This window comes from Herpailurus yagouaroundi, unplaced genomic scaffold (assembly GCF_014898765.1).
Source record: "Herpailurus yagouaroundi ecotype Mexico unplaced genomic scaffold, PumYag 139, whole genome shotgun sequence".
Lineage (NCBI taxonomy): Eukaryota > Metazoa > Chordata > Mammalia > Carnivora > Felidae > Herpailurus > Herpailurus yagouaroundi.
The window spans coordinates 20,236,676-20,380,854 of record NW_024412394.1 but is presented as its reverse complement, the minus strand read 5'-3'; the positions used below and the strand labels follow the sequence as shown (position 1 = coordinate 20,380,854).

The window sequence follows — 144,179 nt, the reverse complement described above, 5'->3', positions numbered from 1 at the left end:
TCATATTGGCTACCTACCATGGTATAACCAAGGCAATCCCATGTGCACCTCTAATACAACTACAAGAGAGAAAACAAGGAGAGAAACTCATTCCATTTCTCACTACAGGGAAAACTCAAGGTGGACCAAGACCATATTGAGAAAAAGCAAGAATCTTTTCACAAGTTTAGAGAAAGGGAATCACCTTTCATAACTACCACTTTCAGATGGTGATGCTAAATGAAAAAAAGAAAAAAATATATATATATACACATATACATATGTAAATGGAACAGGTTGAATTTATGAAAAGCCTTACATACAAAAGGATACTCAAAATAAGAAAATAAATGCCATGTTTTTAAGCAATTGTTTATAATGCAAAAGAATGGCATTATATATATGTATTATGTATAATTATACTGATTTTTAATGTATAACTATACTGATTTTTTAATAAGTGGTAGTATTTGAGTATTCTGTTCTACTATTAAGTACATGTCACTTATAAGGTATAAACCTTTCTCTGTCAATTAAATAAAGGAATAATAAGAGGAAACTCTAAGTTGTAAAGTCCTGGGAAAGAACAGACAGGACTGGCCAACTGAGTAATCACAAGTAAGAACCATGGCTGATCAGCACCGTAGGTCACACAATGACCAAATAAAAGAGGGACTAGCAACATGTCCTCAAATGGTGGCTTGGACAAATGTTCTCAAGAAGAGAGGTAATTTTGTACTCAACCTTTTGTTTTCTGGAGGTAAAACCCCTAAATTATTAGTAATGAGATATTAACTAGTCCAGCCTAATTTTTCAATAGTTACACTAACAGTGTGTATGTAATATGGGCTGAGGAAAATTTCTCAGCACGATTGTAGAAAAGGGAGCAGGACCTGCAAAGCTAAGCCTCAATGGACATATCTGGGCTTACAGAGTCCCTTAGATGAGCAGTGAAGTTATTTAAAAAAAAAAAAAAAGTATAAGTGCCTAGCCTGAAGCACTCCTGCTAAGGTTTGGAAAATACAATTAGCTCTATATGCCAACCCAGAATCAATTGATCGGCCAGAACTTGCAACCTCAGCTTCAGTGAGACAATAATCTTTTATTTCTTCCTAGCTTAGAAGATGGCTATAGCTATATCCTAAGGAAAATACAGCAATGTGTTTGATGAAATGACTGTTACCCAAGGAGGCATAAGAAGCAGTTTAAGCATGTTTACCAATAATGAGAATAAGAAAGATCATTAGAAAACAGATCTATATGCACTATACTGATAATTTTTAAATTAGATTAAATAGTAACTAATATCTTTACAATTTTTATTTAAAAAATTTAAACTTTTAAGTGTCTTTTAAGTGACTATAAGGATTAAATCTATTACAGTATGCTTTTAATTTTATTTATTTATTTATTTATTTTGAGAGACAGATACAGAGAAAGAGAGAGTGAGAGTGGGGAGGGGCATAGAGAGAGGAAGAGAGAGAATCCTAAGCAGGCTATACACTGTCAGTGCAAAGCCCCATGCAGGGTTTAAACTCACCAACTGTGAGATCATGACCTGAACTGAAATCAAGAGTTGGACTCTTAACTGACTGAGCCACCCAGGAGCCCCGGTATGCTGTTAATTACATGTTTGGGAAATCTGATTACAATGTAATCAAGATCTAAATAACTGAAAAATTTTGTCTTCAGCTTATGACAGTTTTCTAAGTATTTAAGCACTCAGCATAATATCATTTAATATATATATAATATTAAAATATTGAACATTAAGAAAATTACAAATATATAAAAGTCATATGGTCCTAGAATAAAAAGCCATATAGACCTGTGGGACAGAATGAAGAGCCCAGGCATCCACTCATGGATATATGGTCAACTAATTTTTGACAAGGGCACCAAGATCACACAAAAGGAAAAGAATAGTCTGTTCAGTAAATGGTGCTAAGGAATTAAATATCCACATCCTAAACATGTAAATGAACCCCTATTTTATACCACTCAGATGATTAAGTCAAAATGAATCAAAGATTTAAATATAAGACCCAAAACCATACAACTCCTAGAATAAAACATATGGTCAAACATCCTTGACATTGGTCATGGCAATGATTTCTCAGATAAGATACCAAACACACAGGCAACAAAAGTTAAAATTAGTTAGTGGAATCAGACCAAACTAAAGAACTTATGCACAACAAAGGAAACTGTCAACACACTGATTGGGAGAAAATATTTGAAAACCATATATCTGTTAGGGATTTAATAAAATTCATAAAGAACTCATGTAACTCAACAGAAAACAAAAGCAAATAACTCAATTTAAAAATGGGCAAATACACATTTTTACAAAGAAGACAGATAAATGACCAATAGGTATATGCAAGTTGCCCAACATCAATTATCATCTGAGGAAAACAAATCTAAACTACAATATGATACTACTTCATCCATGTTAGGTTGGCTATAATCAAAAAGACAAGTGGTAACAAATGTTTCTGAGAATGTGGAGAAAAGTGAAACTTTACACACCGATGGTGTGAATATAAATTGATGAAGCCATTATGTAAAAGTATTATGGTTCCTTTAGCCATATTACATTATTAAAAATTGAGCTATTATATAATCCAGTAATCTCACTCCTGGGTATATATCCTAAGGATTTAAAATCAGTATCTCAAACACTTATCTGCACACCCATGCTCATTACAGCATTATTCATAGCAGTCAATATATGGAAACAATCTATGTGTCCTATGACGGATGAATGAATAATGAAAATGTGGTATAGAAAAAGATCCTGTGATTTAATGGATAAACATGGATGAAACTTGAGGGAATTATGCTATAGGAAATAAAACAGAGAAAGACAAATACTGTTTGGTATAAAGATGGAGTCTAAAATATTTTTTAAATGATTTCACAGAAACACAGACCAAATTGGTGGTTGTAGGTACTATGGGGAGGGGGGAATGGGGTGGTGGAAGTCAAGGATACAAATAGTTTTAAAATATCTCTCATAAGATATTGCATAAGAGCCTACTGGACATTCAAGTTAATAAAAAGAACATTGACTGAGTACTTGTATGTGCTAGATACTGTTTCCAGTGCCTTGCCATGTCTTCTTTCTCAGGTTACACAAATCACAGCACTATGAGTTGATAGTGCTGTATTTTGTACATGAGCAAACTCCAGCACAAAGAAATTAACTTGCTCTGGGTTATATATCATGCAGTTCCAGGCAGGGCAATTCCACTTGTTTCCAATCTTAATCACCATGATGCAAGGCCTCATAGTCACAGTCATATCTAAGTTGAGTGTCAATTCCCTATAGACCTAACTGTATACGTCCTGCACTTTGGCCAGTCTTTATCAAGATAGGGCATTTACACATGTGAAAAATAAGCATCTTATACTAAGATCTCCCTTAGTGTCTCACACCTCTACTCTGCCGACAGCAAGAAAGCAAGGCTTCATTTAAAATTCAAGTCTTTGCGAGGAAATCTCCAAAGAAAATGTGTTTGCCCAATCCCATAATTCATATTTTGAATGACAGTAATAAAGTGTGAAATAAACACATGTTGAGTTCAAAATCATTTCAGCACGTTAAAAAATATTTTACCTTCCTTTGAAATACCAAGAAATAGAGAAACATAGGTAGTTCTGAATCGTTTAATGTTCTTTCCAGAATTCAACTCTTTCCATTTAATTTTACTTTTACAATTGCAAAACAAAGTGTAAAGGGATATACAATGAGCCAAGACTATAATTTTGGAAAGGACCAGTTTCGCCCTGCTGCTCAGCATCAGCCAAGAGCACAAGTTTCCATTTTATTGTTACAGTCCTGTTGGTGCTTAATGATCAGGTGCAGTTTTCTAAAAAACTAGAAAACATGTTTAAATATTGTTACCTAAATATCTGGACAGCTGTAGGCCAGAGCCATTTTGTTGTCCTTCTAAGTAGAAATGTCCTATTAGAGATCAATGCAAAAGCTGAATGGCTTTAAAATCTAAGCCAGTCTTTTGGACTAATGATTTCATAAACTAGTCACTTTAACAGGTATATGCAAATTGCACAGACTTGACCTGAAAGGTGTTCTTGGATGGACGAGGACAGTGGTGTCTATTTCTACTCTTATATTCTCAAATCACCTTCCAGTCCCGGAGAGAAAGACGTCATCCTTCTTTCCAGCATTGCTCACAAATTCTATTTATGTACCCTGATCTCATCCAGTATCCCTTTTGACCTTCTTTCCTCAATTTCTCCCTCTCTGCATTTTATTAACTTACATAAGGATATATAACCCACTGTCGGCAAATGTTTTCACACAAATCGAGTCCTCTTAACAATTCGGAAGGTAGAAAGAATGCTAGTCTCCTATATCCTAGATCAGGCTTGATTGTACATTTCCTGTCACTGAACTCTGCAGAGACCAGAAATCAGCAGAATGGAAATCTACATCTCTTCTTGGTCTTCCATCTCTAAACCTCATCAAGGTTCTTGTCTGACCAAATCACTGTTGTCTTCTTTTTTTATTGCTATCATAATCTATCAACTTTCTGTACCAGGACATATGGTCTGCACATGGCCTGGAGTCACCCACTCCTCTTCTGGTCTTATAGTGATCCAGGGGGATGTCAAAGTCTATGGTGAGGGCTTCCTCAGCAGCCTACCTTAATCTCCAGTGACCATCCTCAGTGCACTTGCATAGTCACACCCTGGACCTTATCACAACTCAAATCTGCTCTACTTCTAAAATCTTTGACTCATATTTGCCTGTCTCTACCAACCTTATAAGTCATTCAGCTGAGGGCCATAGCAGACTCTGCAGTCTCTCAACTACATCATTTATTACAGATCTATCAGCTTTGTTCTTGACTCACTCCCTTTTCCATTCAATCTTGGCCCAACACCCAGATCATTAAACTCCACATCCCTTCTCTATGCACTATTTTCTGGCCATCACACAAACCTTTTAAAATTTCATCCCCCGAGCAAGCTATGTCCTCGTTATTCATGTTTCTGCTGCAGAAAAGCACCTAATAGGGAGGATGTATGTCACACAAAATTCATGGTTTCTAGCCCAGCTGGATCTCAAAAGCCTCCCGGGAAGCCTTCTAAGCACCACTAAGTAGCACATACTCCATTCTCCTCAGTTGCTAGTCTCAACTTTTGCGTTTCCCAGAAAACCATTATTCAGCCACATCCTCCCTCAACCTCAGCACATCAACTTGCCTTATATTTAACCAAGAGCATTTAGCTGAAATAAAAATCATTTTCTCCCTTACAAAATTACCTATGTCTACGCTCCTCCTTTTTGCCTAGGTATCTGTCTTAGAAACATGTACACTGCTCCTGTGTGTGTCTCATTTACTCCCACACAACACTTGTAACACCAGAAGTGTGAGGTTTTATCACACACCAAGCAATTTTATGACACGAGCTGCATGCCTACAATTACACTCAATGCTGACACTATCTACCTGGAAATGGCCTCAGATCTCACAAGTTAAGTAAGGGCTCCGTCCTTTAATACTGTCCCTCCCCCAACTCCAGATGTCAATATCAAGTCTTGGTTATTACCTGTGCTTCTGGCTGACTCCCTGTACATTGAAGGTTTGAATGACTTCCTCATATTTGATTGATTTGGTAGAGTGGCTCAGAGAAAGATTGTACTTAACTAGATTTCCAGTTGATTATAAAAGGATATAAACAGCCAGATGGAAGAACTGCATAGGACAAGAAATGGGTAAAGTGTGTGGAGCTTCCATGCCCTCTCCAGACACCACTCTTCCGGCACCTGAGATGTTTGCCAACCCAGAAACTCTCCAGATCCCATACTTTGGGGTTTTTATGGAGGCTTCCTTACATAGGCCTAACTGATTGAGTCCTTGGCCATTGGTGACAGAGTCTACTTGCAGCTCCACCCCTGTCACACTGGAGGTAGGGGGAGGGGATGGGACTGAAAATTCCAACTCTCTGATCACAAGGTTGGGTCTCCAGAGAACTTGTCCCATTTTTTTAAATGATTTTTTTTAATGTTTATTTATTTTTGAGAGAGAGGGAGAAAGAGAGAGAGAGACAGAGCATGAGCAGGGAAGGACAGAGAGAGAGCGAGAGAGAGAGAGGAAGACACAGAATCCACAACAGGCTCTAGCCTCTGAGCTTTCAGCACAGAGCCTAACTTAGGGCTCAAACTCAGGAACTATGAGATCATGATCTGAGCCAAAGTCAGACTCAGCCCACTGAGCCACCTAGGTGCCCAGGCACCTAGTAAGTAAGTAAGGTCTAAAAATCACCTAATTAACATAACAAAAGACACCTTCATTATGTCTCACCACTTAGGAAATTCCAAGGGTTTTAGGACTTCTGTGTCAGAAATGGGGGCAAAGACTATCTATCTATCTATCTATATACTTTTTTATTATACATTACAAATTTACACTGAGGAAAAAGATGGTGTGCAGGCAACTTATGAGGAATGTGATCCCAGAGAGTGGGTATGAGGAACAGAGAATGAAATAGGATGAAATAGGAAATAAGGGAAAATTAATGCAAGGATTAGCTTTCGACTTGACCACATGGACAAAACAATGTTTCTTGGTCACCTGCAATCTTCTCAGAAGCCTTAAAAATTATAACAAGTGTCTATCAAGAAGATAAAAATCAAAATATTTCTTGTTCAGCTCTCATCCCGAGTTGGGCAAGAGTGGTCCCATAGGCAACAGCTCTCTAATATATATCTAAATTTTCTCAAGAGTGTCCCACTGAGTGGTCTGTAGTCTACTGAGCATCTCCTCTTAGAATTTCCACAGGTATCTGAGACTCAACATGCCAAAAACCAACTTGTCATTATGTACTCTCCACTAATAAATACACACAGACACACACAAACACACACCTGATCCTGCTATAGCCTCTCCATTATCATCTACCCACCGGCCTAAGCCATAAAATATGAAATCATCCCTGATTCCTCCTTCCTTTTTGATATCTTAATTTCATATTTTACAATTTCCCCTTGAGACTTATCTCCTGAATAGCTTTTAAATTAATTTCTTCCTGGGGTCCCCAGGTGGCTCAGTCGGTGGAGCACCTGACTCTTGGTTTCAGCTCAGGTAATATTCCCAGGGTTGTGGGATCAAACCCCACATGGGGCTCTGTGCTGAGTGTGGAGCCTGTTTAAGATTCTCTCTGTCTCTCTCTCTCCCCCTGTCCCTATTCATGCCCCCTCTTTCTAAAAAAATAAAATAAATGAATATCGTCCTTTGTATTCCTACTGCCATTATCTTATTTCAGGTTCTCGTTGGTTTTCACTCTGGTTACTCTAATTCCTGCATAACCAATTTCACTGGCTTCTGTCTGATTGCTCTTCAATTAGTTTCAATATGAGGCTTTCAAAGTCTAACGCTGAGACCCTGAGACAAAGACTCAGGTGCAGTCAGTTTATTCAGGATGTTATCCCAGAAGGCACAAATGAGGGAGTAGGAAAAGTGAGGGAGGAGAAATTTCATTAAAGAATGCATACTTCTGTTTTTTTCTTTTTCTAATTACCCCGAGACATTTATTTTAAACGTCATGCTCCTGTGTTCTCACAACACCCTATTCAACTCTGGATTGTTAATCTTAACTCTATAATCTAATTGGTAATTTATTCCTCATCTTCTTCTCTAAATTATCAATCCCTTGAAGACCATATCCTGATCCTTAACACCGTGTCTGATACACTGGTTGCTTAATTAACACTTCATGAGTAAATAAGTGAATGGATATTTTTATTTTATTTTTATAGATGAGGAAATTAAGACTCAAAAGTAATCAAAGAGTTTGTTCAATGTCTCAAAGCTTGTAAATTAGAGAGCCACTTCTCACACAGCTGTCCTTTGTTCTCTGTCCAGGGAAGTGGATTGTGCTCAAATTATTATTTCTATCACTGTTACTGCTATTACTGTTACTGCTGCTACTATGGCTATTCTATTTCACCTCCACACACTCTTTTCCTGCTATACATAAACAAGCTAAAGTCTCCTGTAATCTGAGTGAGTTGAAGGTGGTCAGAAAGAATTTCATCTGACCTTGATGTTCTTCTAGGCTACATATTAATCTTAATTTGCTTTTTATTTCCACCCATCCCTAATGTTAGGATTCTAATTTCCTGAAAGTTTCTTTTTTCATTTCCTATGCTTTGGCTCTCAAAATGGTCTTTGATGACAGCCTTGCTAAATAGCCCATTGGTTTTATGCCTGTGTGTTGCTGTCATTGGTGTATTTCCTTTGCATTTCATTTAACTCTGGTTAACTCTTACCTTTCCTTCCTAAAAGATTGTTTTCTGTCGCCATTAAGGTTCATTCTCTTCCCACTTTTCCAGCTACCACCCTCTTTCTCCTCTACCATCTAATGCTTCTCCTTTAACTCTGTGCCTTTTCCAAAACTCAGTGCTCAAGCTGCTTTCATCTCATTTCATACCACAAACTGGATTCTTTAATGGCGATTTCCCCATTTATATTTGCAAACCACACGTCATTTCAAAATTCAATGATATATTTACAATTATATAAAGACCATTTTACTGGACATCCTGTTATCAACTTAAACCCAACTTAATTCTCTCATTTCTTTCAGCTTTTATTTTACCACTAATTTTGATTCCTGTACCAGTCAACAGTCTTGGTTTCATTCTGTCTTTGACCTAAAGCCCTTGTTTGTGCCGTAAATAATTTGATTCTGATAATAATTTGATTTCCCCTGTGTAGGAAACCTTTTTAGAAACTTGTGACAGTCAACTCTTCCTAAATAAATTATTTGTCACTCCTCTGTTCCTAAGTTTATACAAGATAACATCCACATTTCTGGACCTGCCACTCTAGGGAGACACATGAAAGCTTGTGATGGCCGTGGCAATGCTGTTCAGTAAGGATTTGGGATCTGAAGACGGACCCCCTTATCTCACATCTCAGCTAGAGGTGCAAACTGGACAACGGTGCTCCAACTCCTCTGAGCCTCAGTGTTTTCACATGTCAACAGGGATAAGGTACTCCAATTCCTGCACGGACGGCCAGATTAAGTGAGATAAAGTGCATACCTGGCATATAGTAACTATAGCAACTGCTCAATAAATGGTGGTCATTCATTTCTCAGACACAGCTTCCCCTCCAGCAGTCAGGCCTACTCACCATCCTCCAAGTCTGCCTAGCACACCTAGGCCTCAGTTATTTTTTCCCACGTAATTACCTACACTTTACATGACTGTTCACCTCTTTAAATAATGAAATTCTATTCATTCTTCAAAATTATGATCTCAGTCTAGCTTTGCCTAGAGTACTCACCTTATTTATTTTCACTTGTTTGTTTTTACAGTGAATGAGTTCTCCCTATTCTGATATCATTTAAGAAGTAAACTTATTTTTGTGTTACTCAGTTGACTCATACCAGATTCTGCACTTTGTTGCTCATGGTTCCAGAATAGGCAGTTTGCCTCTCTCTAGCCAGAATCTCAGCTTCTTGAGGACAGGAGGAGGTGTATCTTCTCTTCACTACTTTCTGCACTTTGTACATATTAGTTGGTTAATTCACTGAAGTTCATGAACAGGCTATAAACATAGGATGGTTTACTTGTACTCAGGGCACATGTTCATATTTCTGATATGAGCTATGTCAATACATACTTGATATATGTACAGATTGCCAAATTTCTGTAATGTCTTAAGCTACTGAGAGACAAATAGCAGTTACTTTTCCTGTGACATAATGTTTCTAAAAAAAAAACAAAAAACACAAACGAAACAAAACCTTTTTCCATAAAATTAGACACGACCACAGATAGAACTGTAACCTTTGCCACCTATGTTCCGCAAGTATGTGACTCACCTCCTTATTTAAAGCCAGCCAACAGTAGTGTCCACACAAGTAAAACCCATGTGCACAACACACTCTCACACGTATAGTCAGAATGAGCTCACGAACAGCAATTAGTTTTGGGTCTTCTGTTTTGTCCCAAGGGTTGTCTGTTTGATACTCCCTGCATCTGATCACTAATCAGCCTACACTGAAAGAGCACCTTTTAAATGCAGGGGAAAATGTAACTGTTGACCATGTTATCCTTTTTCCGTCTCATGGTATTATACTCCAACATATGGCTTGAATATTTATTATAGGCTTCTTTCAGTGCCCTTCAGGTTGATCTTACCAGGTATAAAAATGGAAACATCATCTGAAGCAGTGAGGAATGTGCTGACAATTGGATGCACGTGAATGTCAAATATTATCAATAACTATCTTAGGTTATAGTGTATTTTGCCAGGTTACACTTCTTTAGAGATATTTCTATGGGAATTATTTTAAAGCTGTACAGGGGGCTCTACAAAGTCCCTAAATCTAGTAAATGACACAAAACTAAATTATTTTGCATGGAAATCAACTCCTTTCCATCCAACTTTTTTTCCCTTACATTTTCTAAAAAATGTTATAAAAATAACAATGGTTGATACTTATATAGAGTCTACTCTGCAGTAGGCATTGTTCTATGAGCCCTTCATGTATTAGCACAGTTAATAGTCATTATCATGTTCTTTGTGTCACAAATGAAAAAAGGTTAAATGACATGTCTAATATCATAATGCTATTTATGGTGCCTCAATTTTATTATTTCATATATTTAATAAATGTTTAGGAACAGTGACCATGTCTGAGTCATTATCTTCACATGTATTTTTCCTTTGCCCTGACTCCCCCAAATATTTTTTCTTGTCCATTTTTATTGATTATCTGTCAGAAGCTCTAAAAATTTTGGAATGTAACATATATATGCACATACATGTGTATATTTGGATGTATGTGTACACACACACACACACACACACACACACATACACACAGGCATTCCTAAAACAAAATACTCCTACAGCTGATTTTCAAATCAGACAATTTATGTATTTTATTTCCTGCCCCTCCTCACCTGCTACAAATGCTGCAGTCATTGTCATTCTCGCCACTAGGACATACACAGGTATTAGCTCATGGTGATTCTGTAATGTCCTTCCTTCTCTATTCATTTGAACTCTGTCCCATAGGTCCCAAATCTACTCAAATATTTTAACCCTGATATCCTCTCTCCTCTGAAATCCTGCACTTATTATTCTTATGTGATCACTGCAGGGTCCATAATATGCACTTCTAAATCCCGTGAGGCACTTAACACTGTCTAGGACTTAATAATGAATACCAATTGCTTATTTGATTGATGATTAAGAACAATTGCTTTTTTATTTCCTCATATTTCCATTTCATAAAAGTGCAGCTTAAAAATTATTATTACCATAAGGAATAGTTGGAAAGAAAAAATCATGCCCTTGGCCTGTGGTAAATAGAGTTAGCATATCCTTATTAAACACCAAATGAACTTATAATCATTTGTTAAAAGATATTCTGCCAAAATATATATTGAATGGGTAAAATATTTCACTAATGTTATATAATTTCCTCTACATATACTACAGACACTTACTAGGTTTTATAAACGCATTTTACTTTAAAAAAAAAAAAGAATGTTTTCCCAAATTGCTCCTTTACAGGGGATTTGCTTTCCTCTAGGTGAGTCATCTTTTCATAATGATTCATAATCTCCTTTTCCAGAGTCCCTTAAAATCACAATGTCTTTTAAAAGACTAATTTGATGGGGAAAAGCCTTTAGTACATCTCTCATCATTTGTAAATAGATTCAAAGTGGTTGTTGAGATATGTGAATTTGACTTCAACTTTAGAGATGAAACAATCAAGTGAAAAAACAAAACAAAACAAAATTTGTGTGCTAATCATCCTACCATGGACGTATTGGTGCCACACCACAGGGTCTTCATGTAAACAGGTTCCAAAAGTACCCTTAGAGGAAGGTACTCCAGGACTATTAGAAAGGGAAGAGTTGAAGTTCTTTACATGAGGTACGGAACAAAAGCCAAATACTCCCTTATGCAAAACAGTGTCCAGAACATTTGCTTCTTTGTTGGTACAGTGGCAGGACTATGTTGCTTGTTTCCATTCTTGGCTTGAGTGTTGTGGTATAAAGAGGTTGGCAAACTAAGGTCCACAGGCCAAATTCCTTCCTCTCTCACCTGATTTTGTAAATACAGCTTTATTTTTAACATAGACACATCCATTCATTCTCATAGTATCTTGGCCTCCTCTCAAGGTACAGTGGCAGAGTTGAGTGATTGCGACAGACACCATATGGCCTCCATCTAAAATTTTTACTATCTGTTTCTTACAAAAAAGGTTTGCAAAACTCTAGTCTACACTATATGATTTACAATTCTTATTCTCCCATTTACCTGATAAATACATGCCATCTCTGTCCTTATCAATGGCTTTGAAGAATCTGAAAAAAGGACACTGGAGCTGAAAATGTAATGAGTTAACAAGTAAGTCTTATCAAGCACACATACTTGCTGTTATAATTTCCACTATTATTATATTATCATTGGTGAAGGTTATTGAGCATTTATGGTGTGCCAAACACTTTACAGGTAGTATCTCATTTATTCCTCACAAATGACTTTGTGACATAGGTACTATGTAATCTCGGTTTTGGAAATGATGAAACTGAAGAGCGGTGAGCTAGGGTAACTTGCCCAAAAGAACAGGCAGAAAAAGGGATAGGGATAGGCAGGACAGGAGTTAGAAACATATCTATTCTCTACAATGCATATTCTCAACCACCATATTTACCACACAACCCCATGGACTAGGGAGGGAAATAAAGAAATATAGAAGAAGATTTAGCCTCTGCCCATCCTTCAACAAGCTTCTAAATGTGTTACAGACAAAACATATACATCATAAAAATCTATATAGAATTTTGGTAGGCACTATTCTCAGAAATTTAAACGTTAATTAATTTAGAGAGAGAGAGAGAGAGAGAGAGAGAGAGAGCAAGCACAAACAGGGGCAAGGCAGAGAGAGAGAGAGAGAGAGAGAGAGAGAGAGAGAGAATCCCAAGCAGACTCCACACTGTTAGTACAGAGCGCAGCGTGGGACTTGAACTCACAAACTGTGAGATCATGATATGAGCCAAATCCAGAGCCAGATCTTACCTGACTGAGCCACCCAGGTGCCCCTATTCTCAGAACTTTATACTTATTATTCCATTTTATCTTCAAAACAACTTTTTGGACTGAGCTCTATTATCTACCACTTTACAGATGAGGAGAAGAAAGGTTAGGTCACTTGTTCAGGGTCATACAGAAAATAACTGTAGGGTCTCTGTTGAATCAGCCTACATTATTCCACTCTATGGTAAACCAACAATACCCACATAAATGAAGCTTTCAAATGATTTTTAAGTTCCTTACTCTTAAATACGACCAGATATAAGGATATATTGAATATTTAAGGAAACATTCTAACATGGAAACAAGCAAACACAAAGAAACTAATCAAAGAGATCTAAGAAAACTTAAAAATACCCATAGATGCTACACTGGAAAATAAGAAAAAGATGTTTTATCTATGAAACACTAATAGAACACTATTTTTTAAAAGAAAGGATACTCAAAGCATAAGAAATAGGTTTTGGAAAATGAGACTATAAGGGCATAACACAATCAGAAGAAATAGGGAAAATAAAACAACAAAAACAAAAATAACAACATGGAAATAATAGAAAATGGTAATAATATAGAAAGATTTAAAAACTCAACATATATCACAAGAGCCAAAAGTTTTCAAATGAATAATTTAAGACAATTTTTTAGAACTAAAGGATGTAAGTTTCTAAAATGAACAGACTCCACTAGCAACCAGCACAATGAATGCAGAAAGACCCATATCAATAAACATCATCATTAAAACAGACAAAACCAGGCATAAACAGAACTCAAACACTTCCAGAGAGAGAAGAAAAGTAGTTCACATTTAAATACTTTACACCAGAACAACTTACGATTTCTCAGTGGCATCAGAAGCTTGAAGAAAATGGAGCGTGGTATTCTTTATTTTTGTACATGAATTATAAATTCTGAGGGCAGAGTTAAAGCTTTCCACTAGGATTTTCATCTTGTCAGTTTCTCTTTGTGCATCTAACAATTTTGCCTTGGCTATTTTCTCTGTTATATAACATTTTATCTTTATTTCTTCATGGTTTATTGTACTCCCCCCCCCCGAATATGTACTCTTTCTGTACCTTTTTAATCATTGTATATTGAATTCTTTTTTAATATTAGTAAGGTCTCTATTCTGCATTTTCATACATCTATCTCTTAGAGCTTTTGCTACTTCATGCGTTCCAACAGTCTGGTTATTTCATTTCATAAAAGGGTCTTATAAATATCAAAGATATTTAAATACATTTAACCATATTGATTTCTATCAGTATCAAAAATGTAAGTGTCCATGATGTTCCCAACATGCTCTTCCCAACTCTTACTTTGAAAATGACAAGAACTTTAAATTTCATTATAAAGTTTTTCCATTACTTTCTATTAAAAAATAAGCACACTTTGAAAATTTTTCAGAGCAGTTGAGAAAAAGATCCCATTAATATGTTAGAATAATGATTCTTAAATTAATGAGGATATATTGTATGTTTGGGAACTTGTTTAGAAGGTGTGGCAATTCTTGCTAAGGAACTATTGTAATAATTTAAAGGAGAGATGATAATTACTTGATCCAAGGCAGAGCAGGGATTGAGAAATGATAAATTGAATAAAAGACTCAAGGAAGTAGAGGTGGGAGGCTGTTAAAGATGTTGGGGCTTTCATGTAGGGTAACTGGAAGATGATAGTAACACTATCCCTGGAAGTGAAACAGAGAAGGTTTGTCTACATATTAATTTGAAGCATCTCAGGAATCAGAACTCCAGAGTTGCAAACAGAAACTCATAATGAGTCAGTCATAATAAAAATTTTCCCCTAGTTCTGCCTTGACCTAGTAGCTGGATTCTATAAATAGCCTTTTACCTAACTGACCCTGTTATCAAGTACCCACCACCTGTAAACCCGTTTCTCTCAGATTTTTCTCCAGTTCCGAAGACTGAGATGCTTTCTCTAATCCCCACAGCTCCGGTGAAAAGTGTCAGTTCCTGTTAATCCCCTAATTTTAATTCCTCATTTCTATGGATCTCTTCTCTCCTGTTTGAAATCTATTAAAGTTCTTGGATGTGGGTAACAGAAACCAATCCTGGCTAACTTATTCAGTAAAATAATCACATAGGTACCACAAAAACCCCATAGGAAAGCTAGAAAAGCAGATTTAAACAACTGTTGGAACCCAAGGAAGGATAGATGGTGAGAAACACAGCCCGAGACCATGAAAAGGGTTAAGATTCAGCTTCACCATGATACTGCAGGACTTTCAGGCCACCATGGCAGAGACTTGAAACCGCCATTCCAGACATTTGATACCACAAATGTTACTGGGAATAAAATCTAAACTGACTGGCATCATTTTCTCCAGTTTCAAACTCCTTGTCAGGCTGTTCTCTGGCTGTACCTAGGGCAAGTACAAGTACCTGCTCATATATTTGATGTCAGGTATAGAAACAGAGACTGTTGCCCCTCTTTGGCCTCTCTAGTGAGGGGAAGGCATTGCGTCTTATGAAAATACTCAACAAATATTCATTGAGTATGTACCGTGTGGGCCAATTCTAGGCACCGGGGTAGAGTGGTATACAAAACAAGATGTCCTTGCCCTCATGGATTTGTAGGATAAAAGAAAAGAAAGTTTCTGGCAGATCTTTGCCTAAGGCTTTCCCCCCCCCCCCCAATCTTTACAAACTAGTTTCACAAAGATCCAAACTCTAGACAAATGATTGACTGATTCTCTGAAATTTATGTTTCTTTTCCTTAAGAATTTAGGTCTGCAACAGGGTTGGAGATACTATCTAATAATAGATACATCCTAAAAGTTTGAAAAGGTAGCTAAACCTCCATTTTCCTTTACAGCTCTGCGCTTTCAACAAGCTTATCCCTCTCATCTTCCTACTTCATGTCTCCCCCACCCCCAGTCTCATTCTTCTGTGTAACTTGTATGACGATGAAAATATGTACGAGGCAGTGCTATGTCTCTTGAATCCGTGACAATTTTTTGGTTTAATGTTCACATGCATAGTCAAATCCTCAAATATATTTTTTAAATGTTATTTATTTTGAGAGGGGTAAGGGACAGAGAGAGGGAGAGAGAGGCAGACAGAGAGAGAGAGAGAGAGAGAAGATTGAGAATCCTAAGCAGGCTCTGTGCTGTCAACACAGAGTTCCTATTTGGAGCTTGATCTCACGAACCATGAAATCATGACCTCAGCTGGATGAAGAGTCAAAAGTAGGATACTTAATCGACTGAGCCACCCAGGTGACCCAAATCTTCCAATATTATAAAGCAACTAATCCTTATCTATGTGGGTTCAAATCTAGACCTTCCCACAAGAGAAAATTCCATATTGACTATCTCTCACCCAATTTCTCCATTGGGGGTGGGGGAGAGAAATGCACTTGCTTATTAATTAATGCAGAACACCCAGATATAAGGGATAAACATGTGAAGTGTTTTATGCGAGTTTCTAATCCCAGTCCCCTGAAGCCCAAATGGGGGAAGCTGAAGGTCTTAATTCTGAAGCCTATAATGAGCAATGAAATACCTCACAGAAACAATATGATGAATAGCATCAAGTATAAGTTACATCATAGCAACGATACTTCAGGTAACTAAGGCGTAGACAGCTTCACCAGGCTGTGCCCCTAACTAGTATATATGTCTTGTCTGCATGCGGGAAAGTATTCCAACTCTGAAACAACTCAAATTACAAATGAATTTTGGAAAGGCAGTGTTCTACCATGTTATCATTTTTTTGTTCCAAGAATGGTTTTATAGGGGTGCATGGGTGGCTCAGTCAGTTAAGCATCTGGCTCTTGATTTCGGCCCAGGTCATGATCTCATGGTAGTGTGATCAAGTCCCCAGTTGGGATCCATGCTCAGAGAGCTTGCCTGGGTCTCTGCCCCAACCCCCTCGCTTGTGTGTGTGTGCATGCACGTTCACATGCTTTCTCTCTCAAAATAAATAAATTTTTAAAAAAGATGTGTCTTATAAAAGTTCTCATCCTTACTAAGCTCATAATCATTCCTTTTAAAGATTCATGGGCTTTATGGAGGCACAAATTGAAAAAATATATATAATCAAAACACTTATAATGTTTTTATTAGTATTAACGTTTCTTGGTTCCTCACAGTAAAGAAGGACTGGACTACCAACACCTTCAAAAGGAGAAAACAAGCATTCTCCAGCTCTGGATGTCAACATGACAGCAGAGGCTTAAACTGTGACTCAACCATGTTGCTGAAGAAAATATCTGTCTCCTAGGAAACGTACATGAACTAGAATTCTAACACTCTTTAACTGCCAGAGATGTTTTTATACAACTCGCCAATTACCACCTTGTGGTAAAATTTCACTTTGAAAATCTGCACAAACTACTAAGAAAGAAGGTGAAACATAAAGCTAATTCATTGATTTACTCAACAAATAATTAGAGAGAGGCAACTCCAGGCTAGGAATTGTTATCTTAGCCGAGTGCACAGCACTAAAATAATTGACAGATCCCTTGCTTCTCTAGAGCTGACAATCTTAGTTATGGGAGAGCATTGATTAAAGGAAAAATTGCATAGAATATAATGTCATGTATTTAGGTCTGTGGCGGGGGTGGGAGGGGAATAAAGCAGATTTCAAGGATAAGGAGCCAGCAGTTGGGGGGAGGGGTGTCGCATTAAATATGGTGGACATAGAAGGGGGCTCAGAAAAGATGAAACTGGAGCGGAGACTCATGCAATGAAGGAGGAACCGAGGGAGTCAGCCAAACAGATATGTCAGGGGACAAGGAGCAGGGCCTGTGAAGCTTTATGGCAGCCACCTGTATGGTGGGTGTGACACAGGGAGATGTTCAACTCAAGCTGAGTGAGAGAGTAAACAGGAGGGAAGCAGAAACTTCAGCCGTGTAAGTAGAAGACCAGACCATTCAGGGATATGTAGGCCACATAAGGACTTGGGATTAAATTCTAAGGGATATGGGATATGAAATGGGGAAATTTCAACAGGGGAGTAAAGAGTCTTTTTTTTAACGTTTATTTTTGAGAGAAAGAGAGGGTGGGTACCCAAGTGGGGAGGGGCAGAGGGAAACGGGGGTGGAGGCTCGGAAGCAGGTTCTGCGCTGACAGCAAAGAGCCTGATGGCGAGCTCGAAATCAAAAACCGCGACATCATGACCTGTGCCGAAATCAGAAGCTCAACCGGATGAGCCCCAGGCGCTTCCAACATTATTTTAAAATAGACTCTTCAAATGAAGCTATGCGAGGATGTGAAAAACACCTTAAAAAGAATATGATTTATAATGTATGATATCATCTATATGTGGAATCTAAAACAGAGAATAGAGGGTGGTAACCAGAGCTGGCCAGGGGCACGAGTGGCGGTGCTAAGGCAATTAGGAAAATGTGGGTCAAAGGGTCCAAATGCCATTAGAAGAGATCTGATGTACAGCAGTGAAATTGTAGTCAACAATACTGTATTATATACTTCACTGTTGCTAGGAGACTAGATCTTAAATGTTCTCACCACACACAAAAAAGGAATAATTATATGACATGATGAAAATGTTAGCCAAGGCGATGGTGGTAATTGTAATATATACATCTATCAAAATCAACACGTGGTACACCTTAAATTTACAGAATGTTGTAAGTCAAGTATATGTCATTAAAAAAGATGCAAGAATATGCTCTTAGAACAATATTATAATCAGCACAATAAGTGTGTTATCCTTATTTCTGATTATTCAGTTAATTTTTTATCTCCTCTTTTATAAATTTTTGACAGGAGAGATCCTACAGATTTCATGATCGTCTATTGATCCCAACAATATTGTTCTTTTTTATTCAAACTGCCACTGATGTAATTATTTTCTTCCCCAAATTCTCACATCCAAACTCTACTTCTGATTGATTACATTTTAAGTAGGCATCGTGGAAAAAAATAATCAAAAAATTCTGTTGTGTGAAAAATTTATCTCTAAATTGAATATATTTTATAAATCTTAGTAACAAGGAACATTTCTTTTTTGCATTCTAAAAAATGAGAGGGGCATCATTTTGTGGTCTGAGACTGAAAGAATAAAGGATCAAGAGGTAAAGAGGAGGTTTTAAAACCTTCAGCCATCTTCTGATTACCATACGTGGGAGGGGAACCTCTATTTTTGTGTAGGATTCACTCATCAGCAGTCAGTTCATCAGGTGGTATCACTGAGACTCTTCCTAGCTTGGCAACCAGGTCAGACTCCTAGGCCTGACTCATTAGCACTAATGAGTCACTGGCAGTCTGCTGTCCGCAGTGGCTACAGCGATTGGTTTAGGGGTGAGCACAGGATCCCAGTCAAGCCTTTTGGAGCAGATCTCAAAGATTGTAGAAACCTGAGAGAAAGAATGCTCTCTCTTTCCAATGAACATCTAAGTGTGAATTTATATGGCTAGACTTGGTGCAATAACTCGGAGCTTCCTGGAGAAAAGAATGAACCAGAAGAATGGAACTAAAAAAACTCAAAGAGACAAACCAGATCTGGGTGTTATTACTTTAAATTTTGACTTGAATTTCACCTGAAGCCATTCTTTCTCTCAATTTCTCCCCTTATGTGAGCCACAAAATTAATTTTAAGGTAGATTTGGCTTGGTTTTCTGTCACTTGAAACTAAAAATGTGGTAATGAATATATATTGAGTTCAAACAATCTTGAAGTGTGTATGAATGCTAAATTCAATAACATATAACACTAGATATAACTTTATTATCCTAAACAGTAGGCAACATGTCTTCTCACCTAGCAAATGTAAAGCTGTAAGTTAACATAAAATAAAATTAGCAAGCTCTGTCCCAACCCACAGAGAAATAGGAACACAGAGACCCAGATTTTGGATAGAGTGCTGGGGCCTGAGCTGGACAGGAGGAAATGAGACTGATACAGTCTTCAGAGCACAGAACTAGGGGAACACCTGCATGCCAGAGCCAAGTAAACAATCCAACAGAAGCATCACATCACAGAGGCCAGTTATTAAGTCAGAGTACAACCAAGAGGCAAAAGACCACAAGGACACCCAAACATGAAAAAGGTTTGAAATGGTTATTAAAAAGGTCAGACTTGAAAGGGGTGCCTGATAACTTGGGGATTAGCTGCAGTATAGGTCACCTCTGGAGTCAGCAGAGGTAAAGATGGAATCATTGAAGGCACTGAATAGACACACATATGCTTGACAAAATAAAATATTCAGTTATGTATCCAGGCCAAGTAAAATATTCAGAATTCAGTAGACCTTCAAATCCCCAAGGCAACATTACTTTGAAAGGAGGAATATCTTCATGTAGAAAAACACTCCCTATTGATGAAATGGTAATTCCCTATGACCTGCAACTGAAGCACTGAAAGCAATCAAAGTACAAGATGAAAGTCGTATTTTGCCACTTCTCTCCTACCTGCCCACTCCCTCCTAACATAAAATGTGTTTGGCATTGACTGCTTCACAAAAAAAAAATAAGGACATGACTTAAATTTACTGTAAATGCATGTGCGATTAAGGAAAGAGGTGAATATTTTAAAGGTATCGCGACCTGGATAGAACCCGGAGAATACACTTGCCCCACAGCTACAGCTCAAACTAGTCCCAGACAAAACTGTGAGATGAAAGTCCTTACCGAAGTAGTTCTCAGAGAATATTCCAGACCACCAGCAGCAGCAGCAGCACCTAGGCACTCATTAGGCATACCTACTAAATCAAAAACTCCAGGGAGGGGTCTCCCCACGCTGTAGTTTAACAAGACCCCCAGATGATTTTGATTTATACTCAAGTGTATGACCTGCCGTCTTATCCCAGTCTCCTCTCAGTTGGAGTCCATGAAACCTTTCCTCTCACAACTCAACCATAATCATTTTCTGAGCACATTCTGACCACGGAAGAAAAGTGAGAGAAAAGTTTCTTGCTCTTATGGAAATGTCCTCAAGCATTTAGAAATGGGGGGGGGGGGGGGGGGGGTGGTGGAAATGAAGCATTAACAAATAAAAAAAGGAAATGATGGAAGAAAAAAATTCAATTTTTTCCCCCAGGTATCCTTTTTTTCATAAGAAGCAGTTGTTATTGATAGCCAACCACAGAAGCATTCGGCAATGTGGTTGCCACATAGATGACTACATTGGGTGAAGATTCAAATGTGCCTTTGTTAACATCTTTTATTTGTTTTTAATTTTAAGCAGAAATTGATTTGAAGTGTGTAATAGCAATTTACACAAGAAAACGAATACTAACTACACTAAAACCACAATACCAGTTGTAGGTAGATTCTTTACATTGGGAGGCATATTATTGGTCATGGATTCTAATCCAGTGTAGAAACCCCTTTTCCAGCATCCATTGTAAGCGATCCTCAGGTTTCTGGTTGAATATTTGATAGAGAGAAGTGACAGTTTGAGTAAGACTAATGATCAGAAATCTTTTTTTTTTTTTTAATTTGAACTTATAAAGCTACCTTGATACACTCTTTTGTCAACAATCTCCCCCATTTTAGGCACCTCTCAAAGCCTGGTCACAAATGGAATTTCCTACAATATGGTATTAAAACAAGGGTCCTGTTTGCATATTTCCTATTGCTTATTCATTTTACTTTCATTTAATTTAGCCACAAATGGTCATAACTTTTGAGTGTATGTGTAGCTGCTTGGGGTTGTGGTGTTTTGAAAGCTCTAAGAAATCTCTTGACATTCTCTTTCTTGAAACAATATTTTAGTGCAGCAGCTAGCTAGCCTCATTAAATATGGTATATTAGTCTACTGTGGAATTTCCAGGTAAATAAAAATTTCCCTGTTTTTAATAACACTAAAGAGGATGTAGTGCAAAACTTTCACAGCTGAAATGAGCAGGCCTCTTATAATGTGCAGAGCTCATTGTGGGAGATGAGATGGACCGATTTGCCTAAGTCATTTTGGAAGAGAAAAACTCAAGACCTTCAGTCATGTGCCATTAAGATTCAATATCAGTGAGAGCTGAGTGAATTCATTCATTCGTTAATTCATGCCTTCATTCATTCATCCATCTGAAGGACCAAGCACAGATCTATCTAGGTGCTAGGGACACTGCAATGGACAATGGCCCTGCCTTCGGCTCCTGGCCAAGTCGGCTGTCAGAGGAGAACTCCAACAATGTACTTGAATAGCAGCAAGTCTGACACTGTAAAAACAAAAGTACAAAGTAGGAGAGATTTCATTAGCATCCCAGGCATAGTGGCTGTGTTTTGTGGATACTCATTGTGGAACATCACTGCGGTGCTGGCAGGGGTTGGACCAGCAGGAATATCCCCGCTGCTATCAAGAAGCATCATCCCACATAGTAGGCCATCCATCAGCTTCCAAGCTGTTTGACAGAAAGGAACTGATGGCAACAATGGATCAATTATTCTTCTGTCTGCCTTGTGTCTGAAAATAGTACTAACCTCCTTTTGGTGGAATATGCTCCTGGATTGTTTTTAATAATGGGAGCTTTAAGAGACATAATGGGTTCACTGCTAATAAATAAGCAAAGTGTTGAATGACTAACTGAAAAACACTTAAGTTGTCATATATTCATAAAAGCAGATGAATTGGTAAGGGTGATGATAGAGGTGATTACTATATCAATGTGGTATATGTCACTATGCCATGAGCTATATATATGTTATATCTAACCCTCCCAGCAATTTTGCATGATAGATCATATTTCTCTTTAATTAATAACTTACATAACATCATACAGCTCTCTAACAGAAAATAAATAATATTATAAACTGCCATTGGTATATATTAAAAGCTCAGGGCTTCCTCTTATGAAGCTAAAAGGTTTATATTATAAATAGTGCTGTTAATATTACAAATATTAAATAGAAGCTAGCTAAAAGAAATTAGTCTTTTTTTTCAGTGATGTGAGTCTTAATTGTGAAAGCTATTAACATTATAGCAGCATAATATTACTATATGTAGTTCGTATGCTTAAAACAATTTGAAATTCTTTATGTTGATGGACAGAAGATATCACACTCTCCTCCCAAAAAGGTTTCTCCTATTTCTGTGTCTTAACCAGGAATCTGCAGAAAGCTGAATGGACAAGGGTAATCCATCATTTGCATAATGCCCTTGTTTGTTTCCACCACTTTCTACATTTCTTCTTATTTGTAATGTTTACTGCTCTCTGGAGAAGGAATTTCACCTCTCCCTAGCATTTTTGACAAATGGCTGCTGGGCTTTGGGAGGACACACATACAATTAAAATATAAAGTAGGAAAAGCTTGGAATATTGAAAGACCTCAATAATCCACAAGACTTCCTTGATGTGGTGTAGTCCTGAAATGTCAAAAAGAAGGTAGGACTCTGAAATAACAATATTAGAAGCTTCCCTGTGGCTTTTTGTCCCAGTGAGTATGCTCAAATTTATTTATTTTTGTTAGCATTTATTTATTTTTGAGACAGAGAGTGACAGAGCATGAATGGGGGGAAGGGGGGGTCAGAGAGACAGGGAGACACAGAATCCAAAACAGGCTCCAGGCTCTGAGCTGTGAGCACACAGCCCGACATGGGGCTCGAACTCATGGACCGCAAGATCATGACCTGAGCTGAAGTCGGACACTCAACCGACTGAGCCACCCAGGCGCCCAAGTCTACTCAAATTTTAGGATATGATTATTGATGAAAATTATAAATGACACAAACAAATCTATATAGAAAGGGAATCATGTGTAAAATTCTTTGGGAAAGATTATTTCCTTGAATTAATCTGGAAACAGAATTGGCTCTCTTCTTATGTTATAGCTGGACATCATTAGGATAACGAGATCCAAAACTCTAAAATTTAGAGACACCTCATTCAACTCCTACTCCAGATCCTAAACAGTCATTACTATGGATAGGCTACTGATGAAAGTTAAAACAACAACAACAACAACAACAACAACAACAAAAACCCTCCAATTTTTGTGCTAGACTATTTTTGAATACATTGTAACTCTTAATTTTTCATTGATATATATTTTTCTCAATATGATGAGACATTGCTGCATCTGTCTGTATTCCACTCTTGTACACGTGCCTTCTTGTTTCAATCCACCCTTCGCTCCCATCAAATAAATCAACAACTTTATATAATGTTGGATTCCAGTTCAAAACATTTTAGGCAAGACCCTCAAGTTACTTCATATTTTATCTGCAAAATAAACTTTATGGGCTTTATGATAGCTGTTTCTTTAGTTTTTCTATCTACTTGTGAGAACACAAATGGACAGTGGTTGAGAATTTTCTAAATTCCAAACACTAGCTAGATAGCATGGCAGTCAAAGCTATATCATTACATTTCACATAAAGACTTATTCCAGACTGTAACTGAGAGACTACTAAACTAGACCACTAGAAGTCAAATACTTGGGGTTCCTGGGTGGCTTAGTTGATTAAGCATCTGACTCTTGATTTCAGCTCATGTTGTGATCTCACAGTTTGTGGGTTCCACCCCTATGTCAGACTCCGTGCTGACATTGTGGAGCCTGGTTGGGATTCTTTCTCTCCCTCTCTTTCTTCCCCTACCCTGCTCATGCTCTCTGTCTCCCTGTCTCAAAATACATATACATTATTTTAGGTTCAAAGATCAAATACTGACATCCTTACAGGTAACCTGTATTTCTATGAATTCCAAGAAGACTCAGACCAGCTGGTCTAATTGAAACATGTAACATTAGGATTTTAGGAGGCTTCATCTAAATTTTAGAAAAATATTTTGCAACCAGTATAATTTAAAATAGCATATTTAGGGAACACCTGTGTGGCTCATTCAGTTAGGCATCCAACTCTTGGTTTCGGCTCATGTCATGATCTCATGATTTTGGGAGTTCAAGCCCCATATCGAGCTCAGTGCTAGTGGTGTGGAGCCTGCTTGGGATTCTCTCTCTCCCTCTCCATCCCTCCCCCACTCACACTGTCTCAATCTCTCAAAATAAATAAAGTTTAAAAAATTAAAAAAATAAAGTACCATATTTATATGCAATGACAACTAATTCTTTTGCAGTGTATTGATGGGACAAATATATATATTTTTTTCATTCTTTCCATAAATATTTGTTGAAAACCAAGTATGTATCAGGCATTGCCTGTGGTTCTGAGGGTACTGAATCAACAAGAAAGACAATGTTCTTGATCTCAAGAAATTCACACACTGTGGGAGGAAAAGTCTAATAAAAATAGATTTAAAAAATTCAGAACAAACTGAGGGTTGATGGGGGATGGGAGGGAGAGGAGGGTGGGTGATGGGTATTGAGGAGGGCACCTGTTGGGATGAGCACTGGGTGTTGTATGGAAACCAATTTGACAATAAATTTCATATATTGAAAAAAAATTCAGAATATGATGAAGTCTACAAAGGAAATAAAAATGCCTGTCAGTATAATGAGGGGCTGGAGCAAGAGTATGAGCTTACTATGAACAGAAGTGTCAGGGAAGGTCTCTCTCAGGAAGTACACTTAGCTAAGACCTGATTAAATTTTCCAGTTTAAGTATTCAGCTATCATTCAATGTAAACCAAAAACATTTTGGCATTTAAAAAAGTTTAGAAAGAAACAAAGCACAAACGAGGGTGGCGAAACTCAAAGGAAATGAAGGTAATGTAAAAGACACATTTGTGTTATATAATAGTGAAAATTCAGGATTTGTTTTTTAAAGCAGACTTCATTGTATCGATGAACATCCACTGGATGTGATTGAAAGCTCTAGTGAGTAAGTTATTACAGAAAGATACACTCTGTGCACATTAAAATGATGGAAGGTAGATAAAAAGCAGAAGTCTTATTAAAAATCACCTATCTCTATTTTTGCTTGGGATGACCCATATTTTCTGTCCAAATCACCTGCACATAGGAAAATAGGATTTGTCATGCTGGATTAGAGCATCGCCCTATTACATGTGCAATGGTGATTCCAGCAAGAGTCCAATAGCTATTGCATCATATGAAAGCAAAAATTTCTAAGATGGTTTGTCATACTCTCTGTGCTTTTGACAGGAGCCAAAATTCCATGGGGAGCTCTGACTCATTGGACATTCATTTTAGATACAAGATATTTTATTCAAGAAATTTAAGACAACTTGTTTTATGAAGTTCTGTGTAAATGTTAATATGGTCACATTTTCTGGCCTCCTTTCTCTTAAAGGAGAAATAATTTTCCTTTATTTAACATCTGTGCTCAAGTTGGGTGTCAGGGAAGGTGGAGACCTGAAGGTAAAGAACTAGGGAGCTCCCAGCAGTGTGGTTGAGGCAACCACCATATTCATCATTCAGACTGCCCTATAGAGGTTTTCTTTCTGCTTCAAAGAAACCTCTTGAAGTTTATTTTACTCTGTTTTACTCAGATGTATTTTAGTACAAAGGATGCAAAGTGTGATTTACTGTGGTCCATGAGCTCCCAGAAGTGGCTCCATTATCATTCTTTAGAACCTACTCTGGCTGAAATGCCAAAAGATACAGAATGGACCCTACTCATATAAAAAGATGGTTACTTATGAATAGAATTTTTTTTATGCCTAGTTAGGGATTAAGTCTTATGTCTCTGTGCATGCTAGCCATGCTTGCTTTACTTCCATATTTTCTTGCACATTGTAGGCATTCAATAAATTCTCTCTATAACAGCCTGTCAAATTTGATTTTTCTTTTTTTTTAAGTTTTTACTTATTTATTTTTGAGAGGGAGAGAGTGTGGGCAAGGGAGGGGCAGAGAGAAAGGGAGAGAGAGAATCCCAAGCAGGCTCCACTGCCAGCACAGAGTCCAAGTAAGAGCTTGATCTCATGAATCGTGAGGTTGTGCCCAGAGCCAAGACCAAGAGACTAACGCCTAACAGATTGAGCCACCCAGGCACCCCAAATTCGATTTTTCAATTGAAAAATTGAGGTTGTTTAATAAGAAAACTGGTGTGTTTGATTTTGTTATCTTATATTGAACTTTCTATTCTTCTGTTTTTCCTTTGGCATTTTCCATTCCTATTTACCTTTTTCTATAATGAATTTTCTTTTTTCCCCCTTCTACAGGTTTGTCAGTTATAAAATATATTTCCATATGTTAGCATTAATTTGGTATGTTTAACATATATATTTAAGTCAACAAAATTTAGAAACAATCAGCATGTTTACCTACAGTCAAAACAATTAGAAGCTTTAACTCATCACCCTTTCTCCCTTATATTCTAATAACTAGTATTTTAGGTTTATCTTATTTAAATTTAACTTCAAATTAGATACAGTTACTAATTTATATAGTCAGTGTTTGTATTTATTCACATAGATACGAGTTTTGTTCACCATCCTTTCTTGCATTAAAGGCTTTCCTTATGAAATCCATTTTATTTCTTCTGAGGCATTTCCTTTAGTAAGAGTATGTGGGTAACTAACTCATTTTTGTTTGTCTGAAAATCTTTGTTTTACTCCCATTTTAAACATATTATTTCATTTTATAATACTCTAGCATTTCTAGGTTGTATGGGTTTTCTCTCATTGTTTTGAAGTTATTATCCCACAGTTTTTGTTTGTTTGTTTTTAGTTTCTATCATTTAAGGTATATTATTTAGTTATTATTTCTATTATTTATTTAAAGTCATCTGTCTAACTGCTTCTCCTCTGTAGGTAATTTGTCTTTTCTCTACGGCAGCCTTTAAGATCTTCTGTTTGTATATGATATTCTGCATGCTCACTTTGATGCATCTACCTTTGAATGCCCTTGTGTGTATCATGTTTAAAATTTCATAGAGTGCCTGAATCTGAATCTTCAATCAGTTCTGGAATTTTTTGAGCCATTATCACTCTGCATATTATATTTTTCTACATACGCTTCTTCTGGAATTGAGATTAAATAATTGTTGAAATGTTTCATTCTATTATTAATTTGATTTAACCTCTTTTTAATATCCCATCTCTTTTTCTTAGTATTGTCTTCAGATCTTTCATCCAATTTGTTAATACTTTCTTCAATTGTATCTAACTTGTTTTTTAACTTATCTACTCTTCTTCATTATGACATAATTATATACTTAATTTGGGGGTATTTTTCAAAACTGTCAGGACAATATTGATAACCTCTATCCTACATCATATATTCAACATTTACCTTTATGTCTTTAAATATTTTAAACATATTTTTGTCTCTGATTATTTTCTGATATTTATCTAAATTATCTGATTATTATAAATTATTTGAACTTTCTGTTTTACATTCTCTAATGTACTTGGCTTCTACTCCTTCACAGTCCTTTATAATATAGTCTTAGCAACTGCTTGCTCTACCTGTTTCATTGGTCTATATCTTCCCACTTAATTTTAATCTTCTAGTAATTTTTTTCAAATCTTTCATTTACTGATGATACTTATTCTCTTTGCCATTAGGAGTTTATTTCTTTTTGTACATCTATACTTTGTTGAAGAGGATGGAAAGAGTGAAAAGGCAAGTGTTTTTATTCAAACATCTGAAGTGCTATTTAAATACTATCAAAATGCATTCTATTTAAATGAATTTTACAATGGATTGATCTGCCTTATCACCTATGTAACTGCTTTATATGTTATAAATATGTTTAGTTATCAAATGTTATTATGTGTCTCATGAGTGTTTGTTATGAACACGCATAGCTTCAAAGGATAAGAAAACATCTTCCCCAGATTCTTGTAAATAAAAATTATATTCCATTTTTTCTACGGTATTATAACACAGTCATTTACTCCTCTGGAATTTTGACTCTTTATCTGTTAAAAGTTAAGCCACATTCTTTTAACTAAATTTTCTCTTAAAAATTTAAATTTTATAAATATTTGAAAAGCTTGTATTATATAATCTATTGATGTAAGCATGGGAGGTCATAGATAATTTTTTGATGGTAGTTTTTGTTTTTCCATATTTGAGCTTTTTAGGCAACGTGAGTTTTTTCATGTATTTGTTTCTTCTTCATTCCAAGACTATTTGCATGAGGTTAAATGTTTGCCTAATGAACTTGTCAGAGGGGAATCCAGACTGCCTCGTAGTCTGAAGACTGAATAGTGGAAACCATGAGTACAGATAAGTCTTTCATGCAATTCAATACAATTCAATATGAAGGAAAGGTGAGAATCAAGAGAATTAAGTGAAAGAGGACATGGAATCAAGCAGGGTTACGGTATCAGGATGAAACATACTTGAGCATGTCAAAATGCAGATAGTGATTCACTATTAGGGTGAGATTAGAGATGCCAAAGAAGTTGTGACAACATCTAGAATGAGGTTCCAGAGAAGGTTGAAGAAAATGAGATCTAGAGCACAAGTGGATAGTGGAAAGATAAAACTTAGAAGGGGAAATATTTAATTTATTTTCACAAAAATTTAATAGAAATAAATAAGCAAAGGGTTGGTGATTAATTGATTGAGGTAGCTGGATACTGCAGAAAGCCTATACCACAGCTCAGTGGCTCAAAATAACTTGTATCGATTTAGTTCACAAATCTGAAAATTAGCTAGGGGTTGGGTGAGATTAAGTTTAAAATCAATTACAAAAGACCACCTGGAAAGCAGAAAATATTTGGAAATTGAGTAATACTTCTAAATAAGCCATGAATCAAAGATGAAAAAAACAAAGGAAATAAATTACTTCAAATGAAATGAAAATGAAAACTCCAGAAAAGGCAAGTGGTGGGATGTATATAAAACTGTTTAAAAGAAAATATATAACCCTGAATGCTTATATTAAAAAAGAAAAAGTTCTAAAATCATAGATTATGCTTTCACCCTAAAGAGTTAGAAAAGAAAGTTAAAGTACATCCAAAATACATAGAAGGAAGGAAATAAAGACTAAAAACAAACTACCTAGAAAATAACAATAGAGAAAATTAATGAAACAGGAATTTGTTTCTTAAAGATTAGTAAAATTTATAAGCCTCTGAATAGATTTATCATGAAAAAAGAAAACATACTAGCAAGATATAAAGGATACCACTATCAAGATTGAGTGAAGCTACTTGGCCAGAAAGGCCAAAAATATTACAAGAATAATAAGGAAATACTGTGAACCACATTATACCAATGATGACCTGAATGAAATGGACAAAGCCTTTGAAAGACACAAATTTCCAAGCTGACACTGAAAGAAATGGAACATATTGGGGCGCCTGGGTGGCGCAGTCGGTTAAGCGTCCGACTTCAGCCAGGTCACGATCTCGCGGTCCGTGAGTTCGAGCCCCGCGTCGGGCTCTGGGCTGATGGCTCAGAGCCTGGAGCCTGTTTCCGATTCTGTGTCTCCCTCTCTCTCTGCCCCTCGCCCGTTCATGCTCTGTCTCTCTCTGTCCCAAAAACAAATAAACGTTGAAAAAAAAAATTTAAAAAAAGAAATGGAACATATGAATATCCCTATATTATTGGAGAAATTGGACTGTAATTGAAATTCCCCTCAAAAAGAAAAAAAGAAAACTACAAGTCTGGATGGTCTCACTATTATTTCTATCACAAATCTAAGAAAGCTTTAACAGTTCAAAATTTCTTTCATAAAATAAAAAAAGAGGCAATGCTTTCCAATGTATTTTATGAGGCTAGCGTTGTCCTAATACCAAAATCAGACGAAGCCATTATAAGAGAAAATAATCACAAATCAATACATGTTATTACTCCCCCTTATTGTTCTTGTACCATTTTACTGCTATGGAAAGTATGGCTTAGAGTAACTTGTCTAGGATCATATAGCTAGTAAGTGACAGATGTGGGTCTAGAACTCAGGAACCCCTGCTTTTAATAACTAAACCCTTCTGCCTCTAAAAGTTGCCAATGTTTTCTACCAAAAGCAATGATTTCTAGTCCTTATCAGATTCCAGATCTGATGGCCTGTAATATTAGTACCTCTACAAATATCTAATATGTGATACATTTTGCAAAATAATTGTTGCAATTGGGTATAGAAGTACCCAGGGTTCTCTAAAAACTGGATGTCTTACAATAAATATATGTATAATTTCCATTAAAAATACTAGAATTCTTTTCTTTTAATGTTTATTTACTTATTTTTAGGGAAAGGGAGAGCAGGAGCATGCATGAGTGGAAGAGGGGCAGAGAAAGAGGGAGAGAATCCCAAGCAGGCTCTGCACTGTCAGTGCAAAGCCCAACGCAGGGCTCAACCTCACAAACCACTAACCATGAAATCGTGACCTGAGACAAAACCAACAGTTGGACTCCTAACCAACTGAGCCACCCACGCACATCTAGCATTCTTTATTTTGGTTACTAGTTTTGGGGCAAGGGAAACAAAAGCAAAAATAAACTTTTGAGAAATCATCAAAATAAAAAGCTTCTGCACAGTGAAGGAAACAATAAAAAAAGTTAAAAGGCAACATACAGAATGGGAGAAGATATTTGCAAATGATTATCTGATAAAGGGATAGTATCCAAAACATATAGCAAACTTATAAAACTCAACTCTCCAAAATGAATAATCCAATTAAAAATGGTCAGAAGACATGAATACACACTTTTGCAAAGAAGATATCAAGATGTCCAGTGTACATGAAAAAATGCTCACCATCACAGATCACCAAGGAAATATAAATCAAAATTGCAATGATATCTCACTTGGCACCTGTCAGAATGGCTAAAATCAAAAACACAAGAAACAAAGGTGTTGGCAAGGATGTGGAGAAAGGGGAACTCTCTTGCATGTTTGGTGGGAATGCAAACTTCTCCCAACACTCTGGAAAACAGTATGGAGTTTCCTCAAAAAGCTAAAAATAGAACTACACTACAATCCAGCAATTTTGCCACTTGGTATTTACATAAAGAATACACAAAATACTAATTCAGAGGGATACGTGCACCCCGATGTTTTTAGCAACATTACCTACAATAGCCACATTATGGAACCAATCCAAGTGTGCACTGACTGATGAATGAATAAAGAAGTTGTGATATGTACATATATCTCCACCATAAAAAAGAAAAATCTTGCCATTTGCAATGACATGAATGGAGCTAAAGAGTATTATGCTAAGTGAAATACATCAGTCAGAGAAAGACAAATATGATATGATTTCATTCACATATGGAGTTTAAGAAATAAGACAAATGAGCAAAGGGAAAAAAGAGAGCGAGCGAGAGAGGGAGGCAAACCAAGAAGCAAACTCTTAAAAGTAGAGAACAAACTGAGGGTTGCTGGAGGGGAGGTGGAGGGGATGAGTGAAATATGTGATGGGGATTAAGGAGAGCACTTGTGATGAGCCCAGGAGCAGGGGGTGGGGGTGGTTATGAAATGTTGAATCACTGTATTGTACAACTGAAGCTAATATTACAGTGTATGTTAATTGGAGTTTAAATAAAAACTAAAAAAATAAATAAATAAATAAAATAAAGGAATTAAAAAATCACGAAGTCTTAAATGCAAAAACTTCGCCCATTTCTGTAAATTTTTAACAATACTTGGCAAGCATAATAGAAATTAGAGTTGGAGAAAAATTTGAAGAGCAATTAGCTCATCTATTCCATTCAATAATCCCTTCAGGCAATTCCATGACATTGGAAGTGGGTAGTTTTTTTTTTTAATCACCGTTGATTCTGAAATTTTAATAAATAGTCACAGTTTCAGTCAAAAAATGAAGTTCTGAACTTTCAGATTTATCCTGTGTCTTGAATATGCCATGGCGCACACACATGGAAAATGAGGAAATGGAAGAAGAAAACCTTACATTTGTAAGGGAGATACACTTCATAACACTTCCCATGTCAATTATATCAGTTGATCCTCAGAACTGTGAATGTGCCAGAATGGTTAGTTTCTTCTATTTTCAGAAAAGTAAATAGAAATCCAGAGATATTCAGTAGCTTGCTTGTCTAGGGTCACGTAACAAAGAAGGAGCAAAAAGTATGGCAGAACTCAGTCTTTTTAAAGTTAAAATTTTTATTCGGCATTGTATGTCCACCGTCTCCTGACTTGATGTAAGGATTTCTCAAGTTTTTCTTTTCCAAGAAAATAATCTGGGCATGGTTGTAGAGGCCTTATAATTTACATTTTACACAGTGAACATGAAGTGAAGTGATCAACAGAGGAAAAGCCTCATTGTAACTGATACTTCTTCAGAAACCAGGGCATAGTTACAGAGATGGCAAGCGCCTAAGTATTCGGTGAAGGAGGAATTTCTGGTCACTGCTCTTATATTTAGAAAAAGGCTGATCTGAATTGATGCCTGCTTTACTGCTGCACTTCTGATTTTTAAGGCTAGGAGCCCACTTTTCAGTTTGACTTATGAGTAGTAGTAGGTATGTACTTTCTAACTGCCATGAACAGTGAAGGTACAGATGTCTCCTTTTGCTGTGTTTGTAAAGAAATCAACATACACTAGGAGCATACATGATGGCAAAGAAGTCTCTCGATAAGAAGGGGAATAAAATACAAATAACTCTGCTATATCCGGGGGCATGCAGAATATATTATTCGTATCTTCTACTTGAAGAATCTTCTACCTGAAGATTCGTATATTCTACTTCCTTTTTTTGGAAATACAACCTATTCCAGACATGTGAAACCTTGACCACTGTTGTTGCATTCAAATTAGTAATTTGAAAGCTATAAAGGTTTATTCAATAACTTGATTTAATGGTTCACTAATTATCAAAGCGATAAAAATGTATTCATTTTTGTAATAAATGTTTTTGATGACAGTTGTATAGAAAGCACTATAAAAGACGCTGAGATGGAGAGGACATTTATCCTGTCCCCAAAAGAGTTTACAGAAAAATAAGAGATTTGACAATATCTGTCAATTACCATAACGGGAGACGGGGTATGATTAGAAGGGATGTACAACAGGGGATGGTTCATGATCAATGGTGAGCAGGGAAGTTTTTCTGGAAGAAATGCCATTTACATAGGATCTTGCAAGATAAGCAGCTTTCACTAGGCAACAATCAAAGAGAATTCAAATGGCAGTTAAAAAAAAAAAAAAAGAAGAAGATAGCCTGAGAAAGGTGGACAGCATAAGGCATTTTGGAAGAATGTAGCATAATAATGCCTGGACGTTTCTCTCTGAGGTAACAAATATACTTGATAACATGTAATATAAAATTATGTAATGAGTTATTAAATGTATGGTTCACATTGAAACATAACATTTTGGCAGGCTTTACTAATTTAAACTAATATCCTGACCCAACATTTTTATGAGCAGGCAATTAAATCTGTACCTGAAAAATAAAATTATAATTTTAATTACAAAGTTTTACTAAAATATTATCTGGCTCACTAATGATGCTGAGTGTATGAACAATCAGATACATCAAATCACTGTCTTTCCACCAGTATTGCATTTCTGACAGACAAAGAAAGTCACAGCCTGTGAAAGTTCCAATTTCCTAAGTGCGCTCAGATTAGAAGTATTTCAAAGAAAGCATCAATTTTATAAAGGATAAATGAATATGAATCAAGACGCATTCTGTTTTTGAACTCCACAAAGCAAATATTTATCTTGGTTACAAAGAATCAAAAGTTACGGCCATTTTCATAGTGAAAATAAATATTCATATTCCAATTTTAACATCAAATGAAAATAAAAAAAAATTATGAGGAACCATTTCTAGGTATTCAAGGGAACGTAAGCTAGTTTAGGTCTGAAACTTCTACTCCATTCCTTTGGTACCTCCTGACTCTGACGGCAACTCTCCCCCCCTCAGCAGCAGCATGAAGCACTGAATCTTGTCCAGGCCTGCCTGGCTCTACATCCCTTTTCTGAACATCCAGTTTATGGATCTGGGCGTCCTACCTCAAGATTCAATATTCCCCCATTCCACTTCTCCCTCTCTTTCCCAACTAGAAGAAAATAATAATGAGGATTATTATATAGCCTTCACTCTCCTGATTCGGTAAATAAAAATAAATAAATAAAAATGCCTCGGCCCTCAAAGTCAGCTCCTGGACATAGACAAGGGGTCTACCAGGATTTCTTGAATCTCATTACATGGTCTGAGGTAGACCTACTCTGCCAACTACGGTCGAAAGAACATTGCTTTCTTTTATGCTTCCCTAAAATATAGAACCTTCTTTCTCTCTCTCCTTTGGCACTTGCCATCTACGACTTTTGTATGTGCTAAGAGGTCACCTTATCCTTTAAAATGTAAAGCTGGTATGTTTGTCATTCCACATTCAATGCATGGTCTAAGAGGGTTCCTGTGAAAACTTCTGTGTATTTACCTAGGGCACATTCTCTCACAGGAACTTCTGCCAAGTCTCTGTTTTGGTGAACTTGGAGCTCCGTGCGTGCATCTCAATCTCTTTCCCTCTTTTCAGTCCTGACCCACATGGAAAACTTTGTCACTTTTCCATGATCCCTCTCTTTGCTTTACCCTCCTCAAAAAAAGAAGTTTAAACGATATACCAGCATTTTGTAGGCAGACTTGACTGTTCCAGACCTGCAGGTTGTTCAACCCCCTCCCCTCAGTCCTCTTCTTGCAGCCCTCTATTACCAGAGATCCTCTGGCTCTGCTAGGAAACTCATTCACTTTCCTGTTACCGGGCTCAGTAATTTAGCTCTTAGCCGCCTCACCGGGGTAGTAGGGTTTACTTTTGTAGATCCAAAAACCCATTAATGTCTCTTCCTTTAATAGCCAAGAAGAACTGTCAGGGGCATTGCTGGCCCCCTTCCTCCACCAGTCTCTGCACAGGAAAGAGAGCAATAGGGAGATTTATTTTCTCACTGATGAAAATTTTGCCCCTGCTCCCATCTTAGATGGCCGCGAGAGGTAGGGTAAGTTTTGGTTTTAAATAACGTATTCCTCCATTGCACTTGTATGCCAGTTATTTGAGGGAATGTCCATTTTTCTCACGACAATCCTAGCTCCTTGAAGAAAGAGTGAGGGACTTTGCAACATGCAAGCACCTCACGGCATAACAAGGTGCTTTGCATAGAATATTTCTTGAGGGGGAATATGAATGCATGGGTAAATGGATGAATAAGGAGAGGATTTTGCAATAGTGCATATACTCAGCGTACACTTAATACTTGATTAGTGGTCTGTGTGAGCAGTAGTTTGTGGGGTGGACAATATCCAATTTGTATGCTGTCCATATGGTCTGTATGAGCCACTCAGTGAGATCACTTCTTAACATATTTAAATGTTAAATGTTTATAGAGAGCCATTAGGAGAAATAATGGACATATAAAATTATACTGAACCCTCATAACATGAAGGATCTAAATAGAGTTCCTTACTTTCTGATGTAGTATAACAAAGTGATTAAGTATATGAAAATGAGAATAAAGCAAATCCAGTGCAAATCTTGACCTGTCACATGTAAGCCATGCAACTTTGATAAGTTACTTAACCCCACTTTTCTTACCAGTAAAATGGCTATCATTAAAGAAGAGGTGCCATGAAAATTAAGACAGAAATAATCAGTATAAAGCACCAGTTCACTTAATGTAGTGTTTCCTATATGATCAGCAAATACAGTAAGTCACGTATAATTGTCATGACTACTATTATTTGCAAAGAACAGCAATAACCTGACCAGTTGATGATAAAGAACGTGCTATGCATCCATCTGAGAAGTTTTTTTGGCTTCCACTGACAGAATTTACTAATTCTTCTGATTATCTGTAAAGTCAAATGAAATTTTGTAATTGTCCCTCATTCCAATTATTTTCAGCTGTGTTCAAGAAGTACAAACTAAACTATATGAGACATCTGTAGTTCAATGAGATCAAAAGAAAAAATCAAAATATTCTCTTATGTTACTGGCAAAAAAAAAATGTCAGATTAGTCCAAGTGTAATTCAGTCCATGGCACACTTATATATATTTTACTCTAAATTGTGAACAGGAGCCAGTTGTACAGTTCATTGTAGCTTTTATTGCCAACCATTGGGAACATGGATAGGCAAATTATTTCAATGATTCATTTAACTGTCTTAAAATTATATCAGAAAAATGTGAGAACTCTCTTAAGACAATGATATGAAAAAAAAAAAAAAGATTTAATTCAGTGAGTGGGCTGTACTGTGATAATGTGCTGTCCAAAAACTATCACTGGATTTCAAGATTGCTGTGTAAATTTTCACTGGGACTCAGTCATCTTTTCCCTTTCTGCATTTACGGTTGCCAAAAGCCATGGTGATTAGTATTTGTGGGCCTGATGGAGGTTTCGCTGGTCTGCAGGGTGCTAACTGCCTCCACTTTGTCCCTTTGTATTGAAGTCTTTATCCACAACTGTGTGGACCTCTTAGCTCCATGTAAATCCTAAATCCTGTGAGAAATATGACTTCATCAAAGGGCAAACAGGATCCCATGCTGTTCTCTCGCCTCACATTTATGGATAATCAATGTCCATTTAGTTGTGTTCTCTAATGCATGGTGTCTGCCCCATTACATAAAATGAAGAATGTTAATAGTATTTATTAAACTGTTTCTGATTTCATAAAGCTAGAAAGGCAATTTTTAAACGCAGACAAAGAAATTGGTAATTGCCAATACATATAATTCCTTTCATGTCACAAATATATAAAAAGCATATATTCCTAAATAAGTACAATCTTAAGTGTGTCAAATCTCCAGGAAATCTCTATCAGAGTTAGATGAAAGATGGGAAAAAGCTATATTTAGAAAGCAGATGAAAACTCCTACAAGCAGTCAGCTGCTTCCTATGAACAGTGTATCTGGGGAAAGACTTCTGTTCTTCTTTTTTTTGTGTAAAAACAACATTAGGTTTGATTCTTTTCTAGCCTGATACATGTCCCACCATCCCATCAGGACTTGGTGAAAGGGGAAAAATTCAAGAATAGAGAGATCCAGAACAGGATTTAAGGAAGGGACTATAAAGAATACGGGAAAAAAATCCTAACAATTAAATAGAAGAAACTGACCTCCCATCATGGTACATGGCATGGCACATGGACAGATGAGAAAGAGAGTGAGTCATAAGATGAGTTCACACATCCCTTTACATGCTCTTCCAATAAGTGTTCATACTTCATACAAACAAGAGAGAGCAAGTGGGAATAGCTAAAACTATGTAGCCTATACATTTACATAGGTTATCTCAGGAGCCAATAGATTTTTATCTGATAATACAGAACATATTCATGAAGAAATACATCACAGTGTCATGGTTGGTCAACAGGTAGAAATATTTTGGGGTGCCTGGGTGGCTCAATTGATTTAGCGTCCAACTTTGGTTCAGGTCATGATCTCATGGCTTGTGGGTTTGAGCCCCACGTCAGGCTCTGTGCTGACAGCACACAGCCTGGAGCCTGCTTCCTTAAACAGAAATTACCTGGAGCTAAGTATAATCCTGATATTTTTTTATCTTTGCGACAGAAAATTCAACACATAAAAGATTATTGATTGCAGTTTTGACTTTCTAGTCCAGACCTCAGATCTGAAATCAGATAGCAGTATCTAAAGCAGGTTTGTTTGTTTTAAATATTGTTTAGGTTTATTTATTTTGAGAGAGATGGGGACAGGGTGAGCAGAGGAGCGGCAGAGAGAGGGAAGAGAGAGAATCCCAAGCAGGCTCTGCGCAATCAGCATAGAGCCCAATGCGGGGCTTGAACTCTCGAAACTGTGAGATCGTGACCTGAGCCGAAACCAAGAGTTGGACACTTAACAAACCGAGCCACTCAGGAGTCCCTTTTTTTTTTTTTTAACATTGTCTAATTACTTTTGCTCCAATCAGTTCTTATATTCAAGCAAATAGTTTCTTTTTTTTTTTCTATTTGAAACAGGTCATGTTCTCTTGCCTTAATATAAATTATTTACATTTCAAAACACAATGTAGAGTATCTGCCTGCAGTTTCCTATTATAGCAATTCCTTTTCCTGTTTATTTTTTCTTTGAGAAATAGCCTTTTGTTTTATGCACGATGCAATGCTCAAACCAAAGGTAATTTGTATTACTTTTTGACACCATATACTCTAAAACTGAGTTCTCAATACAGAGTCCCAATATGATAGGAAAAAATATGTTATTTTCCTTACTTTATAAAAAAAGGGGACACTAACTCCCATGAAGGTTATGTGACTTGCCCAAAAGCATGTAGCAGGGAGGAGAATATAATTTATCATCCCTAAACTAGTATTTTATGAAATCTCATTTCCTCTTAACTCTTAAAGGCATTATATTTACAGCACTATCATTCTGGGTCCTTTTGTTCCTTCTGGAATAATTATTTTTGATCCATACCTATGATAAACATTGAAGAATGGCGTATTAGACCAGTCTCATAGAAGAGGCAAAATTAATATACAATATATATCTCCTTGGTAGAATAGGGGGAAGTTTCTTGTAGTACAGTACAGTTGAAGACATACAAATCACCTTGGCATCCTGTAAACGTCCAGCTTGTAAAACCAATATAATTAATTAAAATGTATGCATTTACAGAGTATTAAAAGAAGTAAAAAATATAATGGTCAGATTACAACATAGTTCAACATGCAACCATCTTTAAGAATGACTTATTTCTTTGTGTTGTTCCAGGGCTCTTAGTTTCTGATAACAGAATCCACCTTAGCTAGTTTAAGCAGTAAGGCATCTATAGAGCTATACCGAACCATCACAAAGAATCATTAGGAACATCAGAAACATCTACTACAGATTTGACCTGAGCAGATTGCTTCAGACTCTAATGATGGTGCAACAACTTTTTGATTCTGCTATAATTGAAATTTTTAATTTAAGATGCTGTGTATTACCCACTTCCAGCCCCAGAAACACCATGCTTAACAGGCTTGATTAGGAACTCGTCACTCTGTCGACCCCCAGAAACAACCATCTGATTCTACTACCTAAGCCAGCAAAGGACATTTTCCACATCAAGTCTGTTTGTTCACCAAGCCCAATTACAAACCAAAGGTCAGGGAGATTTTGTCTCATTGGAGGAAACTATATCATCTGTCTCACACTAATGGGAAGGGAAGCTGAGGAATACAAGTTTGTGCATCCTACCTTGAGAAGGCAGCATTCAATAAGGCTATCAAAATGTGAGGAAAATTTTTAAAAGACTTTTGACAAATGGTCCTTTAAAACTGTGCAAAAATACTGCTCTCATTTGTAGATGTATATAGAATAGGAAGAAAAAATTAAGTACTAACCATCTACTAAGTTTTTGCATGTAGATTACCCATAGCCCATTGGCTGTCATATCTTCCCTTGGCAAGAAATTATGAAGCAAGTTTTATTTTAAAATTGTAAAAGGTGTTCATATGTTTTAGTTGTAGTTATTTCAGAGAGTAATCAAAGGAGACTTCTAAACTTAACGTTCTTCAAAGCGTCAAAGTATCTCTGGAATTAGTCGAAACAAATCTGTTTGACAGGGATGTGGTTAATGAGGCATATTGCTTTCTCAGCTTTCACAGTTGCACTTTTGTTAGGCTTAAGGTGCAGTGCTAAACTTTATTTGCTTCCCTTAACTATAGACTTCCAAGCTTGCACATTTTTGGGGGGGGTAAAAGTTTTTTATTTTTTTAATTTTTTTTTAATGTTTATTTATTTTTGAGACAGGGAGAGACAGAGCATGAACAGGGGAGGGTCAGAGAGAGGGAGACACAGAATCTGAAGCAGGCTCCAGGCTCTGAGCTGTCAGCCCAGAGCCCGATGTGGGGCTAGAACTCACGGACCGCGAGATCGTGACCTGAGTTTTTTAATGTATATTTCTTTATTTTGAGAGGGATAGAGAGAGGGAGGGGCAGAGAGAGAAGGAGAGAAAGAATCCCAAGCAGGTTCCACGCTGTCAGCGTAGAGCCTGACATGGGGCTCAAACTCACAAACCATAAGATCACAACCGGAACTGAAATCAAGAGTTGGACGCTTAACCAACTAAGCCACCCATGTACCCCTCTGTGTTTTTTTTTTTTTATTTTTTTTTTAATTTTCTTTTTTTTGAACGTTTATTTATTTTTGGGACAGAGAGAGACAGAGCATGAACGGGGGAGGGGCAGAGAGAGAGAGGGAGACACAGAATCGGAAACAGGCTTCAGGCTCTGAGCCATCAGCCCAGAGCCTGACGCGGGGCTCGAACTCACGGACCGCGAGATCGTGACCTGGCTGAAGTCGGACACTTAACCGACTGCGCCACCCAGGCGCCCCCCCTCTGTGTTTTTTAATGCTTATTTATTTATTTTGAGAGAAATATATATAGTTTTTTTTTTTGTTGTTGTTTTTTTTTTTTTTTTTTTTTTTTTTACTTTAACAAACTGCTATTTCCAAGTAGTTTGTTTTGGAAGATATTCTTCATCAATGAAGAGACGTTATTTTGCCTTGCTAATTAATCTAATCTGATCTATTTTCTCTCTCTCCTACATGTTGGTTTGAACACATAAAGATGAATAATCAGGGATGCCTGAGTGCCTCCATAGGTTAAGCATCTGACTCTTGATTTCAGCTCAGGTCATGATCTCATGGTTCATGAGATCCAGCCCTGCCAGTGGGCTCCATGCTCAGCATAGTTTCTCTTAGTAGTCTCTCTCTGTCTCTCTCTGTCTCTCTCTCTCCCCATCTCCCTGTCTCTCTCTCTGCCTATCCCCCATTTGTGTGTCTCTCTCTCAAAATAAATATAATAAATAAAGTTAAATAATGAGGTAAAGGGGAGAATATTACTATCCAGATACTATCAACCATGGGATCATACCAGCAAAATCTTGTTTTCCTAGGAGGTCTGCCTTATCTAACTGGCAGAGTATGTTTCCTGAGTTGCTCGTTTGTACTTTTGGATGCTAGTTTCATTCCATTATTACATGAATAACATTGAACAAATCATTTAAATTTTGTTATATTTTTCTAGGGCAGTAAAAACTAAAGCTGATATGCGTGACTTTTGCTTCCCAAGAATGTTGGTAAGATGGAATTGATAGCATGAGCACATGTTCTGTGTTCCTTTCAAGGAATGTATAAGACAAATACTGAACTGCGATCACCTTTGGGTTGGAAAAGAAGGTCCATTCTTCTGTGTTTCTGTCGACCCTGCATCCTCCCTCTTTTCCTGGGTAACGGCATTCATCCTTGTCTTTGAGGATATCATCTTTCATGCTTCATATATTTCTGAAGGGGTTACCAAAGACAGAATCTCATTGCCGTGGTCAGGGGTGTGAATATATACTTCAGGCCAAGTTTATTACATTTTTTTTTCAGTTCCATGACTCTACTTATCCATCCAAAGGTTTGAGACATAACTAAAGCCAAGTCAATGTGAGCCTCTCCCTGAGATTGCTGTATGCTGGGGGAGACTGTCTCTTTCTTCTAGGGCAATGGTTCTCTTCAAACGTCAGTAAACTTCAGGATCACCTGGAGGGTATATTAAGACACAGATTGAGGATGGGGAGTGCAGGTCCAGGGTTTCTGAGTCAGTAGGTCTAGGATGTGACTCTGACATTTGCAGTTCTAATAAGTTTCCAGGTGTTGCTGATGCTACTAGTTCCAGGGAAACGTTTTTGAGAACCACTCCCCTGGGACCACTAAGATGCTGTGAGCCTAAAACTACTAATGATCAATTCTTCTGATACACGGATAAAGTCTGTTCACTTTTTTGGCATGTACTGAGGCCAAAGCTTATAGAGGTGGACAAAAAGAGAGCAAAGAAGACACGAGATAGAAAGAGAATGGTGAGGTCACCACTTAGGCTCTGGATCCAGTTGACCCAATACCTGGTTCCATCTCTACTTTTCCCAGTGATGTAAATAATTAAGTGTCTTGTCTAGGTTGTTCTAATTTGAGCTGACATTCTAGTTTTTGAAAATAAACAAAAATTCATATTCCCTCGGTTTCCAAAAAAATAAAAGGAAATTTAATTTGGTAAGATCATTTAATGACACAAGTTAATTTAAGTAAAGCTCTGGAAAAATGTATGGCACTGAGGCCCTGTTTGACTATGCAGGAAAAAAATGTTCAGGCATCTTTCTATATAATAATATTTTGTACCAAAGTTTTTCAAGTAGGTTTGCCACTTCATGTGTCATATGCTGGAATATATTAGATAGTCCACAGGATCAGTGCACCCCTGATTGGTTTCTTAAGAAATAGATACACATAATTATTTTGAATTACCATTAAAGATGATATTTAATTTCAGCACAGCTTTTTCTCTGATCAACATTCTCAGTTGGGTTTTGAAATAGTTCATCAACAGAGTTCAAATTATAATAATATAGGGGCAACATAATATTTCACTCACTCACAAACACACTTCTAGGGCTCTCACTTGGAAAATACCCAAAAGGAGGGGAGAATCTGTCATTTTTTACATATTTGCCCTCTCCATTTTAGTAATTCTTGAATGACTCCCATCATAGAATCTATTCAGAAGTTTAAATTCCTTTCCAAAAATAAAAGTAGAAGGGCATAAGAGAGTGGTGCAGGGAAGGTGCAGGAGAAGAATTTTGATCATACTGCTAGGTAATTAACACAATAAGCAATGCCTTCTTTGCATGAGCTCTCAATCCCCCTACAGAGCCAAAATCAAAGACTTTTCATCTTTTATTTTGCCCCCATTTCTAAGGATCTTTTCTTTACACTTTACTGAAAAGTCCTCCATTTCTCATTAATGCTTTGAGTACAAAGCCAGCTCGGGTGATGATATAATTTTTCCCAAGTCTAAATTAGGTTTCATACAGAGCATTACAAAGTCAAAAGGCAGAACTCATGCTGCTCTGCTATTTTACCTAGGGTTTATTCAAACTAAGAAGCCTGGAGTTTCAGAAGTTTGCTTTTTTATTTTCTTTTCCTTTTTTAAATCAAATTTTTGTAGTTAACTTAGCATTTGTTAGAGCAAAAATAGCACGAATGGTCAGTTTTGACTATTTTTATCATTAGACTGTTTTTCCTGCATAGATTACAAAGAACACATAGACTTTCATTCAATAGAGAATATTTGTGTATGTGGCCAAGGAAAGCCCTCTAAATTTTAGCAAAAACCTTCTGTGTATTTGCATCATATGAGACTCTACTAAATTCAACCATGTGCTGCTATCAAAACCCACTTCTTATTGGTTTCTTGTTGTTCTGGGGTTTTGATTAAACAAAATCATCTCATTCTACAGACATTGCTGGTACTAAACTTGGCCATATACTGGAATGCGCATCAGAATTTTGCATCAATTCTTTAACATTCAGTGCTTTAAAATGTTGGCCATTCATCAGCAAACATATATGAAATATCTGTTTAGAATAAACATTATATTAAAAACAGTTGAGGATATAAAAGTTTCCCTTTCAAGAAAGTTCCAATCAACAATGAAAACAATATACACTATACATGCAAACACACACAGGCACACACACACACACACACACACACACACATACACACACACACAAACATATGTACACATATATACATAAAGCACATTTTTAGTACTTTTGTGATACTGTTTAATTTTTACTCAATTGTCCATCCAATATATGGGCAAATAATGTAATATTAATCAATTCTTTGTACACAATCATTTCTATTTCAAAATTAGTTGATTGAGTATTTTTCTCTTTCCTGATTGCTTTCTGGAGACCAACTAATTCCTAGGACTCATTTAGTCTGCCTTGGAGCATTGTATGGTAGGGGGATGGGGAGAAAGGTATTCAGACCTCATCATCTGTATCTGTTCGTCCTGGCATATGCTGAAATGATGCTCATTCTCTTATCTGGTCTCAGGCAGAATCATCCCTCAGTCTTTTGATATGTCCATCTCACTGTCAGTCTCCAGTCTATTCTCATTTTGTCCGATTCATCCAAACTTAGAGACCACTTTTACTAACTTCTCTTGCCTGTAAATGGGACAGGGAGTCATTCAGTCTCTCCTATGTCACTCCAGGACTGTGGAGTGGCCAGCAAATGTGGCCATACCAATTTAACAAAACCGAATGTCAACTCTTGGTTTTATGTCATTGCCGGCTTTTCCTCATTCCTCCACAGCTCAGTGAGTGACACCACTATCAATCTAATTGATTGAAAATCCAATTGATTTTCCTCCAGGAAAAACCTAGAGGTCTTGCCTAATGACATACCTAACCCTTCTTTCTTTCTTTCTTTCTTTCTACTTCTCCTTATTTCCCAGTCTTTAGTTTCTGCCCTGAACTGAGCCTCTCTTACTTCTCACCAGGACTACTGCAACAGCTTGTTTACTGGTTCTCCTTCCTTGTCTTTAGTTGTCTCCAGCCCATTCCCACAGAGCAGTTAAAGTGATAATAGTCGCCCAGTGATTTCCCACTGCACTGAGAATAACATTCAACCTCTTTGCAGAGGCCTCCACCAATCCACATGAATTTGTCCTCTGCTACATTACCAAAATTATGCTGGTCCATCCCCCATCACAACCCACCCCACTCCACACTCTGCCTCCCCTCCAGAAAGTTTTCTATGTATGCCCACACTGTCGGGTGGATCCTCCTTCCTCTGTTTCCATTACTTTTCCTCATTGAAGCCTGTTTTCTTTATGGTCCTTAAATGCTAAGTATATTTGCTGTTTTTTGTTTGTTTGTTTATCGGTTTTCTCACTAGATGATAAAAACCATGTCCGTTTTCTTCATCCCTGTGTGACTAGGACTGTTCTCAACACTCTGCAATAAAGTAGGCCCTCAAAAGTGTCTGTTTAAGTAGGTACCAGATGGGCTGATGCAGAAGAATCACATTCAGCAAATTAACATTCTTCCTTCAAAGCAGTATTTCAAGGACAAATTCAAGAAATCCTGGAGAGTCACTCTGAAAATCCCTGAGGTTTAATTTTGTTGAGTAACCCAAAACTCGAGAGTCATTCTAGAATCTCCTCTCTCCCTCACTCACCACACTGGTCCTCAGTCAAGATCCTTAAACATTTTGCAGACCTGGACATTTCTCTTCTCTACTTCCCTAGTCTGAACTATTGACATCTTTAGCCCCAGGCTTCACAGTGGACTGCTGACCAGTGTTCTTGTCCCTAGTCTTGCCCTCCTCAAATCCACTCTCCAAACAGCAGTTAGGGTGACTTTTTAAATCTTGTAACATCCCCCCCCACCGCAACACACACACAAATTGTTTTGGGAATAAAGGCAAAACTCCATAACATAATTTTTACAGCCCTTTACAGTTTGCTTGCTGTCTTCATTTCTAAGCCTCGATGTTAGTCTCTCTCACCCACTTACAAAGCACCACTACTGTACTTCTTTGAGATAACTCCTCCCTCCAGCCCTGCCTAAAACATAATTATTTCCCATGTAGGCCTACTTTCTCTGGACTACTCCTACTTTTCCTTCAGGTATCAACCTAAACATTCCTCTTGAAGACACCTTCACCAACACTAAATTCTTTTTTTTTTTAATATGCAATTTATTGGCAAATTGGTTTCCATACAACAAACAGTGCTCATCTCAACAGGTGCCCTCCTCAATGCCCATCACCCATGCTCCCCTCCCTCCCACCCCCCATCAAACCTCAGTTTGTTCTCAGCTTTTATGAGTCTCTTATGTTTTGGCTCCCTCCCTCTCTAAGCTTTTTTTTTTTTTTCCTTTCCCTCCCCCCCGGTCTTCTGTTAAGTTTCTCAGGATCCACTTAACAGTAAAAACATATGGTATATGTCTTTCTCTGTATGACTTATTTCACTTAGCATAACACTCCCCAGTTCCATCCACATTGCTACAAAAAGCCAGATTTCATTCTTTTTCATTTCTAAGTAGTATTCCATTGTATGTATAAACCACAACTTCTTTATCCATTCATCAGCTGCTGGACATTTAGGCTCTTTCCATAATTTGGCTATTGTTGAGAGTGCTGCTATAAACATTGGGGTACAAGTGCCCCTCTGCATCAGCACTCCTGTATCCCTTGGGAAACACCACCACTAAATTCTACCAGTTTCTCCTGCTATAGCCCCTGGTCGTGTGGAATTTTCCATCAAAATACTCCTCAGAATTTATTATAATTATTTATTTAATGTCTATTGCTTTCATGCCAGAGTGAAATCTGACTTTTTGCCCAAAATATCCCTAGTACCTGGCAGAGTCTAACACAGAGCAGGCCCTCAATAAATTTCTATTTAAATAATAAACTCCCAGACTTAAACATGAAAGAACCCCTACCTTCAATGTCCCAAAAAGCCTGTGTACGTGCGTGCATATATGTGTGCGCGCATGTGTGTGCTCTCACCATAGAAGACATCACAATATGGAAACCACTGGCAACAAATGAATGTTGAGGCCATCCTCCCTACAGCAGCAAGCCCTGAGAATCCTGGAAAATGGATACTTCCATTTCCATCTCCTCAAATAACATCATATGTATTTACTTACAGACTCTATCTGGCAATTAAAACCCTCCTCCCCTCACCACACACACACACAAACACACACACACACAAACGCACACACACATGCAAACACACACACACACACAGACACACACACCTCCCACTCCCACCCTACTCCTGTCCCAGGTAATCTTTGGAAGATAACTTGAAAATTGGCAGAGATTTGAGTCTGCCTTTTTAGAGGCCTACACACATAGTATCCATGGGTCCCAGATTTTCTGGAACAGTCATAATGTCTAATAGACTATTTCATTACCTCGCTAAGTGCACTTGTAACTGGGCATTCTGATGGCTGGTTCAGAAAATACAGACACTGGACTTACAAACAATTACTCTGAAGGCAAGCTGCCTACTCTTAGCCACCTGCGGGATTGGCTCTTCAGGAGTGAGAAAACAGCTTCAAAGATATGGGGAGATCTGTGTTCTCTCCTCTCTGCCTTCCTGGTATCTGGCAACATGTTAGGACACAAAGAAAGACACTCTGTGATTAAAGGAGATATAACCTATGCCCCCTTTACATTGTATCTTCTTGAGCTGCATAGAACACCTACTAAAGTAAGAGACTGTATGAATAGGACTTACTCTATCACTCAGTCCACAGCAAAGGCTCAAATGAATGTTAGTAGGATTAATATATTAACAGTTGAATATGAAAAAATAAAATAATAGAGATATGTAACTTCCCAAAGCTCTTAAAGCTACTTTACCTGATAATTTATTTCACAGGTGCCTGTCAACACTACATTAAAATAGGAAAAATGCTATTCTTATTTTCAACTAGTAAGTACATCATCTTAATCATTCTATAATCCTTTTAAGTAGTGTTCATATGCATAACAATATGTAAAGTATTCTGACAAGTAACCAAAATGGATTTTTTTTCAACCATGGACTTATTTCAATTTCAAATTAATATTTATTTCAAAGAAAGATATGTCATGTTAATTCATTAATCAAAAACATAGATTAGACAGAGTTGGTTAAATGCTAAAGAGGTTATAAATGGCAATTATCAATAGTAATTGCAGTGATAAGAATAAAGTTTCCTTCCTTTGAGGAAATATCTCTTTTCTTTACTGAGAACTTACCTGGGAGCTCAACATACCAAATAAAAGAAAAATACCTTAAAGGGAGATATAACATATTACAAAATCTGAAACTGACTTTTAAATGCCAAAGTCATTTACATCTTGGCTGCCTTTCTTGCTATTTTATTTTCTTTGTCACTGTAGGAAACTAGTGGGCTAAGGAGGGAATGATCTATAGCTTGTACTTCTTGAAAAAGAGGTTATCACCTGAAAATCGAGAACTAACATGTAATAGCCTGCGCATGGAGAATGGTTCTCCCTGGGAACACGGCTTTCATGAGTAAATGTATCTGTGAACTAGCCTGTTGTGAGTTTTCTAGTTTCAAATATATATTAGAATCTAAGTGAGTAAAACATGTTTCTTGCAACACAAGTTACCTCAGTGAAGCTAGTTATCAAGTCACAGTGTTGATATTATGCTATAAAATTATTTCTGCATTACATTTGTAAACTCACTGAATAGAGATGATCTTAGATAGTACATGAGAAATAAAATATAATTGGTGTTGATGCAATTTTTCTCACATTTGATTATTTAAAAAATATGTTTTATTTATTTATGTATTTATATATTTATATAAAGTTTATTTATTGTGTGAGAGAGAGAGAGTAAGCTTGGGAGGTGCAGAGAGACAGAAGGAGAGAGAGAATCCTAAGCAGGCTCCACACTGCTAGCCCTGCAGGGCTTGAACCCATGAACCATGAGATCATGACCTGAGCCAAAGTCAGATGCTTAACTGAGCCACTCAGGTACCCCAAAAATGTGTTTTCTTTTAAAACAAGCAATTATAAACAGTTAAAGGAAGCAATGATTATACTGAGAGGCATCATTTAGAGAGCACCATACTTAATAAATACTTAAATTAGAATACAAGAAAAGCTCAAAATTAAAAAACTAAAAATCCAATCTAAGAAGATACAAAATAGCTATAAATTTTAAAAACTTTATAAATGCAAATAATTAGGAAGAAGACAATAAAGATGAGAGCAGTCATTAATTAAACAGAAAACAAAGGCACAGAAGAGAATACAATCAAACCAAAATTTGTTTCTTTGAAAAGGAAAATGAAACAGACAAGTCTCTGATAAACTTGTTTAAGAAAATAAGAGAAAGAGAGATGCATAAATTAAAGAATGAATAATATTAGGAAGGAAAAGTAAGAAGTAAATGATCTGGAGAGATTAAAATATTAATAATATGAATAATATAAACTAATATATTCCAACAATACAAAAACACGAAATACATATACATGTATACACACATACATATATACACATATACATTTATTACTTGTATTTGCTACAAATATATTTTTCTCATTTGTCTTGTTTCCTTTATATATTGTTCATTTATGGAAGCAGTGTTCTAAATTTCATGTAGCAAAATGAAGCAAACTTACTCATTTCATGGTTAATGCTTTCTGTGTCTTACCAACTATTTGTTCTTAAGTCACTTTGTTATGTATATTATACATATTTATATATATTGCCATCATATTTATATTCATATATTATACTCATCATATATAACATAAATATGTTATTTGTACAGATATATATTATATAAGTATATAAGTTACATGATATATATTAATATAATTTTATACACATTATATAAATATGTAAATTTATGTATATATGAAAATTAAGTGACTCAAGAGCAAATAGATCATAAGACACAGAAAGCATTAACCATGAAATGAGTAAGTTTGCTTCATTTTGCTACATGAAATTTAGAACACTGCTCACCAAAAGACAGGATAAGGAAGTGAACAGACAAGGCAAATAATTCAAAAAACTGAGTACATAAGGAACTAAATTTCACTGCATTCAAAAAGATTTTCTATGTTTAATGAGTTAAGAAACCATTTGTGGTAAACCAAAAGAAAGTTATACACTTTCTAAAGAAAAAAATGTTAATGATTTTTGTAAATAGAAACAAAACCTCCTCAAAATATTATATATATAATATATATAAATTTTAAAAAATCGGTCAGTAAAAATTATTTACTCCAGCCACTGTGCTAGGGCTGGGAATTACATGAGCTTGTTCCGTGCCCTCTGGGAAATGATACTGTAGTGGGGGATACAGGGAAGTAAAGCAGGAATGACAAAGTAGAATAAGTAAAAAGCAGATTTGTTCCAAAACGATGCTTTCGATGTTCATTCACTTAATAATTCATTTAGCAAACATTTGTTGTATATAATCTGTGTTTGTACTGCTCACAGGAATACTGAGGAATAAGACATAGTCTTTACCTTAGAGCAACTTATAGTTTACTGGATATCATCTTACCAAGATGTGTGATGATCAACATATACAAAATATGTTCTTAAAATTGGAAGATTTAACATTTATGGTTTTGTTATTCCAAAGAAAGTTGTAGGTCAATGACTTGTACAGTTTTGATATCCCTGATGCAAGGATTTAAGTACTGCAAAGTATGACCCAGTTGTGAGAATAATTATGGCGTATACTAAAAGAAAGCCACCTACTAACGCTGACCTATAAAGTAGGGGTAATCAAGAGGGAATCTAGCTTTGTAAGATTTGACTGACCTGAAGAAAAAGTGAGCAGTCTAGAAAGATGATGGCTCTTAGTCATTAACCAGAAGTCTATAGGTCCCCTTGGTGGCTCAGTCCATTGAGTGACTGACTCCTGATTTCGGCTCAGGTCATAATCTCACAACTGTGGGATCCAGCCCCACACTGGGCTCTGCGTTGAGTGTGGAGTCTGCTTGAAATTCTCTCTCTCTCCCCGCACCCCCCGCTCAGCTCCTCCCCCATGTGTGCTCCGTATCTTGATGGCTATTTGATTTGTAAGAACTCTCATGTACAAAGCTGAGCTAAGGGAAGGATGCCATATGCTGATAACTGAAAAGAACTCATTTTTAATTATCACTATATAAATTAGCATTATATTCCATTTATATACCATTCTCTCTAAAAAAAAATCATCATCTATAACTTATACAGAGGAGGATTGGAATTATTGGTAGCTTAGATTGTAAGATTCCTTCTACCATAATTATCATAAAGGTAATGACGAGATTGGTGATGATAATAGCTATCATCTATTTACAAGTGACTCCATGACAGGAATCACACAAAATACTCTCATAATCTCAATTATGGCTTTGCACATACTCTCAATTACGGCTCACGACAGCAAGGGTTATAAGTATTTATAACTCCACTTTAAAGATTCAAAAACTGAGTCTCAATGACTATAATTTGTTGACAGGGGGCTTCCAGCATCTATCTTACTGCCCTGCAGAGGAAATGTCCCTGGAAAGAAGCCATATGGAGTCAAACAGAGCTGAGACCTTGAGAAAAAGACAGATTGCTAATGGAATCATTTAAACACCTGGAACCAACCATGTGTAAAGCTAGATCCCCCTCTTGGTCACCTTCATTTCATAGGTCAATGTCATTCCTTTCTGGCCTAAGCTAGTTGGACTCAGGGTTCTGTACCATACTATCAAATGAGGTCTAGTACAAAGAGTTGGACACTCATAACCTTCTTGAGATGTATCCCTCACAGACAATAATTTTTGTCCTTCACTGGATAAGTATAGGAAATCTTTGTAAGGATCACTGGAATCTTGGGATGTCCTTAAAACAAGCTTCATTGAAGCACAGTTTTCTCACATATTTTAGTGATATTAATACACCATAATCTTGGACTTTCTATACCAGTGCACTGTCATAAGACATTTCAGACTGGCTCAGACCTAAGGTACACCCAGCCTAAAACTGATTTCTGAGAGCAGCACCAAAGCTGATTTGTAGATAAAGGTAAATGTTCCATCAGGGTGCCTGGGTGGCTCAGTCGGTTAAGCGTCTGACTTCGGCTCAGGTCATGATCTCACAGTTCGTGAGTTCAAGCCCTGCGTCGGGCTCTGTGCTGACAGCTCAGAGCCTGGAGCCTGCTTCAGATTCTGTGTCTCCCTCTCTCTCTCTGACTCTCCCCTGCTCATGCTCTGTCTCTCTCTGTCTCAAAAATAAATAAATGTTAAAAAAAATTTTTTTAAATGTTCCTGCCATATTAATACTCAGAGATTAGGGTATACCAATTTCTCCCTAAAACCTGATTGTGGAACTTAGCATTCAAAACTGTATTTAGGTCAGTGTCTGCCAAAGTTCATTTTGTGAAAAGAGTCATTTGTGAGATAAGACAGGGCAGGAACTGTCCCTGAGTCTGTGGTCATATGTGGAGCCACTGTATCTAAGTATACTTGTTGGTCACTGCAGAAGAGTACCTGGCCAAGGAGAATGAGGACTGAATCCAGGTACTGCTTTGCCAGACTTTACAGTGGCCTGACTGTGAACTGTGAATCTTTAAAATGGTGGCTATAATACAAGGTGAATCTTAAATTCTATGCAACTAGACAGACACTTATTCCCCTTACGATCTCAGAAGAAACAGAAACAGCTTGTTTTTACAGGGGTGGTGGTTACAGAGAGGGGACAGAAGATAGAGGGGAGAGTATTGTCAGCCACTCTTTTTCTCAATAATGGGAGTTTTACTGGTGGTGTCTCAAGAGAAATCCCCCTCTATTGGATATACCTGTCAATGACCTTTTAATTATTTCTATCAGATATGGTAGCAAAGTGATGTTCAATATTGTTCATGGCTTAAGATGGAAAAGCTTTCTCCCTTCATTCAATCATCCATTCTTGATAGTATTAGACTTTTTTTTTCCTTTTCCACCTTCCTTGACTTTTCTGGGGAGGGAATGTCTGTGTGCCCTTTCTGATTTGGTGGCACCTGACAGACTGATGCTTTTCTCTCTTGAAATATTTCATAAAATGGCAATTTGTGAGATAAAACTCACTTTTTCCTCCTTTTTGTTTCTTTTGAAAATGGAATCAACTTCCACCCAAAGAAAAATAAGTGTCTTGAGATCAGATTACCACAATCGTAGGCAATGACGTTAAAACAACATACAAAGTCCCCAGAAATTACTGGGAAGAAAATGGGAATTTTTCCCTATAGGGAATATAGTATATAGGTATAGTATATTTACCTAGAGGTCAAAGAGTTTAACAACAACAACAACAACAACAACAACAAAAGCACGTAGCATCAAGCATTTCAGTACTTAAGATACATGCGTTAACAGAGGAACTGAGTTCATGAGCTAATTAATCACTGGGAAACTGTTCTTTATGTAATCTTAATTTCCATATCTATATGGAACTAATCAAATATGTATTTTTTGTGTTTATCTTCTTATCTGTCCTTTGCCTTTATTCTCTTCTGCATCTGGTAAAGGGTAAAATCTGGCCCTGGAAGCTTAGTTTAGTTTCATAACCTCCTGTATCGGTTATCTTTCAGCAGCATCAGCCAGTGAGAGGCAATGATGACAGTTTGGAAGGTGTGAGCAAGGGATATGGCTCAGTGTTCGTCGCCCTTCCCTTCTGCCTGAGGTGGCAAACGGGCAATTCCATGCCATTTCATAACTTCCCCTCCCATCGTACTGGTCAGTCATGTTTCCATTTGCCAGCAAGAAAACCAGTCCCTAGATTCCACTGCTTCACTTTCTTCCTTCGGGGGATGATGACAGCTTCCCACTGTTGCTCATCTTGGACCGGTTCACCATCCTCTATTGTCTTCTCTGCTCCTCCATCACCTATGTGACCAATTCCTTTCACTATATTCCTTCTGTTAAAAACACTTACGAGAAGTTTCCTTTCTTTTCAGGTGAATACCAAATTTAATTCTATTTTATGCTTCTTTTTTCATTTTATGCCTTAAGACAATTTGTGAATATGTATTTTAAAACCTGGGGAAGCCTTCTCATTGTTTACAATAGAATGAGATAAGACTCAAACACTGTAAAGCAGGACAAGGCATGAGCTCTATCTTCAAAGTCTTTCCCACTTCTTTCTTGAGTACGTTTCCTAATGACACCCGAAGAAAAAAGCATTATTCAACTGGGTGGAGAGAGCAAGTTTTAATTCAATGTGCCATATTGGAACGATCTCCTCTCTTTCCAGGAAACACTATACACAATAGCAAGTTTCAACTGGAACCCACAAAAAGTGTGTAAATGGCACAAACTTCTGATTGAACAGGAAGAAAGCCAGGTCGTAGTGCTCACAGTGTTATCCAATCTGAGATATATTGTTCTGGATGAGTTAAGTAATCTTTATGAACAATGTTTCCCCCATATACTCTTAACACAAAACAAAAAGACTACATATATACAAATAGACTGGTACATATACAAATATGCACCAAACGTGAGGTCTTTCTCATTGCTCAGTCCAGGCTGAGGGAAGTAGGTATACCCATGGGCCTAGAAAGCCACAGTAAAGGAGAAACCATCCAGTCATCAATCAAATCAATTCTACAAATAGTCCCAAGAATTGGTGAAATACTATGCCAACCACTATTTTCTGAAGGTTGATTCAGGGCCTTTGGATAATAAAGCGAGACAAACATGCTCTTTAAAGTTATAAAAATGAGGGGCCCCTGGATGATTCAGTTGGTTAAGCATCCAACTTCAGCTCAGGTCATGATCTCACAGCTCGTGAGTTCAAGCCCCGCGTCGGGCTCTGTGCTGACAGCTCAGAGCCTGGAGACTGCTTCAGACTCTGTGTCTCCCTCTCTCTCTGTCTGCTCCTGCCCCACTCACATTCTCTCCCTCTCTCTCTCTCTCAAAAATAAATATTTAAAAAAATGTTTTAAGTTGTAAAAATGAGAAGAAGCATCACTCAGAGAACGACAATGACTCCACAAACCTCAGGAATAGTATTTTCCTTGTGTCACCGGTGTACTTTTGTCCCAACTAGTCTTGGCCTCTTCTTTAGATCTTAGTCTTACTGCTGGAAAAACATATCTTGTGTCTTCCCATGGGGCTTACTATTGTGATATTTTCTTTGTTTTTTCTTCAAATCTCTGGGATTAATTTCGTTATCAATTGGGATCCTCAGAAAGGTGGTAAATTCTAAAACAGCACAATCTAGGCCTATAATCTAGACTCACAAACCACAATGAGAAAATCAATTCCAACAACTTTTATCCATTTACCTAACAGGGAAAAGTTTGTATCAACACACTCCCGTAGGTGTTTTTACTAGCGAGGTTAGTCCTATCTGGCATTTTAACGCATTGTCATTTGTTATTTCCTTAGTCTTTATCATCTGAGGAATGTTTTAAAATGTGTTAACACCTGTGGCAGAGACACATCACCTCACCTGTGCCATTTCGGTGGCCATCAGCCTGACATCCAACACCAGAACTGCTTTTCTTTGCCTGTCGGTTTTTTTCTTAACTGCACAACCTTCCAGACCAGACCAACCAGGAAATTCATGGCCTTGTGGAGCAGTGCTCAACCAACACACATCCTACCTGGGTGAGATCAGAACGCCTTACCTGTGGTACCATCTGCTTGGTAACATAGCCTTTGTTGTCTGCCTTCGGTGATCCTACATCACTACCCACTCTCTTCAGTGTTCCCTTCCCTGCTCTAATTATGTGCACTCAAACCTTTGCCTCAGGGGCTGCTTCTAGAGGAATCCAAACTGAGACAAAACCAGATTATTTCTCAGCCCACTGGGGTAAATTTGGCCAATCCTAACAAGGGGAATCAGTCCTGTGGGTATAATCTAGGGGGAACTAAGTGCATAGAACTGCTTCTGATGAAGCTGCAATGATTAATGGAGAAAGAATCCGCAGCTACACTCACCGTTCTGTGCTCGGCTTCCTTACATTTTCAACTCGTATGGCTTATCTAATCAGGACACCTTTGGGCACAAAAGCACAGAAAAGTTCCACAATGAAAATTCAGATGACAGAGTGTCCAGAAGTTGAAGACCATGGATAGCCCACCGTTGTAATAATAATTGGCCATGCTCACTTACTGATCAGCTTTGCTTTTTCATTTATGAGTTTGCCATTTAAGATGCCAGTGAATTATTAAAAGATTTTATCCTTTCCCAACTGTTATGAGGATGCTATTTTTTGTTTCTCTGACTATAGAGAACTAAAATAAAAATTAGATGCAAATTAGTGCCAATTTAGCTTACTTTTTAGAATCTCGAGTACTGAACTGTGAAATGGTTGTGATAAAAGTCTATTTATTCTTTCTGACTCATGGCATCAGGTTGCTGTTTTCAGGGGTAAATATGTTATATTTCCAAATACAGCTTTGCAACTCGTTTTAAATAGACCTTATACAAAGTGTACTGGCTTCTAAAATTGTGTGTGTGTGTGTGTGTGTGTGTGTGTGTGTGTGTGTGTGTGTGTTAACACTCTACTTCCATTGTTAGCCTCTAAGATTTCCCGTTACTTAACCAGTGATGGGGTTCAGGCCAGGCTGCCTCAGAATATGCCACTTTGACATACAGATTACTTTGAATTAAAGTTGTTTGAGAATAGCCAGTACAATGACACTCCTCTCTGTCCCCCTGAAAAAAGCAAATTAATCTCCTATGTGAAAAGTACCCTCCTTGAACCAGGAAATAAACAGACATTCTGATCACCAGGGATGGGATATTCAGGGCTGAGAAAATGATGTAAACAAGGTCTGTTTAGTTTCTTCACTAATTAGTACCCAAACTTAGGTTTCTTTGTCTTGTCAATTCTTCAGAAATTTATGTACGTACGTATGTATGTATGTACATATGTATGTATGCATTTATTTATTTATTTATATTGTCTAGAGGTATAAAAGCTGCCTGCTTCAGTCCCCTGTTTGAGTCTCATATTCTTATGGGGCCCCTGTATATACATAATTCAATTTGTTTTTCTGTTGCTCTGTCCTTTTTAATTTAATTATTACACCAGCCAAAAGAACCAAGAGAGGAGGTGTGAATTTTCTCTCCCAGACACCATCTTCTTTAGAGCACAGGCCATTACACAGTATAATGAGTAAACTACCATAAAGAATAGTTATTTCCTATGGAGAGTTACTTTCCTTTTTAGTTAAGATTGCAAGTTAGGTTAAAACAAATGAAAAGAAACAAAATGTTAGTTTTTTGAGAGAAACAATTAATCTATTTCCATTGCTTTTGGCAAATTATCAGCAAGATTTGAATAAAGACAGCACTATTTGCCTGAAAACAAAATCATGAAAACGGTAAATTGGTATTTCCATTGCAATTTTTGGTCTGAAATCCTCATTTGTTAAAGACAGAAACTACTTCATTTCTACAAAGGAATACCATGAACTTTTAAGACAAGCACTGTTACACTTTTGTGAACTATCAAAGTCAAAAAGAATACTATTTTGAGAGAAAGAAAAAGACAGCCAGAGAACCTTAAAGTCATTTAGCTACTCTGCTGTCCTCTGTAAGTGTTTTTATATACTTAGTGATATGAAGGAAGCAGAAGCAGGGAGCCTGGGGTGAAACAAGAAAATAGGCACATTATAATAACAATGTGGAGAGACAAAGATTCCACTGTCACAGAGAACCTTACTTTGCTTAATTTCAATTTAAGGGGTTACTTAAGTGCACGGCCTTATGGAAATTTAATGATATGTTATGGTTCATCTGAACTTGTCAGTTGGCCCCAAGCTGCGATAATCAACTTTTCAATGTCAGATTCATTTACTCCTCGAAGAATCCTGAAATAGCCATTCTCTCCCCATGACTTTCCCCAGGAATTGGCAGCAATCTGCAGAAAAGAAAGAGAGAGAGAGAGAGAGAGAGAAGATGAATATCATAGTTGGATATTTAATCCTGACTATAAAAACACAAGGAACTCACATAGCTTTAAATGCTTTTGACTTGTTATAGATCACAATTATTAAGAGCCTAAATATTTTCTAAATAAGAATAAAACAGTTATATTATTTATCAGTTACTTTAATATGCATGCACACTCAAGTTCACAATAACTAGAATTGGTATAAAACCTCTCAGTTCCCATGCGTATAATGGTAACATATATTTGTAATGCCATATCAAAAGATGTCAGACAAGCTGCAATTATAGTGTCTCCTATGTGATTTGCTCCGTGCTAAGCACCAGGGGAACAAAGATAAATAATATCTTATTCTGTGTTCAGGGAGCTTAAGCTAAACTAATGAAGGACAACAACATAAGCCAAGTACTCGGGTAGAACTATGCACAGGGTGCTACTGAAGACAGCTGAGGGGCATCTCATTTATTTGGGTGGTTCAGAAAAGTCATCATGGAAGAAGTGCTATATTGATCCATATTAAAACCTGGGAATAAATGAACCAGATAAAAACAGGAGGAAAGGAGATTCAGGTAAAGGAAAACAGTAAAAGCATAAACAACAGCAAAGCATGGAGCAGCATGAAGCCCTGAAATGAAGCAATGAAATTATTGTAATTAGATCATAACAGAAGCAGGCTGGTGGGTTATGAGGCTGAAAGGGAGTTAAGGAAATACATACTGAGAAAATAATGGTGAAAATGATGACAAGGTCTTAAGGTGCTTCCAGTAGGAGAGCAAGGTGGACACATTTATATTTTGATATATTACTCCATGTGATATGAGAAGGATGGATTTAAGAGAGTAAACACAAGAGGCAGGGAGACTAGCTAGTAAACTAGCCAGTAAGTCTGATGTCTTCACAGGGGCGGGAGGACTAGGAAGAGAAATAGAGAAAGTATTTGAGAAATATTCAGGAAGTAAATTCAACAAGAATTAAACATTTTCTTTCTACTTTTATTTTTTATTTTAAAATATGAGATTAACTAAGAAGTTAGACTAGGTCCAGAATGTCTCCTGGGGTTTAGAGCTTGCCTGAATAACTGTTTGGGGTAGGGGGTGAAAAACATTAATGGAGTATATAACGATTAACCTGAAGACTGGAAGGGAGTTGGTTGACCATAAGTAAATGTAGCAGAAAAAGCCCTGAAGGATATATTCCCAAAAGTGGGATTACTGGATCATATGGTAATTCTATTTTTTAATTTTCTGAGGGAACTCCAAATTGTTTTCCACAGTGCCCACACCAATTTCCATTCCCATCAACAGTGCATGAGTGTCCCTTTTTCCTCACATCCTCGCTAACACTTGTTTTCTCCTGTCTTTTTGATATTAGTTATTCTAACAGGTGCGAAGTAACATTTCATTGTGGTTTTAATTTTCATTTCCCTGATGACTAATGATATTGAATACATTTTAACCTATCTATTGGCCATTTGTATTATTTCAGGGAGAAATTGTCTATTCACGTCTTTTGCCCATTTTTAGTTGGATTATGTGTGGTTTTTGCTATTAAGTTGCATGAGTTCCTATATATATATTTTGTATAGTAACCCCGTATCAGATAGAGGGTTTGCAAATGTTTCCTCCCATTGGTTGCCTTTTTAGTTTACTTACTGTTTTGCTGGGCAGAAGCCCTTGTTCCACTCGTTGATTTTTGCTTTTATCTTTACATCTTCGATGTCATATCCAAACAATCTTTGTAAGGATCAACATCAAGGAGATTTTCCCCTGTGTTTTCTTCCTCTATCTTCGTAATTTCTAGTCTTACATTTAAGTCTTTCATCCATCTTGAGTTCATTTTTATGAGTGGAGTACAATAGGGTTTCAATTCCATTCTTCTGCATATGGTTAAACACCAGTGATTGAAAAGACTATCCTTTCTCCATTGACTCTTCTTGGTCTTTTTGTCAAATATTAGTTGATTATATGTAAGTGGGTTTTTTCCTGGGCTCTTGATCTTGTTCTATGTGTGTCCGTGTGTCTATTCTTATGCCAGTAATGTACTGTTTTGACTATTAAAATTTTGAAGTAAAATTTGAAATCAAAATTTGTGATGCCTCCAGTAATCTTTCTCAGGATTACTTTGGCAGTTCAGAGTCTCTTGTGGCTCCAAACAACTTTTAGGATATTTTTCATTTTTGTGAAAATTGTCATTGGAAGTTTGATAGGGATTGCATTGAATTTATAGATGGTTTTGGGTAGTATGGACATTTTAACAATATTAATTCTTTTGATCCATGAACCTGGGATATCATTTCATTATTTGTGTCTTTAATTTCTTTTATAAATTTCTTATAATTTTTATTATACAGATCTTTCACATCCTTGGTTAAGTGCATACTAAGTATACATATTTTTTATTTTATCATAAATGAAACATTTTTTAGAATAGTTCACCGTTAGTATATAAAAATACAACTGATTTTTGTATGTTGATTTTGTATCCTGCCACTTTGTTGATTTATTAATTCTAATAGTTTTTTTTGATGGAGTCTTTAGGATTTTATATATATATGATCATATGATCTGCAAAGAGAGGCAGTTTATTTCTTCTATTCTGATTTGGATGCCTTTTGTTTCTTTCTCTTGTCTAATTGCTCTTTCTAGGACTTCCAGTACTATCTTGAATAGGATAAGAGTGGACATCTTTGTTTTGTTCCTGATCATAGGGTGAATGCTTTCAATCTTTCACTATTGAATATTTACTCTGTGTTTATCACATATGGCCTTTATTATGTTGAGGTATATTCCTTCTAAACCCAATTTTTGAGATTTTTTAATCAGTAAAGAATGTGAATTTTGTCAAATGCTTTGTCTATATCTATTGAGATGATCATATAATTTTTATCTTTCATTTTATTAATGTAATGTATCACACTTATTGATTTGCTTATGCCAAACCACACTTACACCCCAGGCATGAATCCTTTTGTTCACAATTATGATCAATTTAATGTACTGTTGAATTCAGTTTGCTAGTACTATTTTGGGGAGGGAGGGGATTTTTGAATCTTTATTCATCAGGGATATTTTATTTTCTTGTAGTGACCTTTTCTGGCTTTGGTATCAGGGTAATGCTGGCCTTGTAAAAAGAGTTGCAGAGGGTTCCCTCCTCTTCAAATTTTTGAAAAAGTTTGATAAGGATTTGGTGTTAATTTTTTAAATGTTTGCATTTAAATTCCAGTTAGTTAACATACAATTTAATATCAGTTTCAGGTATACAATATAGTGATTCAATACTTTGATACAACACCTGGTGCTCATCACAACAAGTGCACTCCTTAATCCCCATCACCTATTTTCCCATCACCCCATCCACCTCCCCTCTGATAACTATCAGTTTGTTGTCTATAGTTAAGAGTCTGTTTCTTAGTTTGACCTCTCCCTTTTTCCCCTTTGCTCATTTGTTTTGTTTTTTAAATTCTACACATGAGTAAAATGATTTGGTATTTGTCTTTCTCTCGCTGACTTTTTCCTTATCATAATACTCTCTAGCTATAAAGCAAATGGCAAGAATTCATTCTTTTTTCATGGTTAATATTCCATTACACATATATAGCACATATTTTTTATCTATTTATTGATGGACACTGGGCTGTTTCCATAATTTGGCTATTGTAGATAATGCTGCTATAAACATTGGGGTTCATGTATCCCTTTGAATTAGTATTTTTGTATTCTTTAGGTAAATACCTAGTAGTGTAATTGCTGGATCACAGGGTAGTTCTATTTTTAACTTTTGAGAACTCTCCATACTGTTTTCCCGAGTAGCTGCACCAGTTTGAATTCCCACCAAACAGTGCAAGAGGGTTCCCATTTCTCCACATCCTCACTAACATTTGTTGTTTCTTGTGTTGTTGATTTTAGCCATTCTGATGGTGTGAAGTGATATTTGATGGTAGTTTTGGTTTACAGTTCCATAATGACTAGCGCTATTGAGCACGTTTCATGTACTTGTTGGCCATTTTTATATCTTCTTTGGAACTAAGCGTATTCAGATTCTTTGCTGTTTTTAATCTCATTATTTGTTTTCTTGCTACTGAATTGTATGAGTTCCTTAAATATTTTGGATATCAACCCCTTGTCAAATACATAATTTACAAGTAATTTCTCCATTCCAGGTTGACTTTTATTGTTACTTTTGGTTTTGTTTTTGTCTTGCTGTGTGGAAGCTTTCTAGTTTGATGTAATCCACTTGTTTATTTTTGTTTTTGCCACTTGTGCTTTTGGTGTCCTATCCTAGAAGTCATTGCAAAGATCAATGTTAAGGAGTGCTGCCCTGTTGTCTTCACAGTTTCAGGTCTTACACTTAAATCTTTAACCCATTTTGTGTTAATTTTTGTAAATGGTGTGAAAAAGGGGTCCACTTTCATTCTTTTGCTTGTGAATACACTTTGCTCAACATCATTTATTAAAGATATCCTTTCCCCAGCCAGCCGTCAGTTAGGCTATTTTTTCTGAGGTTAACCTATCATTTAAAAAGCTCTACCATTTTTAAATTTTCCTTTTTATCATTTACTTTCAATTGTTTTATTATTAAATGCCTGGGCATAGTTTTTTAGTTTTTTGTTTTTTGTTTTTTGTTTTTTTTATTTCTCCTTCCTGGAGTTTATTGAGCTCTCTGAATTTTTGGGTTCATGTCCTTCAGTTTTGGAAAACTATTGGCTATTAAGTTTTTAAATATCGGGGCACCTGGGTGGCTCAGTCGGTTAAGGGTCCGACTTCAGCTCAGGTCATGATCTGGCAGTCGGTGATTTCGAGCCCCTCATTGGGCTCTGTGCTGACAGCTCAGAGCCTGGAGCTTGTTTCCGATTCTTTGTCTCCCTCCCTCTCTGACCCTCCCCCGTTCACGCTCTGTCTCTCTCTGTCTCAAAAATAAATAAACGTTAAAAAAATTTAAATAAATAAATAAATATTGATTCTGACTCATTCTCTCCCTCTCTCTCTCCCTTTCTCTCTCTCTCTTAATCCTTCTGAGAATACAATTACAAGTCTGTTAAACTGTTGATTGTGTCCTACCCTTTGTATTCACATTGTTCTGTATTTCGTTCTTTCATTGTTTTTCTCTGTGTACTACAAATTTCATTGACTTTTATTTAAGATCAGTAATTCTGTTTGCCATTTAACCCATCCAGCAAGTTCTTAATTTCAAACATTGCACTCACAAATTCAATAATTCATTTATATATATATTTAAGTCCTTTGTTAAAAGTCTCCATCTTTCATGGGGCACCTGCATAGCTCAATCAGTTAAGCAGCTGACTTCAACTCAGGTCATGATCTTGTGGTTTGTGAGTTTGGGCCCCATGTTGGGCTCTGCACTGACAGCTTGGAGCCTTCTTTGGATTCTGTGTCTCCTTCTATCTCCACCCCTCCACTGCTCACACTCCGTCTTTCTGTCTCTCAAAAAAATGAATATTAATTTTTTTAAGTCTCGATCTTTCATCCATATTTTTAAAATGATTTTTACAATGGCTCTTTTAAAGCCAACATCTAAAGTATTATCTATTGATAGTTTTTCCCCTTAGTTATTGGTCACATTTTTCTCCTTCACATATTTCAGAATTTTTAAATGTAAGCTGGACATGTTGTCCTAATAATTATAGATTGACCTGGGTATTATTTTCCTAAGAAGTTTAGCCCTTTCTTCTCCTAAAGAGATATGGTGAGGAATTAATCACCTCAATTTGTGCAGAAACTGAGTCAGGTCAGGGCTGGAGATAAGCTTGTGTTAAACTCATTCCACTCCTGGTTTTCTTCCTATATTTGGGGTTTATGCCTATGATGTGTGTGTTTCAGGCTCTCTTCCAGTGGGACTCCTACTACAATATCTTCAAGGCTGCAGATTTCACTCTGCCTTCTCATTCCCCTCCTTAGCTACTGACACTGTTCTAGCAACTTATTAAATATTCCATGGAAAGAGATGGCTTTGTGTTTGGGGTTCATCTAAATTCTAATTCAGCTGGATTTTCTATCTCCCAGAGGTCTCTCTCTCTCTCTCTCTCTCTCCTTATTTGAAATGTAACCTTCAGCTTAAACCCAGACCTACCGAATGTTCACAGTATGGAAAATCGTCCCCATATTCAGCTCTCTCGTTTCTATAAAAATATGGTTTGGTATCTGTCTTTCTCTATGTTTTCACTCTTATGTGGATCCTGAGAAACTTAACAGGAACCCATGGGGGAGGGGAAGGAAAAAAAAAGAGGTTAGAGTGGGAGAGAGCCAAAGCATAAGAGACTCTTAAAAAATGAGAACAAACTGAGGGCTGATGGGGGGGTGGGAGGGAGGAGAGGGTGGGTGATGGGTATTGAAGAGGGCATCTTTTGGGATGAGCACTGGGTATTGTATGGAAACCAATTTGACAATAAATTTCATATATTTAAAAAAATAAAAATAAAATAAAAATATGGTTTGGAAAATTAATTCTGATACTATTTTCAACTTATTTAGTGGTATATATGGCTTATTGTTATGTATTAAATTTTACTCAGTAGTGGAAGTCGTCTACTTTTTAAATTTTTAATTTACTATATCATAGGCCTACATGTAAATATTTTAAAATGTTCATATATAATTGTGGGGCAATAAAACTTTTCTGAACTTCTCAGTGCTCTTGCAAAAAAAAACCCTCTAATCTACTGGTGCACAAAGGGTGTATATGATATAGAGACACAGAATATTTGCTTTCACTTCTGTCAGAAATATTTTATCTTCACATTCAATGAGAATTAGATCTGTAGCCATTTGTCTAGTTAATTGATCTGATCCAAAAGGGTAATAAAACTTCTCTTATCTCCCCAAGAGGGCCAAAGAGTCAGAGACCAGACAAGGTCTTAAATTAAGCCCCATGGTGCCAGGGGTACTGGAACATTATCTCTCTTGGTTTTTACATGTTAAAAAAGGATGAAGTTCAGCATTTGGAGACATTATCTGTATTTATCTGACCCTTGCAAAGACATATTTATATTCCTAAGGGAAAGGGTAAGAACATAGGGCCCTTTCCATCCCATTTTAATAGAATATTTTTTTTTTCCTTGCAGGAAAGGAGGAGGTTGCCTGTCTCTACTATATAAATGGAGAAAATCCATTGTTGTCTCTCCCTCATTTATGAGGTATCAGCTGCTACTTGTATGGAAAAACATTGTTGCCTCTTATGACTGCCAGACTGAAGTGTGAGGACTTATGTGGTGACATCTGGCTACTGATCTAGATGTAAGCATCAGTAAAGTACTCTTTTCTTCTGACCTATGTTTCTTAATTCAAGTAGGATAACATCTCAGACCCTTCATAATTCTTGCAAAACAGTAGTACTAAATAAGAATTTCATATTTTAATTAACCCAAATATTAATTTTTATGTAAAATGAAAACTATTTTAGTGACCTGACTGATTTTTCCTGATTGCATAGATCAATGTTATTCATTCGGTCAAGCAACAAGCATTGCGTAGATACCCATTATGTACCAGTCACTCTGCTCTGTCCTTTGGATACAGTAGTTAGTAAGGCAGACACAATACTGGCCCAAGATGAGGATACAGTTAGGTGGAGAAAATATTCAACTTAATTCAATTCAATTCAATTCAATAAAATGTTCAATTTAATAAAATATGATAATTTTTAAATTTGATTCTTATATTCCTACCACTGATATTAATCAATTTATCTAAAAGAGTCACAGCAGAAAGAAATCCTGATTTTATGCCCATGAAATAGTTTTCTTAGAAAATTTTAGATAAGTAGTAAGTTCAGAATTGATAGGAATTGCAACAAAAGTAATCTAAAAGGATGGCATGCATGTATGTGTTGAATATATGAGAATGAGCGAGTATATGTACATTTGTGTATGTCTGTGTATGTGTGTGTCTGTGTGTGCATGCATGTGCATGTATGTGTACACCATCCATGAGGCTCTATCTCCATGAGGTTGAAGGTGAGAGGGTCACAGAAAGTTGTTTGTTTGTTTGTTTGTTTGTTTGCACTTTCATTCATATTCACTCCACAAATAGCTATCAGGTGTATCAGGTGCTAAATGCTAAAAACTGTTGTGAATTCAATACATTAACCAAATTATTTGTTTTTGCCTGTAAATATTATATTATTATGATACTGATATTATGATACTGAATACCTGTTTAAACTCATTTAGTAGTAATCCTATATAGAAGCTTAATTGTAGGCATTCAAACAACATATCTCCTTTCACAAATTATGAATTTTAGCTATGTAGCATTAATGTTAATTATTGGCTACTGCAAACTTTATTTTCATGAAGATAATGATATTTAAGAAAGTTAAGGTTATTTTAAGTTTATTTATTTTGAGACAGAGAGCACGTGAGCGAGAGCAGGGGAGGGGCAGAGAGAGAGAGAGAGAGAGAGAGAGGAAGAGAGAATCCCACACATGCTCCACACTGTCAGTACAAAGCCCAATGCAGGGCTCAAACTCACCAATCATGAGATCATGACCTGAACTGAAATCAAGAGTCAGATGCTTAACTGACTGAGCCACCCAGGTGCTCCAAGAAATCTCAGTTTAAATACAAAGCATCATTTTACTTAAAAGCAAAATACTTCCATTTGTCAACAAGACAAATATAAGAGGTGACCACATATGAGTCACTCTGATGACTATCACTCCTAATATTTAGGTCTATAAGTTATAATATGCCCTCTACTGTATATATTCAAATTCAAATTTCATAATAATTACCATTACCTATTCATTCTATTTCTGCCTTTTTGCAGAAATTAAAATTAAAATGCATATAATATAAGGACCTGGAACAATTCATCAAAGTTCATTGTAATTAATCGGATATTTGAGATAATATGTTCCAGTCCTCTTTAAAATGTTTCTTATGTGTAACCTTCTATTAACTTTTATACTAGACATTGTTTCTTTCTCAGTGAAGGAACATGTATTTGTTATAATTGGCAAAAGCAAAAATAAAGCACTTTATCACTATGGGAAATATGTATACTTTATATCAATACCTAATATTGATACTAACATTACAAAGGTACCATCCATAGCAAAAATAATGTGAGAACACAAAACTGACATATGATAGAAGGCTAGCCATTACTTTAACATGGATGATAACAAAACAAAATGTTTTCCTGTTGATTCTTGCTTTGAAGAAAAAACACTTTTTCTTCTTCTATAATGTGAAATAAGAGGAACTGAGGAAAACTGTTACTTTAATACAAATGATTATAAAGAATTTTCTGCTGGAGAAAATACCATTATTACAAACAGTATCACTGTAACTTAGAGTGACTAAATGACACAAACCAGGAGGTAGAAACACAGATGATTCTAAAATAGGCACATCACAGTAGAAATGCAGTTGGAAAGAGGTACCTACCCAGAATTTTTCTTTCCGTCCTTGTGCCCCTTTCAGTGTGCCCCATCTACAGATAATAATAAAAAATATTGACATGGTTAAAAATGTTTGATTTGCATTTTGATAAAATGTTTCCACCTTGTTTTACTATGGAAGTGCCATCATTGTCCTACAAAAATGTGCCTGCATAGTTTTCATTTTTACCATAACCTTATTTACTTGCTCACAATATACTCCTTTATGTCCAAATGGCTTAAAATCATACTCATTTGTCAAAGAAAATAAACTGTAGGACAACTGGGGCATGGAGGTTTTTAAAGTATTTAAAGATGTCTCCCCTTCACATCTAGCTCCCTGAAACTCTACTCTAAATGGCATAAACTAAAAATCTCCAAGACTGCCAACAAGCATAATATAAATACAGATGAATGTCCTAAATAAAAGAATTTTTCATGAAATATGTATATGTGTGTATTATTTTACAAAATGGGTGGGTACTTAATGTGGACTTTCTGTTCACACATGTATATATGGAAAGCCAATGTTTTACTCCTAGTACTGGTCCATTTTCAGTGTGGCATGTAACAACCCACAAAGAATCCAAACTTCCCAAATATCTCATGTTTTCTCTTGACTAAATCCAGTGATGGAGATGTTAGTAACATGTTCTGTCTACTAATGACATAACAAGACTTGTCTGATATCACAGAGTGGGAGGTGTTAAGCACAGGCTCCAAATCCCATGTTCTTCTTCATGTTATATTTCTCTCTAATGATTGTTTCTCTCTAATAAATATACAGTCCCCAACTGCAGCATGTCCTGAACAGCAACAGTGTTATGTGGAGGAAACATGTGGACTACCACATTCATGTGCTGTGATGGATTGGGAGACGACGATTCTGCCCGCATACAGCCCTGCCAGTCCATCTCTAGTAGTTCATATCTCAACATCAGAGTTCCTTAAAGTTAAATCCCTGTATCCTATATCTGGAAGAGATACACATCCATTCAAATATTTTCAACATGTCCATTTACCAGAAAGCTGTTTTTAATAGGGTACAGAATAAAATGATGGCACCATAGCACAGAGGTATTGCCTTAAGAAGGCAGGTTTATGGTGGAGATCATGGCATTGAAGAAAATACATTAATGCATTCAGATCATTTGACACAAAAAAAGGAGGGGAAAAAATGATGTGGAAGTTGGGTAACATTGAAGAACAACTTTTCTTCATTTTTTTTCCGATTGAGGCTAGGAGTGGTCATTGCCCTGGTCCCCATCTCTCTCTTGGTTTTCTGCTACACACAGGGATAGTAGACTGGAATAGTTTAAGGTTTCAAATATTCTGGGAAGTTTAATGTGTAAATTCAAGCTAGTTTAATTCTGAAAAACATTTTGCAGGGTTTTTTTAAATTAATTTTTTAATTTTTTTAATTATTTTAAGAGAGAGATAGAGAACAAGCAGGAGAGGGGCACAGAGAGAGGGAAAGACAGAATCTCAAGCAAGCTCCACACTGTCAGCCCAGAGACCAATGCAGGGTCTGAATTCACAAACCATGAGATCATGTCCTGAGCTAAAGTCAAGAGTCGGACGCTTAACTGACTGGGCCACTCAGGTGCCCCTATTCTGCAGTTTTAAAATTGTATTTACATCCTTGTAACTCTTGTATAAAAAGCTATCACCAGTGAAAATCATAAGTGCCTCCAGATCTTCAAAGGTCATTCAGTACTTCAGGGAGTAGGTCATATCTGAAACTTCAAGTTGCCCATTTTCTACTCATTCATCATAACTATCCTAACAATTTCAGAAAGCATTTACCTCAATCAAACTTCCTTCCAGGTGCTCCGGCTACTAGTTACTTTAGCTATTTATATAAAATACAAGAAAAAATTAGATGTATCTAAGGACATCTAAGATGTATCTCTCCAAAATAAAACAGGCAGGAGAGGAATCCCATACCTGAGATTCCACCAAATATGGTGAGAAGTTCAGGGCACTTTGGTTTGAGGAAAGATAGAGCCTTCTAAGAAAGCAAGCCCAAGCAAAAAAGAGGTATCCAGACAGGACAAACTTGATCCAGTAATTAAGCCGTGATCAAGAAACAGTAGGAATTGGGGCATCTGGGTGGCTCAGTCAGTTAAGTGTCCTACTTGGGCTCAAGTCATGATCTCATGGTTCGTGGGTTCAAGCCCCACACTGACAGCTGGGAGCCTGGCGTCTGCTTTGGATTCTGTGTCTTCCTCTCTCTCTCTCTCTGCCCCTCCCTCATGTGTGCTCTCTCTCTCTCTCAAAAATAAATAAAGAAACATTAAAAAAAGGCAGGAGGAACAATTGAAAGGATAATTCTCTGTCACTCAGATCTGTCCAAGCTCAGCTCTCACACTGGATTCAGGTAAATTTAAAAACCAGAGATGGCTACTGCACTACACCTACATATTGCATAAAACACACTAAATACCACTCAGAAGGGAATACCCCAAATGTGTCCTTCCCCTTTTCTAAGATCTTTCTAACTTCTTGGGCTCCAACGCATTGAGGACTGTGCATGGGAAGACAAAGTAGTCCTCGATAGAGGGAGGTAAAAAGACACACAAGAATAATACGCCCTAAGATGAGTACTGCATTTGTTGTCTAGTCCATTTCAGATGCCCCTTCGCACTCCCAGAACTACTGAGACACTGGGGACAGAAAATCGACAACTGCACCATGGGGTTAAGATTCAGCAAAATAATAACTACACATAATTCCACTACCAACAGATCAGAGACTAAATTTAAGGAAACAGAACATTTTCTCACAAGGGAGAAGACACTTAAGAATGTAATTGTTTGTCTTATTCTAGTATCACCAAACAAATCAGGAGTCGGAGGCTTAACTGAGCCACCCAGGCTAAACTCAAGTTAAACTACCTCAGTTTGGAGACATCTAAGAAATACAAATGACTATTTCAACTTTTGTTCAATGGCTCGTGTTTTTCATACATTCCCTACATTTTGTTGAGATTATCTAAATAATATTTTCAATGATATAATAGCAATAATTCTTGTTTTGCAAATCTATCAATGTCTTGGGGTTGCTATACGCCTCAGGAAACACTACTGCTTGTTACAACTTTACAGGCATTAGTTGAAATACTTTTGTAGCTCAGAGAGAATGCCAACATTCAGAGTATTACAAACAGTCTCAAAATGGACAGAGAAGAAAATGAAGTCTTGAAATAGAGGTGAGAGAGGAAGAAGAAAGGAAGGCCGCTGACTTTCAGAGTTTCAGAAACTAGGATGCTTGTGAAAGGAAATTATATACAAAAGATACTAACCATTATGCAAAATTCAGATAAAGAGAAAATATCACACCTCACCAAGGAAGCTATTGTACAGTTCCCTATGTTACAGCCTCTATGTCAAGTGACAAGCAAGGTCCATCCATCATCGGGTCTAATGTTTGCACTGCAAATTTCAGTTATCTTTTCTTGCCTGTATCTTTTTTACACAGTTTCTAAGATGGTAATCAACCCATAAAGTCGCAGTGGGGTATTACAGAGAAATACACCTATGGGTTGTTTTCTAAATATCTCATGGCCTCTGAAAGGCTGGGAAAGATCACTTTGCCCTAGGAGAATTCCCACTGCTATCATAGCAAATTCATGTAATTAAAACCTTTACCCAAACAAAAATAAAGGTTAATTGGTACAAAGCAAGAAGACTACTTATATTGTTCATTTATAGGAGAGAGTTCCTCTCTTCTTGGTCTATGAAGGGCATCTCTCTCTCTCTCTCTCTCTCTCTCTCTCTCTCCCTCCCTCCCTCCCTCCCTCCCTCTCTCTCTTTCTCTCTGTATATATGTATATGTATATAGTTACAGTTATATTTCTGAATTGTGGTACTAGACTTTGGCTTGCCATTATACCAGTAGGCTGAAATTTCTAGAAATAGTATTTATTTTCACAGATATCCTCTTGTAAACCAATGGCTATCTTTGAAGACATAAGGGTCTTCATTACATTCATACAGACTCTGAATTATTTATACTCTTCTTTATTCAGTTATACAATTTCATTTTAAGGACTATTCATAAACATTTTAGTTAGACCAGGACCATAACCTTAATCTGTTGAGAATGTTTCCTTAACCCTGCTAATTTAAAACAAATTATACAATAGGGTCACAAGTTTCAAAGATCTTGATAGTAGCTTTTCTTCAAAAACTTCTACTTCACATGAACTTTAGATTGTTCTTCTGCATTTTTCTACCCCATTAAGTTAAATTGTTCCAATTATTTGAGACCCACTAATACTTCTTTTCTCACAAACTTTAGTGACATCTGGAAAAATGCTACTATTGAGAAAAATCTGGGCAACTATTGTACTGCATTTGTTGAGGATGCCTGAGAATGGATGGTGAGTCTATGTTTACATGTCTCACTTCAAGCATGTGATCATTTAAGCTCTTCCTGTTGTATTCATCTTATTTGCCCACTTTTAGATAGCTCTGGAAATACTACTTTTTGCCTAATATCAAGAGTCTTTCTAGAGAGACCATAAATTCTGTGGAGTGAAACTTAAACCCCATTAAAGAATGATGTAAAATTTTGTATCGCTCAGGTACTAATGTTATGAATTTCATTATACATGTTCTCTTTAACAAGGATTTTGTTATTTTCAGATAACTGTGCTAATCAATACTACATTTTTCTGACAACCATATTTTAAGCTATTTCTAGATACTAAAATTATTGGATCTGGATAACTACTATAACTACTTTGAATAGGATTTTAAATCATAGTGTTGCTGTTGCTGTTGCTGTTGTTGCTGTTGTTGTTTGTCCCTTGGTTTGGGTTGATTTTTTTGTTTGAGGGCCATACATTCAGTGGTGGCCATATTGGATATGGTAACTAAGAGACCCGAAGGTACAAATTTCTTAAAGTAATATGTATATTCCCATAAATATCTCTTTCAAAAAAAAAAAAAAGCACAGGGTGTCTTGTGTACTTCATGCACTTATTTCTGCCTTTATTCAGCAAACTATTGTGCAGTACAAAGAAGATATATCTGTTGCCTTCAAGAAGCTGACAATCTAATGAGAGTGATTGTTTCAATTATTTAAGACCCATTGATACTTATTTTCTCTAAAAATTGCGTGACACCTGGGAAAATGCTTGTTTTGAAAAAATCCGGGCTGCTCTCATACCACGTTCCCTGAGGATGTCTGAGACCTATTGGCTTCCAGTACGGAATGAGAAATATATCTAACGGGAGGCAAATGAAACATAAGTAGAAAATAATGTGAACCCAAAATTCATTTGAATCCATAACTGCTGCTTTTATAAAAGCACGTTTTATTTTTTTTTTTCTATTGGTTGCAGACATAGAAATTAGCTGTCTGCAGAAGGCAAAGACGGCTGCCTTCACAGAACTGAGTAGAAATTCTTGAGGTACAAAAGGAAGTGTAGAGTTTTAGGCACAGTAAGTGCAAAGTCAACCAAGAGCCAGTAAAACTTCATCTTAGCCTATTCTAAGAGCAGCACTTAGTCCTGTGGGACTGGAGAACAGTGAAGGGAGCAGCAGGAAATCAAGTTAGGAAAGCACATTTAGCTCAGGCCATCATGAGAACATATAACCACCAACCTTAGCATTTATAAAGTTGGGGCCAAGAGTCGTTCTAATATGGTAATGACATCATCCAGATATTCTTTCAGAGAGACAACGGTGGTGTTAGCATGGGAGATAGATTCCAGAGGAAGGAAGGTAGCATTAGATGAATGTTGGTCATTAATGCAAGATATAATGAAATTCTGAATGAGAATGTAAGACCCATAAGTGAAATATTGTTCATTCTTTTAACACCTGTATCTCCAACACCTAGAACAGTGACTGACATTCAGAGTCAACCCTAAATATATATTTGTTGAGCAAGTGAATTGAACTACACTGGCAGCAAGTGAATTGAAGTGAATTGAATGAACAGGAGGACACATATTCAAGAGCTATTTTGGAGATAAAAGTGGTGGATAGTATTATGCTAAGTGAAACAAGTCAGTCAGAGAAAGACAAATACCATAGGGTTTCACTCATATGTGGAATTGAAGAAACAAAACAAACGAACATAGGGGTAAAAAGTAGAGAAGCAAACCAAGACTCTTAGCTATAGGGAAGAAACAGATGGGGAGGTGGGCCAGGGTTGTGGGGGAGGGTAGATTAAATAGGTGATGGGGATTAAGGAGGGCACTTGTGACAAGCACCGGGTGTTGTAGGTAAGTGATGAATCACTGAATTGTACACCTGAAAATAATAGTACACTGTGTGTTAACTAACTGGAATTTAAACAAAAAGTTTAAAAAAGTGATGGAATTTGTTGGCCAGTTCGTATTGATAGAAAGGGAGAAGAAAGAGTCGAGATTAACTCTAGGATTTCAATGTTGAATGAACAGGTGCATCCAAAGTGGTGTTATGTGTGCACTTCACATTGCACAGAGATGTGTTCCTGATGATCAGGTCAACGTGTCATTGCCTAAGACTGTAATTACAGAGTGGCTTCATCTACTTTTGAGTTCTCTCTACTTACAGTGATTCTGCATATTAACCTTTAAATTCATGACTTTTCAGGGTTTCTGACAGGTAAAATACTGTAAGAACCAAGGAAAGCTTATTATATAAAGAAATTGTGAAAGAACCTTTCTAAAGATTGTGGAATTCTTCTCTGAGAATATTATCTCTTAACTCACATGTCAAGATCACCTCTGTTCAAGAATCAAGTTTTTTAAAGCAGATCCAACATTCATCTAAGAATCTGGAGTTACAAGGAAAAAAAAAGTTTTATTTTATATTGATGGTAGGTGTAATACACTGTAGCAGAATCATCTAGACCGAAATGTTGCAATGCATCCGACAATTTACCACTTCTGGGATCCCAGCCCAGTCTATTCTGGACCCAGTAGACTGACAATAGGAATTCAAATTCATGTTTTCTGGGCAGACCAATTCTGTATTAGTGATTATAGATCCACACAGATAAAAAAGAAAGTTTTGGACAGTGAATGTGTAAAGAAATCTTATGCAGTACATCCTACTAGAACAGGAAATTTAGGAGGAAAACAGGGAACAAATATATAAGAGAGCCTGATATGGAACCCTTCTTATTAAGGAAATGAAAGTCAGATAGGATATAAGTATAAAAAAAACACCAGAGGAGCCTCAAACCACTAACAATGATATGACTACTCTGGATATAGAATTTTGTTTTTAAAGGTGAGATTGTAGATAGATAGACTCTCAGCTCCCTTTACACAAACATTTGGAAGATTAGTACAGTAAGAATGAGGCAAAGATAAGCAGACTTTTGTTGCCTTATGAATGTTCTACCAGAGACACTTTGTAACTTCATTCAGAAAAATACTCAGGCCTAGTGAGTATAGCAATGTTGAACAAGATAGAGAGCTTTAGGGGGTACTAATTAATGCTAGCTCAAAGATGAAACAAAATAGAGTGTACGGGAAAGCAAAATCAGTTGAGGGCATTCCCCATCTCCCTTCATTTTCCATTGAAGCAAAATTAAATCAAGTCAGGTTTACTCAATCTAAGACCAGATACTTGTATTGATATGTTCTGCCAAGGGACTACCAATTTTGTCATAGTTTGGAGAAGCAGATGGAGATTTGTGAAAAATCAAATATTTTTTGCATGAAAATGTCAGAGACGATTGTGTATTCCTAATATTAATTAATCATTTTACCAATACTATTTACTGAGTTGCTGCTATATTGCTTATCCTATCCTATCCTGATATTTCAGGAAGCGAAAATATTGCAAGTATAATACCACACATAATTTGACCTATAAAAAGGAGTACAGAAGAAAATAACAACACAGTTGTGCCCAGATATGCTCTGGTCATAATGGTCTGCTGGGGTACTAAAAGAACGAAAGCCCTGTATATAATATATTGACAGAATACAGGTAAAGATGTTCACAATCATGTGAAATGTACTTAGGAGAGAGAGTACCATCATCAACAATGACAATTAACTAAGGTAGTATCTTATGAAGATAAACTTCTAGGGAAAACTTCAGTCCTTTGATGTTAGGAGTAGAAATGGTTGATCTTCTCATAAAATCTCAGCACTTAGGGAGACTTGGAGATTATAGTATAATCCAGGCTATGACTCAAGCTAAATTTGACCCACTGCCTGTTTCATAAATAAAGTTTTATGGGAAAAATAAAGCTCATTTATTTACATATTATCTCTGTGAGCTAATGGCAGAGTTGAGTTGTCAAGACCAAAAGGCACAAAGAATTAATCTGACTCTCCTCCAATTTCTTTTTTTTTAACTTTATGCATTTAATTTGAGAGACAGAGAGGGGGGGGGGGGCAGAGAGAGAGGGAGAGAGAGAGAATCGCAAGCAGGCTCCCTGCTGTCAGTGTGGAGCTGGGCATGGGGCTCAATCCCACAAACCAGAGATCATGACCTGAGCCGAAATCAGGAGTTAGACACTTCACCAACTGAGCCATCCAGGTGCCCCTCCACTCCAATTTCTTTGCTTCATAGGTAAAGTAACTAAGGCTCAAAGAGGTTAAGTAACATTTCAAACTATACGGTAAGTGAATAAATTGGTACAAGCACAACTAATAACACAAGCAGTAAACAACAGAACTAGCAAAAGACAGAAATGGGTGGAATCATTTATAGTTGAAATGAGAGAAGGCATACAGGCCTTGAATAGCGTGTAGGTAATGCCAAGAGAAAAGGAGCACAGGCCTGAGAAAAGAGCATGAAATAACGCCTAGAGCTACTCTGTGCGCATTCAAAGAGGTATCACGAAAGGTTTGGAAGGAGGAGGATTGTAAACCACCATAAAAAGGTAAAACTCGTGATGGTGAATAAAGACAGATTAAAATGGAAAAGTATAGGGTTGAAGGCACAAAGAACAGTTTGGCCATTATAACAATATTCCAGTCAATGTTGCGTTCATCATACCCAATCATCTCACTTGTATCCTGAAATTTAATGAATATAATCATAACAATAATGGGGCTGGAAAATAATATTTACTGCATTCATTTGAGGCTCAAAATAAATCATCAAAGCTGTCACTTAATATCACAAGTAGTATCTATTCAGAAATTTATATTTAAATTTATATTTCTGCAACCTTTCCCTTTTTATTGTAATGTAGACTTGGCCTGACTTTCTTTTTAGTCTTACTAAAGTAGTCTGTTATATCCTACATGTTTCTGTTTAGAGAAGACATTGTAAATTGCCATAGCAACACATGCCTTTTAACAAAACCTGCCAATCCATTCATTCATCAGAATTGTCATATGTATCATATTCCTGGAACACAGGATAAAATCTTGATCCTAGATTCTGAAGAGGTAAGCGTTTAATAATTTGCTTTCTAAAAATTACAGTGATTACCCTGAAAGTGCTCTCTGTTTCAAGGAACAACTGTTCCATACTCCAGCTGACAGAAAGAAGTCAGAAGCCGCTGTACTTCCTATTCCTGATATCCCCTCCCCCATCACACATCTCTAGAAATCCATAAACATTTATTTTACTTAACCTCCACGTAAATTCTGTCACATTTGAAATTTTGAGGGGAACACCTACCAAAGAAGGTATTAGTTTATAAAACAAAATCACAAAAAAGAATTGAAGCTAAATTTAGAAGGAAGCACTTTACTGGGAGCTAGTAAAATGCCATCACATAGGCCCCCCAAGCTCGAAGTATCCGCAGACATTAACACTCATTCACCAAGAAGGTAAAGTATACTTTCCCGATTACTAAAAGCCATTCTCAGCCTTGGCATAACCCATTGCTCCAGTTCTTCATAAATCTAATAAATTGCCTATAATCATTTCCCTCAGTGGAACCATTTGTTTATGTACTGTCTTTCCTTCATGTTTACCAACAAAGAAATTATTCTTTCCAAGCACGCTGATTTTACACAATCCAGTAGAGTTAAAGGGTCTGTGACCAAACTCCTACTACTTATATGGCCTTCTTGGTACAAAAACAATCATATTATCTAAGGCCATGACACTTTTATCACATTTACCAAAGAAATTAATCATTTGCTCTTACAATCACATTTCTCCTTCCCATCTCATCCTTATTCACCTACTTGTGTTCCCCAAGTAAACTGGATCAAAAAAATTTTCTTAATAATAAATTGAAATAGTAAGTGTAAAGGGGTATATCATAAGTAAGTACTCATTAATGCCATACTTAAATCAGCTCCAAATTATAGTTTTTATTTTATTTTATTTTTTTTAATTTTTTTTCAACGTTTATTTTTTATTTATTTTTGGGACAGAGAGAGACAGAGCATGAACGGGGGAGGGGCAGAGAGAGAGGGAGACACAGAAACAGAAACAGGCCCCGACGCGGGGCTCGAACTCACGGACCGCGAGATCGTGACCTGGCTGAAGTCGGACGCTTAACCGACTGCGCCACCCAGGTGCCCCTCAAATTATAGTTTTTAAAAATAACTCTGAAAACAGGTTCAGAGTAATTAAAAAAAAAAAAAAAGAAAAGTATGAACTTAAAAAAAATTAAACAAAGCATGAAGTGAGTAGTCGACTAGGTGGCACACAGGCTGTGTCATATTTAATCCTGTCTTTTGATTAAATTATTGTCCAATGAAATAGATGAGCAAACAGATGTATAGAGATTAAGTAACTTGCCAGATATCACCCAAAGAGAAGGACAGCATTAGCATTTGTATCTAAATTTGACTCCAAAACACAGTTCTTTATGCTCTGTAGCATTACCCCCACAAACTGTACTGAAGCAAAAATGATTTTAGAGACCTTTAAGTGTATATGTGAGTATGGGTGTGTGTATGTGTGTGTGTGTGTGTGTGTATGTATGTACATATACAATGTAATATATGTTTTATTTTTTTAGTGTTTATTTGTTTTTGAAGGAGAGAGACAGAGCATGAGCAGGGGTCAGGCAGAGAGAGAGGGAGACATAGAATCTGAATCAGGCTCCAGGCTCTGAGCTGTCAGCACAGAGCCTGATATAAGACTTGAACTCACAAACCACGAGATCACAACCTGAGCCTGACTCGGAGCTTAACTGACTGAGCCACCCCAGCACCCCTATTATATATGTTTTATAAACCATGTTCTTATGTATGTCAAGTGAGCTTTCTAAGAATTTATTTATTTTATTTTAATTTAATTTAATTTTATTTTTTTTACATTTATTTATTTTTGAGAGAGAAAGAGAGAGACTGAGTGCAAGCTGGGGAGGGGTAGAGAGAGAGGGAGACACAGAATCTGAAGCAAGCTCTGAGCTGTCCTCACAGAGTGCAACACAGGGCTGGAATTCATGAACCGTGAGATCATAACCTTAGCTGAAGTCCCACGCTTAAGAAACTGAGCCACCCAGGCGCCCCTCTAAGAATTCTTTTTAAAACAATGCTCCTACCATGCCTGCACCTAAATAAGAATTGGGCTTTTTTTTTTTTTTTTTTTTTTTTTTTTTGGCTACTGTTGTTTTGTTTTATAAAAGGTCAGTTTGTAGTAATAGCAGTTATAGAGTAGAATGGACCTGGTCAGTGTTTGAGATGTCAAATCAATGAGACACCAATGTCAAACAAGAGAAAACAAACGGAGCACAAACAGTTCTGTCACTTTGATTCAGTACTGACATACAAAGGCAACACGATTCAATCAGGACTGAAAATAGAAGAAAAATAAAACTCATTTATCAGTTTCACCATCCCCAGGTCCCTCTCTACAGAACCTCCCAGTGGTGTTTTTGAATGATTGATTGATAGTTTTCATCGTTGCACCAAATTAGTAGGTCTTATTTTTATTTTACTTATTAAGGCTCTTCATGTTATTCATACCATTATCCTCAGCATCTAGCCAGGTGACTAGTAAATAATCATGGCACAATAAAATTGATATAAATGTTCAGTTAAGAATCAATGTGGGAGGGGCACCTGGGTGGCTCAGATGATAAAGCACCTGACTTTGGCTCCAGTAATGATCTTGCAGTTGGTGAATTCGAGCCCCACATTGGGCTGTGTGCTGACAGCACAGAGCCTGGAAGCCTGTTTTGGATTCTGTGTATCCCTCTCTTTTTGTCCCTCCCTTGCTTGCTCTGTGTCTCTGTCTCTCTCTCAAAAATAAATAAACATTAAAATGTTTCATAAAAAAACTTAAAAAAAAGAATCCATGTGGGAGGCATTTTTAAGTAATTTAAATAATTACACTTTTTTTCAAAAAGTTAAAATATTCTTGGAAGCCATTCAATACAATAGCCAAAGGATTCTTTTAGCCTTTGTATAATCTTAACTAATTAGGGGTTTTTATCATCAAGTTTAATTCACATACAATTAAAAAAAAACATATATGAATGCTAAGTAAACCCACATAGGAGAAGTCAAATCTGGCAGGACTTAAGATGGAGATCAAAAATATTTTAATGTGATTTGCACCTGCAATTATAATCATGGACACAAATGCAAACATTTAGCAAGAAGAACCAACCGCTATTTATTCTTTCTTTTTCTGAAGACTATGATATCACCAAGCCAAAAGGGCATTTTTCAGTATCTGTTTTCTATAACCTCTAAACAACATTTTATACTATTAACCATTCCTGCCTTCTTGGAACATTCTCTTCCCCAGGTGTGTGTGATAGCTAGCTTGGTCCCCCATCTCATGATTTCTGCCTAGTCTCCTTGACTAGCCCCTCCTTCTCTATTTCACCTTGAAATACTGGAGTTACTCAGGTTTTGATCTGCAACCCTTCTATCCCTTCCACGGTTTCAGCTACCATCTAAATGCTAGTCATTTTCCATGGCTTCTCTATGGGTTCATAAAATCTATGGTTTCACTCCAGAAATACACATCATTGCTTACTTCACTTTTCCATTTCAATGTCTCTGGAAATCTCGAATTCAGTAATCTAAGTTGAATTCTTGATCCTTCTTCTGTTTCCAATAAATGGAGCATCTGTGCAACCTCTTCCTCTTGAAGGTTACTTGGGACTTGTTTTTGACACCTACCTCTCCAATCAACATCCATTTCAACAAATTACCAAGTCTTGCCAATTGTACAAAAAAGATATACCTCACACTCATTGATTCATATTTACAACTACCAACCCAGTCCAAGCTACCATTATTTCTTGATCAGAGCTTCTGACATTAATTTCATAAATGATCTTCCTGTTTCACCTTCAACCCCATAGTTTCATCCTCTAAGCATCACATATAGTGACCTTTTTTAAAAATGCAAATTTTGGAATTTTCCTGTTGAAAGCCCTTGAAAATAACTTCTCTAAAGCTTCGGGTGAGGTTCAAAAGTCTAACCATAACTACAAGGCTCTGCAATCTTTGTTCTATACCTACTTGTGTATGTAAAGACTTGTCTTTCAACTGCATTATCCGTATTTGTGTTTATCCGAAGCCATTCCTAGAAATTCCCAAAAGACATAAGGATGGTGACTAAGAGGAGATAGCAAAGCAAAACATTTGAGGCAACATAATCCTTAAAAGAAAGTGTAATAATTGGCTGTAGAGCAGGAACATTTATCCAGTAGTGATGAACACCGATAGGCACTTAGCACCATGTCCCATATTGGTGTGGAAGAGCTTGAGCGGAAGCGTCAACATAACATAACAAAGGAGCAAGGAGCTGCACATGTCAACCTGTACTTCAATTCAGAATACAGACTGGGGATTGTACCAGAGACCAAGATAGTGAGTGAGGCGAAGAGTGACCTACGACCCTGTCTGTTGGCAACCACAGAGTCTGGATAGATTTCTTTTAGTTCATGGAGAAGGTAAAAGGGAAAAATTACGTGAGAGCAAACACATATTCATGGTATATAAAACATTATCCTATGCTCTTAGAAAAAAGACAATACCTCAGAAAAATTATTAACTAAGAGAGCTCTCTTATGCAATTGAATTTGTATTCTCAGTGGATTGAAAGAAAATTTGGCTTTTATGCACTGATGACACGAGCAGAGTACACATTGAGACATATGGGTAACAAGATAAATAAAGTGTAAGTATTATGAACAAGTTAAAAGGAAAGCAGGTAAGGCAAGGAAACTAGTTTCAATAGCATATTTCACACGTGAGTCTAAGGTTATGGTGAGTCAGAACTGATTCTTCAGGAAAATAAAATAAAGGTATAAAGTGTTCATTTGATAAAACTTCGCACAATGCTCCATGGTATCTTGAAACAAGACACCAGAAGTTCAGCAAACTTTGTTGTTTTCCTCAGCAAGTATTTTATGACAGTTTTCCTGATAATTTATTATGCTTTTTACTTTATATAAATTTGATGGTTGAGGACTCCATTTTTATAAGATTAATATTTAATTCTGTTACTTAAAAAATTTGTTGGTTTTGATTTCACACTTTATGAAATTGGGTAACTTCTACTTTATTATCTTTTTCTTCACACTCAAATGATTCAACTTTGTGTATAATTTTATTTTAAGAATTCCATATAATAACTTTTTGAAAAAAAGCATAAACATATATAGTAAGCTCTATATGTATATTATATAAGTAAATATAAACATAAATATAATCCACTGTTTTTGAGCCAAAATATCAGAATCTTGTTATTAAAATGCTTTTTTAGTTATACATCTTTGAGAATATTTTTAACTGTATAAAGGGTAGGATTATGCTGTTGAGTTCATGTATGTGAAACATTAGAACAGGGCCAATAATTTAAACACTACACAAAAGAGTTAGCAACAACTATAACTATTTTGCCAGCATAATATTATGGTAATCAATTCACCAAACTCAAAGAGTTAATTTTATGGAAAAATATCAATTTAATCAAAGAGTTGAAAGCCAGATTAAGTAAATGAATGTAAGATACACTAGTAAAGACATAAAATAATTATTATCCCCCAAATAGCTTTAGAATCAGATAGTTTTAAGGAAAAGTTTCCTTATATCTATCTCCAGAAATTTGAAAGTTGCTGAAAATTATCCAATTTATTTTATGAGACTATGGTAATGTTACCAAAATCTGAAAAGGTGATAATATTAAACAAACTTTATTTTTGGTTTCTTGATAACTAAAATTGTAAAACTTGAAATAAAATGCTAACAAATCATGCACATTGGTGTGTAAAGCCTATGAGCATTCTAGAATAAATTCTAGAAATATAACTGGTTAACTTCATAAATTCGTTGATAGAATATAACATTACATCTATTGAAAAGCATTCACTTATCTCAACATATATTAACAATTTCTAATACATTTTTAAAACTCATTATGATCAAAAGTATTTTTTTAAAGTAATCTCTAACCCAATGTAGGGCTTAAACTCAAGACCCTGAGATCAAGAATTGTATGCTCTACAAGCTGAGCCAGTCAGGCACCCTTAACCAAAACTTTTAAAACTCAGCATAGAAAGATGCTTCCTGGCTTTAAAAACAAAAACAAAACAAAACAAAACAAACAAACAAAAAAAAAGTGATCTTTATTCAAGAATCAACACATAAAGATTTAACTTCAGAAGTATTTAATTTAAAGGAAATAAAAAATGGCGAGTCCTCTATCCAAGCTAGAGAGTTCTCGAAATCCTGGACAATTTAATACATATGAAATAAGATTTTTTTTGAGTCAGTTTGATGTGCACAATAGAATAATTTCTGTACCTATCAGTGCACCAAAGCTAATTTCCTTTCCAAATTTCACTAATTTTCTCTATTACCTAATATAATCTTTTTTTTCACACAAAAATCAAGGGTTTTTAACTGTTATTCAAAAAATGTAAATCCATGTTCTGCCCAGGTTTCCCCCAAGAAAATCAAGGAATAGTATTTAATCAGATGTCTTTGCTAGAACCCAAGAAACCTCCAATTATATTTCTAACACATAAAAGATATTTTACCTAATTTTCTCTAAAATTTTTTGTGTCTTTAGGAAAGTAAAAGTATTTATAGATACTTTTAGGAAAGTAAAAGTATTTACTTTTAGGAAAGTAAAAGTATTTATAGAAACCAAGTAGTATCACTGAAGCTAACATTTTCAATGAAATTCATCCAAATTTTGGAAAACATCAAATTGCACAATGTAATTCCACATTCCATTCCCCAGAAAAATTCATTCTGAAGTCAATTACCAAGTAGGAATTGGGAGGGGCCTGGGTGGCCCAGTGGGTTAAGCCTCCAGCTCTCAATTTTGGCTGAGGTCATAATCTCACAGTTTGTGAGATCAAGCCCCATGTTGGGATTCTCTTGCTCTCCTTCCGTCTCTGCCCCTTTCCTGCTCACATTCTCTCTCTCTCTCTCTCTCTCTCTCTCAAAAAAAAAAAAAAAATTAAATTAAATAAATAATAAACAAATAAACTTTAAAAAGAAATAGCAATCGTGGCTTTTCTTGAGAAATCTTGAAATAAACTTGTGCAATGTTATAACAATATTATAATGCATAAATTTAACATTTTTGAAAGCATTAGAAAAGGAACATTGAGTCAATTTTTAAAGAATTTTTTAGATGATTTCACTTGTTTATTATGTGCATGATGGTTTTATTTTCCATATAATCAGGTAAATTTCTCAGATGAGAAGTCCATCCTTCATTCACAAGGGAGGAATCTGAATAACATAATTTGAGAGTGTCATTTAAAGATTTTAACCTATTTCAGGGGTGCCTGGGTGGCTCAGTTGGTTAAGCGTCTGACTTCAGCTCAGGTCATGATCTCACAGCTGGTGAGTTTGAGCCCCGCGTCAGGCTAAAGCCTGCTGCTGACAGCTTAGAGCCTGCAGCCTGCTTTGGATTCTGTGTCTTTCTCTCTTTCTGCCCCTCCCCTGCTCCTTCTCTGTCTCTCTCTGTCTGTCAAAAATAAATAAACATTAAGACAATTTTTTAATAAAAATATAAAAATTTTAACCTATTTCAAAATGTTATAGATTTGGGGCAAAGTATAGCAAATTTAAAAAGTCATTACAATATATATATACATTTACAAATATAGCCCAAATGATTCCTACTTTTGATATTATTCACTAATAGTAGTTAACATTTATTAAATGCTTTCAGATACCAAGCGTACAAATACTGTATCCACGTCTCATTTATTCCTCACAAACACCCTTTTATCCTCAGCTTCTAAAAGGCTAAATACAGCTAAACAAATGTCAGTCCTACGATTCAGATGTGCCTGCCTTCAACACACATATTCTTAACACTGTGCTGTGTCCCAGTAGTTTATCAAAGAAGATTAGTATTGAAGTGGCTTGAACTTAGAGTTGGTTCTGCAGCTAACCAGCATGTAATCTCTGGAAAATCTATATCCCTATGTCCTCTTCTTTTACATTAGGTTATTTTGTATATAAAATCCATGGTCTTTTGTAGATCTTAGATGGACAAAATATTTTAAGTTTGGAAATTAGTAAATTCTTTAGTCAGTTTAATCAAATTATTATTTTAACATTTCTTTTATTTTTAACCTTACATACTATTGAAATACTTAAGGGGCGCCTGGGTGGCTCAGTCAGTTTAGCATCTGACTCCTGATATTGGCTCAGGTCATGATCTCATGGTTCATGAGTTAGAGCCTGCACTGGGCTTTGTGCTGATAGCACGGAGCCTGCTTGGGATTCTCTCTTTCCCTCTCTCTATGTTCTTCCCCCACTTGCGCGTGCTCTCTCTCTCTCTCTCTCTCTCTCTGTCTCTCTGTCTCTCTTTCTGTCTCTCTCTCGCTCCCCCTCTCCTTTTCCCTCTCCTTCTCTTTCAAAATAAACTTTTAATAAATAAATAATTCAACCTGGGGAATATAAGTGAAATAGAATAACAGCTTAGTAGCCAAATAGCCTCATCTCTGAAAGTTGCATTTATGAAATATATGAAAATCTCAGGATATATAGAAGAGAAAAAAGGAATGTTATAAAAACAAAATTCTTGAAGAATAGCATTTCCCTAAAGAAAAATAAATACAGTGTTCTTAATAGCCTTTAAAAAGTAAAAACAAGCAAACCTATGCTATAGTCTTTATATATAAAACAAGTTCTAATTTAAGATGCTCTGAGGTTTGTTTTTTTTTTATCTCATTGGAAAAAATAAACAGGAAAAATAACTGGGTAAATATTGAAAAAATGAGATCAGTGAAGCAATGCAAACACCATCTGGTATTAAAATAAACTGGTAGATGTTGAATAATAGAAGGTGAGTATTTTGAACAGCACAACCTATATAAGCAATTTATATAAGAATTTGATAAGCAATAAAAATACATTATAAAGAGTAAAGAAGAAGTGGGTAGTTCATTACATGGCCTTGATATTTTTAGCTCAGAGTTTGGAGGAGAAAAAATTAAATTGTCACCATACATCATTTACCTAAATATCTTTCAGGTATGCTTTTCACTTAATTAATTTAAGAATCATTTTTAAAAATTTTTTTTACATTTATTTATTTTTTGAGAGACATAAAGAGATGGAGCACAAGTTGGGGAGGGGCAGAGAGAGAAGGAGACACAGAATCCAAAGCAGGCTCCAGGCTCTGAGCTGTCAGCACAGAGCCTGACGCGGGGCTCAAACTCACAAACCGTGAGATCATGACCTGAGTTGAAGTCGGACGCCCAACCGACTGAGCCGCCCAGGCGCCCCTAAAAATAAAACTTCAAAGGGGTAGAATAAAAGCTAAAAGTATTGTCCAGGTCAAAACCATTAAATATAAATTTCTAAAAGCCAACAATAAACCTGAGTTTAGTCAATAATGTAAAAGGATCAATGCTTTCAATGCATGAGGAGCTCATACACATTCAGATTTTAAAAAATTAAGACTATTAGAAAAAATGAATAAGGGGCAAGAGTAAAGAGTTCACAGGGAAATGCAAAGGAATAATTTATTTATTCACTTTTATTTTAGGGTCATTTCCCACTTTGCTCCTCACTTGTGCTATCTCCAATGAACCTGCATCCCCCTGGGTGAGGCTCCCTTCCTCTGTGCTCCTCTATACTTTCCTGTTCCATTCATTTCAGAACCAATGCACTTACAGGTGCATAACCAATAACTTATGGTTACAGGAATGTCTCCACCACTAGACTGTAAACACTTGAAGGTCAGCCAAGTGTATGTATGTATCTCCTAGAGCTCAGCTTGGCCATAGAGTGCAAAGAAAGATTACTTTTCCTTTTTAAACCCTGTTTTAAATCCCGTTGAAATCCCATTTCTTTTCTCTGGTGTTGCTGCTCTCAAATCTATCTCATCTCAGAGTAGAATGACTCAGAACTAGGATGCTAAACTGAACTGTTTGTAAATGTGAAAGACTTATCTTAGTCTCTGTACTGGGAACACCATTTCACAGGATATGGGGTGTAGAGATGTCACATAGACACTTTTGGGAAATTTTATTGTAAAGGAAGCAATATTGCTGAAACTGAAAAGACACGTAAATTAACATAGAGATAATGGTGGAATGTGAAACAAACTTAGAGGGTGAAGCAGTCAGAGCCAGGCTGGGCTTCTTGGGATAAGTAAGAAACTTTATGATTTTTTTTCCTAAAGTTTATTTTTATTTATTTTGAGGGTGAGAGAGAGAACAAGCAGGGGAGGGGTAGAAGAGAAGGAGACAGCCAAAATCCCAAGCAGGCTCCGTGCTGTCAGCATAGAGACAGACGCGGACCTCGAATCCATGGACCATGAGATCATGAACTAAGCTGAAATCAAGAGTTGGATGCTTAACCAACTGAGCCGCCCAGGTGCCCCAAGAAAATTTATGGTTAAATAGAATGCCCCTCTCATTTGGCTACATTTTAGTCTTATATTTTTACTGGATTCCTCCTTGTTCTACACTCAACCCATATTAAAGTCCTTCCAATTCCTTAAATATTCTCACTGTGAGATTATGCATTTGCTACCTACTTTTCCTGAAACAAGATCTTCCCTTCACATATACTTTTAGTAACCCCCACTTGCTCTACAGAAGGAGCTACCTCTTCCAGGGAGTCTTCTCTGGCCTCTGAATTGGGAGCTATGAGCCTTCCTATATGATGCACATCCTCACTACTCAATATAAATTCCTATCCTATTTCCATCTCTACACTTAAGACACTGTGTGTTAGCACCTGCTTCTCTCTCCTCTCTCTTTCTCTCTCAATTTACTTGAGGACAGGGCAGTATATAATTGGTATTTGTATTCTTAATGCCATTAACACGGCACCTGACACATATTACAGACTTAAAAAAAGTTTCTTGTTGAAAAATCAAGCAGAAGTCTTTATGTACAGATTAAATATGTGTGGTCAAAGTAAGTGAGGTTAGGAAAAAAAGATACATTTATTTTTATCCTAAGAAAATTTTTAGTAATGGGGCACCTGGATGGCTCAGTCAGTAGACCATGATACTCTTGATATTGGGGTTTTAAGTTCGAGCCTCACATTGGGTGTAGAGATTACTTAAAAAATAAAAACTTAAAAAAAGAGAGAAGTTTTAGTAAAATAAAATATAGCAATTGCTTCAGAAAACCTATGTGGTAAAAATACATCGAATGAATCTTGGCACTGGACTTTCCTTGTAGTATTGGTAGGATATTCTTATTGAAGCCAAAAGGAACCGAAAGTTTTGTTTTGTTTTGTTTTGTTTTAACATTCTGTCTCTGACTTCTGGTAGAATAGAATAATAATTCTCATCTCATAAAGATTTTTAAGTATGAGGGTTATGCAATAGTACTACTTTAGTGATTATGGGTAAAGTTGGTACCAAATACATGTATTAATTTCTTCAATATGAAGCAGTGATTCTCAAAATTTTTCAATGAATATTTTCTAAAAACAGAACACAAAATCACAGAGGGTCTGGCAGATGTGGATGACATCAGCTCTCCACAAACTCAGAATTTGTGCCTTTGGTTTTTTCTTCTCTTTAAGATTTATGAAAATTTGGAATTCTATTCCAAAATATAACTCTATTTATTCTGATATTAAAATGTTCCTGTCAATTTTTTTACAGTCTTCAGCCACTTTTGCAGTCAGGGGGAGCCATGTGTGAGTTCTAGCCAAAGAAGCATGAATGAAGTGATAAGTGTCAATACTAAGCCAAGGCTTTAAGTAAATATAAGAAGCCCTCCTCATGTTCTTCGTTTTCCATCAGCTGAATAAGATCACATGTGACCCTAAGAGATGGCAGAGTGACAACGTGTAGAGAGCTTGGGCCCCGAGACCATGTGGAAGAGAGCTACACAGAAACTGGGATCACCCATCTTGAACTATTATGTGAACAAGAAATTTTAAGCATCTATTTGTTGCAACGACTACTGTTATTCAAACCAGTAGCCCCCCCCCACCAAAAAAAAAAAAAAAAAAGAAGAAGAAGAAGAAGAACTAAGCATTTGGCAGTTCAAAGATATCCTAACCCCCAAATGAAATATTTTTTTTGTCTATACTAATTATCACATATTTATTTGGATTTTTGAAATAAGTGCTGTTGAAATGTTCTTTCAACTGTCTTAGACTTTGCCATGCATTAAAAACCTCTAATTAAAACATCTGCTCAGAATTTCTCAATGTGCCATAGGTTAAAGCAAGAAAATTCAGGCTTAATATTTAGTTTTTATTCAGAAAGGAAGAGGCAAAAAAAAGGAAGGATGAATGGGGAAAAACGAGTGGTGCCCCCCCTAAAGCTATGTCAAATAATTTGTAATGGCACTAAATAATGCTCATGGAATCCTTATTATTTATGATATGCATAGAATATATGGAAAAAAGCTCACAGAATCTTGTTATTTATGATATGTATAGAAAATATGGAAAAATATACTAGAAACCTCACTCTGAAACATTTTTATACTTTCCTATATGGCAAGTATCGTTGACTGGATGGAGGGATCAGTGGATGGACAGATATATATAAATCAAAGGCTTATTACTACAAAGTAGACAATCATTATTAACATAATTAGTCACTAACATAAAAATTATGACTTTTAATTACCCTTTAACACTGTATTCATAATCTGTAAAATATTATTGCCTTACTATTACATGGTAACATTTTTTCTCATAAATAATGATTTAAAAATCTAAAAGAATAAATTAGAGAATCATAAAAATCACTGAAATTAAAATCATCATGACCTCTCCTCCCGATTTTTCTATTTTCTCCAAGTCCATCAACCCTCCCTTTTCATCAGTGTTAAGTCTTCTGCCGTTTGACCCATACTTAGGTCAATACTCATACCTAAATCCCTTGTTTTTTTCTGACTCTTCATTATACTCATCTGGAAAACTGCCCATACTGAATGAATTCAACTACCTGTTTCTCCCTGCAAACACTTAGCTGACTACAACTGCAGAAAACATACACGAGAGGGTTGAAGGGTACCTTTATCAATGTGTAGTGATTTCTTCAGGTTCCTCTGGGCAACTGCTTCTCCTAAACATTTAGTAGACCATTGCCATATATCACCATTCTATACCTCAAATGTCTGATAATGTGACCCTCCTACCACCTCTTCCCTCTACAGATAACCTTACCTTCTACATCCTGGAGATAAATAAAAAATTTAGAAAGGATAATTTTATAGGAATTTTGCTCAATTTACCACTATCTTAAATGTTAAAACAGTTTCATCTCACTTCAGATTCTCTGCCTTCTTTCCTCATATAAGAGGGTTGCCACCCAGTCTCTTTCTAAGACCAATCTCTTCACTTACTCTGGATTCGAATTCTTACAGCTTTATAGCTTTCTTGGATATATTTAAACAAACAAACAAAAGGATTAAAAAATGTGCTGGCCTCTCCTTTTCTTTCTTTGCAGATGCATCATTTTCTAGCCAGTCATTAAATATTGGATTTTCCCATGGTGTAATCTTAATCAATCTTTGCTTTTTTTCTTATTCTGTTTAGTCCCATCCGTCTTTAAACCTTATCTTTCCTATGACATTGAGATCAGTTTATCTGCTTCTCTGATGCCTGTCTGCATATTTATATCTTAAAGACACCTCAAAATCATCAGGCCCAATAGTGAGCTCCTTCCTCATCTCACTCTCCATGTTCTATTACAAAACTATCACACCTGCCATCTTTTCTCCCTAAATCCCTCTTTTTTTTTCTTAATTTCTTAATGTTTGTTTATTTTTCAGAAAGAGAGAGAGACAGAGTGTGAGCAGGAGAGGGGCAGAGAGAGAGGGTGACACAGAATTCAAAGCAGATTCCAGGCTCTGAGCTGTCAGCACAGAGCCCCCAATGCAGGGCTCAAACTCTCGGACCACGATTCGGACCATGACTCTCGGGTCATGAGATTATGACCTGAGCCGAGGTCAGACACTTAACCAACTGAGCCACCCAGACGTCCCTTTCTTTAAGTATTTCTTGATCCATTCATGTCTCTCCAACTCCTCCACCATGTTATCAAGTCCAGACTGAAATCTTTAAAAAAAATACAAAGAAAGATACCACCTTACTATTTAAAACACTTCAGTGACTTCCCACTGCTCAAGATCCTTAACCAAATTCTTAACATACTTGACTACATTCTGTAAAGTGGGCTACAAATCCCTGCCTTCTGCGAATCAGCAAACATGATGCTCTTTGTATTTATATTACATTTTGTATCTTTCTGAATGTAGAGCCTTTTTACAAGTTGCCCCTTAGCCTGGATCTATTCAGCCCATACATCTCAGTTCATACATTTCTGCCTCAGGGACATTTCTCAGATCTTCAAGTCTATTTCAAGCATTGTAAGTTCTCTTACCACTCTCTACCCTGTCTTTGTAAAATCTATCATATGGGTTTTTCTTTAATATCTGGTTGTAGTGTGAAGGCAAGGAGTGTTTGTTTTTTAGTTTTTCTCACCATGTGTCCTATTCAGCACAGAATCAGGAACAACATGGATTCTCTTTTAATATTTATTGACTATATAGAAACAAGAAATTTAGAAAGCATTCTATTTGTACCCAGTTTAGGTCATATAATGAATTTGCATTAAAGTTTACAGACAGCTCTGACTTGATTTTTTTTGATGATTCACTCAAACCAGATGTCTTCACAGTTATGTATGGGAGATATGCCCAATTTCTATCATTTTGCCTAATTTCTTACATGTTCAATTTAATTTAAAAAAATTTGAAGTTATCATTGACAATCTACTCGCAAACCACCTTTGTTATTCTTCAATCTATTCTTCTTGGACTGTTGCTATGTTTGCTTTTCTTCCAGCTACCATTTCGCACTAGTTTGTTTCCTTTCTCTCTGGGTTACTATATAATATTTGTAAGTAAAAAAGTTGATATGACTTTTTAATTTAAGCATAATTAACAGACTTACATTAGTTTCTGATGTACAATATGATTCAACATTTCTATACATTACTCAATGCTCATACACTAAGTGTATTCTCAATCCCCTTTATCTATATCACCCATCCCACACCAAGCTCTCCTCTGGTAACCACCAGTTTGTTCCCTGTATTTCAGAGTTTGGTTCTTGTTTGTCTCTGTTTCCTTTTTTTCTTTCTTAAATTCCACATAGTAGTGAAACCATATGGTATTTCTCTTTCTCTGTCTGACTTACTTCACTTAGTGTTTTACCCCCAAGATCCATCCAAGTTGTTACAAATGAGAAGACCTCAAAAAACAAAAACAAACACAAAAATCAATGACCCCAAATACACACACACACACACACACACACACACACACACACACACACACGTTTAGAACCAAAACACTTTTTTTTTTTTTTTGCCTAATAGCTAAATGTCAATTAGTAGACTATAAGTTTAATGAGGTTCAGGATCTGTGTCTACTGATATATCACTAGCACATAAAACAATTCTTAGAACATTCAGATAATCAATAAATATTTGTTGAATAAATGAACTTTCATCTAAGACATTATTGAACAATGGCAAAATACATCCTAGAATTATTTTATCCTTCTCTTTTGGTGACATATGGACTACTGTATCTTCATTAAAATTCTTTCCCATAGCAGGATGACAATATGAGGAAAAGTCAATGTTTATCCCAATAATTTCTTTTAATTTTCTAAAATTTATAACTCCTGGATATTTTTAAAATTTTAGTTCTAGTAGTGATTCTTGAGATCATATGTAAATGTGTTAACTACACTACTTTATCAACTTCTGACTGAGGGATTAAAGAAAGCTCAGGACCTTTGATAGACAGAGACATAAGATACTGTAATGATATGTAGATGTGGAATAAGATCATAATATAAAAAACATTGGCCACGATAAAAAAATCTCAAATACTACACACACACACACACACACCACATTTTAATACCTCTAAAGTTGAAATACATCTAACAATCAGTGGGTTTCTTAGTTTAAGTGGTAATATTTTCTTGTTTGTATTGGTGTATAAATAATTCCATATCTCAAAACACATGGCATTTTTTGTTCAATTAAATCCTTTTACAACATAGTATCCATAATGGGGGTGAACAAATGTTTCGGAAAGGGAAGAGAGAGGAGTTAAATAAGATTATAAGGAGCAAAGGAAGGCATTACAAGTGTTTTTCTACCTACCACAATTCTGTGTTTATATGTATGGAAATACATAGCTTTTATTACCTTATGCTAGAGTCAATCATGAATATGTCTACTTCATTCCTTAAACTCCTTAAGAGCAGGACTATGTGTTAATCCTCCTTGTATTCCCTAGAGCTGGGCACTTGATAGAAGTTTAAATTCATTTGTTCAAGTAAGTTAAATCTAATAGCTTTGTCTTCTACAGAAAGGGCAGCAAATAGAATTTGTTGTGATAAATTTGTAAGGTACTTCATAGGAGAATATTAAGCTCTCTGATAAGGAACATTAACTTACTTGGGCTATTTGATTACTCTCTAATTCACTGATGCATTAATTTTCTGAATGCAGTAATTACCGTAGGAATTACTAATGGAGAAATGAATTAAAATCTACTGCTCCAGGGCACCTAACAATGCCCAGGTGACCTGAAATATTTCCGAAAAATAAACATATTCTCCAAAAGCAATTTGCCTACCGGCAGAATAAGCCTTGCTAATTGCCACACATGTGAGGGAAATTTACAAAGGTCTCCATTTCCTAGGAGTTTATAAAAGTGAACACATTACTGCAACTGACATACTGAACATGGAAGATACACAAACAGTGTCTGTGTAATTAAATATAAACACATTTATATCTTGTTCAACCCCAGCATGAATGAATTTAAGAGTAGAGTGAAGAAAACATGACCAGCATGGCTAAGTAGGGAGTACAGATGATAAGTCATCAGTTCCAATAAATCAACAAAGCCTCTGCATCAATGTTGGCATTTTCAGAGCTCTCTAAATGAGAATAAACACCATTTCAATCACCAAATATGTGCTAGGAAAATTTTTCCAAATCAAGAACATTACTAGAAAAGACAAAAATTAATAATGAAAATACATAGGAAAGGGAGGTTTTGAAGGAATATGACTTTCAAACTAAAGGCAAACAGAACTCAAGCAAAGCTGAATTTCTAGTTATAGTGGAAGTGCAAAGGCATTTGTATGTCATTTGCCTTCCTGAAAACTCATACATCAATTAGGAATGAAAAAACAAAGTAGACAAAATACTTTTAAATATCAGTACCTACTTTCTATCTTTAGTGAGCCAAACAGCTATAATCCCAAATAGCAGTTTTGAGTAATAATGAAAAATACATTTTGTTCTGTACCCAAACTAGAGTGGATACTGAGTAACAACCCTTGCCACTACTCTCCCGTTCATCTCCAGACCTTTACAAGTACATTTTCCCCTTAAAAGTATGCCAGGCAGTCCAGAAATACCTCTCAAGATCTTTATAACGAGGGCCATGAGCAGGCCATGGTGATCACACTTCAGTCCCTTCCCACTAGACCCATGGAAAGTCAGCTCAACAAGAAATCACACCGGAAGCGCAATGGGCTGCTGAAGTCCTGGGCAAACCACCAGAGACAATGGTTGAAAGATGGAGCCAGATGAAGCAAAAATAAAGGCAAAGAGTAGCATATGGCAGCAAAGATATTTGCAAGGGATTTATTCTGAGTCCCACCAAACTCTCTGGGCTGTGGACTAAGGACAGAGTTGATCTGATGAGCATGGGCCCAAGAATTACAAACTTCAGGTTAAAGCAGAGGAGTGCCTCAGCTCGTTCCTGCAACTTCCCCTCACTCTATTTCTCAACAAAGACCTGCTTCATTTAAAGATGAGGCCTGAACAAGAACTAGCATTGAACATATGGTAAAAATATTCATTCTTCGGATAGGAAAAGCATTAAATGCATGATGGGTCAGCAGTGGATTAGGTGGTTTGACAACACTGATGAATAATATAGGCACCTCCTCTCACAGAGTTTCATGAAAGGGGAGACAGAGATCACAATGAACATCAAAAGCTAGTTAAGTTAAATAGTAGGCGAGAAAGTGATCATTGTTATTAAAAAAATAAATACATTAGGGAAAGGGTATCAGAAGTGCTAGAGGAGAGGGCAGGTAGCAGCAATGAATAGGACAGTCAGGAAGCCACACTGAGAAGATGAGATCTAAGCAAAGAGTAGATGGTGACATGGAAACGATAGAAAGCATTTTAGGCAGAGGGAGAGAGATGGGGTATGGATTCCTGAAACATTAGAGGATACCAGATCAGGAAGAACAAGATACAGATTAACAGAAATTGAGACCAGAAAGTTGAGGGGGGTGTTGGCAGGCAGATGGGGGAGTCCTCAGATCAGGTAGACCTTTGTAAAGACCTTGGCTTTTACTCTGTGGGAAATGAGAAAATTACAGAGTTTTGAGAAATGGAGTGACAAGATCTAATGTTCTAAAAGGAACATTTCTCTGTTGAGAATAGACTATTGAGGGCAAAGGTAAGTGCAGGAAGACCCATGTATAAGATAATGAGTAATGGTGGTTCAGGCAAGGGTGGGGGTAGTTCAGACAATGAAAATTGGTTGGATTCTAGATGTACGTTGGAAGAGCCAACAGAGTTTCTGAAATTTGAAGTGAGTTGCAAGGAAAGGAATAAAAGATAATTCAAGGGTTCCAAAGTTTCCAGCCAGAGCATATGGAAAGATGTCATTGTCATCAGTAGATGACAGATGACGATAGATGATAGATACTGTTCAGAAAATAGAAAGGGGAAGATTGGGAGTTCAGTATTGGAAGGGCTGAATTTGAATCATTTATTAGGAATCTAGGTGGGGGTGTCAAGTAGACCATGGAATGTATGAATCTGGAGTTCAGGAAAGAGATCTGGACTGGAGAGAAAAAAAGGGAAAATTGCTTCTGCATATCGTTGAATAGTGGAGAGGGTCTGGGGTCTACAATACAGCAAGAGGGATTGAGGTAGGAGCATTATCTATGTAAGAAGTGGGAAGAAAGAGTGGAAGGAAAGCTATGCGGGTGTGTGGTATCTGTGATACTGGGGGTTGTTCTCTGATTGCTTTAATCTTTTTGGTGAAATAGAATTCAGGGTTATGGGCTAAGAACACAAGGATGTAGGAATTGGGAATTCAAGAAAAAAGGAAAAGTTTTGAGATAATCAACTGAAGGGAGGGGCAATAAACAGAACAGGAATCCAGAATATGATTGTCTGGTAGTATTAAATAACAAAATACCTGATACAAATTAAATTCAAGGACAGAAAAGCCATCATAAAAAATATGTGCTTCTCATTGATTCTATTAACATAAAACAAAGTTTAAACAACCATTAATAGTATGATTTCAGAGCAGAATGCATATTCTATAATCCTGCAATATGTAAAAATAATACTACTACTAATAAATATAAGATGTATGAGAGCAAGAGAGATGGGGAGAAGTATAAGAATGATAAATTTCCTGGGTGCCTGGGTGGCTTAGTCGGTTAGACGTCCAACTTTTGATTTTGGCTCACATCACGATCTCACGGTTCGTGAGATTGAACCCTATGGCAGGCTCTGTACTAAACATGGAGCCTGCTTAGGATTCTCTCCTTCTCTCCCCGCCGCTGGGCCCTAAGCTCGCTCGCTCTCTCTCTCTCTCTCTCTCTCAAAATAAAATGAAGAATTTCCTCATTTTGTTAATAACAGATATAATCCTAAATTGAAATGTGTAATTAAAAATGAATTATTGCTCCAATCTGTAATTCTCTTAACATATATTTTTTCTTAAGTGTAAATGGTTCTTTTAGGAACTAGCATTTCTTGTGTTGAAGTACCAAAAAGTCTCATTTCATTAAATTCAAGTAAAATTAACCTGAATATTAGTATTTTTAATTTTTTAATGTTTATTTATTTTTGAGACAGAGAAAGAGCATGAGCAGGGAAGAGGTAGAGAGACACAGACTCATGAGCTGTGAGATCATGACCTGAGCCAAGTCTGATGCCCAACCAACTGATCCACCCAGGCACCCAGGCCCCTGAATATTAGTATTTTTAAGTGTCATTATCCTATATTGTCTATTTTTGTTTGTCTCTCTTTTCATCAACAGAGAGAGAAACAGAGAATTACTTGACATGCTCCTCACCAAACGTTAATAGTGAGATTAATCTAATTTGGAAGGATTTTTTTTTTACTATCTTCTTTTTAGGTAATACATTTTTTATCATATATATACTGTATAATAATTTAATGAGCATGTATGCATTTTTTAAAAATTTTATTTTAGACAGCCAACTAAAACACCCAGAAGCCCCTGTATTTTACCTTTTTTTTAATGTTTATCTTTGAGAGAGAGAGCACAATTGGGGGAGGTGCAGAGAGAGGGGGACAGAGGATCCAGAGTGGGCTCCATGCTGACAGCAGAGTCCAATGCGGGGCTCAAATTTACCAACCGTGAGATCATGACCTGAGCCAAAGTCCGATGCTCAACCAACTGAGCCACCCAGTTGCCCCTATTTTTTAAGTGATACTTTTGAAAAAAATTAAGGCAAACACCTCGTTCCATATAACCTAAAATGTAGGGTAATCAGAAACTATCTTACCCTCGAAAGAGGAGCAGTGTTGAGTGACCAAAACTATACAGAATAATCTATTAAAATGGAAAAGCAAAACAGCCAGGATTTAAAGGGATACTGAGAAATGCATTCATATATGTTGCTAATGAATACTCTAGCAATGTTTCATTTGTCATAAAATTTAAAGAACTTCCCTATCTCATTTTCTTCTGATAGACATTTAATTATCTAGCCACCTTTCTCCCTCTGTGTGTGTGTGTACACATATACATATACATATACACACACCTAGGAGAAACATAAAAATATTCCAAACTCTCAAGAAAAGTTACCTCTGGATGGTGAAATTATCGTTACATTTCCCCCCAACTGTAGTTTCTCAATATCCTATATTAACATGAAATGCCATATATTTCAATTCTAATATACACATATTTTCACATCCCGGAAATCAAGACAAGTCATAAAATTAGTAGTAGCTTAGATTCAAAGAAATATGGTAATTTTGTAATTGAAATATGAGAGTATTTAAAATGAAGGAGAGATGACAAAGAGACATCACAGAAGATAACTTGTCTACAGTCCTTAGAGTTGACTCGGAATATTTGAAAGATCAGTAAGAAGGAGGTGGTGATTTGGTTGTAGCTCAGGTTGTTTTTGTGCAAGCTTAAACAAATTTAGAGAGGAAGAACATGTTCAACAGGAATAAAGTCATTTACTATGATGGCAAAATGAGAGAAGTGAAGGTTTGGATGGAAATGAAAGAAAAAGACACAAAAACCTTTCCTGTAGTATTTCATTTGAATTGGAGTGAGACATTATGAGAAAGAGCTTAAAGATGGGGCAGAGTCAGAATGAGTTGGAGAAGACACTGGGGAAAGTGGCCTCAGATGACCACACTCTCCTTTTGACTAGGGTCCATTTGTGAAATTACTTACTCTTGAAACGCAACCAAATTTTGAAGTTATTTCTTGCCCTGGTGGAGATTAATATATTTTACTCTCAAACTGGTGAGTGTAAATACTACAATTCTCACATAAATATAAAAAATAATTTTGGGGGTGCCTGGGTGGCTCAGTGGGTCAAGCATTCAACTCTTGATTGGGTCATGATCTCACAGTTTGCAAGTTTGAGCCCCATGTGGGGGTTCTGCACTGATAGTGCAGAGCCTGATGGAGATTCTCTGTCTCCCTTTCTCTCTGCCCCTCCTCCACGCTCTCTTTCCTTCTCTCTCTCTCAATCTCTCTCTCTCTCAAAATAAGTAAATAAACTTAAAAAATAATTTTGTACTGAATTAAAGGTGATCCTATTCTTTCTGTTTAATCGTTACCATTTGTAATTCCATCTAAAACCATCTCCCCAAATTCTAATATACTTTGGATTTGTACCCTTCCTTTGCTTATGCCATATACAGAATTCGTTCCAATAATATATTTTCCTTGCCCTTAAAACAGATTTTTAGAACACGCTCACAAGTGAGAGACAGGAAATGGTCATCTTTACCACCTGAGTGACCCCTTAATTGGACTTTAAAATAACAAGTAAATAGTGCCAAGGTTTGGATAATTTTTAATTTGTATGGAAACCCCTCATACCAAGGTGAATTCTGGTACCTGTATGCACTACATACACTTAGTTTCATTTTCCAAAAGCATTAAATGAAGATTTTTAAGGAATTGTCTTACCCAGTGAGTTTGACGGCATGTGTCTGAAGCTTTCGATATTTTCCTGATTCTTCATTTGCTTTTTTGGTAATATGTCTATATATCCCTGTCTTATAATGGAAGAAATCCTCATGGACTTGCATTATGGCTAAAATAAAACCCAACAAAATAAATGCAACAGTTTGACACAATTCTCTTTAAAAACCTCTGAAATTCTCACAGAACAATCAGTGGTTCAATTGCCATGAGAGTCTAAAGAAGAAACTTTGCAATTCAGCCTAATTTTCTTTCGTACTTAGTTTAATTGCTGCAGTATTTTTTTTTTTTTTTTGGTTCTCTTATAAAAACAGCTTTTAGCTATTTAGAATATTACTTAAGTACACATTCTACTTTTAAACCACCATCTATTCCTAATTGACAGAAGCGCTATTACCAGGAAACGAGACCCTTGCAGGCAAGCCCCCGTACACTTGGCTAGTGATTGCTGTTTCTCCATGAACTTGGGGCTTCACCAGGAGCCTCTTAAAACTCCAATTAAGCTGGCAGTGAAGGGTGAACCCAGCAAACAGGGCTTAAAGTAATTGTCCTTAATCCCTGCAAGTAAATACAAACCTTTCCTTGGTGAGTTTGAATAAAAAGCAAACCCTTGGCAAAAGAATGCTCTGACAAGATTTCATCCTCCCGGCTCTGAAGAGCTAAGCCACTGTTGTATTTTTTTAGAAAGTAAGAGCTTATACTTGATAAAGCTGTCCTTCATTCCCTCGCCTAGATTACTTCTTTTCTGTATCATGCGCTGCTTTGTTGAATGGCTAGGATAATTTAGGGTGAAGGCGTTAAAGTTTTAGAAGACATGCACTGAAAATATTTTTAGTTGGGACTAGATAAGTATATGTTGATAAGTGCACAATGCTTGTCTATATTAGTTTGACATGCTTTTTAAATAAAATAAAAACTAAGGTCACAGGCATTTGATAGATCCTAAAATGAAGCTTTAACTCCAAAGTCAAATATAACTTTTTAATGTTCCACCTTTTATTTCTTTTTTTAATGTTTCATACCTTTCCTGATGCTGTTTAAATATTCTCAAAAGCGGTTAACTCTTTTTTATCTGCTTTAAAATACTTTCCCATAGGATTTTAAGAATTTATGTAACTGTACTTAATGCAGATCTTCTTTAGTCCTCTTTTCAGCACCTAAAATTACTTGCAATTCTATAGATTTTAGAGGGCTGCACACAGTATTATTTATTCAGCATTCTATTGCGTTTTACATTCTTTTGTAGTGAGAGAGGAGAAAATGAGGCAACATGTTGCACGTACAGCAAGATGAGTCAACCAGCATTTATCTAAATGTGAAGCTACTGCCAGGGGTTTTTCCCTTCTAGAGAACCAGTGACCCCTTCAGCTCTTCTCAACTCTGCCTAAGCACCATGAATAAAATACACACTTCACTGCTAAAAAAAAAAGAGTGCCAAGCGAAGTAGCATGGGTGAGAGATCATCATGATCAACTTGAGGGTGGCTCCTTCCTTCAGACGTGATGAACCCATAAAGATATGACTGTATGTTACTGTAGTGCAATTCCACTTTGGGAAAACTGCAGCCAACTTTAGCACACAGAATTATAACAAGGTATGAGGGCAGGAAGGAGTCCACATTGACTCATCTCTATCTCCCGCTCCTGACTCAGGCTGGCAGGAGGAAGGGTCTTGACAAACATTTGTTGAATGGCTGTGGAATAATGTGGATTTCAACTTTACTGTTTTCAGATTTTTATTCTTGATTCTTACTTTTGATCATTTTTGATTCATATGTGAAATTCATGAACATTGACGTACTTGAGCCTTAAAAAACAAACCTAAGGTGTTCTCAGTTTTAAAGAATTATGCTCCAAATTTCTTCTGACTGATTAAAAGAGAGAGAAACTGGAAAGATTACTGCAGTGATCTGAAGATAAAGAGAGCTTAAATAACTTGCCCCAAATCATTTAAGGAGCAAAGGTCAAAGGTGGAATTTTGTATGCAGCCTTGAGTTCTAATGCCTGTGCTCCTTTTAAATTTGTCACAAGAACTCACCTTAATGAAGCATGCATGTAAATCATACATGAATCTCCCACTCTTATAACAGTCAATAAAATTTACATAATTACAAGGAAAAACAATTCTCTTCATTTGTTTCATGTTTTGTGTAAGGTCTCAGGATTTTTCGACTTAAATTCAGGACATGTTTAGTGGAAGCTCTGGCTTCCCAATAAATGTTAAGTGGTGATAACGATCAGTAATAATTCTTCCAAAATAACTTTGAAACCCATTGTTCCTGCTAGATGTTGAACCAATACTAATTAGGTCAGCATTCAGGAAAACAAAAGCAGGTGCTGGCCAATAATTCCTTAAGTATATATCAAATGTTTTAATTTAACTTTGGTTAATTTAAATTTATTTGATTCATTCCACTGCACTGATAATACATTTTGGGCCCTTCATGTGTTCACAACCTGAAATTCCATTTTAGGCCTCGCTAGGTTTGTCCTTCCATGTTTTTCCAGGCAATGTTTAGCACAGGGAATATGCTCTATAAACTTATCTTCATCCATTGCAGTGATGCAAAATGAAATAGATAAGCAGAGGAACTATGTCTCAGAGATGATATCTTAAAAATCAAACTCAATATAAAGTCAGGGTATTATTTTCTTATTTACTGTTAATTTACTATCCCTAACACATTTACAAAATTGATCAAAACAGAAGGCATGTTATAAAACACAAAAGCACACTGGCTTCTTTGTTTTCTTTTGACTTTATAGAAAAAGGAAAGTATTTAGATTTTTTTCTACTGCTAATTCTTGATTTTTTTTTTCCAATCCATTACCTAACCCCTTTAACATGAAGATGGGAAAATTTCTAATACTTAATACTTAAATATGACTGAATAATTAAGTGAGCCCTGCCACTAAGCATTTCATGTTGGACTGCCTGTTTGCCTGTTTGGTCCATGATCCCTTTTGGAAAGACTTAGCAGACTTTCATCAAATGTGCCACTAGTATTGAGAATTCATTTATGAATGTGTCTATCTTCTTAAAATGAAATGGCAAATAATGAAGTCATTTGGTGAGCATATATCCTATAATTGCACTGATCTTAGAACTGTTGAAACTTTATGAACACTCTAAAAGTAAAAAATTTCTTTTATTTAGCTCCTTTTGCATGAAATTAAATATAATGCTGTTTATTAAAGAAAGGAATAAGACACAACCATATTTCATCCAAGCTTACCTTGAACTGGTCCATTTTGCATGATTTCTTTCATTATCTCAGTTTCCTAGAAGGAGAAACATCATTGAACATCATTATTGTTATCAGAGCATACTACACCTACTATTTGGTGTATAATGTTAGGTATTATGTAATCAATTTAAGAATTCTACAATCCAGTGTGCCTTAACCACTTATAATTTACTCTTAATCATGGCTTGAAATACTCACATGTGAAATACCACTTTGATCAAGTTGCTAAAGACAAGACGCACCCATGTTTTACTGACTTTTACCAATAATATTTTCACCAATACTAATTTTTAATTATTATTTGAAATAATAACTTTTGTGGTCACAAATAAGAAATAATTAATTAAAACCATGTTTTATCAGTTTATCCATTATTTTGATCACAGGAACAACCTCAGGTGATTGTTTAGTGAGGTACCTCAGTGTAGGTTAGTATATAAATATTTCTGCGTTGTTACTAAGTGCCGTGTAATGCAGCACCTAGTAAGAAGGCAGGTCATTCATTTACTCTTTAATTCATTCATATATGCACATTGGTCACAGAGTATATACCAAAAACTGGAACAGAAACAAATATTGACCCTTTACTTGTCCTCAAGGGATTTACATTTTGGTGGAGTAGATGGAGAATAGCACAACTAATTGCATTATGATATAATAAGTTACATTACAGAGATAAGCACAAAGTTCCTAGGGGTGCAAATGAAAAGGGAAATTAATGTTATGTAGGAGTTAAGAAAAGTTCACAGAGAAGATGAAGTCTTGACCTGGGCCTTGACACATGTGTGGGCTTTTACCGGATGGAAACACGCGGGATACCCACTTGGGTCAGAGGAATGATCGTGCAGCTAAGAAGGAAGCATGAGAGAGCATGATGTATTTATGGAGTGGACAGTAATCCTATTTATCACGAGCATTAGGAGCAGGTGTAGGGGTAGATGCTGGCAGGACAGAGTGTGTAAAGGATTCGGTCAGAACCGAATCATGGAAGACCTATATGCCATTATAAGAATACCGAACCGTAGGGTCACCTGAATGGCTCAGTCAGTTAAGCATCCGACTCTTGATTTCATCTCAGGTCATATGTGACGGGTCATGATATCTAGCCCCTTGTCAGGCTCTGCACTGATGGTGCAGGAGCCTGCTTGGGATTCTCTCTCGGCACCTCCCCCACTCTCACTTTCTCTCTCTCTCAAAATAAATAAATAAATAAATAAACTTTGCCTTAAAAAAAAAAAAAAGAATACCAAACTTATTCTGCAAGTAACCAGAAGCCACTGAAGGTTCAGATATTCTGAAAGTGAGCAAGTCTGGGTAAGACTGATATGATGGAGTTAAATTTGTCCAGGCTTTCAACATGAAAAACTAGAATCTAAGGGAGGCATGTTCCCATTTTGGCTGCACCTACTTCAATCATTTTGTGGAGTAAGGCAAAGGATTGATACAATGAGCTACTGCCACAAAAAAAGTCACTGAAAAAAAGGTATGATTTAGCTCTTATTTGTCAAGTATGGAAATATATATCATATAATCATTCATGCTGCTAATATCACAAGGATCAGAAATCTGAGAGTCTTTAATGGACACTTTAAGAATATAAAAAATTATCCCTCAAGACATAGCATCATTTTAGAATATAATAGTTTTTAAATAGTTTTAATAACAGCAGAGCTATATATTTTTGAGAAAGTTAACCATTGTTAATTCTTGCCATTTAGACTTACATTGGAAGAGACTCTGTATGGGGGAGAACATTGGTAGATCCTGTTTGATTTCTCAATGTTGTTGGGACATGGCTTTGTGGCATGCCGTTTTCCCCGCCCATCAGACCTACTCGCCATGGCACAACCATGATTGGTAGCATTTTGGTTCTTGAAAAGTGGATAGCATGCATGGGATACCAGTCTATGAGGAATAAGCAAAGAAGTGAAAGTTGTACTTAGGAAAATGCCCTAATATCGAATCTATGCACAAGTTTACTTAATTAAATATTTATAAATTTTCCTGAAGTTTACTAAGTTACATGTGTAACTTTCAATGGGTTGATTAAATCTAATACACCAGTTCAATATATTACACTCTTCCCTGCTCCCTCATTTTTCTTTATTACAATTTTAAAAATCTTGTTTCAACCTACTTTAATAAATAATTTATCTATGGTATAGAATTTCCTGAAGATGAAAAGTGACTGTCAATAAAATCTATGGTAATATTCATACAGGAAAGGCTTCTTCATTCTGAATATTTAATTATAATATAGAAGAGCCAAACTTAATATGAAAAAAACCCAAGGATTTTATTATGTTGAGATGGGGTATTTTGATGAATTATATAAGTTTCAAAGTTAAAGCTGTTTTGTTTCTGTTTTTGCTTTTCCATTTTTATGAAGTTATAAAACCTTCTCATAAGATCTAAATCATTATGTTTATGTGGTTCATTTTGGGAGAAATACTATATACTAAGTAGAAAGTTATCAGATGCATACATTGTACAAAAGATAAAGAAAATAACTTTTATTTCTGATTTTGAAATTGAATGTAGTAAAAAGCAAAAATTATTTGATACCAAAGCTATGTAATTTATTGAATATAGAAGAAGATCATAAGGAAAATAATAAAATTGCTTTTATACATATTTAGCTTGAATTAGCCATAGAAGTATCAAATATGATTGCTTCAAAAAAATTCAGTAGTGTTCAACAGAGTAAGAGAATGTGAGCAAGGAACATGATGAAAGTAAAGCTGTTAAAGAGAACGCTTAAAAAATTCTTGCATAATATGTATTACTTTGGGATAGTAAGTGCCATGGATTGAATTGTGTCACCCCCAATTCATGTGTTAAAGCCCTAATTCTAAGGTGACGGTATTTGGAGGGGGCCTTTGGGAGATAACTAGCTTTAAATGAAGCAATGAGGTGGTGCCCTGACACTGGATTTAGTGCCCTTATAAGAAGAAGAAGAGATATTGGTGCTCTCTTTCTGCCATTTGAAGACACAAAAAGGCAAGTTAGGAAGAGGTTCTCTCACCACGACTAGATAAGCTAATATCTTGATCTTGGACTTCTCAGCCTCCAGAACTGTGAGAAATAAATGGTTGTTGTTCAAGCTTCCCAGTCTATGGTATTTTGTTATGGTAACCTAAGCAGACCAATACAGTAAGATTTAGTTTGGTCTCAAAGTTCATTTATGTTTGGAAGCTTCTAAAGGATATTAATTTTTGCCACAGTGTAAAACAGAAGCCAATCAAGCACCACTGTACCAAAAGGTATCAGTCCAAGTTGTCCATTCAAAGCACGACCTTATTAAGCAACATGAATGAAAAATTTTTAAAGAAATTTATTGCCACCCATCAATATCTGACATCCACGCTTTCATACTACCTGACTGGTCTAGAGCAAACCTAGAGCACTCAGTGGATGATAAAAATACAGGTGAGCAATACATATGTACACTACTCATTATCAGCTGCAGTGTCCTTACCTTGATAACTTGGGTTTTAAGTAGATTAGCCCTTGTGCAGCAGGTATCCGATTACATGAGATACATAAAAAACAACCTGCCTTTCCTCATTAAATGGGATGGTAACCCAACGATAAATTACTAATTTTATTCATCTCGTTCTTAATCTAATTTTTCCCTGGCATTACCCATCTACCTGGGTAAATGAAGACTCCGCAGAGGTATGAGCAATATCAACTACTCTATTCCCGTGGGGACTCAGTAAAGCCATTTGGCTCAGAGCAACCAGGAGACAATGCTTCCTTGAATCCTTCTATTCATTTGGCCAGGAAATATATACATTCTTCAAGTAATGGCTTCCAATAGCTTATAATCTTAGTAGACACCAAATACAGTGTATATTTAAATGTAATACAGGCATTTATATGGGTGTAGCACATATGTTTTTTGGTAAAATCTTAACATTCGTTTCCTTCTTTTAACTCCGAACAGAACTCAGAAGAATACTACAAACATATGTTGGGCAGCTATTTACCCACGTTTTCTCAGGAACCACCAAGCCCTATCGATGCTTCCACTATTGCATCCGTGACGGTTCTTGGGACAGCAAGAGATCAAATTCTGAGGGGATAGATTAGCTGTGTATCGACCTTTGGACTGAATTGCTATTCGGTCAGCTGCCACACCTGTTTCAAACAGAATAGTGATTAATATTCAAAGGGCATATGACATTTTTAATAATTTACATAGCCTTTTTTTTAAGCCTAGTCACCAGAGCTTTATATAATTTAAAATTAAGGCCAATGTCCTTAATATCTCATGCATTCCAGCAAAGTCAATGGGGTCCTAATTTTGGTCATAACCAGTTGTGGTATTGCTCAATCGTCTTATCAAATTCAAAGACTTTTCTAGTCCCTTGTTCTTTTCTAGTTCGTTGTTCCTTTCATGTTCTATATACTTATGAATTTTTCATTAAGGAATCTTTCAAGTATAACTCCTTGAGGGCAAGAATCACATCTCAGTTACATTTCTATCTCCTGTACCTCATGTACAGTCATGGATAAATATATAACTTTTGAAATGAGTGAAACTAAACTGACGAAATCAGAAAAGCTTATAGAAATATTAACTGGAAATTCATCCATATTAATATGATATATTGGAATGAATTGAATCCTTGGTTTTTAAACTGGTGTCTATGTTAATCACTTGGGAAACCATTCATAAACTAATCCATACTTATATAAATCTTATACAATATCTAAAAACTACAGAGCATAATTCACCTTATTTATACATGGTATAAGTTTATATCAATATAAAATTCCCTAGCATGGTTGTAGCTAATCAGTTCATTCCTTTTCCCAACATATTACTGGCTACCTGCTAGGTGATAGGCACTGAACTAAGTACTAGAAATTACAGTGATGAACAAAAATCATATTGATAACCCTCATAGAATAATAGGCTAGGGAAATTAATCCACCATTGGATAAAATGATAATCCATTTTCATTTCAATTATGTTACCTCGATAAACTAATAAGAATGACAAGATCATGAGAAAATTGGGATGGGTGCCATTTTGGTACAAATTGTTGTTGTTCGTGGATGGCTGGTATAGTTTGTTCTTGATATTTAAACTTACTTACTTTTATTTAAAGGCAACAATGCCATAGGCTTTCTTCTATCCATCCAATGTTTTCAGGAGATGTTATAGCTTTTGCTCATCAAACTTGTCTGTATAATGGAATTTCTCAAGGTGCTAATTTAGAATTATCCTAAAATAATTCATTTTTAAATAATTCACTTACATATGTATTTCTGTATGTACATGGTTTTTTTTTTTTAATTTTTTTTCAACGTTTATTTATTTTTGGGACAGAGAGAGACAGAGCATGAGCGGGGGAGGGGCAGAGAGAGAGGGAGACACAGAATCGGAAACAGGCTCCAGGCTCTGAGCCATCAGCCCAGAGCCCGACGCGGGGCTCGAACCCACGGACCGCGAGATCGTGACCTGGCTGAAGTCGGACGCTTAACCGACTGCGCCACCCAGGCGCCCCTGTACATGGTTTTTATGTAACTATAGCATATGTACAATTCTGTAATGCAATTGCTGGCACATTTTAAATGCTCAATATCTGTCCAATCTATAACCTCCTACTTCCTTCTTGATTCCCATCTCTTACTGTGTTGGGATAAATTTCATAAGAGAAAATGACATTCTACTATCACCTCTGCTATTCTCAAGGAAATAATTCCCTATTTCATTGAAGAAAATAGAAATTTTCTGATGCTCTGACTTTCAGTACAGGGTTCAGAATCAAATGTAAACTTGAAAATATTAGTGCAACTATTCTCCAGTTCAAAGAACACTTTGACAACAGTAGTCAAGGAGTCAGTAACCTGGCTTCCAGGATCATTTCTGAGATTGGGCAGGTCATTTTATCTATTTGTGCCTATTTTATAAAACCAGAGGCTTGAAAAATGTGACCTCTAAGATTCCTTCTAGCCCTATGAATCTGTAGATTTCAACTCAAGGATAAATATTTTGAATTCCAATTGGACACAGTATGTTCCTCATATAGACATTTCTGAACCTCAGTGAATGTTTAATACAAATTAACTTGAAATAGTTAAAGTAAGTCAGACTTAAGAATGGCTCAGTTCAGCAAATTGTTTTCCACCTCCTTGTGAAAACTTTTATTGGCCTTTACCAGTGAGACACCCTATCATTTTCCCTGCTTATTTTACTCTATCTCTACATTTGCTCTGTGACAGGTATCACCCCTGCCATTCCAAACTCCTTCACCACTTCAGCTTCTGAATCTTGCTTGAATTTTGTTGGCTGCATAACTATTGTTTCATATGTGTTTATTTTTAAATATCTTATTTATTCCACTTTATAGTTTTTAGCTTCTTTGCAAAAACACGTTTTTATTGTAACTATATTTTCTGTCATAATTTTCTAGATCTTTAAGAGAACCTAGTTTACTCTTTGCTATGCTTAACACACTCAAAACAATAAATAAACAAATAACATGTGCCTGGTTTGTCATACTGAATACACAGGATATAAAACCATTGCATCTGAAACCACAAAAGTGTTGAAAACCCTCTCCCTGGTATTTTGGTATATTAGGAAGGGGGACAAATCCAGAATTAGCCCTGGCCTGAGCCCATCTCTGGGGCTGTGACTAGGGGACACCAAAATACACCATTCAAATCAGCCTAGCAAGTTGCTGTCACTATCTAACCACCAATATCTTTTCTAAGACATCTTCAGAAATTCCAGTCTAACTTAAATTTAAAGCAAAATTCTTACACATCACCTAAGAGGTGTAATACATGAACCACATGAACATAAAATGATAAAATATTTATACTATTAAATATTTTTCCACCCATGTGAAACAAGTCTCAAATAGGTCCTCCATGCGGATCCCTAACAAGCAAGGACAAATATCAGAAATCCAGGGAGCATTTGTTCTAGAGTAGGAAGTAGCATAGACTTAACAGACGGAGCCACTCCAGAGGTAAGCCTGGCCAAAGGCATCATTTCTAGAACAAATTAGCTGATACTATGAAGCAGTGATATGTGGACCAATTTATCAGTACTTTTCTGTCCCAAAGAGTATGACCCTTCAGAGCTGACTTCTCTAAGAGCCTATGCTCTTATTTTACAATGCTTTTACAATTCTTGGAATCATCTTCAAAGCCTAGAACATAGTTTTATAAAGATCTTTGATAGTAGCCAACCAACATCATGTTAGGCTTATGCTATTTGCTGGAATCTAACCAACACTCCTTTGAGGAAAATTTAGAGACTAAATCTTGAAATTAATCTGAGTATTGATTTACTGGACTTGTGAACTTATATGAAAGTAGCTATAAAAGAAGTATTCCTTACACTTTTGAAGTAACAGCAACATTAATTTGGAAACTACTCTTATCAATTTAGAGTCAGAAGCTACAAATTTGCTTTTATCTCAAATGAGATAAAACCTATTTAATCCATTATTATTTTGTTCTGAAGTGTTTCCTTACATCAGAGTAGTTTAATAATTAAGCATATTATTGCAAATTGTATAAAGAGAAAAGAATAGGAGAATTACGTAGGTATGTGCAAGTTCATATTAATATTACCCATAATACTATGAATAAAGAGGTATCTTCTACTCTTATCATGTGGATTTAACTCTCAAAGGACAAACAAATTTTGGAAACTTTTCTTTGTTGTTCGTTTGATTTATTCTTCATTTAAAATTATACCCTAAAAATCAAGACCAATTTTCAGAGTGAAAATGGATATTTATATAATCTTCAAGTTGCTTTCTCTGGTCAGAATAAAACTTTATTTAAATTGACCAAATGTTAACATTTAAATATTCTAAATTTAAAAATCTTTTAACTACTTTCCCAGAATCTTGAATCAATGGGAGAATTATAATGAAGTAATGAAAATGACTTTATTACTTGCAGTAGAAAATGCCCATGATGCAGCACAATTTTTTTGATCCAATGGGCCATGAGTCCATCCAGGCCATTTATAAGAAGCAATGAAAAACTCTGGAAGGTCAGTTGTTGCAGGTAAAGAAGCCTAAGGAAGAGAGGCAGACGTGTCAGATTTCTTCAAATGTATCCCAATAATCATTTTTAAAAAATGACATGAACTTTTATAACATTTATCATTATTTTTTTAATTTTGTACATTCGTGTTTTCTGAATGACACCCCTGAAAAGCATTAGTAATGTGGCATTTCTATTTCATATATGTTTAAAAAATAATTCAATGCAGGGAATCCTAACAGTGCAAAATCATAAGAACAAGATGTAGAATTTTTCTGGGTTACCATGCAGAGCAATAATTTTGGCCAATGTTTCTATCTTCTTGAATCAGAGTTTGAGTCACTCATATGAAAGATGCATGGTGTTATTTAAATTTGACCTCATAAATAACATTTACCTTTAGGTCTCTTTTATGTTGGAGAGTGTGACTCTGTATGAAATTACTTTTGAAACAATGCATATGTGGCAATGTACTTGGAGCCCTAAGGCACACCAATTTTACACAAGACATTAAGAAGCAAAACTGGGATGAATTGGTTGACATTTATAAAATCCTTGAAGATTGAAAGGGTTTCAGAAAGTGTGGAATGCCAAATGTACAATACCATTGTTTCTTCAGAGCCCATGTTCGAGTCCTGAGAGAGTCGATTTCAGCTGCTGTCTTTCCAAGAATGTAAATTAAATGTTATACCTTGCTCTGTTCAAGTCACTCAAAGAAAATCTCAAACACAATACCGTTTTTTTTTCCCCAAACTTTCTAAAGAGTGATAACCTTCACTTGAAAAATAATAAGGACTCAAACAAAATAAGGATTTATTAATTTTTATCACTTAAGCATACACACACATTCACACACAACATTTTTGATAGTGCTTTAAAGTTTTCAAAGTGTTCTAACAATCAATATTTTATCTCCACAATAGCTCTAAGTTGTATAACCATGGCAAATAATTTTCACTCTATTTTACCAATTAAGAGACAAACTTCCAAAAGTTAAATGGCATGCTAAAATTAAATAAGAAATATCCCTGAAACTAGGTTCAGGTGTTGGAATTTAGAACTAAGCTCCATTTATCATTTCCTTACTTTATCAGAAATAAATTGATATTTTGAAAGAGAAATAAAATGTCTATAAAAGCTAAAATTTTACCTATTTAAAAGTTTTATAATTGTGCATTGCATTCAGCAAGTCAGGTTACTGATCCAATATCTTGCAAACAAAATTACTTCTGACAAGTATATAATTGCTTCAAAGACTAAAGAAAGATTTGGAATTTACATGTCGGCCTAAAAAGGTATTCATCCAAAATATTTATAAACTTGAATTTTGATTAGAGAGTTCAGTTTTGATTTAAAGAAACTACTATCACCTGATAAGAAAGTTATTAAATCTTGAGTTCCATTACTAAAAATATTTAGATGATGGAAGAAAAGTGCAGAAAATGCCAAGCAGATCACAGTAGAGTGTCTGCATGATACCTTTAAGAGAAGTATCATGGAAATCCAGGTGATGTTAGATCCTTATACCATTAGACTGACCACACTGCAGAAACCTAGAGTTGCAGCTCAATCAATTTATGCTCTGAATAGAGAGTTCCAGAGATAGAGATTCAGTCTCCAAAAGAGTCTTTCTAACTAAAATGGAAATATACCTATCTTATTAGTTACTAATACTTCCCAATTTTATTATCATTGCTTCATCAATGAGCTCTTAAACATTTATAATACTAAGTTGTCTCAAGTTTTCAGAAAAATAGGTGCAGTGTGAGTTGTTACTTTACCACTTCAGAATTACAATTTAATAACATAGCTAGGACATTTCCCCTCTACTCTGTTAAGGCAATATACAACCATTACATTGAACACATTTCAGCCTGGTTGAATTATTTAGAATTTGACTTCCATATTCCAAAGCCTACCAGAATTCTTTGCACACAGGAGGTATTCAATAAATACCTTATAATAATGAGGAGATATAGACCTAACTAGTGGATTTCATCTCTTAAAAAATGATTTTTCCTCTTTAGGCACATTAAGTTAAATTATAAATACCAGTCTGCTTTTACTGCTTTTACAATTTATTGCTTTAAAAAATACTGGTCGGGGGTTAAGATAGTGGAGTAGTATAGGGACCCCGAGCTTGTCTCATCCCTGAAACACAGCTAGACAAACATCAAACCATTTTGACCACCCTGGAAATAGATCTAAGGCTTAATGCAACAATCTGCATACCTTGAGCCAGAGCTTGGCAGGTACATGGTTGTGGAGAGGTGAAGGAGGAAGAGTTGTGAAGGGTAGGGAGCCCTTTTCATGGAGAGAGGACAGAGAGAGAGAAAGAGAAAAGGAGAGAATAAAGCACAACAGGATCATGCAAGAAAATCACTCCTACCAAAAGTAGCTGGTGCGAAAGAGAGAAAGAGTAAAAACACTCTCAGTGGACTGAACAAGAAACCTGTTCCCCAAAACCTTTGGGAGAAAGAAGAGAGTTTCAATAGCACCAGGATTCTATAAACAGTGGAGTGCAGAGTCTGAAGGTTCAGAGTTCAGTGCCTGGTGATGCTCTGGTGAGGAAGCAGGGCTAATCCCCAGTAGCAGGCATCAGGGACTGAGGGGTCCATGTGCCACACAGCGAGAAGCAGTTTCCCTGCTTGGAGTGCATTTATTAGAGGCCATACGGCCTTCCCACTGGCAAAATTCCCAGTGGACCCTGGAGAGAAGCCACATTAAACTGACACTGGAACAAAGATGCCAGAGGGCACCAAAACCAAACCACAGAGGGCTGTGTGGGGTGATTTACCATAAACCTCTGCTGCTGTGCCATCGTGCAAACATTTTCTGAGACAAGCCAACACCAGCCACTGCTCAGTGAGAACTTTCCCAAGAGAATTTGCATGTATCCAAGCCACAGGTCTCTCTAAAGTGTGGAGTTTTGACACACAATCCCATCTAAGATAAAACTCTGGAGAGAGGTGCAGGCAGACAGCTTGGACATGGATAGGGGAGAAGTGGGATGGACGGAGGCCTGAGACAAAGGAGGGGTGCCTGATCGCAGGTCAGTGAAGGTGTGGCATTCCTGCACCAAGAGTAAGGAACTAGGTGAAGCCATTTTCACCTCTAGCGTGTGAATACACACAGGAATTGACCCCAATAAGCTATGCAGTGTCATCAAGTGGAAAAGGGAGCTGTTACACCAAGCCCTGCCCATCTGTGGTACATCCCCCAAAAGACCAGCACAAATCCCTTCCACCTACTGATTAGTCTACAGACTATAGTGTGCTTCAAAGTTTCATTTCTAGGGGAAATGATGTAACTGCATTTAGTTTTCATTCTGTCTGCTGGTTTCTTTATTTATTCGTTTTCTTCACTTCTGTTTTTGCTCAGGTTGTTTTCTTTTTTCTTTCTTTTCTTTCCCTTTCTTGGATACCAAAAGAAACAAAATTATTTTTATGTTCTTATTTTTTAATTGTTTTATTCTATTTTACTTTCTTCATTTTATTTTATCCTATTTTAGTATTTAATTTTTTTTTTAATTTTAACCAGGTTTTTCCTTTCTCTTTTTTCTCTATTCTGTCAAGTTGCTCTCAACAAGCAGACCAAAACACACCTAGGATCTTGCATCCTTTATTTGATTTATTTGTGTTTTTTTTTAATTTTTAAATTTTAATTTTATTAATTTTTTTTCTTCCTCCAAAATGAAAAGATGGAGGAATTAACCCCAAATGAAAGAACAGGAAGGGGACATCTAGGTGGCTGAGTTGGTTAAGCATCCAACTTCAGCTCAGGTCATGATCTCGCAGATTGTGGGTTTGAGCCCTGTGCCAGGCTCCATGCTGATTGTTTAGAGACTGGAGCCTGCTTCAAATTCTCCCTCTCCCTCTGCCCATCCTCCCCTTTTCTATCTCTCTATCAAAACTAAATAAACATTTTAAAAAAAGAAAGAACAGGAAGAAATGACAGCCATTTATTTAATCAATACTGATATAAGTAAGAAGTCTGAACTGGAATTTAAAACCACGATTATAAGAGTACTAGCTGGAGTTACAAAAGAACATAGATGACACCAGAGAATCCCTTTCTTTGGAGATAAAAGAACTACAAGCTAGTCATGCCAAAATTAAACATGCTGTAACCAAGATTCAATCTCTAATGGATGCCATGACAGCAAGGATGGCAAAATAGAACAGTTAGTCAGTGATATAGAAGATGAAATTATGGAAAATAATGAAGCAAAAAAAAAGAGGGAAACAAAGGAAAAAGATCAATACACAAGACTTAGAGAACACAGTGACTTATTAAAAATGAATAGCATTTGAAACATAGGAGTCCCAGAGAAGACAGAGAGAGAAAAAGGGGAAAAAGGTTTACATGAGCAAACTATAGCTGGAAACTTTCCTAATCAGGAAAAGGGTACAGACATCAAAATCCAAGGAGCACAGAGAACTCCCATTAGATTCAACAAAAACTAACCATCATCAAGGCATATCATAATCAAATCCACAAAATACACAGACAGGGTAAGAATTACAAAGGCAACAAGGGAAAAAAGTTCTCAACCTACAAGGGAAGACAGATAAGGTTTGCAGCAGATCTATCCACAGAAACTTGGCAGGCCAGAAAGGAGTGGCAGGATGTATTCAACGTGCTGAATCAGAAAAATATGCAGCCAAGAATTCTTTATCCAACAAGGCTGTCATTCAGAATAGAAGGAAAGATAGAGTTTCCCAAACAAAAATTAAAGAAGTTCATGACCACTAAACTAGCCCTGCAAGAAATTTTAAGGGGAATTCTTGGAGTGGAGAAAAACAAAACAAGACAAAGACCAGAAGACTAGAAAGGACCAGAGAACCAACTCTACAGGTGACACAATGGCACTAAATTCATATCTTTGAATAATCACTCTGAATGTAAATGCACTAAATGTTCCAATCAAAAGACATAGGGTATCAGGATGGATAAAAAAAAAACCAACAACAACAATAACAAAAAAACAAAAAAACCACAACATGTCTGTATGCTGCCTGCAAAAGACTCATTTTAGACATAAAGACACCTGCAGATTGAAAGTAAGGGGATGCAGAGCCATCTATCATGCTAATGGATGTCAAAAGAAAGCTGGAGTAGCCATACTTATATCAGAAAAACTAGATTTTAGAATAAAGACTGTAATAATAGATGAAGAAGGGCATTATATCATAATTAAGAGGTCTATCCACCAAGAAGATCTAACAATTATAAATATTTATGCACCCAACTTGATAGAATGCAAATATATAAATCAATTAATCACAAACATAAACTCATTGACATTAATACCATAATAGTAGGGGACTTCAATACCCCACTTACTACAATGAACAGATCATCTAGGCAGAAAATCAACAAGGAAATATTGTCTTTGAATGACACACTGGACCAGATGGACTTAACAGATATATTTAGAACATTCCATCCTAAAGCAGCAGAATGCACATTTTTCTCAAGTGCACATGAAACATTCTCCAGAATAGATCACATACTGGGTCACAAATCAGCCCTCAACAAGTACAAAAAAGATCAATATCATACCATGCATATTTTCAGACCATAATGCTATGAAACTTGAAATCAATCACAAGCAAAAAAAAAATTGGAAAGACCATAAATACTTGGAGATTAAAGACATCCTACTAAAGAATGAATAGGTTAGCCAAGAAATTAAAGAGGAAATTAAAAAGTACATGGAAGCCAATGAGGACAAGAAAACAGCAGTCCGAAACCTCTGGTGTGAAGCAAAGGCAGTCATAAGAGGGAAGTATATAGCAATCTAGGCCTTCCTAAAGAAGGAATAAAGGTCTCAAATACACAATCTAATGTTATACCTAATGGAGCTGGGAAAAGAACAACAAATAAAGCACAAAACCAGAAGAAGAAGGGACATAATAATGATTAGAACATAAATCAATGATATCGAAATAAAAAAAAAAGAAAAAAACAGTAGTACACATCCATAAAAACAGGAGCTTTTTCATTGAAGGAATTAACAAAATTGATAAACCCCTAGCCAGACTGATCAAAAAGGAAAAGGAAAGGACCCAAATAAATTAAATCACAAATGAAAGGGGAGAGATCACAACCAACACCAAAGAAATACAAACAGTAATAAGAAAATATTATAAGCAATTATATGACAAGAAATTGGGCAATCTGGAAGAAATGGACAAATTCCTAGAAACATATAAACTACTAAAATTGAAACAGGAAGAAGTAGAAAATGTGAAGAGACACATAACCAGTAAAGAAATTGAACCAGTAATCAAAAATCTCCCACCAAACAAGAGTTCAGGGTTTGATAGCTTTCCAGGGGAATTCTACCAAACATTTTAAGAAGAGTCAATACCTATTCATTTGAAACTGTTCCAAAAAATATAAAAGGAAGGAAAACTTCCAAAGTCGTTCTAGGAGACAGGCATTATTTTGATTCCAAAACCAGTCAAAGACCCCACTAAAAAGGAGAATTACAGACCAATTTCCCTCATGCACATATTTGCAAAAATTCTTACCAAGATACTAGCAAATAAAATCCAACAATACATTAAAAGAATTATTCACCACAATCAAGTGGGATTTATTCCTGGGCTGCAAAGGTGATTCAATATCAACAAATCAATCAATGTGATATATCACATTAATAAAAGAAAGGATAAAAACCACATGATCCTGTCAACAGAAGCAGAAAAAGCATTTGACAAAATACAGCATCCTTTCTTTGTAAAAATCCTCAAGAAGTTAGGGATAGAAGGAACAAACCTCAAGATCAGAAAGGCCATATACAAAAGACCTTCAGCTAATATCCTCCTCAATGGGCAAATACTGTGAGCTTTCTGATAGGTCAGGAACACGACAGGGATGTTCACTCTCACCACTGTTGCTCAACATATTGTTGGAAGTCCTAGCCTCAGTAATCAGACAACAAAAAGAAAGAAAAGGCATCCATATCATAGAGGAAGAAATTACACTTTCACTCTTCACAGATGACATGATACTCTACATGGAAAACCCAAAGACTCCACAAAAAAACTACTAGAACTGATACATGAATTCAGCAAAGTCACAGGATACAAAATCAATGTACAGAAATTGGTTGCATTTCTACATATCGGTAATGAAGCAGGAGAAAATCAAGGAACCAATCCAATATACAATTGTACCAAAAACCATAAAATACCTAGCAATAAAGTAACCAAAGAGATAAAAGATCTGTACCCTGAAAACGATAGAAAGCTCATGAAAGAATCTGAAGAAGACACAAAGAAATGGGAAAGAATTCAATGCTCATGGATAGGAAGAACAAATATTGTTAAAATATCTATACAATCAAAGCAATCTATACATTCAATGCAACACCAGCATTCTTCACAGAACTAGAAAAAACAATTCTAAAATTTGTATGGAATCAGAAAAGACTGCAAATGGGCAAAGTAATGTTGAAAAAGAGAACCAAACCTGGAAGCATCACAATCTGGACTTCAAGCTATATTACAAAGCTGTAATTATTCAGACAGTATGGTACTTGCACAAAAACAGACAAACAGATCAATGGAACAGAATAGAAAAACCAGAAATGGAGCCACAAACATATGGTCAACTAATCTTTGACAAAGCAGGAAAGAATATCCAATGGGAAAAAGACAGTCTCTTCAGCAAATGGTGTTGGGAAAACTGGACAGTGACATGCATAAGAATGAACCTGGACCACTTTCTTACACCATACACAAAAATAAACTCAAAATAAATGAGAGACTTAAGTGTGAGACAGAAAACCATCAAATCCTAAAGAAGAAAACAGGTAACAACCTCTTTGACCTAGGCCACAGCAACTTCTTACTAGACATGTCTCCAGAGGCAAGAGAAACAAAAGTAAAAATGAACTATTGGGACAAACCTTCTGCAAGACAAAACCTTCTGCACAGTAAAGGAAACAATCAACAAAACTAAAAGGCAACCAAAGGAATGGGGGAAGATATTTTCAAATGACATATCGGATAAAGGGTTAATATCCAAAATCTGTACAGAACTTATCAAACTCAATATCCCCAAAACAACAAATAATTCAGTGAAAAAATGGGCAAAAGACATGAACAGACACTTTTTCAAAGAAGACATCTAGATGGCTAACAGACACATGAAAAGATGCTCATCATCTCATCACTCATCATCAGGGAAATACAACATCACTCATCATCAGGGAAATACAAATCAAAACCACAATGAGATGCTACCTCATACCTGTAGGATGGCTAAAATGAACAACTTGGGAAACCAACAGATGTTGGCAAGGATGCAGAGAAAGGGGAACACTTTTTCACTCCTGGTGGGAATGCAAACTGGTACAGCCACTCTGGAGAACAATATAGAGGTTCCTCAAAAAATTAAAAATAAAACCACCCTATGACCCAGCAATTGCACTACTTGGTATTTATCCAAAGGATTAAAAAAATGTATATTTGAAGAGGCACATTCACTCCGATGTTTATAGCAGCACTATCAAAAATAGCCAAAGTATGGAAACAGCCCAAATGTCCATTGACTGATGAATGAATAAAGAAGATACGGGGGGTGTGTGTGTGTGTGTGTGTGTGTGTGTATGTGTATGTATGTGTATATATATATGTATATATATATATATGTGTGTATATATATGTATATATATTTATATATACTGTATATACATATATATACATACACACAATGGAATATTAGTTGGCGATCAAAAAGAATGAAATCTTGCCATTTGCAACAACATGAATGGAACTAGAATGTATTATAATAAGCAAGATAAGTCAGAGAAAGATAAATATCACATGATTTCACTCATATGTGGAATTTAAGAAACAAAATAGATGAATATGGGTGCCTGGATGGCTCAGTCCATTAAGCGTCCAATTCTTGGTTTCAGTTCAGGTCATGCTCTCATGGTTTGGAGTTCAAGATCCATGCCAGGCTCTGTGCTGACAGCATTGAGCCTGCTTGGGAGTCTCTCCCCCCCACTTTCTCTCTGCCCCACCCCCGCTTGCGCTCTCTCTCTCTCACTCAACATAAATAAACAAACATTAAAAAAAATTTAAAAAGAAAAGAAACAAAACAGATGAACATAGGGGAAGGGAAGGAAAAATAAGATAAAAACAGAGAAGGAGTCAAGCCAGAAGAGACTCACAAATACAGAGAACAAACTGAGGGGTGCAGGAGGGTGCTGGCTGGGGGGATGGGCTAAATAGGTGATGGACATTAAGGGGGGGGGGCACTTGTTAGGATGAGCACTAGATGTCATATGTAAGTGATGAATCACTAAATCTGCTCCTGAAACCATTATTACACTCTATGTTAACTACCTTGGATTTGAATAAAATTTTAAGAATATACTAATTGTCAATCTTCCTCAGTAAGATAAGGCAATAGAGAAATAACAAGCAAAATGACATTTTTTATTGAAAACATATTTACCAACCCACTAAGCCAGATCCAATTCATAAAGCTCACCTATTGGATCTTTCAGAAATTTATCACTTATTTAATATTGCTTTTCCAAAGAATAAGCCAGTAGGCTTTGAAGATCAACAAGCAAATACTATCTTACAATTTTATTTGCCTTATGATATCAGCTAATCTGATGTAATAAACAAAAAGCAAATTTTTATCCCATTATTCCATGATTATTGCATGTCTGTAATGTAAAAGTGTTTTTAAGGGCTTATAAACTAAGGTAGGCATCAGAGAATAATAACTTTTAGGAATTGATAATAGAGGTTGGGCTTTAACAAATGCTAATTTTTTTGTTAAAGGATGTTTAATAAAGCAAAAAAAAAATCAAGACTATCAGCTGTGAGTGACAGAAATTTCAAAGTGACAGTGGCTTAAATAAGATAGAAATTTATTTTTAAAAATATTTACACTTTTGTAAGTAGGCATTTTTAAATTTTTTAACTGTAATGATGAAAAAGTTTCAGCCATAATATAGCTATTTTTTAAATTAACATTAGTCAAATTTGAAGTTAAATTTCAACGGTCTCCCTGCTTCAATATTTCTATTTAAAGTTAAAGAGTAAAGATCTTGTGAACAAATATAAAAGTCAAATGCAATGGTGAACACTGGAGAATTTTTTATAGTATTTCCTGCATTTAACTGAATCAAAGTCTCTGAAAGAGTAATGCAAACATAATCTCAGAGCAGCTTGAGAACACTCTAGTCAAATTCTAGACATTCTGGACATTCTTACTAGGAGCCCATATCTCTACAATATCCACTATGTGAGTTACTGCCTCTATTTCTGGCTGCACTTTTCTCCACTTAAATTTGGATAATCAGAGTGATCTGAGAATCAAAAGAAGGCAACAGAGAATATCATTTTGTTCTGACCTTCACAATCCAAGGCCATGAATACCAAGAAATTCCCTCTAAACTGATGTTGGAGAGGATAGGCAAATTTTCTGGTTGCTAACAGCAAAATGAATTTCTCAACTTCAACAATATTGGTCATCAGTCCTTTAACTCTGGAAGAATTAGCTTGGATATTTCTCTAGTTTCTATTTATACGGTAATTTGTTTAGTGATCTACTTACAAATATCAGTATTCCATGATAACACTATGGAGGTAGTGCTAATTCTCCAATCCTCCCCCTTTCCATAGGATTCCCTTCATTCAGAGAAATAACAACTTTAGGGGTGCCTGAGTGGTTCAGTCGGTTAAGCGTCCAACTTTGGTTCAGGTCATGATCTCACATCTGTGGGTTCAAGCTTCACATCGGGGCTCTGGGCTGACATCTCAGAGCCTGGAGCCTGCTTCGGATTCTGTGCCTCCCTCTCTCTCTGCCCTTCCCCTGCTCATGCTCGCTCTCTCTCTCTCTGTCTCTCTCTCTCTCTCTCTCTCTCTCTCTCTCTCTCTCTCTCTCAAAAATAAACATTAAAAATTTTTAAAAAAAGAAAAAGAAATAACAGTTTTAGCTCATCACGTGCAGGTCACAAAAATGACTGCCTTCCCTAGCCCCCGTTGGCTTCTAGGCATGTCCCCTTACTAAGTTCTGTCTTTATGGGATATAAGCCTAAGAGTCATCGGCAGTTTCTGAGAATTTTCTTTCAGAGATAAATGACACTTCACTTTTACTTCTTTTTATTGATCTTTTTTATTTTCCGGCTAGCAGAAATTAGACATGGAGAAGCCTTCTTGAATGATTACATGGCCTTGGATAGAAACACTCTGGAAAACAGAACAAGAAAGAAGAAGCCTGGGTATCCAACACCATTGAGTGCAATTCTAGAGGAAGACCACCCATTTCCAGATTTGCTGGTGATAGGTCAATTTCCATGATATTTAAGCCACTATCCTTTTGAATTTTTGTCATTCTCAGATGAGTTTAACCATAATTATAATAGTACACATAACAGACATTAAAGTTGCCACAACAGTCCCATATTTCACGGAAGCCAGGACATTATCAAATATAAGAAGCATCCCAATTTCAGAGGTGCAAAAAAGTGAAGAAAATAAGCATCTAGAAATTGATGAACTATGATACTTCCTAAAATGAGTTTCTTAGAACACTAATTCTGGGGAATTGTAATAGATAATTATAAAAGAAGGAGTTGGTTAATCTAACAGTTCTGAGAAACACCGGTTTTGAAAATTAAATAGATTTTTTTCTCATTACTTTTTTTTTACAAGCTACCTAAGTGCTGTGAGACTCTAGGAAATGAAAATAACATTCATGATTTTAAATGCCCATGACCCAATGTAAAGTATTTTATCTTATCTCATTTCATTTCACATCATTTTGCTTGTGAAACAGAGCAAAGAACGTGCTCTGGGAAGAAGCACAGAATGGACTAGATAACCCAGGTTTGAGGGTAACCCAGAGAGCAGGTGCTTGCTCTATCAACACACTAGATCACCTCAGGAATCTACTCTTGTGACAGCACCAAATATTTATTCACAAGGAGGGAGAAATAAATTTTCACATTTCTTTTTGGAGAGCTGCCTTGCAGTGATCAATTCAGCCTCCCAGTGTTGTTCGAGTCACATTCAATTATATCACAGTGTTACACACCAGATTGTAACTAGCACAGAAAAATAAAACTGAGAACTAAAAACTCAAAAACTGACTTGAGAGATAAGACACTCATTCTGCCACAAGTTCAGCTGAATAAGGAGGGAGGCAGTGTGCGTATGTTCTAAAGTTTCTCGAAGGCTGTGGGGTTCCATTCTGAGACGGAGGGAAAGGAAGGAGACATAAGCACATGCTTTGGTGCTCTTTAAATTTTCAAACTCTTAATTTGGAGACAGCAAGAACTGGCATCCTAATCTGTCCCAGGCTCTTTACCTACATAGATGAGACGATTCTGAGATGAACTGAGGAAAATATACACGTAAACACACTCCACCAGATAGATATCTGGCTGTTCCCCTCTTATGCAGCATCACTGAGACCTGCATTTTACAGTTATTACTCAAGCCTGATGCCATTTGCCTATATTCATGTATGTGGGAGCTAACCATCATTTTTATGGGGCAAATGTTCATTTTTGTTTAAAATTATGGAAAGAACAAAAACATGTAACTCTGTTCTTCATGTTTCTAAGATAGTGTTTCATTTTCTACAGAGGTTTCTGTTCACACAGGTGACAAACACTTCTGGAATCAAGTAGATTATTTTTAATGAAATAAAAAATTTCTATAGCCTATGAAGGGTTAAAAGCTACACTTCATTATATTCACTTTGATTTTTTTGCAAAGGTAATTCTCATCCCTCAGTACTTGGTGTTGTTGAATATATTTCAGATAGGAAAAAACAAATTCCTCCTGTTATAACGAATGACTTAGAGAAATAAATCCAGTCAGTTAATACTGTGTGTTAGCTAGAATGGTCAGGTATCCAGATGATTAAGTAAATTTTCATTTCTCATTTCAGTGATTGGTGGCTTTAAAAGTTACTATATAAAATATTATTTTACTTTTAACTTCCAACAAACCATAGAGAAAGACATTGTTTTTCCTTTATTATTAATACCAACTAAAATACACCAAAATCATTTATATTGGATGACTGAGAAAAGATGTTATACTAGTAAGGTTATTATAAGGTTCACAAAAAAATTTTTAAAACATCTATCATAACTTGGTTAACTTTATTGTTCTCCCTGGGGAATCAACAACAACAAAACTATTTAAAAATTTTTTGAACTGTGCAAAGTATACAAGTGAACTCTCCATTCCCCATTTCTGTATGAAAATACTATTTTTAAATCAAAATATTTGTAATATTTATAATAGAATATAACACAATGAAGCTTCTTGAAGTTATCTCCCAAATTCAAAAGCACCTGGACATTATGCCTAGAAAAACAATCAGGTACAAAGCTGATGATTAGATCATACCAGATTAGATTAGATTTAATTTGACTTGACTTGATTTAGGAGCATAGTAGAAAAATTTTCAGGTTCACCAGAAATATGTAAACTCCAATAGGGCCAATATTTCCAGAACTACACCTTTTCTCTATGAAATAAAAATCTTCAAGTGATGAAGTTTTGGATAACTTTTTCTTATGAAATTGACCCTACTCTTTTCCCATGGTTAAACTAAAGGAGAAAGAACAACTTTATACAGTATATAATAACATTTCTGTTATATATGCAATATAGTATATAATAACTACTTCTCTTTCAGAATTCATGGCTTCTTACAACTGTTATGAGCAAGGTAGTACTGCTGTCATTATTTCAAAGAGGAGAAAATGGAGACAATAAGTGAAGGAGCCAGATTGAGACCCAAGTACACTGGCTCCAAAGCTCATGTTCATCATGGTTGGTGTATGGAATGGTGCCCACATGGGTAAACACACTGGCTTACTCATGCCTATTAACAGACTTCAATAGTGATGTTTCTGCTGGTTCAAAAGGACCTCAGCCATTGCCAGTTTTGCATACAGTCATAATAGCTGGTTGTTTCCATTGTTTGCTTTCTGAGACACTGAGAAAGTTCTAATTTATCCCTAAATTTACTTCTGCTCTAGTGTGAATTTTCAGAAGGAAAATATAATGCACAATTTCACAAATTTATTTGACCACAGATGGGACATCTTTTAATTTATTGTTTTAAAGTTTATTTATTTATTTTGAGAGAGAAAGAGGTGGGGAGGGGCAGAGAGAGAATCCCAAGCAGGCTCTGCACTGACAATGCAGGGATGGAACTCACAAACCACCAGATCATGACCTGAGCTGAGATCAAGTCAGATGCTTGGGGCGCCTGGGTGGTTCAGTTGGTTAAGTGTCTGACTTCGGCTCAGGTCACGATCTCACCGTTTGTGAGTTCAAGCCCCACATCGAGCTCTGGGCTGACAGCCTGGAGCCTGCTTCGGAATCTGTGCCTCCTTCTCTCTCTGCCCCTTCCCCACTTGCGCTCTCTCTCTCTCTCTCTCTCTCTCTCTCTCTCTCTCTCTCTCTCTCTCTCAAAAATAAATAAGCATTAAAAATTAAAAAAAAAAAAGAGTCAGATGCTTAACCATCTGAGCCACCCAAATGCCACCAGATGGTACATCTTTACTCCCAATCTTGGAAGATTGGTGGTCCATGGAACAAATGTCAAGAAATATTGAAATAAGGGTCAAGCTGTGTCACAGCCTGCTTTATACTACAAGGAGACAAAAGACTCAACGGGCAGAATTTGAAGTTCTTATGGGGAGCTTTCTGATGGCCAGCTTCCAATCAGTCACATTGTGATTCTATTCATACAACATACACAGCTTCAATGGACTGCCAGAGAATGGTTGATTCATCTAATCGTTCATAAAATTTTTAGTGTAGAACCATTACGAACAGAACTGTTCCATCAAGGTACTGCTTTGAACAATACCAATCTAAGAAAAACATCAAGAAAAAAAATAAAAATATACATGCATTCACCAGCCAGCTTTTGTTGACCTGACACCAAACATAATTAATTCTAATGTGGGTGAAGTGAGTCTTTCTCAACACCAAGGAGTTGTATGGTCTAAACTGCCTTCTTTCTTTCCCTTTTTCACTTCTTCCCATCTACTCCGACTGTACCCAGAGAAAACAGTAAGTTTATATTTTCTTCTGTCTGTCCTCACTTAAGATTGCCATCCAGGAAGGGCTCCCTAAAACCCTGAAGCTAACTTTTTCCAATCCTACACTCTCAATATCTTTTTATTCTTCATTGTTACTAACCACACTCTACAAATATTCATTTGAATTGAATAAGCTCCTATAGATTAAACAAATTTTGCATATTTATGTGATCATGGAACACTCTGCACAATGCCTACTGGCATTTCTCTAACTCGCGCTCAGCAGACACATTATGGGAATAGTGGATTAAACCAAGGAATGAAACCAGGAATCCAGCCAGGGAACAGAACCTTCCCAGAAACCAGGAATGACTCATTGCTCATCTGTTCCACCCTGGAAAAAGAATTTTATAAACCCTAACTCTCATTCAGGTAAAACTGTCAAGGAAAGGAAGTTTGGGGAGTGGGGATGCAGTGGAGTTTCTTACTAAAATCATTCGCACTATTGGCAACTGCCTACTCTAGCTCTACCCATAGATCATCCTATGTTGAAAATGATATTTAAAAAAATATATCTGGGAAAGGTATTGGGGGGGGGGGAAGTTATCCAGAAGCATATCCACAAAGAAAAAATTCAATTCTTTGTACTCAGAGGCAGGTTGATGTCTTGAGGTATTTTCTATGTAGTCGCCAGACTGAGAATCGACATATTTTGTAGCTCTTTCTGTAGCAACCAGTTCAACTCAGTTCACTTCCTAGAAGTACTTGTTATATTTCTGATTTTCTTCCATATACATATATTAGGACATCTCCAACACTTGGAAACTTTTTGAAAGGCCCTCAGTGCTCAAGCTACTACACCCTAGAAATAAGAAGCTATTTCCTTACCTTACATCATGAGTGGGTAATGGAACTCTTACAGATCAGCCAGATTTTCCTTATTGCTTTCCTGGAATAAGCTGGCAACTGTGTTCCATTAATTCAGAGCATTGGGCAATTTTAATTCTCCCAAAGTACTAATCATTAAGATTTTTCATGTAAATATCTCCACAACGATTTTTATGCAAACAAATCCCCAGCAACTAATAAATGAATTAGAATTAGATTTCCTTTTCTATACTGTGGTGAGTGGCAACTTGGGAAAGGAACACAACTCATGTCTAGAATATAAAATATTCCAAGTTGCAAAAATTAAATCTTAAAAAGGAAATGTTAGAAATAATACAGAGAAAATGTATATAGACACCCAAATGAGTATTTGACTGACTGGAGCCCTTAATAAAAGCAAGCGATAAAACAATCCTTATAAAAGGAATGAATTTATTCTTTCTTGAATAATACTGCCTCTTATTTTTCCCCAGATGGTGATAAATTAAAAAAAAAAGCAGCCAGAAAAAAAATAAATAACACTTCCAACTGATCATAGAATTAGGTCACTAAAAACCATGAATCTGAGCCACATCTCTAAAGATTTTGTATCTTACTCATTCTAGGAAAGATCCAAAAGTATCTCTACAGCTGATCATTTCATCAAGTTAGCTCTGCTTTTTGTTATTTTGAACCTGAGCTGGCCAAAGCTAACTGATTCTACTGGAACGTTAAGGGACAATTTGGGGGCCCCAATATTTTAAGATGGCCTGTCTCTGCAATTTAAGTAATTCTGTGGTGGCTTTTCACTTCTCCCAATCTCAGTGTGACTTAACCTCCCTCAATCTCACTTTTCTTGTCTTTAAAATGTAGATAATCATAGTACCCACCTCATCAAGCTGCTGAGGAAATTAGAGGAGATAATGTATGATAGTGTTTATAAGAGCGTTTAACACACGACTACTCAATACATGGTGGCTATTTTGATCTTTTCTGATGTTGGTTATAATTTAGTAGAACCCATTTGTGGAATTTGAATTGGTATAGGAACTCAGGGGACCACATCTCTTGAAAGCAAAGTACATTAAATGCTTCATGAGAAACCTGTGGATTTACACCTCATCCAATGGCAAACAACAGCCCTGCTCACTCCGGAGACACAGAGCTTCCAGGCAGCCAGGACCTGAAGCCTGCACTGCACTGAAGCCTCCAGCCACTTAGGAGCACCTCTCAGCCCAGGGCAGTCGTACAGGCCCTTGAATACAGTCAACATCTCAGCTGGAAAATATGTGTGCTCCACACAACACACATCTGGTGGTCGATCTGCAGCTCTACGAGTTAGAGGTCTGTGACCCTGGGGACCTAGAAACCTCTTATATAAGATACCTATTATCAGATGACAACGTCTCTTAAAAACGAAGGGGAAAGCCAATACAATAGTGCAAAGTGTAAGAGTGTAGGAAACGCAGCAATTTCACGAAGGAGTTTGTGAGGTCATCTGGCAAAATTTGAAGGTGCTCCTGTAGTGGAAATTTTGAGGATGCACCTTTACAAATTACCCTAACATACATGTCTGCAGTTACTGCCATTTACCTTAGCCTCATGTGATAATGGCTAGCCCCAAGACAGCAGAACTCTGTCTTGATGAATTCAAAAGATATCTGTGTTTACTGAAAAAAAGAAAAATATGGACAACTAATGCTTTGCTTGAGCACTGGGTCACTTAATGACTAATAATCAGAAATATGAAATTCTACGAAATCGTTAGTGTGCAAATGAATACACGATCATTGTTAAAGGCAGGAGACTTTCTCTATTAGACATTGGTGAATGTTCAGAGTTCACACGAAACTTCTGAGGAAGGTGACAACCATTTTGGTAAAGATTTTCTATTTTTATGACAAAATTTTAACTCTGAAAGCTCAAAATTCATGATTTTAGTTATTTAAAAAATCTTCAAATGCACATGCAAACATGCCTGTACAAACACATATATACTTGAATCAAATAGAGAACACTTACTGTCACTTCATTCATACTCAGAAGCATGGGACTAGGTGGCAGGGTGCCAAGACGATACTTGAAGCCTTCTTCTAAAGTCATTCCCCAGAATTGGCTGTAGTTCTGGGCTGTCCATCTGCATTCCAAATGAAAGAGAAAAATCGGTACAGGTAATGTAATATCACTTTTATAAATACATGTTTGCTTATATTTCTGAAATTACATCACATCAGAACTATTACTATAAGCTAGATATCCTTTATATAAAGAATGCATTATTGCTTTCTCTTATAGTAAAACATATGAGGCATTTCTTAAATTATGTCTATTTCAATAGATTTTCATGACTTAGATGAGGAACCTAAGGCTATATCAATATACACTAAATTTAAGAATATGAATCTTTACATATTATATGGGATTAAGTGGCAAAAAGACCAATATATACAGTTTCATTTAAATGTCATAAAATGAATTTTAGGAAGAAACCTGAAGGGTGCCTATGTGGCTCAGTCGGTAAGGTGTCTAAATCTTGATTTCAGCTCAGGTCATGATTTCGCTGTTCATGGGATCAGATCAAGATCTGTGCTGGTACCATGAAGCCTGCTTAGGATTCTCTCTTCCTCTCTCTTGGTCTCCACCCCCTCTCTCTCAAAATAAATAAATAAACATTAAAATAAACAAAGAAGCTTGGATGTACAGAAATGTACTTATAGATTAAACAATGTAATTGTTTTATACATAATTTATATTTAAAAGTAATTTGACCATGTAAAAGGAAGTATCCATGAAAAATTGAAGAGAAAATAGTTATGCTGAAAAACATACTTCAGTGCTTATTAATTTTATCAAATATTTTATTTAAACACAGAAATATTCTATCCTGTATTAAAGAATTAATTTGTATAAGTGCTCAATAATCTTCATTATTATTATTATTAATAATATTATTATTATATTATTATATTATTATATTATTATTATTATATATTATATATTAATATTATATATAATAATATTATTATATTATTATAATTATTATTATTAATGATGATATAAATTCAAATGATATGAAATTAAATAGCAAAAAGTACTTATTTTTTTAGAGACAATGTCTGTGCCCTTTTATAGGAAAAGAAGCTTTGTTTTCAAAATCTAACATTGAAATTTAAATTCAACAAGACAATTTATTTTTTAAGGGTCATTTTATTTTCTTTTATTTTCTTATTTTATTTTGTGAGAGAGCAAGAGACAGAATGAGCAGGGGAAGGACAGAGAAAGAGAGGGAGGCACAGAATCCAAAGCAGGCTCTAGGCTCTGAGCTGTCGGCACAGAGCCCAACGCGAGGCCAGACTCATGAACTGTGAGTCAGGACCTGAGCTGAAGCTGGCTGCTGGACCAACTGAGCCATCCAGGCACTCCTCAACAAAAACTTTCTTTAGAGATGAAAGGAGATGAGAAAGATGATAGCAATTTAATCATTGCTCGTTTGAATTATTCACAACTTGAGGACAATATATTTTCAGTACTTAAATCAAACTAAATTCAATCCTATTGTGCTAATTACCAAAATTGCTTATAATGTGATATACTATCATGCATGATGGAAAATACAACTCGATGTTCAGTAATATGTCTACCAAGTTAATGCTTTTTTTTTAATCCGTTAGTTAATAAAACCTTAAGCAACTGTGAGCCACAAGCTTATTTATTTTTTATTTTTTATAATTTTTATTGAGATTCTAGTTCGTTAACATATAATATAATATTGGTTTCAGGAGTAGGATTTAGTGATTCATTACTTGTATTTAACACCCAGTGCTCATCACAGCAAGTGCCCTCCTTAATACCCATTGCCCATTTAGCCCATTCCCCCACCCATCTCCCTCCATCAACCCTCTGTTTGTTCTCTATCATTAAAAGTCTTTTATGGTTTGTTTCCCTCTCTCTTTTTTCCTCCCTCCCCATATGTTCATCTGTTTTGCCTCTTAAATTCCACATATGAGTGAAATCACATGATATTTGTCTTTCTCTGACTTATTTTTGCCTGGCATAATACCCTCTAGTTCCACCTACGTTGTTGCAAATGGCAAGATGTCATTCCTTTTGATGTCTGAGTGGTATTCCATTGTACATATGTGTCACATTTTTTTTGTCCATTCATTAGTTGATGGACACTTGGTAAGCCACAATTTTAGAGTGCAATCTCCACCACCAAAGGAAATCTTGACTATGTTAGATACTGCCCCACATTTAAGAGACCATTAGGACCAGCCATAGACAAACCATGACATCAGTAAAGTATGTTTTTGGTGCCCTACAACTGGTAGTTTTCAAATATTCAGATACATTTGTGGTCATTTAATTAATTACTCAATTTCACGAGCAGGGATTGTCATTTAAAAAAATAAATAGAATACAGGAGAAATAATAGGAAATATTAGTTTATTGCACATAGTGAGGGTAAGTACTATTTTTATATATGTAAGTGTGTGCGTGTATAGCATTTGTTTGTACAGGTATGCATGTGCACATGTGTGCATATTAAATCACAAAGTTAAATGTACTTTTTACTGTGAATTATGCTCAAAACAGTGTGAAAAGACTACTATTCTATTCCATCCTCTTTGATCTAGACTCATAACTTTTCCTTCAATCCAATTTAGCATTTACTGAACATTCTTAATTTATCTTATTCTCTCTTAGAGCTTAGTAATAAGTAAATTTCTCTCCAGGAGCTCAGACCCTAAAAAGACTGCAACGATAGAAATGACTTCAGTATGTGTCATTTATTAGCAGTATGTCAAGGTATGATCAGAGTAGAGGATTCAAATACAACTCTGCCTGAAGGAATTGGGTTTTTTTTTTTTCTTTTTTACAGAAAGTGACTTTGGTGCTCGGTCTGGAAGGATGAGAATGAGTTTGATGAGCAGGTTTCAAAGAGGACATTTATTCTTAAAAAAAAAAAAAAGGCAAAGTATACAGGTTTGAAACTGGGTAGCACATTTAGCAAAGGGCAGATATGTTTAATGTTAAACCTATAGAAGGGCCTAGAGAGACAGAAACGGGAAAGATTGTAAAAAATAAGGTAGTAAAGCAGTATTTGGGCCAGAATGTTACTTTTGTCAAGGAGTATAATGATATTCTACGAGCAATGGAGTATCATTGAGGATTTTTTTTAAAAGTGAATAGCAGAATCAAAGCTTTGACTTAGAGGGATAACCATGAAAGTATAAAGGATTGGTTTCAGTTTGATGAGACTGAAACAGAAAAATCAGGTCATCTCAAATGAGGCCTGATAAAAAATTGCACTTAAGGGGTTCCTGGGTGGCTCAGTTGGTGAAGCATCCAACTCTTGATTTCGGCTCAGGTCATGATCTCATGGTTCATGGGTTTGAGCCTCACTGGGCTCTGTGCTGATAGCAAGGAGCCTACATGGGATTCTCTCTCTCTCTCTCTCTCTCTCTCTCTCTCTCTCTCTCTCTCTCTGCCTCTCCTCCACTCACACTCTCTCTCTCTTGCTCTCTCAAAATTAATATACTTAAAATTTTTTTAACTATGTAAAAAATATAAATGCACAAGAATATAGCAGGGGGTAGAGAACATAAATATCTTAAAGAAACCATGAATGCAGATATTATGAGAGACTAGTGACGGCCAGTGAAGAGGAAAGAAGAATCAAACTAATTTCTGATTTTCTGGCTTGGATGACAAGGCAGAGGGGAAGTCCAGTCACCAAGGACAGGTGGAAGTGGTAAATCCTTTTGGTTTGGGGTATGTTGATTTGAGAAACTATTGAAAAATCAGAGGTAACTTATCCAAAAAACTAAATTTTCAATTCATAAAAAAAAAAATCAAGTTTAGAGATGTGGTAGATCATAAAGGGTCACAAATAATTTGTGATTTTTTGTACCAAGAAGTGGATCTATTTCCCCAACATTTGAATGTGGGCAGGCATAGGGACTTGCTATGCCCAACAGAAGGCAAGAGAGTTGATTCTGTACAACTTGCAAACTTAGGCCTGAAAAGCAGTCAGCTTCCCCTTGTGCCCTGTTTGAACCCCGGCATTATGTGGAGAGGCCACGGCTAGCCTGCTGGAGACACACAGGCCCAGCGACAGCCATCACCAACCACCAGGCAGGGGAATGAGGCCATCTTCCACAGCTGGGCCCCAGTGGAGGCTCCAGATGTCTGTAGACATACGAGTAACTGCGGCAGAGATCAGGAGAAGAACCTCAGCTAAGTCCGTCCCAAGTTCCTGAAGGGAACAAGTGAAAAACTCATGGTTTTAAGCTATTAAATTCTGGAGTGGTTTGCTGTACTACATCAGATAATTGAAAGTTATCTATCTCCCTTTGTTCCACTAACTTGCTGATTATTATGCCTGTACTAATTTGGTACTTGCATACTGCCCTATCTTTAGAAATCCTTTCACAAACTGATGACATGTTGACTCCTCAGCTAGACTGTAAATTCTTGTAAGACAGAAATTATTTATTTGTATCATCAGCAGTGCCCCCAAGAGAAACACATTTTGCTAATATTAATTGATTACATTGAAAAAATAACTCAGGGAATAAGTATGCACTCAAGTAGCTTATGTAGAATGAATAAAGACTTGGATCTAAAACACCACCAAGATGAGAAAAATAAGTGTTTTAAGGCAAAGAGAGTATATATTTGCATGTAGGCTATTTTGAAAACCATTTAGTAAGTGTTGAATAATAGGATTCTCATTTCACACATGAAAACAATTTGAACATCAGGAACAGAAAAAAATCTGAGTGCCAGAACTTTTATTTGATTTTTTTTTAAATATTTATATATTTTTGAGAGAGAGGGACAGCATGAGTGGGGGAGGAGTAGAGAACAGGAGGGAGACAGAGAATCCAAAGCAGGCTCCAGGCTCAGAGCTGTGAGCACAGAGCCCGACGCGGGGCTTGAACTCTTGAGCCGCGAGATCATGACCTGAGCTGAAGTCTGACGCTTAACAGACTGAGCCACCCAAGTGCCAGAGAAGCTTTTAAATTCAAGGACTCCCCCTGCCGTTTTTTCTCCTCTGGTAGTAATTTTAGTTTCACTCCTTTTCTTCATAGCTTGTCTCTTTTATCAAGTTTTTTTCTTTGGGCAATGGATGTGTCCTTTCACTCCAATTATACTTCACTTTTTGTCCTTTTAAGGTCATCTGTGTTTGCTACAAAAGGGAAGCCCATGCCTCCTAACTAGTCCTCGAGTTATCTCACAGTGAACAAATGATAGACAGAAAAAGAATTCTCTTCCTACCAGCTTCTGTATCTTATGTGTATTTTCCACGTTGCCTTTGACTGTGGTTCCCGGTGAGTTCTGTGATGGTGGAAAGGCAGGCTGCTGCTGATGTCTTCTTGGAAATAATGTGCTCAATAGGCCAAGCATTTGAATTATTTTAAGAAGCCGATTCAGATCATTTCTTATGATGACACACACTCTTATGTTGTTTTAGTGATTTAAGTATCACTTAGCCACAGAAAATTATATTTTCCCTAGAAATACTTAAAATGTCATATTATCACCTAAAATATTGGTTAAACACGTGTACACACACACACACACACACACACACACACACACACACACAGGAATTGAGCATGGTTGAAGAGTAACAATGTCAAAAAAACTGTAACTTTCTAAATTTCATGTCTTCCAAGAAGATATACGGGGTACGTTGAAATTCAGTGTCATCACTGTGTTGGGAAATATCTGTCCTGTCGTCTCATTCGGGGAAACTGATACTTCTAAGTTTTAAAATTGTATTTCAGGATTTAATCATTTTTATAGTTCCTTGATAATAGATCTTCTTATGTGAAATCCTTTCCAGAATGTGGAAAATGTTACTAAGGGAATATAGAGATTTGATCAATGGCAATGGAGAAATCCTGAGGTGGATACCACCCAGCTATCTCTCTTCCTTTCAGCTGAGTAAAGAAAACCAGTGTTAACACTGACATCATAATTCCCTCTATGGAAACAGAGAAGCCACCTAATTTATTAATCTTTCAGAGGGCATCAAACCATTATTTCCTATGTTTAAGCGTCAGTGAGCCTTATGTTTACTCTATTAGCAAAGTAAAATGGCTCAACTTGTCTTGTGATTCAACCATAAGTGAAATTGGCTACAGAGGTCATATCAGTGAAATTGTCTAGATGACTGGTTATTTGGGGAATCATCAAGATTGAATATTGACCTCTTACGTTCTGATTCTCCCAGGCTGATTGGTTGCATCGGGATAGCACCAGAGGGAGAGATATGGTTTATAAGAATAAATCAATGTTTTGCCTTCTTCCTAATTTTACCCAAATACTTATCCAAACCAAAGCTTCCTCTACTCCCCTCATTCACACCATGACACTGCTCCTTCCTAGACAATTTATGACCCTGTTCTATATTTCTTTGTGCGTTTTAATTTTTAACTATTTAAGATCTAACTACGTGCATTCCACTCTTACATGTCTTTCTATTTCTCTTCCCATTTTTCTCCCACTCTTTCTTTTGAAATAGTGACCATTTTTAGAAGTAAATGATAAGAAATACATTGTTTGAAACCTGAGAAGTAACTGAGACTGCCAAAGTCTAGAAAGCAAGATTTTTCTCACCCATAGTCTCCTTTATTGACACGTTCAATTAGTTCTGGTTGAACAAGGCATACAAGCTGAGAACATTTCCATTGCTGTCCTGAGCATGTGCTGCAAAGATACAAAAGTCACAAAAGTGGCCTACCCTTTATGGAGTACATTTATAAAATGAGTAACCAGAATTGTACATTGTTAAGGCATAAAACATATTCTTGATTAATGATAGCCACATGCCTATTTGATTCTTGACAAAAATAAAATAATAATACACGCATTAGCTACCACTCAATATACTCTTAACTTCTGCCCTAGGCAATTAATAAATGAAATGACCACACAGTCAATGAATTTTGAAAACATAAGATAATTTAGACAATAGATTCAGTGTATTTGTATTCGGAAACTTTCTGTGGAATAATCATTTCAAGGCAGCCTGTTTTTATATGTTGTTACTGTGATCAAAGAAACACGATTGACCTCTAGCATATCTTGCCTGTAAAATGCTTATAATTATGAGGTAAATTTAATGCAGGCCTGCTGTATAATAAAGGCCACTGTCACGAACAACAAACTGTGGCATTCAAAGACATATCTGTGGTTAGATTTTTCAACATTCATTAAAATGAAACATGCTTACATAAAGCTACAGATACGTGATATCCTAGGACATATGATTCTATCTGTATTTAAATATCAGTTTTATTTCACAATACTCCTTTTATTTGAAGAAAACATACACCGACAGTAGAATTCAGTTGTGTGCCACTTAAATTCATTACCAGGAATTGCAGTTTTCCTTAATTACTGATCCTTCTTCATAAGGTTGGCCATCTCTGAGGCAACCTGTTAACATAACATGTAAACAAATGAAAATTCTAAATTGAATAATAAAGTGCATTAGCACAACAAGTAACCTAAAATTCGGTTTAGTTTCTCAAATATGCAAAAATACTTGGTGCCAACCTGATGAAAATTCACATCTGGTTTGTGTCAAGGTTTACGTGTAGAATTTTTCTAAGCTTGTTTCCATGACCTTTTATCTTTAAAACTGCACAATATGTTTCAACAAAGGGTTTATAAAGCATGAAAACTAGATTAAAAAACAGAATTAATTACTAACCACACTGAAAAAATAATGTGTTTAAATAGGTGAGCAATAAAACAGCACTTGAATAAATTTAAGGCATTTCTCATTTAAAATTCTAAACAAACCTCAAGAGAATATGACTAATCATGTATGACAAGGTTAAGGAGCTCAGAGTTTTAGACCAAAATGTGAAATTGTTTCATTGAATTCACCCTTTAAAGATAAATTCTATTTTTTTGTTTAGGATTTGGATCAGGAAAAAAGTTCATGACCCAGTAAGATTGTAGCCATTTGCATTCCAAATCCACACGTTTCTCAGTTAACTAAAACTAGCTGTTAACTAGTTTACCAGATTATATAAACTACTCAAAAGAGATCAATGGTCTATTATCATTATATGAAAAGCATCAATAAGATAAGGTGAAATTAGTACCTGGGTTAACAAAGTAACCAGTGGCCTGTGAGGAAATAGGGAATTCACGCGAGAGTAGAACCTTAGAAGCAAGAGAAAAAGTATTTCATAAGCAGGGGTGGTCAGCTATGTGAAGTACCACTGAGAGGTCAAGAAAAGGAGAACAGGCACGTGAATGTTGCATATGAAGATGTGAAAGTCTTTGACCCTGTCAAGAGGGATTTTGGTGAAGTAGCAAGGAATGGCATCCTGTGGGAATGGATTGAATAGGGACTTGGAAGTCAGGAAGCAGATGTTTCTTTTAGCTATTTTACCATCAAAGAAAAAAAAAAAAGGAAATGAGACAGATGCTAGTTAAGAACATGGAGCCAAGGGAGGGCTTTTTCAAAGTTGGGAACTAGAAAAACATATTTTGTAAATTGATCATTGATCCGAGAAAGAAGGAGGCAAAAAAAATGATGCTTTAGGAGAGAAAGAGAGAAAGAGAGAAAGAGAGGGAGAGAGAGACGATTTTACTAGTGAAGATCTTGAAAAGATAAGACAGGACAGGATTCAGAGCTCAAGAGGAGGAATCGACTCAGTAACCCAGAGAGAGGGAGGTTGAAATTTAGGATGATGGAGATGAGAGAATTACCAGTGGCTTTATTTTCTCAATGACAGGTGTATGCAGCACCTCAGAGTGAGTTAATCAAACTGGTTACCCACAGAGCATCTCGACAAAAGGAAAAAAAAAAGCCAATGACTGTTGAAATTAATAGAGTTTTGCAACTGAACAGTCATTAATCCAAAATAAGGCAAATCAGACATTTGGAGAGTGAAATAGTTGGCCCACTGATTAAAAAAAAAGATGATATGATGTCTATAATTTATTTTAATATTCATCATAATGCATTATAATATCTGCACTGGTCTAAACCTCATTTTAGGAAAGGCAGTTACTTGCTCCGATCAGGAATCCACATCCCAGGCATGGACACTAGCATTCACCCTGAAAGGCCAGACTCCAGGGCAGCTGCTACAAGTGCTTCCATTATCCATTTTTGGATGCACACTAGAGTATCAGTATAACGAACATCAGAACTGGGCTTTCATTGGTAAAATTAGTGGCTTTGAATCAACATGATGGATATAAGTAATCAGCTGTTGTTGATTAAATTAATAGTATTGAATTTATGCAGATTAACTAAAATATTTAAAAATCATACCCCACTCTTATACCCAACAGTGTATATGTTTCTCTTAAGGTCAAAAGCCTTTACTCATAGACCTGGTGCCACCCTAAGATTGATCTTTAAAAAGTTCTACACTTCCAGCCACTGGGTAGGAGGCATTCTCATTCCTTGACACCCACTGTAAGGGTAACAGAATCCTACTGCTATTATTATACTGCTTATATTATGATATACTGCTGTTATTATCACATGTTCCTCCAATAAGTTATTCAAGCGAGGAAGATGTGGGAACCTCTTGAGGACAGGGTCTTGAGACTTCATGAAGCTTACACAGGTTGTATGAATTGGTCTATGTCTGCTTACCAATACAGATTTTTGTAACTACCAGTATATGGCAGAATTTGGACTGTGACTTCTCTTCATTATAATGTGGTTAAGGAGCAAACAGCCCTTATCCAATTCAGATGTGTCAGTGGCTTACACACATTTTTTTTTTACCAATATGAACATAAAAGTTAATCAAATTAACTTAGGTCTGTTTACAACAGATGGTATACTAGACTCTTTCTCTAAGATATGCTACTCCAGAAGATTCATCTGAAAAATTCATTTTGGTTCTTTTTCAAACTCTTACCACTTTCTGTGTTTGACATTGAAACCCTGTAATTACTAGGAGTTACTATCAGAGAAGGGGGAAAAGAAAACACACGCACACACAGAAGAGAGATATTTACCAGTATGCCCTAATCCAGCTTATACAAAAAGGGCATATTTATTTTTATAACTCTTAAGATATTGTACATAGTTTTAAGTCACTGGTTGAAAAAGAGCCCCTGGGACAGTTGCAGTATAAAGAACTAGATATAACACCATGTAATTAGATAACTGAAAAATAGTATTTAGTATATCAGTGAATGAACAACTTAGCATCTCAGAGGAAAGTCACATTATACATGCACAAATTGGTATAAATAATATACCATTGTGTTTTTATTTTAATTTTATACAATTTTTAATATTGTGTAGTGCTATTTTCTTTGAACCAGCTACTTTCACAAGATAAAACAAAAGAAAACAAATTACCTTCATAGAAGTAATTATAGTCTAATGTGAACTTTTTACTACTAAATAAAAATGATTAATTGCTTCCCTTCATAATGAATGGAATAAAAACTATACCTGGAATATAAATTCGACCTAAATCATAACCCTAAATTAAAGTTGTAGCAGAATTCTAGCTCTCCAGCAAAAATGGACATTGATGGCACAGTCATCATCTCTATCCTCACAACAAAGCTCCTTTCCTAAATGAGCTATATGTTTCATATAAGCTAAAATACACTGTACCGCATCAAAAGCACTACAGCTTATACGTAATATTGAGACTCAACACCCATGAGGCCACCCCTATTCCCACTTAACATCTTTCAATGAGTCCTCATAACAGAATAAAATCTCAAATCTTTAATATAGCCTATACATCTTGGCATAATCTGACCTCTACTTGCCTCTCAAACCTCATCTCATGTCACCTCCAACCCTCCGCTAACCATTACTCTCCAGAAATGGTGGCCTCATTCCAGTTCCTGGACCAAGCCAAGCTCCTTGCTCTCTGATCCACAACACCTTTCTGTCAGTATTCCTTGAAATCAGCTCACTTGTCCTCACTCCTGGAGTCTCTGTTAAATGTCTTCCCTCACTGACACTCTCCTCAGGCTGATGTTGTATTTTACATATTAATGTTGCTTTCTCATATACTTTCACAGAACCTTAAATATTTCCTTCAGAGAATTTATCACAATTTGCAATGGTATAGTGAATCTTACCCTCTCCCTGGCAACTTGACTGTCATTTAAAGAGAGTAAGATCTTGTCTTTTTCTTCCCCATTGTGGTTCCAGCACCAAGTACGATGCCTGGCATAGTGAAGATATTCTAGAATAATTTTTTTATGAATGACTAGAGTCCCCATTCTTGGTAAAGGATCTGCCACTTTTTTAGGCTAAAATAAATACTTGATGTTTTCTGAGCTGTATATTGGTAGAGGCAAAGGTCTGGGATAAATGATAGTTCTGTGGAAATTTTAACCTATTACATACATGTTTTACCAGCAAACTCACATCACTGAGAATGCAGGCAATAGCATCCGGAATTTGAAATAAGGACACTAAATCCTAGTTGATCCTAAATTGTCTTTAACTGTAATTTCTAGTCACCATAACTCCGCATTTCTGCTGAGGAGCTTTGATGTGATGGGCAACAACAACAACAAAATAAGGCTTTATTTAAGTATAAAAAGTGTGTTGCTTTGTGTTTTGTTGCAAATCTTGGATATATTGATTACTCAGCATCTATAACCATTTTCCTATAATTAGACCAATATAGTACCTACCATCATCCCTCTTATGAATTATTTGTAGCTATGCACTCAATCTTCGACTTTTACACTCACTCTATATGAAGTTCTCCTTTGTTTCAATGGTGTAAAAATTCCCACATTAGCAAAACAAAACAAAACAGAAATACACATGAAAGGCTATTTGGTATTACTTAGGCAGGTAGCTGACTTGACTTTGTTTTTGCACTGGTTTTACTGGCATTGCTATACCACAGGTTCTAATGCTAAGAGGTCCATTGGTTTTCTGACATAATAAGCAAAAGTTACACAAATCTGCCAATGATCAGGCCTGTGACGATGAGACCCCCTAAAAGGTTACACACAAAAACACTTCAGGGCTTAAGAGTCCTTTTGTCAAAACATTTTAGAAAGACAGACAGGCAGAACGAGTTTTAAGTAACCTTTATATACACTGAGTCAGTATTCACATGATTCAGACCAGCATTCATGGCCATCACACCAGAACTTTCTTGAAGGTGCTAGTACAATGTGGTATCTTGCGTCTAAACCAAAGCACTTTAACATTTGAAAGGAAATTTATTTAATCATAATATTCATTTTTCACTTCATCTTAAAAAAGGGAGGAAGACAGGAAAGAAGAAGAGGTAAAGAGAGTTGGACAGATCTTGTAATGAACTAGGAGACTGCTTAAACACATTCCCAAAGCCTACCTTCCGGATACCAAGGTTTTGTGTGAGGAGGCCATTCTTTCTCTTCATGGCAAAATGACTTGTAATCAGGACAGCAATCAGAATTTTCCCTTTCACAGAATTTATCACAGTAACACAGTGCATTTGCCTCATGGAACTGAGTGGCACAGTCATCATCTCTATCCTCACAACAACGAAAATTTCTACAGTATTGTCCTTTGAAAGTGGATCTTTTGAATCGAGGACTTTCCAAAATGGTGTGATTCCTAGTGAAATCAGTTCCTTCTCTTTGAGATAAATACTGTTTCTCCATCCAAATTTCTGTGGTAAGATAGGAAAAGATTAAGATCTTATATCCGGTCCACATTCTCTAGAGGTCAGGTAGGGCTCCCACTTTGTATTATATCCAATACTCTTGGCTTTGGGGCTTCTCCTTGGAGCCTGAATTCTAATTATCAAGACAACTCAGCCTGAATCCTGAAATGGATCCTTTACTTGAACTGAGTATACTTCTTGTAGTTAAACATTAAACAAGAATTTCAATATTTGCCCAAGATAATGTGTTAAAAATAGATCCTTGTCATTTCTTCAGTTAAAAATGTGTAATATTTTATATGACACAAAAAATATCCATCACCATAAAAATAAATACATAAAATCTTATCATAGATGAAATACATCAAATATTGCTTGCCTTAAAAAAAATGTAGATTCTTAAATCAGAAACCTCTCTGGAATACACATGGCCCAAATTATAGCTGCAATAACCACTGGCAAGGTATAGGAAATTGGAAAGTCAAAAACACAATTATTCATTTCACCTACTTGCACTGCAACTAAAATGCAGGCTTTCATGAGGCTGCCTGCTAGGATCTGTCATATCAGTAACAGTTGCTCTAAATCATGCCGTCACACACTGGCTTGATTTCCCATCTGTAGCCCATTTACCTACCAGAAGCATTTTGATTTCAAGGCTTAGTGGAGCCTAATTCAGCTAGAAATTCCCTGAGGGTGACCTTAGTTCTTTCCACCCAGGTTCCTACTTGGCATTGGTGTAGGAACCTGCAGTACCTGGAAGACGCGTTATAGTCAAGAAAAGTCAATCTCTATGCTGCTTAAAAACAAAAAAAAGAAAGAAAAAAAAGAAACTGCCAGGGGAGGGAGTCATGAAGGGAACCCAAAGGTCAAGATGTCTTTAGTGTTTCTGTAGAGCTGTGCATTTACAGTGGGTTTTGTTATGCTGTGTTTATTCATTAACTACAATAGCTCTCTTTGGATTTGGGATAAGTAACCAGTGGACGATGATTCAGCACAAGTGGCTGGATGGCCTAGCAGAAAGGACTTGTCTTGACAATCAGGAAACCTGGACTATGGTCCCTGGCTACTGTTTAATTGGCTTTATGACTTTGGGTTCACAATTTCCTTCTCTGGTCCTCAGTTATTTTCCTATAAAACAAGGATCTTCTCCAAAGCGAATTCATCATTCCAACTCTTCAGACTTGTTCCCTGACTTTGCCCCATAAATTACACAATTCACACGACATTCACTCATATTTTCTTGCCCCTTCCTCTCTGGCTATAAACTAGTGTAAGTCCCTTTATGTTTTTTGCTTCAAATTTACATGATCTTGGCATCACTCTCCATAATCACTCTCATATCCCAAAATGAGTCACCAAACTACAGCAAAATTCTGTCAACGTTCTCACCACATGTGACCAATGGACCCCCTAACTTCCAATTCCCATACACCGGTGCCCATCGTTAGCATACATGAATCTTCTGCAGCATTTGGCACTATATTACAAACTGGAGCCTAGGAGACTAATAATGGAGTTCAAATCTTGTGTCACCACACTAGCAGCATGTCTTTGGCTTAATCTCTCTATGCCTCAGTTTCCTCACCTGTAAAATTTGAATTTATTTAAACTGTCATGTGGGTGGCAGATTGAAATGAGATAATACCCAAGGTACCTGGCACAATCACACATGCTAAATAAATGAAACCCACCATTAATAAGTATATTGTCTGCCTAGGAACTCTTTTCTCCCTTAACCTCATTCTTTCCTGACTCTCCTCCCATTATTTATAAGGCTTTATAGCTGCTTACTCTTGAATTCCCTTTCCTTTTCAGTGATGATATAAATTTATTTTTGAGTGAGACAGCCTAAGTGGGGGAGGGTCAGAGAGAGGGACAGATGATCTGAAATGGGCTCTGTACTGTCCACACAGAGCGCGATGTGGGGCTCGAACTCACAAATGGTGAGTTCATGACCTGGGCCAAAGTCAGACGCTCAACTGACTGAGCCACACAGTGCCCCTTCAGTGTTGATTTAAACTATGTGTTCATCAATGTTCTCAATTCTTTTCTTCTCTAGTCCTCATACCTCATCTTCCCTCAAACAATTCCAACACCAAATGAACCTAAAAGCCACGGACTATAAGACCTTCTACAAGATGGACCTCTACGTTTGCTGTCTCTCTGGCTCAATTTAAATCACTTTACCCCTTGTTCATCTTCATCCAAATGATCACACTATCCTTGCCATTCCTCAACATGTGGACCACACTCCTATCTTAGGATTTCTACACTTGTGTTTCTCTCTGCCTGAAACATGCTTAGCAGATATCCATTTGGCACCATTGCTCACCTCTTTCAAGTATTTTTTTCAGATGACAGCTTTTCAGAAAAACCTTGCCAACACTGTCTAAAATGACACTTTCTCAAGGCGCCTGAGTGGCTCAGTTGGTTAAGCAACTTTGACTCAGATAATGATCTCACGGTCGTGGGTTGGAGCCTCTCATTGGACTCTGTGCTGACAGCTCAGAGGCTGGAGCCTGCTTCAGATTCTGTGTGTGTGTGTCTCTCTCTGTCCCTCCCCCACCCATGGTCTCTCACTCTCTGTCTCTCAAAAATGAATAAACATTAAAAAAATAAAATAAGATAAAATAAAATGACACTTTGTCTCCAGCCCTAGCATTCAATATCCCCATTCTCTGTGCTTAACACTAATACACTATAATTTAATTCACTGATCTTATTTTCTGTATTTTCCCTCCAGAATGTTAAGTTCTACAATATCACAGAATTTTTATTTATCTGTAATTTGCCTGTTAACTGTTTTATCTCTAGCACTTTGTGCTTGGCACATATTAGGCACTCAGTAAATATTTATCCAATAAATCAATGAATCCTACAATGTGCTTTTTCTGCCCTTGTCACACATCTACTGAGTATTGTTGGAGATGATCCAAGGGCCCATAGAATTGGTGCCACTACAAATTTTTGTATTGTTGTCTCAGCTAAGCTCTTAAATACTACTCATATTTCTTTAACCTATCTCCCATTTCCCTTAGTGGCCATTACAAACCTTACTTTCCTAACTTACTAGAGATCATCATTTTCTAGGGATGACCTCCTCTCTGAGGTTACCAAGAAAACAAAGAGAAAAAATGTTCATCACACACCTTCCTGTAATCAAACCCATAAACCTATCTATATTTTCAACCATCTTTCCCATCTTCCTTCCAGACTCATAACATAAAGTATCATCCTGTTCTTAGGCAATTCTTCCACCTATAATTTTTAGTCTGCTGCCTTTATCTTATTCCTTCCCTTATCTCTTGG

At 36.3% G+C, this 144,179-nt stretch overlaps 1 protein-coding gene across 2 annotated transcripts; it reads right to left on the bottom strand.

The window, feature by feature from the left end:
- Nucleotides 1-57,346: 57,346 nt before the first annotated feature.
- Nucleotides 57,347-141,078, bottom strand: TINAG (tubulointerstitial nephritis antigen). Of its 2 annotated transcripts, XM_040473786.1 has the most exons (11): nt 140,574-141,053; nt 135,615-135,678; nt 134,857-134,946; nt 128,248-128,362; nt 110,208-110,331; nt 106,268-106,418; nt 104,000-104,180; nt 102,264-102,309; nt 99,014-99,140; nt 67,448-67,493; nt 57,347-58,011 (listed from the first exon to the last, which is right to left on the bottom strand). In XM_040473786.1, the coding sequence occupies exons 1-11, from the start codon at nt 140,917-140,919 to the stop codon at nt 57,877-57,879; spliced, it is 1,425 nt and encodes a 474-aa protein (XP_040329720.1). In that variant the 5' UTR covers nt 140,920-141,053; the 3' UTR covers nt 57,347-57,876. The 2 variants fall into 2 exon arrangements, with proteins under 2 accessions (XP_040329720.1, XP_040329721.1); XM_040473787.1 differs by lacking the exons at nt 57,347-58,011; nt 67,448-67,493; nt 99,014-99,140; nt 102,264-102,309 and adding an exon at nt 102,858-102,965 and having other exon boundaries at nt 140,574-141,078.
- Between the last annotated feature and the right edge of the window lie 3,101 nt (nt 141,079-144,179).

Bases quoted from the DNA above. Each gene is read 5' to 3' on its own strand.
- TINAG (XM_040473786.1), bottom strand. From the start codon at position 140,919: ATGTGGACCGGATATAAGATCTTAATCTTTTCCTATCTTACCACAGAA. The intron at 135,679-140,573 runs GTAGGCTTTGGG...TTATGTTAACAG, and splicing joins AAAACCTTGGTATCCGGAAG to GTTGCCTCAGAGATGGCCAA. The intron at 110,332-128,247 runs GTAAGTGTTCTC...TCTCTTCCTTAG, and splicing joins TGAGTATGAATGAAGTGACA to GCTTCTTTACCTGCAACAAC.